Source organism: Babylonia areolata, chromosome 22, assembly GCF_041734735.1.
Source record: "Babylonia areolata isolate BAREFJ2019XMU chromosome 22, ASM4173473v1, whole genome shotgun sequence".
In the NCBI taxonomy this organism is placed as follows: Eukaryota; Metazoa; Mollusca; class Gastropoda; order Neogastropoda; family Buccinidae; genus Babylonia; species Babylonia areolata.
The window spans coordinates 14,689,533-14,802,032 of NC_134897.1; the positions used below are offsets into that span (position 1 = coordinate 14,689,533).

Genomic DNA, 112,500 nt, shown 5'->3' on the forward strand with positions numbered 1-112,500 from the left:
TAAAGATCCCCTAATCCATGACAGTGTTCGGTGGGTTATGGAAACAAGAACATACCCAGCATGCACACCCCCGAAAATGGAGTATGGCTGCCTACATGGCGGGGTAAAAACGGTCATACACGTAAAAGCCCACTCGTGTGCATATGAGTGAACGTGGGAGTTGCAGCCTACGAACAAAGAAGAAGAAGAAGAAGAAGAACGTGGGAGTCGCAGGCCACGAAAGAAGAAGAAGAAGAAGAAGAAGATGGGAGTTGCAGCCTACGAACGAAGAAGAAGAAGAACATGGGAGTCGCAGGCCACGAACGAAGGAGAAGAAGAAGAAGAAGAAGAAGAAGAAGAAGATGGGAGTTGCAGCCTACGAACGAAGAAGAAGAAGAACGTGGGAGTCGCAGGCCACGAACGAAGAAGAAGAAGAAGAAGAAGAAGAAGATGGGAGTTGCAGCCTACGAACGAGGAAGAAGAAGAACGTGGGAGTCGCAGGCCACGAACGAAGAAGAAGAAGAAGAAGAATATGGGAGTTGCAGCCTACGAACGAAGAAGAAGAAGAACGTGGGAGTCGCAGGCCACGAACGAAGAAGAAGAAGAAGAAGATGGGAGTTGCAGCCTACGAACGAAGAAGAAGAAGAACATGGGAGTCGCAGGCCACGAACGAAGGAGAAGAAGACAGGATTATGGAAAGGACAGTTGGCAGGGAGAGCTCACCATAACTTCTCTTTTTTCTCTCTCTTCTTTTTGTGCAGGTATCAACAAGTTCACGAAGAAGCTACGCAAGCCCAATGCGATCAACAATAACGAACTGCTGGACTTCCTGTCTCGTGTGCCCTCAGACAGTGAACTGGTCAGTTCACATATCTCCTGCTTGATCTGTTGCTTCATTTTCTAAAATTTATAAAGGGAAGTTGTGAAAATCATGTTCATTGTCTGGTACTGATACCTGGAATTTACTATTGCGTGTAATCACATGTCCATTTTCCTGTTGACAATGAGTGCCATGTGTGTGTAAGGTACTGTAAACCTGTCAAACGATCACACTGAAGCAATGGTTTCAGTACAGAGCTTTTTATGTAGCTTCAGAGTTTCACTATATGTGGTAGAGGAAGCCTCATTGTGACTCGAAGCAGCTGTGTGTGATGTTTAATCCATGATCAGATGACCTGATTGCCCATCTAGCTACCACAGGCTTTAATTCTTACCGAAAATCAGATTGATCAATACTGTGCTATGATAGGTTTCCTTTTTGTTATCTGCTGCTGTGATTTGAACATAAGCATATATCTTCAATTCACTGATTTGTATTATGTGATGTGAAATAGTTTGATTGATATGTAACCTTGTACATATTCTAGTCACTGACTTGTGCATGGCTGTGTGGACAGGCACAGTATCGGGAGTTGAGGCCAGAGTTGTCGCCGGCCCCCAAAAAGAAGAGGTCGTAGCCTCGGGTTCCAGCCCCAGGTCTCACATGGCAGCAGCACACAGAGAACCACTCACGTCAGCGGCGGCAGCAGGAAAGGGGGGTGGGGGGGAGGGGAGGTAACCCCCACGTTTCACTTCAGGAGAGACAACTGTGTCTGTCCCAAAGCAGTCTTTCTCTACATTGTGCCTTTTGCTCATCGTTCATTCCAACTGTTGGTTCATCTCCTGCCTCTGATGCTGCGTCTCCATGACGATCACCTGGTGGGGAGGGGTGGGGTGACACTGTGGGGTGTGGTCCAGTGGTCGCTGCACACCTGTAAAAAGCTAAAACTTTTACTGTCCTCCACCAGTGATGATGTGAAGGATGAGGCAAGCAGGTGTTGCTTCAGGCTTTATGCACAGCAGTGCAATATTACTCCAAGGTTCCTATGGATCACTGTAAAAGGGGTCTTTACACTGTGTCATGACTAGTTTATGCTGTAAACAGTTGTGTTTCATGACACATGTGTAGATCCTCTGTTGTAGAGTAGTGGCAATGCCAGGACATTGCAAGTGATGATCACATAAAAATATGCAACTCATTTTTTCAGATAATTGAAGTAGTAAAGATTGTGCGCAGAGAATTATGCATTGTGAATTATGCAAACGTTTTGGTTTCTGTTGATGAAACTGTGCTCTGATTTACACATGCTGACGAATGGTTGGACTGTTACAGCGCTGTGTCCATGGCTGTGTGTTAAAGGAAAGGTTGACTTTGAATCAGTGTGATACAGTGAATGTGAGACTGTGTGAAAGCACAGAGATACTACAGATTCTGAGTGTGGCACCACATATGTGAGTGGAGCTAATGTGCATTTTCAAAATGATACAGTAAAGTGAACACTTTATCACCTTCAGTGGTGCTTGCCATATCATCTATAGTTGAACTCTGTGCGCCTTACAGCAAGAAAGAGAAAGAAAAAACAAGTCTGATGTGCATGCCTGTATTCAAACTCAAACAGTGCTGCACAGAACGTGATTCAGAATAATGACTTGCAAGAAAGCTCAAAAAGTATGTTCTTAGATTTTTTCTTTCTTTCTTTTAGAATTTTTATTTTATTTTAAGGAAAGTGAAAACTGCATGACAAATTTCATGAAGTATTGAGTTCTAGATAGAGGGTGTTGAATTGGACCTAGTCTGGTGATTTAACATCTCGTGTGTTTTTAAGAAACATTGGAAGATAGGAACGAGCAGAATTTGGATGGAACCATATCAATGTGCAATAGTGAGGCTAAATATGGTGTGGTGTGATGGGTTGTTGGGTTTGTTTGTCTTTTTTCATGATTTTCACCAGTTTTTGATGACATTAGTGTTTGGGGTAAAAGCATGCTGATGAAATATGTAAACTGTCACCAACTAGCTGTAGGGGCCTAGTACTTGTGCGTTTCTGTTTACTTTTGAAATATATGCATCCTCACCCTCTGTAATTGTTTTTTTTTCTTTGTTTTTTTCCCTTTAACTTCCCATCTATTTATTGTTGACTGTCTCTGCCCTATAGCTTCTACCATCAAAGGGTAAAACTTACCTCCGCTCTGAAGTTTCACATTCCTCAGTATTTGTCACTCTTGTGTCACCTCTAGCTGTTTGACTTGTGATGCGTCAGGTTCAGTGTGTGTGCCTTACACAGCAGGAGCTGACATTGATTGCCGAAGAAATGTCGTGAATTTTGTGTAGAGATTGATGCTTTTTTCTTCAACGGTAGGTAGGGTCAGTGTTGAGAAATTTTATGTGGAGATTAATGCTTTTTCTTCAGCACTAGGTAGGAATTAGGATCTTAAGGCCTGACCAGTGTGTTGAGTGCATGATGGGTCAGGCTGCTGCTGCCCTCCATTTGGGCAGATATTGTTCAGCATGGCTGGTTCAGTCGGCACACTTTATCGTGCTTGTTGAATGTCTTGATGTGATGCATCCAGTGACAATTAAGCAATACTGGCTAGTTGCTTATTGATTTAATGTATATTTACCATAGTGATTTTAGATAGAAAAACAAACAAACAAACAAAAAACAGAGAAGGATAATTGGTGTGGCAAAAGGTGCACATGAATATATTGTTGTGTTTCTGGCTGAAGAAGTCACCCTGGTCTTTGAAATATTATCACATGTGTGTGAACTTCTTGCTCATACATAGGGTAGTTTATGTTCACTGTTTAGATAGAACACATTGGACATTGTGACTACAATACCAAATCGGCAGTGGTTGATTGGTGAAACAGTATGGACCCATGTGGTTGGTTTGGCTATAAGAAAGGATGATAAATTTGATGGAAAAAGGGAGTGTTGGTGAAACAATATGGACCCATGTGGTTGGTTTGGCTATAAGAAAGGATGATAAATTTGATGGAAAAAGGGAGTGTTGGTGAAACAATATGGACCCATGTGGTTGGTTTGGCTATAAGAAAGGATGATAAATTTGATGGAAAAAGGGAGTGTTGGTGAAACAATATGGACCCATGTGGTTGGTTTGGCTATAAGAAAGGATGATAAATTTGATGGAAAAAGGGAGTGTTGGTGAAACAATATGGACCCATGTGGTTGGTTTGGCTATAAGAAAGGATGATAAATTTGATGGAAAAAGGGAGTGTTGGTGAAACAATATGGACCCATGTGGTTGGTTTGGCTATAAGAAAGGATGATAAATTTGATGGAAAAAGGGAGTGTTGGTGAAACAATATGGACCCATGTGGTTGGTTTGGCTATAAGAAAGGATGATAAATTTGATGGAAAAAGGGAGTGCAGATTTGTGTGATAAGCTCTGGAGTTTACATCAATCCTAAGATTTGTTATAAAGAAAGTTTAGTTTGTCATCACATTTTTCGGTGTAGCAGGGAGAATAGCAAATATATTGGCCAAGTTCCTCTTGGACACATTACTGCAGTTTTATCACAGTCACTCTGCGAATGATGCACAACTTGGGAAGCCCAAGTTAACATTGGTTGATCTGTTATACAGATATGGGATTTTTTTCTTCTTCCTGTACCTTCTTCCTCCCCATTTGGTGCCATGACCTTAGCTCTCTTCACTCACCGCCCCCCCACCCCCACCCCACCCCACCCGACACTCCCATCCCCTCAAACTCAGCTCAATCTAGGACTAGAAGACTATATAGTCCACAAATAACATGATGACATACATTTTAATCATTTGTAAGTTTCAGCATGAAAGGTAGACTGTACAGCAGGTTTTTTTTTTAATTACAAGGTTGATATGGAGACAGTAGTAAATATGTATAGAATTTGCTTGGGAAGTTACTGATTTTTGACTCACTTGTGTAAACAAAGTGTGTCTATGTTTTAACCCAGTGTTCGGTTGTCTGTGTGTGTGTGTATGTGTGTGTATTTGGGTGTGTGTGCCCGTGGTAAACTTCAACATTGCCATTTTCTCTGGAAATACTTTGTCTGCCAATACCACATTTGGCTTGAACTTTGCATGAAAAAAAATCTTCACAGTACAAGTCATACTGATAGCATGCTGTAAGTCTTCCATTAAGCTGTATTTTCGAATCATGAACGGTTTATTTTGTTGCGATTTATTCCAAAATCAGAAAATTCTAAAAACTGCTTCCCACTGAGTTACCGGAAGGTAGGTTGTGTTTGAAGATGACATTACCTTGTTTTTCTTGTTCACAATTAAAAGGAAAGAAATACAAATTCTGGACAGAAAACATACAGTGATACTAACTACACCATTGACGTGTTTTCTGCATATTCTAATGTGGGCACTGAATTAACTGGAATGAACATAAAAGAAAAATTGAATCAGTCGTTTCTTTCAGCCCTTTGTAGACTGGTTCTTGCAGATCTAGACATCTGCCATGTTTCAAAGTGCTTGAAGTGATGGAAACATCTCTTAGAGATATAATAAAACACGCAACAAACATGATTTAAACGGCGTTATTATGTCCACTACAATCACATCTATTTATCGCATGAAGAAGGAAACATCAACATTGCTTTAAGTATTAAATTTCGTCGACTGACGTCAGATGCACTGCAACAGTACGTGGGGATTGGTCCACTTGCTACAGAACTGAACATGTATGATTTGATCCCACTTGCATGCCTTTTTTTTCTCCCAAGCTTATTCTATATATTATATTCAATACAGAGCACTTTTCAACAATTTTTTAGATCTCTTTATTTTCTCTCCTCATGATTCCATTACTGGATAAAGCGTGAAGCACAAGTGAGTCTTGAAGGCTTTGCCTCTTTTTTTTTTTTCTTTTTTTTTTTTCTTTTTTATAACACTGCATAGTTTGCAGCTAGAGAAGAAAAAAAAGTTTTCAGCCATGGTTCAGGATATCCTTATTTATCACTGAATGTCTTAATACCAAAACAAAGGTGTTGTTATTTAACTTTAAAAAAATCGATTTTACACAGAAACCTGTATAATACAAGAATCACCCCCACCCACATGCTATTAGTCCACATCATTGACCATTTGGTTGCAGATACAGCTAGCATGCAGTCAGCTGTACTTTGTCAACATTGTTGTCGTCATTGTTTGACACTCTCTCCACACTACCCCCTGCCTCTCTCCCCCCTTCCACACCCCTCCACCCTCACACCCCTCTACCCCCTCCCAGCAAATCCTCACATCCTTCCTCATAATTGTTCAATTCACACCATAGCCATCTTCATTTTTGTTGAAAGGTCCATCTATTGACATACTGCTGATTTCCTCGTCCCTGTATAGCTCCATCTTCCAGCATGAAGTTCACAAGCAAAACTAAATAGCAAAGAGTTTTTTTTGGATCATAACCAGATAGGAGAGTTTTTACCTGCTGACATGTCAAACCTTGATACTGCTGTTGTTGGAATATGTTTGACCTGTGCATCACTGTGGGCTTGATGCTGCTTGAATTAAAGAGGTTGATGAGCTTACCTGTAGCAACCAGGTTAGCTTAGAACAAATTAACTCGATGTATGTTTATATCTATTGGCTTTTTTTTTTAATCTGACAAATGAAAGAAAATTTGATGGGTGTCAGAGGCATGTCCTTGGTTTTTGTGCATGACTGAAACTGTACTTGTTCCACCTTTCCATGTTTTGTTTTTCTTTCTTTTTTTTCAGGTTCTATAGGATGATATTTTTACTTGGCCCAGATGTGAACCTGTGCATATGGCTGAGTTTTAAGCACCAAAGAAAGGAAGGAAGGACTCCTGAGTGTTAATTAGTTTACCTTTGACAAGAAGCTCACTTCAAAACAGGTTAACCTGAACGTTGTGGGTGACGTTTGCAGACCAGACTGAAATGAGGATGGAAGGAGAAGTGTTAATGTTCGGGTTTGTTCAGTGTTTTCCTGTGCATGACACACCTGTCATCATGTAATGGTGACTGCCCTCGCTGTATAGAGGGGCTGTGTGGTGCAGGGACTGGGAATTAACACCATTGCTTCCTTCATTGTCAGATGCTTCAGTTTTCCCTCAGAGATTTCTGGGTTTCGTTTCGATGTTTTGAGGGAAGCAGTGTTGGTCAGTGTCAGGGAAATGAGTAAAATACTAAATGGGTCTGGTGCTTTTTGTTATTTGGAAACTGTGAACTCCTGAAATTTGTGACAGAGTGATACACACACACACACACAAAGTGGTGGGTTTTTATGACAAACACTGATTGAGGCTTTCCTCTCCCTAAATGTCCCATTCTCTGTTGGTAATGTGCATAAATTGTTAGTTATGATTCTGCATTGGCTTCTGATTGTGTTTTGCAAACCCTTGAGCATCCTTACATCCGACCAGTTAGTAAGTTAGTACCCCTGTCCTTAGAACTTAAATATAGTTACTAAGTTAGTGTAAATTTGTGACCATGAACTTGTTCAAGAAGTCCACATTTTTCATGGTGTGTGTGTGTGTGTGTGTGCTGCAGAGAGAAGAATCAAGAGAGCATTCTGAAAGAAATGTTTGCTTCAAAAGAAAACACAGGAAGATGGAGCAAGCAAACTGAAAGTGAAACACAATGAAGATGATCAAGACACTGAGAAACATGTAGCTGTGGAAGAGGAGTCACAAATTCATGGGAAAAGAAATGAAGATTGATGACAGTAACAAAGAGAAGATGGTAGTGAGAGTCCCAACAATGTTGAGAAGATAGTTATTTCACACTTAATGGCCTGTCAACTACCTGGACATCTATAAGAAAGCCACGGAAGATGACATGATTCAGGTAATATTTGATTATTATTGCTAATGCAGTTTTGCTAACAAGTTTAATTTATTTGTTCCTTGTTTACTAACTTCATTCTATACTGAAATGTTACCTCACACCCTTTTCTTTAATTATAAAAAAATATATTATCTGTCATTCTCTCTCTCTCTAGAAATATATCAGTTTTTGGCCCCTGTTTCTGAAATCCAAGAAGCAACACTGTGTTACATCTTCACAAATCCACTGTCAGAGATAAAACAACTATGTTCAGGGCAAGACATGCGTCGGAGGCAAATCTCCAGGAGGGTGGGCAGTCACACAGGCTTTGATCTGTGTATTTCTGCTGACAGCCAGCTTTAAACAGGTACATGCAAACTCCGTAATGAATTTTCACATTATAGCCCTGTGCGGTCAGCTGGATTTACAGCAACAATGTCAAACATCATGACAACGAATGTCAGCAGTAGAAAATGAGGTAACTTTCAAACCAGTACATAGCTGCAAGCATTGTTTATACCAGTTCAAGTCTTTCTCTCACCTCCAAAATGATTAAACACCTTGGCGTCAGCTTTTTTTTTTTTATATTAATTTTTGCTGGAAAGAAACTGTTGAGTGAAATGTTACCTGGGACCATGTGAACAGTTCTATTTAATGCAATCAGTCCTCTTTTTTATTCCAGTCAGCAGTCTTCATTTTGTTCATCTCTTAAATCAGGTGCAGCATTATATTTGATTTTATACCTCTGTTCATTCTTTTTAAGTATTTCCCTTGGTGATGATTTTCTCTACACTAGTTAATACTTAACATTTTTTGTCATAAGCTGGGCAAGTTTAAGTGTGCATGTTTGATATGGCATATTGACTGTTTGGTATGTACAGAATCAGTGCTTAGTAATTCCAGAGGTCTGAACCACAATAACAAGATACAGACCTATCAACGAGAATCCTCATTTCCCCATCTCTGTAGGAACTTCAGTCATTTCTGTGAACAATTTATGGTACTTCCAAGTGGGTCAGGTTTGGAGATTAATCTCATTCTCTTATTTCCCCCCAAAGAATCCCTCTCTGTTGTGCACTTTTCCAGAAGTGTTTATCCAGGTACTGGAGACTTCATGAAGGTGGGTTTTTGGGGTTTTTTTATACATAATTTCCATGTATTATTTTGTTTGTGGTTCCTCGTTGGGTTTTATTATTCTCCATTACATTCCAGTTTGTAAATAATGAAGTTGACTTCTTGCACCAAATTTTGATTTTTCTGATCTCAGAATGTTTTGCACAAATCTTGTTTTTCCTGGATATGTTATGAAAAAATATGGAAGCCCCTGTGTTCCTGTTTACTAAACTAGTATTGTCTGAAAGCTGTGATGTGCATGTGAAATACAGAACGGACAATGGAGACAAAGCTGTGCCTTTCATATAGCAAGGCAATTTCTTCCTTTTTTTCTCTTCATATCATAGCAATGTTTTGTACAGTCTGGGAGCAGGACTTCCATACTAAAGTCACTTTTTTTCTGTGTTGGTTTTGTGGTAGAGTGAATGCATAGCCACAACGAGTAGGTTATTTTGTTTCCATTTTTGTTTTTCATGTTTAGTAGTGTGATGTGCCACAAATACCAGTGTGGTGTTTCTTAATTCACCATAAAAACAAACTATATTCCATCTAGCAAACTTGTGGACTTGTGTTGCAAAAAGGGGGGTGGGAGTTGGTGTTATAAGGACTCTGATGAATGAATACCTGTGGATGTAGTTTGAATAATGAGGTTTAAGGTGTACAATGTTCACATCCTTGATCCATCCAGTCTTATAGTTGTAAAATCAAATATAAGCTATCTACAGACCAATAGTAAATTAAAATGGTTTAGTATAGTAGCAAAAATAATAGCTGGTTTTTGTCAAGTGTAAACATGAAAAGAATAGCATTGTGGGTCTTGCAGTGAGGAAACAGCTAATTAACTACTTTCCACGAGAGTGTGTGGCAGTTTTGTTGAAAATTGCCACATGACATGCTCATTATGGCAGGCTGTGATAGATATGGGTTGAACAGTTCTCTGTGATACATTGTGAGCAGACTGTTACTGAGTGTCCAGATTCATTGACCTTGAAACTCAATCCGAAAGTTGTGGCTTCTAACCTACTAAGCCGATTTTTATTTTTCTGCTGTAAGGGATAAATGCTAATCAGTTATTAGCTCGTATAGTTAATTATATACAATTTTAAGTTAATTTCTGGACTGTCACACTCATGGACACTTAACAGTTTAGCTGTTACACATACTTGACAAATATTGCATCTTGAAAAATGAGATGGTTTTTATTTCTATTATTTTCTTGAGGAGATAATTCAGTCAGTCAACTTGTGGAGTGGCAAAGCTATAAATGACTTTCGTAACTGGGTAAGGCTACTATGATCCCTATTTTCAAGATCCAACTGTTCACAAACATTCAGTTTTTCTGGATATTTTTTGTGCCGTAAACAAAAACAAAAAAAAAAATGAAAAAAGAAGAGAATACAGATAGGTTTAACTGTAGGAAAGGGGGAAATGCAACTGCTTTCAAAATTATTTGTTGATAACCTTTCAGCAATTGCAAAGTTTCGAACATTCAATCATGTAGACAAGAGAGAAAAAAAAGAATGAAGCCAAGATAAAGTTTTGTGTGAATGGAGCAGACAATCCAGTGTGTACAATATCAGTAAATATTTCATCTACTTCAATCTACTGCTGTTCCATATTCATACCAATCATAGAAAGCAGTAAGCAATGTTTTATGTGAGCAGGTAACAGGAGAGGAGTAAAGAGAGAGCAAGGAATATATCATCATTTTTCACCATTTACTCTCTTCAGGTGAAGGACTTTTTCTAACCTACCCATTCACATTTTCTGAAACAACTTTGACTTTCCATTGTTTGGGTTACCCTTTCCTCCTTGTCACCAGCAGACTGAGAATGTGTGAAGCAATATTAAGTAAAAGGTTTGTAAATAGACATGTGGTGAACAAAATACCAAACCAGTCATTCCTTTCTGCTACTTCACCACACAAAACGTTCTGCTTTAACTTCTTTCAAATATCTGTGATTTCAACATAATAAACTTTTTGAAACATGGCGTCGGTGACTTGGTACTGTGATGAATGAGTGACAGAGGATAGGAACCAGGCTGCTGCTGGAGTAGGTACAAGTGGGTCACGGTACAGTATATGGAAACTTAGTGCCATTGATGATTCTCCAAGAACGCTGGGGCTTAACCTTCAACAAAACAATGAGTTTGCCAGAAACAAAACCATTCAGAACCTAAAAATTTAAAAAATCTAACAAAAAAAATAACTGGAAATGCCAGAACAACACATACAACTGACCTGAACATGAAACACATGCGCTTGACCGGGAAGACAAACACACACACACACACATGCAGACCACAGGCACAATCAGCACAACAGACAAACATCAAAATTTAGCTGTGGAGTGCAGTGTTTATTGACATCTACTTGGCTGCAGCCTGGGCCTTTCTCTGTTTCTGCAACACCTGCACCATCTCCTCACGCTTCCTCTTGGCTCGGATGTGACAGCCCAGCTGCAACACACCAGTTAACATCATGCAACAACCAGACAGTAATGCTAAAACTTTACCAACTGGTGACTGACACACTCCAAAAAGTTCATCACCATAAACCAGTCAGTAATATCACACCCTAACACATTCATTGCCACAAACCGTTCAGTCATATTACAGTCAACAATGCCACACCCCAACACATTCATCACCACAAACTGTTCAGTAATACTGTAGTCAGCAATGCCACACCCCAACATGTTCATCACCACAAACTGTTCAGTAATATTACAGTCAACAATGCCACACCTGAACACGTTCATCACCACAAACTGTTCAATAATATTACAGTTAATGTCACCCCCCAATACATTCATCACCACAAACCATTCAGTAATATTACAGTCAACAATGCCACACCCCAACATGTTCATCACAAACCGTTCAGTAATATTACAGTTAACTCACTCGGGACGACAAGTTTTCTCCCTTGCTTTTACCCACAGACCGCCCATTTGTAAGGGTTTGGAAAAAAATTACAAAAAATACAAAATACTGTGAAAGAAAATGAAACTTTCAGAACTGGTTTATTAAACTGGTTTATTACGTGTTGAGCTATTACATAAAAAAAAAAAAAAAAAATAATAATCAAATTTCTCATCTTATTTTTACAGTTTTGCCATATGTAGAAAATATTGCCAATTTTTCACCCCGAATCACCATACCCATGCTGGCTTCCTGCATTAAATTCGCTTTCTTCTTCGTCATCATCCACCTCTTCAATGTCCAACCCTTCAGTTTGTAGCATTTCAAGTACTTCGGCAACCCTAAAACGTTGCATTCACTGCCTTGTTCTCTTCACAACATTCTGAGAAGAGCCCGCTTTGCTAACAGGCTGGCATGCGAGCAGACGACCGGTCAGTGACTTTGTCAGCGTGTGTGCGAGACAGGCCACACATCCCAGGCTGACCAATCATACTGTTCGATTGTTCAGAATAGCGCATTCTGCTTGGCGAATCACAAAATCACGTGTACAGCGCATGATGGAATTTTACTTTCGGAGAATGCTATTCCATTCCTTCGTCCGAATCCGAATACGTTTTGTGTAGGAATGCGTGAGCATTCCTTCGTCCGGAGAGAGTTAATATCACCCCCCAATACGTTCATCACCACAAACCGTTCAGTAATATTACAGTTAATGTCACACCCCAGCAAGTTCATCACCATAATCCAGCAATATTATACGAACAATGACACACTCCAACCAACCATTGCCACAAACCAGTCAGAAATATTACAGTCAACAAAAAACATCACATCTCAACCAGTCAGTTAAGTCACAACTGAATGTCAAATGAATAAATGAATACTACCTTGTCAATGTCATGCACCAACCAGAAAATACTGTCATAAGAATACTCGAATTTCTGTCACTGACCAACCAATGAATGTCACGCACCAACCAGTCAGTAACGTCATAAGAATACTCAACCCATGAATTTCACATCAACAACCAGGCAGTGAATGTCACACAGCATCCAGTCGTCACATTTAACCCGTCAGTCACGTCACACCACCAGCCAATAAGTAACACCACACCATCAACTAGCAAATAATTTCACAGCAACCAATAAATAATGCCATAGTCAATATTATTTCAATGATCAGTGTCACCACAAACTGGCATCACATCACAATGCTGTACCGTAAATTAACACAAAAGAAACAGGTGTACAAAGCAGCAAAATTTTGAAATAATACACACAGAATTTGAATAAATTAACACTATTTCTCCTGTACTGAGCACACAGAACACAATTAACATCTTAATACTGGAACAAACTCATTCGCAAACCCAACCAATTCAATGGGATTGTAAAATTTGAATGAAACACTGTACAATTGTATCACAACAAACTTCTGAAAGAGAGCACCACTCACCCTTTTCTTACAGAACTTGAGGGCACGCTTGTCTTTGGAGATACGCAGCAATTCCTGACACCGCCTTTCGTAAGGAGCAAAGCCAGCAATCTCACGCACCAAATCGCGCACAAAGCGGGCATGCTTGGTGGCCGTCTGAAACAACCAGGTAAATGTTAGCTGAATTACATGATTATCCACGCACACACACACACAAGATGCACCTGAAGCAGATTAGTAAATCTGTCCACATTATCACATTTCCTACAGTAGGGCTATCAAATCCTTCTGCATTTTCCTACAGTAGGCTACCTGATTCCCCCCCCCCCCAACACCTAAATATTTAAAAACTTTTTTCTATAATTTCTGCTTCATGTTTCTTGAAAATTTCCTTTCAACACAAAAACTCAGCGAGACAAAATTAAGTAATAACTAAAATAAACCACTTTTTAACAAAATAAAAAATATGGAAAACACTGCACACTTTTTTCAAAAGTGAAAAAAAAAAAAATGCTCAAACACATCGCTTTCAAAAAAGGAAACACTTTTGAAACACAATCCCCACACTTCTTTTCTCCTCACTCTCTCACAAGTATAAACGCCTGGGATAAACAAAAGTCCAACCTTACCCCCTTTCTGCGAGACGGACGATCTTTGCGACTCGTCTCCATTTTGGTCACTTTTCGGCCTTTCTGAAGGCCTACTGCTAGCTGGTACCGCACCATCTGGTTTTCACACACACAAACACCTTTAGTTTAACACAAATGAAATGTTAATCATTAAGTCAACAACCAAAACATTATCTCATGGTAAAATTTTTTTTTAAAAACCCAAACATTTTCCTAACCTTACAAAAGCAAAATAAAAACCTAGAGAGCAATCTTGTAAGACTTCCAATACCTGCATCATGCTCAGTTAAAAGATAGGGAGTTTTACTCAAGGCAAGCACAGCATTCCCAGACTTTGGACTAACTTTCACTGTCGTTTTATCAAATAAATGAACTGTGCAGACATGCTAGTTTCTGAAGCCCCTAAATCTTCACCTTACACACGCAATACTGTGTCTGTCATCTCAAACTGATATCAGTCGTGTGATATGAAACCAAAAAAAAGACGGGAGACACCATAGCCTTTGACCACACATTAGGCTGTTTGTTGTGAACCTAAGTTGTGGACTTGCTATCATCAGTTGTTTTGTTCTTTATAAAAAAAAGAAAAGAAAAAAAAGCTATGAGAGGTGGTCTTGCGATCGACTTGAACGTAACATTGCTAGTAATACGCTGAAAATTACAAACACCCTGAAATTTCACACGTAATGTTTATAACAAAATCACAATCCGAACCACCGAACACGACCAAAGCAATGGTGCACTTTGAAGAATCGGATAGCAATAAATCCTTAATGATGGCACATTTTTACAACTATTTCATTCAGATTAATACTAAAAGTATAAGAATAATAATCAGATGAATAGTTAGAATGAAATATCAAGAAAATATTAAGATGAAATACGATGAAAATCGGCCACACATCCACTCACGATGTATATCTTGAAGTAAGAGGAAGTAACTAGTACTTCCGGTTACATATAAAACTCTTGGGTAAACCACAACTTATAAAGATCTTTTAATTGCTTCAAAACAAATTAATAAGTAGGCATACGCAATAACAAAATGATCCTGTATTTACTGTTGAAATATTTTCTTTTTCTGTATTGGTTAATTTTCGCTTCTTACCCCCTGTATCTTTGCTTTTTTACTTCTCCAAGGGAGAAAACTCCGCAAGGAAGACCAGACGATGTCAACAAAATGCCAGGAAACATTGTTCCGTTGTATCTTTGCAAAACGTGCAAAGGACTGTTTGTGTTTGAGTCGCAAGCCGAAAACCACCAAGTTAAATGCAATGGAGATGCATTCAGATCTCCAGCGAACTTGTTTGTTTGCGAAAGAGAGCATTACTTGGAGCTGATTACTCCTAGCCCCAGTGACAGTGTTCCTGGCCCGAAAGCAAGTAAAAAATCACAACAAAACCGTCAGCTTTGTGAGAGAAAAAGAAGAAAGACCTCTCCACAGATAATTACTACCCCAGAAAATAGAGTGACTCGAAGATCGTTTCTAAGCAAAGATGATTTAAGTACTCTCACTCCAGGATCTCATGGAATGAACGGCTCACAACTGCGTGAAGCAAACCGCAAAACAGTTCCACGGTCACGATCCCTCCCCCAAGCGAATGTCAGCATCGCTTCCACCCAGGGCAACTCTGTCAGCAACGTGCTGCACATCAACACATGCTGTACTACAGACCAGTGCACTAGTCAACAAAATATTCTGAACTCTGTCGTAAGTTTGGCGACACCAGTGTCCCAGTCTTTTGTGTTCAGTGGCAATGCTGACTGCATGCCTTGCTGTTTCTCACCAGCAAAAAGTGATGTCAGTTTCTCTTCTAGTTCAAATTTTCAGAGACTGGACCATGAAAAGCTGGATTCGTCAGAGTCTTCTTTGATTCAAAAAAACAGTACACCAGCCACAAATCTGCTAGCGTACTTGAACCAGCTGCAGCAGGACGGTGGGTCTTCACTGTTACAGCCAGCAATTCAGACTGGGAAAGAAGACACATTTCAAAGTTTGGTGCATCATTCTGTCCCCATAGATAATCAGTCCAAATTATATCTTATGCTAGATGGTAATCCTGCAGAAGAAACTGGTGTCATCAAATCTTCCAGTGTGCAAGAGTCTCCAGTACCAGTTGTACAAAGCTCTTCAGTAACTGTCAACAGTGCAAGTGAACAAAATGAACATGTTGATATACTTACCGGAGAAATTCTCAAACTGGAAGAATTTCAATTCAAGACTGTTGCAGCTGCCACCAGTGCCAGTGACATTCATGGCACTAGTCAGATCTTGGATCAAAGTGTGTACGCACACAACATTGATGACTTTTTGCCATTTGGACCCAGTGTCAATGGGGAGGGAGGAAAGCCAGCCCAGATAGCCGGCTCTCTGCAGACGCCGGTGTATCAAGTGGAAGGTGAGAGTTGTGCTTTCTCTGAACTGACAACAAATCGAGCAGACAGAAGTATGCACCTGAAGAACAATGGCATCGGAAAAGACCTCATGGTGTACAAGAATGTTGACGCTGTGCAGCCATTTCAGACAGAATCCACCAGCTCAACTACTGCGCATGTCTTTGACAGCTTGTCCAAGCCTGAGTCAGATGTCACAGAAACACCTTCCAGTGAGGAAAGCGGTATGCCGGGCTCGGTCGTCCTGTTTCTGGAATCAGATGGACAGATCATCCAGACAATGGCGATCGACAATGCATTGAACAGCGGCACCGACATCAACCCTTCGGTCCCTGTCTCCACCGGAATGAGCACAGCCCAGGATATGCAGCTATGTGCAGGAAATACTCTGCAGGTCCAGGTGTGTGAACCCAGGGTGCAGGAGGGAATCGGGGATGCAACTTCCCAGCAGATGACAGTGACGGAGCCAGCCCTGCAGCCTGACAACGTGGGGGTGTGTGGAAGCAGCGGCAGGGAGAGTTACATGCCCCCAGGGAAGGGAACGAGCAAGGGGAAGACGAAGACCCAGCTGCGGCTGGAGGAATTGAGCGCCCTGAGGGAGGAGGTGCTGCAGCAGGCCAGGGAGATCCCTGTGGAGGGGGAGGCCAAGAAGGTCCACTACTCCTGCAATGTCTGTGGCCACGTCGCTAAGTCCGTCAAGTTCATGCACAACCATCTGCAGGTAACATGGGACTTTTAGTTTGTGACACTGGTTTCAATTGTTACTTTAAAAAAAAGAAAAAAAAAAGAGATTAAAGTCTTGTCACTTATAGTTCTAAACATTGTTAGTCATCTCAAATACTGGTTACACTTTTTTAGTTGTATGCCTTTTTATATAAAAATTACAGGATCTTTAACAAGTGTATTTGATCTTCTGCTTGCGTATACATGGGAAGGGGTTCAGGCACAAGCAGGTCTGCACATGTCAGCGTTCAGTGGGTTATGGAAATAAGAACATTCCCAGCATGCACAATAGAGTATAGCTGCCTACATGGTGGGGTAAAAGCGATCATACACATAAAAGCCCACTTGTGTATAGTATACACATATAGGTGTATGTGGGAGTTGCAGCCAACGAACAAAGAAGAAGAGGAGGAGGAAGAGTATCAAATTACATGTTTTGATGTGTGCACAGTTGTCTTTATTACTTTTTTTTATGGGTTTATTACTTTTTTTATGGGTGTGCATGTCAGTATTGTCATGTGCAAATGTGTACATGTGAGTATTTTCTGTTAACCTTTACTAATTCGTATGGAGATTTTTATTTTTTATTTTTATCACATTGAAATTTCAATAGAAAATAAATGAAATGACATGTTGATATTTGTATGATTTAATATTTCTACCCCCTAATGAACTGTCAGTAAATTGCAATTCAAAGCAAGAGGTCAAATGTCAAAGTCAAAACGTGGCAAGATTTGAGACATTTGTACCTGTAGCTTGTAAGCATGATGGACCTTCTATTTGGCATACTATTTTCAGTCATGACAGTTGGTACAATTTTTAAATACTTTTTACATTTGTAATACATCTTGTGTGTACATTGTTTTAAGAATCAAATCATTGCTTGTTTGTCTTGTTGACTTCTGATGGAGTTCTGTTGTAACAAAACAACTTACAATACAGTAATATACAGTACTTCAGTTTGATCCAGTCCAATCCAATACAATACAATTACAAATGATGCAACACAATTTTCCTTTTACTGTGTATTAGAGTTTGTGTGGTTTTTGTTCCACACTGTTGCCTGTTTCCATTGATGATTTCTGTTGTGTCAGTACAACTACAATACAAAATTTACAATTTTTACAATACAATACACAAATTACAATACAACACAGTACAATACAGTACAGTACAATACAATTCAGTTCTGTTCTAATTGTGAAATAGAGTTGTGTACACATCTGTTCCATGCCATTGCCTGTTTGCTTTGATGATTTCCGTTGTGACAACACACATCACAACATTGCTATCAGTAGTGCAGTGTACTAGACTTTGTTTTTCTTTTCCACTTGGAGGCCTGTTTTCCTTTGCTGACAGATGCATGCAGATGGCAAGGTGTACTTCCAGTGTGACCAGTGCGACTTCAAGAACCGTCTGCGCAGCAAACTGGTGGAACATCAGCAGCGGCACACGCGCAGCCGACTGCTGTGTCACCTGTGTCCAGCAACCTTCATGGATCTGGCGTCACTCAATCGTCATGTCGCCGCCAAGCACTCTGGTCTGTGTGTGTGTGTGTTTGTGTGTGCGTATGTGTGTGTGTGTGTGTATGTGTGTGTGTTTACTCTGTGTGTGTGTGTGTGTGTGTGTGGCGTCCCTTAACTGTCATGTACTGATGTAGCTGCCAAGCACTCTGGTCTGTGTCTGTGGGATTCTTGTTCAGTTGTTGCTTTGCAATGTGTGTATGTGTGTGTCTGTGTCTGTGTGTGTGTGTCTGGATGTTTTTGTTTGTGTGTGTGTGTGTATGTGTGTGTGTGTGTAGGAGGGGTGGGGGGGTTGGGGGGGAGTGTTTGTGTGTGTGTGTGTGTGTGTGTGTGTGTGTACATAGTGAGATATGTGGGGGAGTGGATTGGGTGGATGTGTACTGTAATACATGTTTATCTAGATGTGTGAAATTTTATGTGAAATGAATCTCTCTCTCTCTCTCTCTCTCTCTCTCTCTCTCTGGCTCGCTCGCTCTTTCTTTCTTTCTTATTTGTAGACTTAGTGCCCTTTGACATTACAGACCTTTACATTATAAACTAATAAAATTTGTTGGTAGATTCGATGAGAATTTTTGAATGTAACCTGTGCATATTTTACATTGCAGAAAACGAGGACTTGAAATGTGACCAGTGTGACTTCAAAGCCTCTTACGCCAGTCTTTTGAAAGAACACATGCTGAAACACACAGGTATTTTACACTCTGTGATCATTTAGGGATGAGGTATTCTTGAATTTTGTTCCTGATTTGTAAATAGAATTAAAGGGGAAAATTCTTACTTTAGATATTATGCAGTTGATGAATCTTTTGACAGTATGGATGAGGATTTGTTTTTCTCCATTATAATTTTTTCACATTCTTGATGAGATGTCATGTGCCTGTTGGTGTGTGTGTGTGTGTGTGTGTGTGTGTGCTGTTTGGGAGCAGATTTTTTCACATTCTTGATGTGCTGTCATATGGACAGTGATAGACTTTGTGCAGAGATTCGTGAATGAGAAATACCATGGTAATAGAATCGGGGTTATTGTTGGTGTGTGTGTGTGAGTGTGTATGTGTGTGTGTGTGTGTCTGTCTGTCTGTCTGTGTGTGTGTGCTGCTTGGGAGCAGATTAGCAATGTAGATAATGGGTATAGTTCAGTGAATTTTTCATGTTCAGGAATAGACGAGACTGGCTCACTGTAGGCTTATTTTTACAGTGTGAGGTTGTTGGCTGTTTTGGTTATAACTTTTTGTGTGTGATTGTATAGCTACCTTTTCAGTTGTATTACTTCATCTTGTTATTGTTTATAAAAACCAGGCAGCTGTCAATTTTTTTTTTTTTTTTTTCATTCAAGATATCTTTCTTTTTTCTTTTGTTTGATTTTCATTTGATTCCGTTTGCTGAGCAGACAGAAAAAAAAAGTCAGCACCTTTAACTCCATCAATGTCTGGGGGTGGATTGCATGCGTGAACTTACCAGCACTAAGTTTGCTTAAATGACAAAGAGCATTCCTAACTCCACAGTAAACTCCATATGTTTAGGAACATTCTTTACCCTTAGCAAACTTAGTGCTGCAAAAGATCACCTCATGCAACCCAGCCCAGGTATTGTTTCACACGTCCTTTGTGGCTTTAATTTTTACACAAACTTTACCTCCCCCCTCCCCTACCCTCGCCCCCCACACCAGGAGACCTGCTGTGCTGTGATGTGGAGGGTTGCGGTTACAAGACACCCTACATGAGGGCACTGCGCGTGCACCAAAAACGCCACAGCTGTGAGAAGAAGTACCGGTGCCAGCTGTGCAGCTACGAGGCCGTGGAGAAGTCGACCCTGGACCGACACCTCAAGTCACACACCCAGGAAAAACCTTACCTCTGTTCTCACTGTGAATACAGGGCCAACACCAAGTGAGTGATTTGTATTGTGGTGTGTTGCGTTGTGTTGTGTTGTTGTGACCGTCACTTCAAGTCGCATATACAGGAAAAACCCTGTCTCTGCTGTCACTGTGACCACAGAGCCAACACCAAGTCAGTGATTAGTATTCACTATTGTGGTGTTGTGTTGTGCTGTATTGTGTTTTATATTGCTGTGACTGTCACCTCAAGTCAGACACCCAGGGAAAACCCTACCTCTGCTCTCACTGTGAATACAGGGCCAAAAACCAGAGCAGTGCATGCGTGGTGGGAGCATGTTATTGCAGACTGACAGACTGGAAGCTTGTGGCGCATGCAAGTTTGACATTCATGTGTACATGACTTCAAGTATGACATACCAACTGCCATACAGCAATGTGTGCGCACACACATACACAAACACACACACACACACACACACACACACACACACTCACTCACTCACTCACTCACTCACTCACACACACACACACAGACACATACACAGTCACACACACACACACACACACACACACACACACACACACACACACACACACACAGGGTGTGACTATCAGGGGGTGACTATCAAGGTGTGACTGTCAGGGGGTGACGTTTGGTGTGTGCTGTTGCAGGTACGGCGTGGTGGTGCACATGCAGCACAAGCACCAGACCCAGAAGAGTTTCTACGCCTGCAACCAGTGCTCCTTTGTCACGCCCTATGCGCCCAGCATGGCGAGGCACATCAAGGGCCACATGCCCACCTTCACCTGCCCCCTGTGCAACCTGACCACGCCCACCCTGGCCACCATCAAGTCGCACTTGCACCAGGTGCACCAGGTGGTCAACATGGAGCTGGTGCAGTCCAGCACCACCATCAACACCAAGGACTACCTCTGCACCGCACAGCCCGGCACCGACACCGACAAAGCCCACAAGCAGGCCATGGACGCAGACAAAGCCCTGATGGATCCGGGCCGGCCCCTGATGGAGGGGGTGGTGGACAAGGGGGTGGTGGACCCCGGCAAGGCCCTGATGGACTCCCTGATGGCAGACACAATGAGTGTGGACTCCCAGGACCTGCCCCCCTTCCCGCTCACCGACATTGACCGCACCCACCCGGACCCCATGAAGCTCAGTTTCCACTTCCAGGACCCGAACCCGGGCCCCGGCCCCAGCGGCAGCGGCACCAACCTGACACGGGCCAGCTCCATCCCGGACCTGTGCACCTTCGCCGGCATGAACCGCACCAGCTCCCAGTCGGACATGCTGACCTTCCCTGGCATCAGCACGGTGACCCGGTCCAACTCCATGTCGGACCTGCTGTCCTTTGCCAACGCCATGTGTGTGGATGGAGGGGAGGCAGTCAGCATGGACGTCAGTTTGTCTGATGCATCGGGGGGGTCCATGGATGTGAGGGGGCTGTCCCTGGAAGAGGGGGGGCCAGAGGGGGGGCTGGAGGGGGAGGACGTGAAGGTGGACTCTCCGGGAGGGGTGCTGCTGACCCTGCAGTGCTCACGCTGTCTGCTGCTGCTGATGAACGAGGAGGACGTGGACAACCACAAGAAAACCTGTAAGGGAACTATCCTGGTCGTCTGAAGGTTCTTTTGTTGGGGGAGGAGACCTACAAGTGAACCATCCTGGTCGTCTGAAGGTTCTCTGTGGGGTGAGAGTGAAACTGCAGAGGCACCATTAGTGTGTGGGCATCGTGAAAAAAGCAGCGTTCTGGTGAAGTGGAGGTCCTGGTGTGGTTCAGGAATGACACTGCAATGGCGCCAGTCCTGTCGTGTGAAGACTCTGTGTTGTAAGTTTACTTTCAGTTTCAAGGCAGGCGTCAGAGTGTGTGGTCAGATCCATATATGCTGCTCCAGAGGTGCTGGTTTTTCTGTATATTATTGGTTGAACATCTGTCAGTCTGAGGAGAAATGTGGAAAGACCAGTTTTCAAAACCTTTAGTGCTGCCACTGCTTTATTAAAGGTGCACAATGCTGACAGTGTGAACATCCAGTGAGGAGAGCTAAACCTCTCGTCTTTCGTTTTTCGAGGCTGATGTTTGCACAGGTTGACTCTCAGTCTCAGGCATGCAGAAAGACCTGCTGTTCTTTGCGACTGAAAGGAAATATCCTGACATGGACGTCAAGTTTCCTGGGAGGGTTTGCAGTGTGTGTGTTGACACAGAGTGTGCTGATGGTGAATGGTGAAGTATCTAGTCTGAAGACAGGTCACACAAACCACATCTTTCTTCCATCTTGTGGCCACTGTTTGTGATGCGACAATCAGTGTGGCTGTCTGACACGCATTTCCTTCCTTGCCAGTTTTTGCGCTTTGGTACAGCTGCTCTCAGTGTTTGTGGGGAGTGCATCGTTTTTCTAATTTTTGGATTGTTTCCCCTGGTTTGTAAATTCATGACTCATGGACTGGGATGTGTTCTCATCTTGTGAACATAAACTCCGAATTTTACAGACGCTTTGGACTGGAATGGTGGGCAATATCCACATTTCTTCCCCTCCACTCCTCTGTTGGATTGACTGGGTGAACAGTCACGCCTTGTTGTAAACACTACTCATTCTGTCTTGGGGGGGGAAAAATTGTGGATATTGCCAAATGATGCAGCTTCATTTTGTGGACTGTTTCTGCTGGTGTGTTAAATGTTGACTGATGTGTCTCGTCTTGTGAAGATAAACTCCTAACTTTTCCTGAAGCTTTGGACTGGAATGGTGCAGCTTTCAGTTTGTCACACACATTCATGATAATTGATACCCCTTTTAATGTTGATCTCACTTCTCGGTGTTCAGAAATGAAGTATTGTTGTGTCATGAAACAGGGTGACAAGGATGCTGAGTCAAAGAGAGGAAGGATGGAGAGAAAAGGTTGAAAAATGTGACACTTTTATAACTTGTCAGTATTGGGATTCATAAGCATGCTCACTACAATGTATTAGTCTGTTACTTAAATCTGTTGGTGACTTAAACTTCTGAGAAAGTGACTGTTGAGAAAATTGAGTCATTAATTTGTGACAAATTTTAGTATGCTCCCTAAATTTCTCATTTCACAAATGTAGTCCTCTAGTTTGTAATCCCAAACTAAAACTTGAAAGGGACACAAAGACCAGTCAAGTGTGCATTGACTTGGGAAGTCAAAGATGATATATATGAATTATATGATGATATTTTGTGTGCAGAATTGTCCCCAGGGATTATATGTTTTTAGAGAATTGTTTTCTTCACTTTTCTTTTCTTGTCTCCAGTTTATCGAATTCCATTTGGTCTGGTACACACTGCACTTACAGATTTTTTTTGGTGAGACTTAGTTTATGTGTGTTCCTACCCCTACATGTATTTATGTGTGTTCCTACCCTTACATGTGTACACTGTACATATGCATGCAGACACACACAAACACACACACACACACACACTCACTTGCACTCACACACACTACTTCATACTATAGTATAACAAACCTACCAATATGTATTCATGTGTGCGTGTATTGTGCATTTGCAGTGACGCATGCATACATAATTATGATTGTAGGTTGTGACTGTGCAACTGCAAGTTGTTTGCACTGACCCGGTATACCTAGATCAGTGGGTGTGTTTTATTGTGTCGTTGAAATGAGTGGCCAATGGCATTTATCATATATTTGTATTTATGGACGTTTGTACCAACAGCTTTTAACAACAGAGTTTACAAAGTTTTACATTTGTCTTCAACATTGCAATGGCAGACATAGCTCGTGCACCACCCACTGACATTTACTGATTCAGTGGTTGTTGGTACTTGGGTTTAACTTTATATATAGAATAACGTATATATTGTGTTGTCAGTTTATCACTTTATGTTTTGATGAAGTGAAAAATCATACTTGTTCTCTAGGGTGACTATAGATCAGTCAGTGATGTTATCAGTCATTATATTGTCAGAACTTTATATTATTATCACTCATTGTTCGGATTCTTCCTAAACTACTTGGTTGAATTGGGACAGCAAGTTTTCACCCCTTGTTTTCACCACAAATGGCTTGTTTATAAGTGTAAATGATTATTTATAAAGATGATGATAATACCCCGCAAGATTTCAACTATTCCAGTCCCATTTCATCATTGCCTTGGAATGAAAGATGCATCTCATTGAAAATGGAAAGGATGCATTGCATTTTATAGACCAGGCTCCCCAGGCATTCTAACAATGTCTGCAAGAAATTTTTTTTTTTTTAAAGAAGAAAAGAAAAAAGTGAAAATTGTTATCACAATATCAGAGGTTTGGTCTAACACTAGGATCATTGCCTTAAGAAGAGTTGTTTCCCTTTTTCTTGGCCAAGAAACCAAGACTATTATATCAAGATATGCCTACCTTTGGGTGTAACAGTGCAGATTTGATTATATTAATCTGCAGCATTAGAATGATCCTCTGAAGTTAGTCAGGGATCCCCAGGAATTATGGTAGGAGTCCTTGGGACCCTTGAGATTTTTAACTGGTCACAAGTCCTGATTCCTCCCTCCAGGATTCAGCATGCTGTGGTGTGAACTGACAGCTATAAACACATGTTCCCAGGTGTTTCAAGCCTCAGAATGTTTGGTGACTGAATTACAGTGACACAGATCCATATGACCTCAGGTTCAAATTTTCATCACTCGCAAGGTTGAAATGATTTTTGTGCCAGACTGTTGTACATATATATAGATTTCACTTTTCAGATTGAAATATTGTAACATGATTTATCACTTTTCAAATATGGCCACATCTTATGAAATCTTAAACAGTGAATAATTGCATTTTCACAATGTGGACTAAAAATTTAATGTTGAATTGTCCTACCTCATTTTGTGTAATCTTTGTTTGTTAGTTGCAAAAAAAAAGAAAGAAAAAAGGTTTAGCTTATCAAGTACTTGAAGTACTTAATCCCTTGACTGCTTGTCCATTAATCCATGAAGATTGTATTCAGTGTATAGTCAAACTGAGCAAAAAGCAGGGCAAAGAGGGCGCCATCAGGGGTGCACAGGGGAGGTAACCTACTTCGGGAGGTTATCGGCCGTAGCTACTTTCATTTTCTCCGCATAGGCAGGTAGTAGTTTGCACAGAACAAGAATCAGACCCTACCGGAGTCTGCACTAGTGACGGTAAGTATGTTATTCAAACATAATTTTAGGAAGAAAATTTCCTTTTTGAGTTGACATCTTTCAGGACTTGGTTCTCAGCCATTTTTGATTGGCTGGTGCTTCAGATTCAGGTAGATGTTTGAAACAAGAACAGGTTTGTTTAGTCCTGGATCCCTCGACGCTGCTCCAGTCTTTCCGTTGTGGAGCAGTGTTTCTCTTGTGGAAGATGACTAGATATATATGGAAATAGTTGCCATATAATGTCTGTAGTGTCTCTGTCGAGATCCAGGCTTTGAGTTTAACACATGACTGGCAGACCTGGAGAAGTCTGGTGAACAGTTCTAAGGCATGGCGCCCTAATCGACTCTCCGAAGAGTTGAGAGAGAAGAAGACTGGTGTGTTGTACTGTGGTGTGTTGCATTGCATTTCATTGCACAGTGTACCACATTATTCTGCACTGTGTTCACTGAAGTGGAGTTGTTTTGTGTTTTTTTTTTCGACATAAAGTATCACGCAGTATTTTTATCAGCTGCAGAAAACATTGACCACATGTCTCATAATATAGTCAGTCTGCTGACCCACAGAGTGGTTCAAACAACACAGTCCTGGGTTAAAGCTTCTGTCTGCTATGTATATGATCCCTCTCTCACTCTACTCTCTTAATATGTATAATATATATATATGTGTGTATATATATATATATATTTTTTTTTCTCATGTGGATGTGTTGTACAGTTTGTAGTGTTTGGATCAGTCTACACGCCCGGACACCTCCTTCAAACTTAACACTGTTGTTGTCGTAATTGTTGTAACTTGTATGACGTTATTCATGACCCTGACACTATACATGATTATTGTTATGTTGATGTATTCATCGTTGTTGTTGTTGTATTGTTTTTATCATCCTGGTGGTTGTTGTTACCGTTGTTGTCAGCACTGTCTGTCATTCTCATCATCATTGTTGTTGATGTTTTTTTTAAATATCTATCATCCTTTGGTGTTACGTTATTGCTGCTCTTAGTCTTATATTTGTTTTGGTTTTTTTATCAGTTTTTATAGTTTCCATTTGCTGTAAAGCTATTTGAAGCAGTCATGTCATTCATTCATTGCTATTTGCTGAATGAGTGTTTACACTTTTGTTTTGTTGCAGGATTTCAGATTGTTTTGATTATTTTAGTATCTGTGGTTACAGATTTCTCATGTAAGATGCTATGTTCACATCTGCATGAGTTATTTTTTGTCTGTCTGTGATAGGTGTGTGTGTGTGAGTGTGTATGTGTGTGTGTGTGTGTGTGTGATTTTGTGTGAGTGTGCTTGTTTGCTTGCTTTTTTAAAACTTTCTTTTTTTTCCTTTAAGATAACCTTGCTCACTTGACAGGTAAAGAAAAAAGTAAGCTAAATTGAATAAACTTACAGCTGTTTCTTTTTTGTGTTCAGTGCATAGTTATATGTGGGAAAGGAATGTGTGTGTATGTGTGTGGTGGTGGTGGGTGTGTGTGTGCGTAGGTGGGGGTGTTTGTGTGTGCATGTCATGTGCATGTGTGTGCGGGCATGCATGTGTGTGTGCACGCATGTGCACGCACACGTTTGCATGTGTGTGTATGTGTGTGGGGGTGGTCTTTTTGTTGTGTAACTGTATAGTTAGCAGTGGTTTGATTTGACTGTATGATTTGGGGACCATGAAGTTGATTGTCTTGTCCTTGGTTCAGAGGGGAACAAGTGTTTTGATTCTCTTTTAGTCTGTGTTTAACGAGTGTGGTTTTTATGTTGTTGTTTCTTCTCATTCTGTCTCCAGTGGTATGTTTGGAACTTAGCATACAATATTTTTAATCCTCTGGTGAAAAAATTTCAGAATGGTCAACAAAGGAGTATGTCCTGGGTATAAATGCATGAATTACGACTGTACGATTGCTTAATTTTCATTTCTCAGTATATTTTTTAACCCATGAGATCAGTATTACTATTACTTTATTCAGATTGTTGTCAGCATTGATATGGCCACGAAAGGTCATCTGGGCTGTTTTCAGCAACTTCAACTCCATCTCTTTCACTCTCATTCTTCCACACCCACATTAATTAACAGCACAGTGTTTGAAATAATCCTTCCAATTCCATTGCATGTCATTTGATTCATTCTTGGTAATAGATTCAAATACATCTGCTTTGTTTTGTGCACTGTTTTGTTACAATGTTATACGTTCAAAATGAGAACCATTCTCTCCCAATAAATGAAAACACACTTCTTTTTTTTTCTTTTTTTTAAATATAGTTTACTGTTTATATTAAAGTATCACAATAGGCAAACATCAACAGATTATCGTCACAATATTTTGATCATCATTTAGTACTTAATGAATAAAAAAAAAAACATAGGTGGTTTTTTGTTTTGTTTTTTGTTTGTTATTTTCTTCGTCATGCTTTCTCAGTTTTACAACACATTTGAAAACTCTGAAATGGCCCTTTTGCAGTCGGTGGGGCTATAAGCAGCATGTATGATTTGGTTTAGGTATTTGCAAAGGTAGAAAAAGCACATTATTTGTAGTACTAACTTGTCTGTGTTTGTTGCATAATAGTGAACTTCTGTGTCTGTCTGTCAGCATTACTTATTCAAGTTACTGCTTTCTGCTATGCACACGTGCATTTGGCACAGGCTTCATTCCAATTTTCCACACTCTACTTTTTATGGAGAAACTAATCAACAACTACCACCACTCCCCCACGCCCCCTCCACCTGAACCTTAGCCACGTAGTATAAACTTGTTTGACATTTATAAGCTGGGGTGGGGATTTTGCTAAACAACATAATATATAACCTTGCTTGATGTTCATTAGGATAGAGTGGGGATTGCTTCTGCACATGAGTGCCTTACAAAAGAACTTAACTTGTCGATCATACTTTTCATTTGTTTTTCTTCTTTGTGGGGGGGAGGTGGGGATGGGGGAAGTGTTCTTCTTCTTCTTCTCCTGCTTATGGGGAGAGAAGGGGAAGGTTTTTTTAATGTTGCTTTTTGTGACAATACTTTTGATAACTGTTCATCAGTAAGATTGATGATGCTATTCTTGTGTTGTATGCTATCTCTTTTTTTTTCTCTCTCTCTTATTCTGTGGAGAATTTTACTTGAAAAGTGACAATTTTTCACAACTGTTTATTACTGGCTCACATTTAGTTTACAAATAGAGCTTCAGGACAGTAAGAAAATGGGCACTACGCTGAAAGCATAAGTAACAAATCCTGTGTCAAGAAATCATTAAGTCTTGTCACATCGACACTGACAAAGTGCATGTGTATATATATATATATATATATACATACATATATATATCAAACAAAAGCAAAACTAAGACAAAACTTGCTTGGCAATGCCAGTGAGTGAAAGGGGTGCTTTGAATATGTATCGGTGATCACACATTTTCATGGATATTATTTACATAGTTCTGCATGCACATAGTATATAAAGATACACACAACACACACACACACACTCACATTCAAGAAATTTCATGTTAAAGTACACATTGTTCAGAAATGGTATTTGTCAAGCACACTTACTACATTTATACAGCATCAGATAAGAACATGTCAATTTTTGTTTGTTTATGATAAAGAGAGGCAAATTACAATACTTTCAAAGGTGTTGAACAACTAGTAAAAATATAAAGAAACAGAAACACAGTTTTATAGATCTATATGATAAAATTATACATCCAGACATCATTGGATAATATTACTATCACTTCAAGTGGAAAGACATGGAACTGAAGACAAGACATTTGGCAGAAAGACCAGAAACAACACAGTCAGACCAGGTTGATGTTAGTTTCTTCTTTGGTTGCTATGTGACTAAGAACGATCAACTCTTGTCTTGGACAACATAAGCATTGTGTGATTTATACTGTCAGTGTTTGTTTGCTGTGTGCTTATGACAAACATTTTTGGAGAGGTCAAGTGGTGATAATCTCCCCTGTCAGGTTGAAGTGGTTAGCTCCGTACAAGACAGGATTCTGTCAACGACAAAATTTATAGAGAACACCGAAAGCTTGTGGATTAGACGCGTGCACACACACATGCACTCACATACACGCTCACACACTCACCTACAAACACACACACACACACACACACACACACACACACATACATGCTCCCACACCGTGACACGCACACATCCCCATGTGTATGCGCACGTGCACGCACACTCACACACACATCTTGTAGGAGATACTGGAGACAATGCTGTTAGCAGTGCAGTTCACATCAATACACAACCACCAAAACACAACAACAACATTCAGCTCAGATCTCCAGGCCGTAACTCATTGCAGTCTATAGTTCAGTTTTCTTATCCCCAGGTATCTTTGCCATCAGGATGACTCTGGACAGTTTCTTGTGGAACTTTCCGTCCACAGAAGACACTGAAACACACAACCACAAAGTTTTCCGCAGTGCTATATATGTTTTGACCCAGTGGGTAAAACATAGAAGTTTCTGTCTTCATTAAGTATTTAGAATGAACGTACAGTTTTAATAACTTTGAAAAGAATCACGAACAGAATGATTCTTTTTGTGATACAATGACAAAAATTGTAACCCAAAGATGAAATAAATTTGTTGTAAGGTAAATAATTTTGATAAAAACATTAATGAAAAAAGAAAAAAAACAATGATTATGTCACCTGAGAAACAAAAGAAAAATAATCATCGCCAGCAACTAATAAAGTAGGTGACTGGCTAGCTCAACGGATAGAATGTTGAGCTTGCAATGAAAATCTTGTAAATGCAGATCATTGACAACACCCAACATAAACATTGCCATAGTTTTGCTGTCCACCTGAATGTGATGTCAATCTGGTGGTGTCAGCGCAGTGTTAGATAGCTTCCCTCCCCACCCAGCACCCCAACACCACTACCAATTTTCTTGAGATGTTACCCCCATGTGCTTTTCTCGCACACTCTTTGAATAGGTCTTGATTTCTCCTCTTGATTATTTCCCTTCAAACTGTTGTTGAGTTTGAATAACATCATTGGAAATGTGATGAAAATATAGAATAAAAACTTCTTTATCACTGAGTTATATACTTGGGTCACTAGGAATATTGGGGGTGGGGGTGGGGGTATAGTACATGAAAAGTACATACATGAATTAGAAATCACATACAAGACATATCATATGTATATATATATCAATTGATCTAAATAAGTAAATTTATATTATTAATTGTAAAGATGCACTCTCAAATTCATTCATTAAGAATATGAATATTATAATATTTTAATTTTTTTTCTAAAATGACAGTGGTACATGTGTAATTGCTGATTCTCCTTTCTTCTTATAAACATTCCCATCTTTGATTTGTTCTTAATTTCATTTGAAGTTGACACAGAGTACAGTCAATCCCCTGTGAACTGTGTCCTAACTTTTCTGCTGAAGAGAACAATTCAGTGCTTGTTTCCATGTGAACACACTGTTCCTTTACATGGGTGATGATGCTACTTTGGAAGTGCTGAGGACAGCAGAAGACATATCAGTTCATACTTACCTTTCCTTTTCGGCCTGTCTAGTTCCGTTTCATAATGCTTCAGAGCGGTTTCACCAATGCTCTGTAAACACATGTTTCCATTATCATTTAGTTATGCATAAACACACACACAGCACACCATGCTTTCACACACACACACACACACACACACTTACGAATGAAACAGAGTTTAGCACTTGCATGCTCCCCCCCCCTCTCTCTCTCTCTCTCTCTCTCTGACACACACACACACTCTCTTCCTCTCTCTCTCACACACACACACTCGCTCTTCTCTCTCGCCACCCCCCTTCCTCCCTCTCCCTTCTCTCCACTTCTCTTCTCTGTCTCAGTCACTCCCTCTCCCCCCTCTCTCTCTAATTCTCTGTTTCTGTCTCTCTCTGTCTCTCTTTCTCACTATTGTTTCAGAGCATACTACCCACTGTCACTGTCTACGATGAAGGACAGGTGCAGAAAGACTGTACAAAGGCTTCCGCTATCGTTGAGACTGGCTTACAGAAACAATCTTCTGCTATCGTTGAGACTGGCTTACAGAAACAATCTTCTGCTATCGTTGAGACTGGCTTACAGAAACAATCTTCTGCTATCATTGAGACTGGCTTACAGAAACAATCTTCTGCTATCGTTGAGACTGGCTTACAGAAACAATCTGCTATCGTTGAGACTGGCTTACAGAAACAATCTTCTGCTATCGTTGAGACTGGCTTACAGAAACAATCTTAGGACATGACATCCACCCCTGACCCCCTTCCACAACCCCCATCTCCCCTTTGCTCTGTCTTTCAGAGCATGCTACCCATTGTGTACAACAAAGGACAGGTGCTGAAAGAGTGTAGAAATCTACCTGGTCAGGTGTGTGTGACTTACAGTGGCATCATGGCTGACCATGTCCACACCCCACATCCCCTCCTCTTTGCTCTCTGTCTTTCAGAGCATGCTACCCATTGTGTACAACAAAGGACAGGTGCTGAAAGAGTGTAGAAATCTACCTGGTCAGGTGTGTGTGACTTACAGTGGCATCATGGCTGACCACGTCCACCCCCCACATCCCCTCCCCTTTGCTCTCTCTCTCACAGAGCATGCTACCTATTGTGTACAACAAAGGACAGTTGCAGAAGGACTCTAGAAATCTACCTGTGCAGGTGTGTGTGACTTACAGATCTACCTGATCAGGTGTGTGTGACTTACAGTGACATCATGGCTGACCACGTCCACCCCCGGCCCGGTCAGAGTGACGGTAAAGTTCTCAAACGTCAGGTAGGACTCTGTTCGAAAAATGGCACACTTCAGGTAGGTGCCGTCGTTCAGTCTCTCCATGATGATCCGCCATTCCTGTGGGCAGTGCACACACATGTAAATGCACACAAGTGAACGCACATAAACACACATGTGTACACACATACATGCACACAACACACACACACACACGCACACACACATGTACACACACACGCACATCAACAGAAGTGTCGTTAGGTTGTTCATAATAAACTGCAAGTTCCTGTATCACAAACACAACACACACACACACACACACACACACGCATGCATGCATGCATACATCTGCATGTGCACTGTACACATACATATCAGTTGTGCTGTTAAGTTTCTTAGGATAACCTGCTAGTATCTGTTACAGTAACAGAAATTCACACACACCCACACCCACACTCCACTCCCCTAACACAACACACACACACACACACACACACACACACAGAGCATATCATGTTCTCATAATATTCTGTTGATAGCATATACGTCGATGCATGGTTGCACAGACACACAATCTCTGTCTCCCTGACTTTCTCTAATTCACATTGACACTCACCTCCTTTGTTTGCCCTTGTGCAAAGTAGATGAATGTGCACTTGTACTTTAACTGGAGAGATAAAAGAAACCAAAAAGACATTATTGTGGGTGCCATGAAATTATCAATTATCATACACCATTTAGGAAGAGAGGAAAACATTACATAACTGTGGGTGCCATGCAGTTAGTAATCATTTATCATCAGACTGGGAGGCAAGATTGCACTGGCTCTTAGTGCTGCTGACGTAACTTGGGTAAGACACTCTCCACTTATATATAATCAAATTCTTGCCCAGATAGTCGGGAAAGCAGTTGCCTCCTCTGCTGTTCTGATGGTCATAGTCGGACACAGTGACTGACTCATATATATCATCTGTGAAATACAATAAAACTGTATCTGTCACATACAGTATTGACTCCACATTATTTCCCTGGCCAAAGAGAATGACTCAGTGTGCAGGTGTATACTATAATTAGATCTGTTCAGGTTCAACACAGAAAGAACTGTCTGGTGGGGGTGTGGAGTAGGAGACGTGTGTTGTCTATTGACACACTGACTCAACTACGACTCCCTGAGTCTATGGAGAATGGTTCACCAGCACTGAGAAACGAAATAGCTTGCCGGTGCACACGCACCACAGGCTACATGCGTATGCACGCGCGCAGTCTCCTAATAGAAGGGAATCAACTTCGCCAATATTCATCAGTTACCAATACGGTAAATACCTTTTCTCTCTCTCTCTCTCTCTCTCTCTCTCTCAAGGCCTGACTAAGCGCGTTGGGTTACGCTGCTGGTCAGGCATCTGCCTCAGTGGCAGATGTGGTGTGGCGTATATGGATTTGACCGAACGCAGTGACGCCTCCTTGAGCTACTGATACTGATACTGATACTTACCAATACGGATTGATCTCCCTTCATAGTACACTGACCGTGTTTGTCCGAACTCATAAAATTATGTGACGGACGTTCTATGTGCCATTATTTGTTGTTGTTTTTTTTTTGTTGTTGCTGTTTTTTTCTTTTTCTTTTTTTTAAAGATACGTTTTTGTTGGGGTTTTTTCCTGTTTGTTTGCTTGTTGTTGTTGTTTTTTAACTTCTGAAGCTGCTGGTTTTGTTTTCACAGTTTCCGGCAGTTTCTCAGTTCGCCATACACCACATCTGCTAGGCAGATGCCTGACGGCAGCATAACCCAACGCGCTTGTCAGGTCTTGAATGCATGCATACATAACGATCTGTAGTCGTGTACCTATCATAGTGGATTTTTTTTTACAGAATTCCGCCCGGCAGGGGGCCGCAACACTCTTGTTGCCATGGGTTCTTTTTCACGACTGAGCTGGTCAGTGCACCAAGTGCGTGCTGCACACAAGACCTCGGTTTATCGTCTCATCCAAATGACCAGATATGCTTAGTTTGATTTTCCAGTCAAACGTGGGAGAAAGAGCGAGAGCTGGATTCGAACCCAGTCCCTCTCTGACACTGTTGGCGGATAAGCGTCCCATTCCCTTGCTCCTCAAGTTTCCCAATAGAAGGGAATTAACATCGACAGTATTCTTCAATCATTTACCGATACGGGTTGATCTCCCTTCCGCCGAAAACTAATGATTTGTGTGCCGCGATTGACAGTGTTCGTCCGAATGCAACGTACGGACGTTCAATGTGCTGTAATTGTTTTTGTAGATAAGGTTTAATATCTGATGTTGTTGTTTTTAACAATAGAGGACTATCACATGTCTGAATTGTTATGGTCAGACCTGCCAGTGCCTGAACTCCCTTCGTGTGTATCATGTAGTACTGACGCACGCAGAAGATCAAATACGCACTAACAAGATCCTGTAATCCATGTCAGCTTTCGGTGGGTTAAGGAAACAAGAACATACCCAGCATGCACACCACCGAAAACGGAGTATGGCTGCCTACATGGCGGGGTAAATAAGCAAAACGGTCATACACGTAAAATGTTAAATGTTACATGTTTGTAAAGTGTGTATGAAATGCGTGCCTGAAATCTGATTGAATGACACAGGAAACGAATGATGAGCGCCCAATGGCAGCCATCAGTCAGCTCTACCCAGGTAGGCAGCCTGTTGTGGAAATGACTCCGGCCGTGTTTGTAAAGCGCTTAGAGCTTGGTCTCCGACCGAGGCCGGATAGGCGCTATAGAAGAATCCATATCAATCAATCAATATCAATCTTCAGCCAGTAAAATTATAGTTGCATGGAACCGGTTCGTCAGCTGATGCCGCGGTGAAGACTGACCACAGCCGGCCACGGAGCGCCTGTCTCCCGTCCGGCAACTAGTGGACCATGCAGATGTTCTTGCGTGCACGCGCGTGTTCCTTTTTGTGTATGTGTGTGTAGTCGAGATCAGTTGAAAGCACTGCTCTGCGGCATACAGTATACGTGTTGACTCGGAAGAATTCTTTGTCACTTCGGGTGGAAGTTTTGTTGTTTGAACTGGAACTGAGTCCGGCACTGAGTCCAGTCTGTGGGAGCCAGGCCGAGGACTGACGGAGGACTGAGGACTGAGATTGGCACAAAGCATCTGAGCCGTAATTAGTTGCGTTTTTCTCAGTTTCTTTTTTCTTTCTTTCTTTGAGTGTGTGTGTTATTTGTGTTGTTTTTTTTTAATTACCTTCACTGATCACTTTTACCGACACTTTTTTTTCTTTTTCTTTCTTTTTTTTTTCAGTTTCTTTGTACGCGCTGCTGTGCAAAATTTAACTTTTTTTTTGACTGTTCACGACCGCGCCGGCGCTCACTGACTCAGTTGCCGGCGCGGACTGACGGATGCCGTGTTCGTGCACGCGCACTAGTATGCGCGCGTCCCGGCGGCGTCGTACACGCGGCCGTGTGCGGTGTCTCAGTGATGTGCGGTGTGCACTGTGTGCCACTGAGTGTGCGCGCGTGTGTGTGTGTGTGTGTGTGTGTGTGTGTGTGTGTGTGTGTGTGTGTGTGTGTTCGTTCTTTAGTTTAACGTCTTTTCACTGTAAGTGATATTAGACGAGGATAGGAAAAACTGAATCGAGTGGGAGGAGGGGGAGGGGGGGATTACTGTGTACGCATGCGAGTAAGTGAAAGTGTGTGTGTGTGTGTGTGTGTGTGTGTGTGTGTGTGTGTGTGTGTGTGTGTGTGTGTGTGTTACATATAGAAAATGATTGATTTATGTTTTGTTAAAAAACAACAACAAAAAACAACATAACAATATAACATATTTCTAATGAAAAACTAACAACTATAACAGCGAACCAACTGGACTATTGAACAAGGAGTTGAAAAAGTCATACATTAACAATGGACTGCTGAAAATCGTCAACACTGAAGATGATTTCAGTTCAGGGATTTGAGACTTTAATATATCGCAAGTTGGTATATGATCGGCTGTTATGTGAGCACCACAGATGCAAGAAACATTACTGACATATTTTGTCCTAAAACAATTCATTTTCCACCTGCAGATTAGAGAAATGATTTGCCTCTTATGAAAATCATTATGGTAATGTTTTCCCATGAAACCATACATTTTCTGTATGTTCATATGTAACTCCGAGTTATCAGTGTGTTTTTCCTCAAACTGAAATTTTGACCATTGGACTTTTTCTACCATGGTGTAACATTCCTGTAGTGAAAGCGAAATATTTAAATCTAGCTCCTTCGTGGAGCTTCTAGCTCCTTTTTTAGCCAAAATGTCAACTTTTTCATTATAGTAAAAACCGCAATGAGAAGGAATCCAGCAAAAGGTTATGTGAGAGCCTCTTAGTAAGAGTTCGTGAATCAAATGGTTAAGTTTCAATAATGAGTTCATACCTAACCGTTTCTTTTATAAGTTCAATAGCGTGAAGAACTGATTTAGAATCAACACAAAATAGAATCTGAAATATAGTTTTCTGAAAGATGTAATGAAATTTAAAGCCATTAGAATTGCTATGAGTTCAGCTGTGAAGATGGACTTATTCTCCGGCTCCCAGCTGAAATGAGTTTTGAAAGTTAACGTCTGGAATAACGAAAGCAGCACCAGCTCTATCATTTACAACAGAGCCGTCTGTAAATATCTTTAGATGATTAAGGTATTTCTCTTCCAAATGGATTCGTACATGCGATGTAACTGAGTAAATTTATGTTGTCATCTTTGGTCAGATCAGTGTGATGATATCAAATTGCGCTCTTTGAAGTTCCCATACAGGTGTAGGTGATACTACAGACCTTTTAGCAAAATGTGGGGTTTTATTCACGCCGGAATTTGTTAAAATACTTGACGTGTATGTTCCCAGTGTGGTATGAGAGGATATAGATCTAGCTCTCTTTGGAAAATAGCGGTCGGATTTGAGAGTTATTTCTGATTCCAAATCATTTTCGTCCGTTAAACTTCTCAAGACAAATTTACTACACGCGAGTTCCCTTTGATCCTCTAATGGTAATACTCACGCTGCACTGTACGTTTTCTTACTGGAAGCATGGACTGGCAAGCCAAGTGCCAGTTTATATGCTCTGCAGTCTATGCTTTGAATCAATTTTTTTCAATAAATATTTCGGTGCACTGAAGTATACTTCTTGTGCATATATCAGTTTTGACCGAACAAGTGATGTGCAAAGGTGTAGTAGATTGAATATGTCCTGGCTCCATGGTTGTTTGCATACTATTTTCAAGAAGTTTAATGTTTTCCTGGCCTTTGTTAAAATGTAATCGATATGATTACATTGTGTGTGTGTGTGTGTGTGTGTGTGTGTGTGTGTGTGTGTGTGTGTGTGTGTGTGTGTGTGTGTGTGTGTGTGTGTGTGTGTGTGTGTGTGTGTGTGATCGACATTGCACTGACGTCCATGCGTGAGTTCTTAGGCTCAGTCGGGTTCAAGTTGTATGTGAATGTCCGGCATAGTCAGTGTGTGCCGTCAGTGATTGAGTGATCGATGTATTCATTTGTGTGCTATTTATATCATGTCTCTCCAGTTATAGAAAATATTTCCAATCATACATTAAATTATATTTTCTACAACACTTGATTTGACTTCATTAATTGTAATTCAATATTTTCAGTATTAAAAAAAAATCTCACCGTATAGATCATTTTGAATGTTCCTTTAAAATCTTTACTCACGTTTTTCTGTTCACCCATCTTTCCTCCTGTTTCCAGTGTTTTAAGTTCATTATAAAAATTCTCCTTTTATAACAATGTGAGGATTTTTTCCTCCGGTATAGGTACCTGATGAGAGATAAAAACATATAACACGTTTGACTGAGAAATTGAGCACTACGAAAACAAAAAAGACAAAATAAAACAAGGAAAGCCAGACTCACCCATTTCTTCTGATAATACAAAGGTTTGTCGCTGGGTTTCACTTCAAAAACGTCGATAGTGTGTTCACTGTGTGCAGTATAGCACATAAACACCATGAGCGCTACAACAAACAACATTTTGGTGTGTGAAGAATTTTTTTCAAAGCAGACGGTCTTTGGAGAAAACGGAAGTGTGATTTGGCCCAATCAACGACGACGGAGTGTAAGAAACTAACCAATCGGCAGTCACACCACTCATAGACCTCATTGGATCAATAGGTTAGAGTTCAATGAAATGGCTGCTGTCTGACCGAAGAACTTGTTCACAAAACACACTGTTAAATAGCGAGAGAAGTACGTATGTGCAATGTTATGATAACTATTTCATACATCAATCATTTCCCCATGCTCATTGGTTGATTCATTGCTCAATTCGTTCCCAACTAGGTTAACAAGGACATGGAAAAATGATATAATCGATCGACAGATGCAGAAACCAAAAGTAGAATGGCAACCTCAAGCGATTTCTGGTAATTGAGTGATTCCCATTTTAAGTTAAGTAGTCATTCCCTTACCTCGCAGCATGTTGTTTTCGTCTCCATTTTACCCCTGTACCAACCCCTGTCACTAAGAATGACACTTGAAGGGACGGGGAAGAAAGAAGAAAAAAAGATTTCGGGGAGTATGCAAGCCCGTGATCTATATTATTTGGGTTGGGAGGATGGAATAAGAAGCCGGCGAGGGCACAGTGTAGTGTGTGTGTGTGTGTGTGTGTGTGTGTGGAAGGGTGGTGGTGGTGGTGGTGAGAAAAATGTTTTAACAGTTGTTCATTTTTCATGATTTTTAAACGAAAAATCAAATAAACAAAGGAACTATGGCAAACAAGTAAATGAAAAAAAAAATTGTAAGTGGTTTTTGATTGTTCATGCCTATAATTTGATACGGGAACAACACCAAAAGCAAAAATTACAAGTGTGTGTGTGTGTGTGTGCATTTATGTATGTGTGTGTGTGCGATGTGCATTCATACAACACATGCCTGTGTGTGTGTTCCCCCTTTCAGCAGAAGGCAGGCAGCAATGGGTGAAGGTCTCTCCAGTCATGTTAATGGAGCGCTGAGTTGTCGCTTCCTCAGTGGCTGATTGATTTATCAATAACTCCTCGCCTCTCTTGTTACACGGTAACTGGCCTTTCTTCCGTTGGCTTAGCATTGGCTTCTTCTTCTTCTTTTTCTTCTTTTCTTTGTTTTTATGATCATGATTATGTGTTAGTGTGTCTGTGTGTGTGCACATATGCAGTGCTCATAAGTATTTGCATGTGCAAGTTTATGTCATAATTCTGTAATAAAATGTTCATGTGTGCATGTGTGCACATGTGTGTGTGTGTGCTTGTGTGTGTGTGCAGGCATGTGCTTGTATTGGTCATGTGTTTGGTGCATGTGATAATTCACCAGCTCACTTCTCACTGCCTACAACATGATGTAGCCATTCTTTCCAGTAAAAACAACAAAACAACAACTGCAGATAACACTATCTTTCTCCATTTTTATTATATATACACATATAAGAATCTCACAATATGCACACATCAGTTAGTATTCAACATGATTTTGTATCATTACTTGATGTACATGTGCCAGGAATTTGTTGAATAGTCAGAATGTGTAACAATCCAAATAAAGTATCCAGGATCATGCACAACTATCATAGAGTTCAACATTTACTGTGAAAGATAGGCAATAACAATTTGCTAGCATTCTTTAAAAGCAGAGAATGATATTCATTCTGTGGCATTTGCACACATACAGACAATATTGTTGCACTGACTAAGAATGTAGGTGCAGGTGAAGGAAAGATATATCTGCTGATGTGTTTGTGTCTGAACCAGATGAGTATGTCTTGCCAATTGTCTAAATCACCTATGAATTTCCTTGACAGTAATGCTTATAAAGGGTCTCCATTAGTAAGTACACACAGAAGCAGAAATTTGCACATATACTACTACTACTACTAATCATTATGATTATTATTAATAATAATAATATGATGATGATGATGATGATGATGATGCAGATTAATGGGTGTGATAGCCAAGTGGTTAGGGCGCTGGTCTTTCAGCAACAGTGTCTTGTGTTCAGTCCTGGTGTTGACAACTAGTGGAATAGCGTGGAAATTAGTGGGGGGGTTTCCCCATTCTCCTGTGCCTGCACCCATTGTGTGTAATTACATGCAGAAAATCTAACACACACATCAAAGATTCCGTGATCTATATATGTCATGCGGCATTTGGTGGGTTTTCATAACATGAACATACCCATCCTGCACATTTCTGATGTAGTATGGCTTTTTTTTTCTTTTTTTTTTGTTTAATGTCCTGTCACACATATCCGTGATTGAAGACATTTTGTTAAAGTATTTATGAATACATCTGAGTATTATCGGTTAGAAGGGGTGGGAGATGTGGATGAGTGGAGGGTTGGGGGAAACTGGGCAAATGAGGGTAAAAATGTGGGTGAAATTTGGAAGAAAAACAAAACAAACAAAAAAAAACCCTCTAAATACAGTTACAGGAAATTACTTAAAGGACTTTGTAAAAGAGAAGTCGTTAAACTGACAAGTGAAACAACTGATAATGAATGCAAAAAGTCAAAAACATCAACGTTCTCAGTCACTTGTGAAGACACACTTTCGTGTACAAAAGGCTTCATCAAGCTACAGTGAAAAATTATATGCTCAATTGTCAGGTTACTAAAGCATATCACTTGACATTAGAACAATACTTGGTCCATAATGAATTTGATAATAGTCTGAGAGCTAAACTCAGAATTGGTCTGTGAATCGGACCAAAGTCTGAGAGAGTCAACTGACGAGGTTTTAGACTTGAATTCAAGCACTTATAAAAGTCTCTTTCTAGTATATTGCTTATTTCCTTGTATGACAATGTCGTTATAACGGAATCCAGTGTGGGATAGTATCCAACAAAAATCAACATTTGTACCCTTCACAAATAGGGAGTGCAACAAATACCTAATTTCAAACAACAAATCTTCTCTTTGATTATTCTCAAAAAGTAGCAAACCTTTTAAGACAGATTGAGAATCAACACAAAATAGGATATTACTTACTATGATTGGTATATCAACAAGATGATTTAAAGCCATAAAGATGGCCACCAATTCAGCTGTAAAAATTGAATGTCCCTTACCTAAATAATATGATTTTTCTTTTTTTAGGTCAGGAATGACAAAAGCAGATCCTGCACTGCTATCATCCAGGACCGAGACATCAGTGTAAACTTTTAAATGAAAATCAAAATTTTCTTCTAATTCAATTCTGACAGATGCTGCTATTATATGTGGAGATTCTCCTTTTGTTGTGTCAGAAGCACATATGTTGACGTTTGCTTTTGTTAACTCCCAGGGAGGGACAGGTGGCACCAGAACACGAGGTGTAGTATGGCTGCCTATACATGGTGGGATAAAGATGGTAACATATGTAAAAGCTCACTGATTTATGTGAGGGTATGTGGGAGGCGTCGTCAATGATCACGGAGGAAGAAGAAGACATATGTGGAGTCCATAGACACAGAAGAAAGAGATATGTCTGCCATGACGCACATATGCCAACACATGAGTGGATGCATGAATGCACACACACACAGACACACACATGCAGGCACACACTTTTATAGATAGATATCAGCATGCAACTTGCACATGCACTTGTCTCTCACAAACAGGTATATATATATATATATATATATATATATATACAGAGAGAGAGAGAGAGAGAGAGAGAGAGATACTTTTGTTTTCTGTTGTCAAAACACGAAGGAAGACAGCATGTACAAAAGGCGGTGGAATAAACTGAAGATTTTGGCAATGTTATGGAATAAGGAGCACTGTGAACACATCCACTGTAACAAGTTATGTGTCAGAATGGTTAAGATGCTTGTCCGTCAATACAGAGTCTGTGAGGGTCTAGTCTGTGTATGATTTCCACTCTCACCCTTTTTCCCAAGTTTGACTGGAAAATCAAACTGAGCGTTTAGTCATTCGGATGAAATGATAAATCAAGTTCCCATGTGCAGCACACACTTGGTGCACTGGAAAAGAACCCATGGCAGTCGAAGTGTTGTCCTCTGGCTAAATTCTGTAAAAGGAAATCCGGTCTGTAGGTACACAAATGTATATACATACACTCAAGGCCTGACAAGCATGTTGGGTTATGCTGCTGTCAGGCATCTGCCTAGCAGATGAGATGTAGCGTATATCAATTTGTCTGAACACAGTGACACCTCTTTGAGAAACTGAACTGTAACATATGATCCCCACCCCACCATAGTCCCTAAATTCAGCTGCACATCAAAAGCAAATATAACTGTATGTAAAACAAACTAACAGTTCCAAATCCACTTGAAAATAATACGAGTACCATCTCAGAGCTTTAAAGAAGTGATTAAGCACAGCTGAGTAACCAAATAAGGCATTGCAGGTACGATGATTACATAAATGAACATATAAAATGGATCATGAAAACACGTACACTCATCTCACTCAAACCCCAGAAGAGATAATTTGTCACATTCCTAGCATTACATCCCTCATCCCCTTTACAATATTCTCTTTTCCCCCCATAAGTCTGTGTACACTGTACCCTTGTAAACATCTCTTCAGCTGATTTTTAGAGGAGACAGAGACAGAGACAGAGACAGAGAGGAATGCATGACTAAAAGCCTTCCATATAGAAAGTACAAACAGATTTTTTACTGATAAGTAGAATGGGCAAGAATTCAACATTTCTGTAGTATACATCATAAATCTGACATCTACAGATTTTTTTATGTAATTTAAAAAATCTATATGTAACAGGCCAGCAGAATGGGCAGTGTTGCAGCATTTCTTTAATTATACTGAATACTATAATTCTGACATCTACAAATTTTATGTGTACTTTTTTTTTTCCAGTAGGTAAAATGGCAGAAAGGGCTATATTTGAACATTTCTCTTTTGTATGTTTTAATTCTTTCATCTACAGATTTTTTATGTGGTTTTTTTCCACAATATATAAAAGGCAGAATGAGTGATATTTCAACATTTCTATAACATATGTGATGTGTAGCTGTTGGCATGTGGTTTGGCATGTGTGTGTGTGTGTGTGTGTGTGTGTGTGTGTGTGTGTGTGCGTGTATGTTTGTATGTCTTTGTGTGCATGTGTGTGTGTGTGTTTGTGTTCATGTGTGGTTTGTCATTGACATATCTGATGTGTTTTGCTTGTAAGTGTTGATTACAGCGCCACCCAATGGTGTTAAGTATTGTGACCATTTTCCCCCATATAAATGTTAACAGTGAGCACTCTGGGCCTCAGTGCTAAGGACGTAGAGGACATTATAAATATCCATAATTATCATGATGATTATTATTATAACTCTGTTTTCTTCCCAACCCTGGCGGTGAGTGTCACTCTCTCCAGTTTCTTCTGGAACTCGCCCTCCACAGCGTACACTGAAACATACAGCAACACTCCTTCATACACTGTGGTTCTTGTGATACACTCTCTGGACATTCCTCTCCACAGCGTACACTGAAACATACAGCAACACTCCTTCATACACTATGGTTCTTGTGATACACTCTCTGGACGTTCCTCTCCACAGCATACACTGAAACAAACAGCAACACTCCTTCATACACTGTGGTTCTTGTGATACACTCTCTGGACGTTCCTCTCCACAGCATACACTGAAACAAACAGCAACACTCCTTCATACACTGTGGTTCTTGTGATACACTCTCTGGACGTTCCTCTCCACAGCATACACTGAAACAAACAGCAACACTCCTTCATACATTGGTTCTTGTGATACTCTCTGGACATTCCTCTCCACAGCGTAGTACACTGAAACATACAGCAACACTCCTTCATACACTGTGGTTCTTGTGATACACTCTCTGGACGTTCCCCAACACAGCGTAGTACACTGAAACATACAGCAACACTCCTTCATACACTGTGGTTCTTGTGATACACTCTCTGGACGTTCCCCTCCACAGCGTACACTGAAACATACAGCAACACTCCTTCATACACTGTGGTTCTTGTGATACACTCTCTGGACGTTCCCGTCCACAGCGTACACTGAAACATACAGCAACACTCCTTCATACACTTGTTCATGTGGTACACTCTCTTCCATTCCATTAGTGTACATATACTTGAGAGAGAAGGAGAGAGAGGGGGAGGGAGAGATAGAGAGGGAGAGAGAGGGGGAGGGACAGTGGGAGAGAGACGGGGGAGGGAGAGAGGGGGTGAGGGAGAAGGGGAGAGAGCGGGGGATGGAGAAAGAGAGATGGAGAGAGAGAAGGGGAGAGAGGGAGAGAAGAGTGAGAAACATGTAAAATTACATTGTAGTATGTGATGGATACTCTCTTTCCGTTATTATATATACTGCTGAGAAAAAGGCACACAGAAATGAAGAGAGAGGAAGAAGAAGAGTGATAAATTAATTGTGTGTAAAATTACAGGAAAAAACAATGAGAAAATATTAACAAAATTAGAATACTGTGGATTACTTTCTTTTCTTTATATTTAGTCACATTTTAGTTCAACTTGGACTCCCATCTTAGGTGATGAAACCATCACAGACAAACTGAGGGTGAGGTGGGGGGTGGGGGTGGGGAGGGGCTGTTTAACACTACACTGACACCACCACAATGAGAGCTTGTTCACACAAGCAATGATGATGCCAGTTTTTCAAATTCCTGCTGTGGCACCTTGTGGGTTAAGGACATTATTTCCCCCCAATCTCTCAGGTCAACAGATTAGCAGACCTGCTAGTGTCCAAACCATCTTCATGTGTATTTGCATGCAGAAGGGGAATTATGCGTGTTAAAGACTATGTGATCTATATCAGGGATCAGTGGCTTATGGACACAGGAACACATCCAGCATACACACCCCTGCAAAAAATGGAGTCAAGTATGGTTGTCTACATGTTTTGGTAAAAACAGTAACACATACAATGCCCACTCTTCATACCTACGAACGAATGTTAGTTAAGGAAAAAATAATTCACATGCACACTCCCAAAAGTGGAGAATGGTTGCCTATTTCAGTACAGGGTGGAGTAAAAAACAAACAAACAAACGCATATTGTGGGGTATAAAAATAAGAACAGACATGCATACTCCTGAACATGGAGAATAGTTGCCTATGTACGTGGGGGTAAAAAATACACGTAACATGGGTTATGGAAATAACAGATGACATGCACACTCCCCAAAATTGGAGAACGGTTGCCTATGTTGGTACAGGGTGGGGTACAAAATACAGGTGGAAGCCTCCTCATACAGTAACTGTGGGAGCCGCAGCCTGCAGAAAAAGAATGTGACAGGGGAAGACAAAGCTGAGGTCTCACTCACCAATTCTTTTTTTCTGGTCCATTTTGACTTCTGAGTCCTTCAATCTCTGCTCCAAATAACTCTGAAAAACAACAACAACAAAACACACACAAACACACACAGAGGGACACACACACACACACACAGAGGGACACACACACACATACACTCACACACATACACTCACACATTTACACACACACACACACACAAACACACACACACACACACACACACACACACATATGCAAAGACCAACATATACACAAGGCATGAACACACATGAATGTGAATGCATGGGCATGCACGCACGCACACACACACACACACACACACACACACACACACACACACACATGCAAAGACCAACATATACACAAGGCATGAACACACATGAATGTGAATGCATGGGCACGCACACACACACACATGCACACACACACACACAAAATGCATCTGTTCATTCATGTATACACGCATGCACAGACATCATAATAATAATACTAATGAAATATACTTACTTCTGTTTCTGTACTGGTTCTTTATATTGTTATGAGTTATTATTATTCATATACATTTATTCAAGTTCATAAGAGTTATTCTGAACTAGTTCATGTATAATTATTCAAGTTGATAAAGAGTTATTCTGTACTGGTTCATACACATTCAAGTTGATGAGTGATTCTGTACTGGTTCATATATGTTTATTCAAGTTCACAAGAATTATTCTGTACTGGTTCATATATATATTCAAGTTCAAGAGTTACACAAATGTAATATATATCCCAGCTGTAGTTCATCAAGGTTTTCTCCATAAACTACAAGACTACACCAGTAAAAGGTCAATGTCTCATCTGCTCACTACCAAGCATTTGTCAAGCAAATTGCATTAAGACTCCTTTTCTTTCTGTCACAAACACACACACACACACACACACACACACACACACACACACACACACACACAACACCACACCGCAACAATTCTAACTTACAACTGCGTCATAGCTTTCAAGGTGAACTTTAGGCCCGGTCAGACTTAGTGTGAAGTTTTGGAAAGTGACACGTGAGGTTGCTCCCCTTGACACGGAGCATCGCAGCATTTTGCCGTCACTCAGTTTCTCCATGATGAACTGCCATTGCTGTCAGGGTGAAGTTGTTCGCATGTATACATATGACACATGTGGTGACCACATGTATATGCGCATACACACACATGTATGCAAACACATAATGCAACATACACACACACACACATGCACACACCCACACACGCATGCACACACATGATTAAACACACACACACACACACATACACGCACACACACACACATACTCACACACACACACACTCACACACACACACACACACACGCACACACACACACACACACACACTAATACACATGCACACACATACGCACACACACACACAAACATGAAAACATAGATTTGCTTGTCAACAAAGAGCCTGAACATTTTTTGAATTAACGTGTTCAAATTTGTTTTAGATACAATTATTATATAAACAGTCTACCTGAAATTTAATTACTTGAAAGAAAAACTTCAAAAACACCCACAGTGCAGTAGTATCTAATTTCCCCTATTCTCTTTCAGGTTCTCTTTGGTTTTTCCCAGTGCAAATACACACACCCTCCACGTGCACATCTGTCACACACACATTCACACTCACACTCAAACACACACACGCACACACACACTCTCTCTCTCTGTGTTACACACACACACACACTCAATCTCTCTATCTCTCTCTTTCTCTGTCACACACACACACACACACACACACACACACACAACTGTAACAAAAATCAGCATCTTTCCCAAGTCAGCAACTGAGATTTTATACAACTACCATTATAACTATTATCATGATTATTATTATCAGTATTATCATTATTATTATGATATAATATAATACAATATCGTATGATATAATATATCATATTTAATTATTATTATTACTATGACTACTACTATTACTACTACTACTACTACTATTATTATTATTCTTATTATTAGTATCATTATTATCATCATTACGCTTACCTCTTTTTCTTCTCCCTGTGCAAGGTAGGTAAATGTACACTTGTATTTTTGCTGTAGAGAGAAAAAAGATACCTGTTTACATGAATTCCAATTGTTACTCATCTTCGAAAAACCCCCACCTTTTAATTATTATAATTGAACCTCTTTCTGTGTGTGTGTGTGTGTGTGTGTGTGTGTAAGGTAAACTGATCAGTGTGAATAAGGATCAAATTATAAAGGAACAGAATTTAATACTGTATTTTTTTTTTGGTTTGTTTTTGTAACAGTGTTGATGCAATGAGATCTCTTTGTATCTCAATCAAATGAACTGCACCTGTCATTTTCTTTTCTTTTTCTGTTCTCATTATTATTTATGGTTTCTTCTTCTTCTTCTTAATTTTTGTTCTTAAAATTGTATATATATATATAGTTGTGACAAACTGATTTGCAAGGCATTTTATGTTGTTCAATCAAAAAACAACAACAAACAAACAAAAAAAAGCAAAACAAAAAACAAACGAACAACCCCCCCCAAAAAAAACCAAAACAAACAATTTATGTGAGAGTTTTTATTCTATTTTTGATTTGTTTGTTTTATTCATTTATATAACTGACAACTTGTGCGAATATAGTGAATACATTTTATTTTCTGTAAGAGAGAGAGAGAGAGAGAGAGAGAGGAGAGAGATTATAGGCTAGTCTTACCCATTTCTTTTGATAGTACAAAGCCTTAGCACTGGGTTTCACGTCGAAAGCTCCGAAAAGGTGCTCACTGTGTACAACATTGCACAAAAGCAACATCAAAACAACGAGAAACAACATTGTGCCCCGATGACAAAATCTTTGAAGCAGACGAGTTTTTGTTCATCCGGAAGTTTGATTTGGACCAATCAACAACGCCCGTGTGTACGAAGTGATCCAATGAGCGGTCACCGCACCAGTGCGGGAAGCTTGACGTTGTGAAGTGAAAGGTTAAGGTTCCAAGCAAGGCTTGATTTGCGAGATGAGGTTGGTTGAGTCAAGGAAACTCCGAGGTCGATATTTCTCCGGAATGTTTTTTTTGTTTCTTCTTCCTTTTGTTTCCGTTGATATCCTGCACGTGATACAGTGTGTTTCGATTTTTTTTTTTTATAGGATAGTTATACCTACATACATACATACATATATATATATATATATATATATATATATATATATATATATATATATATATGGTAATCCTGCAGTTTAGAATATATATATATATATATCTGTTTTGTTTGTTTGTTTTGTTTTGAAGCTGTCATGATTTCGAAAGTAGAAAAGGCAATCCCATAAAAGATGGAGAGAGAGGGTGAGGGAGACAGAGATAGATAGAGAGATTCCAATCATTGTTCTTCCAGGTAATGCCTGTAGATTGCACTTCACCAATTTCTAACTTATTCCAATAGTTAGTATTCTGGAAATTTGTGCCGGAACAAATTTCTTCTTTTCTACAGCTCTGTTATGTTTCTGTCTTTTATTTCATTTTCTGTTGCTTCTTTCCTTCTTGATTCACTCACATGTTGGCTTCTGGTAAAATCTTCCCCATTTTTTCTGTTTACTCATTGCAGTCCATGCATATTGTCAATGCTTGCATGGCTGCTGCATACTGATGATCTAAACTGGTAAGTAGCAGGATTATGAATACTGAGGTGGACACTGTATAAATAGAGCTACCCACACCCCCATCTTATATGGGATTTAATTTGTTTTTGATGAAAAGTCTTGAAGTATAAACTTGTAAGTAGCAGGACTATGAATACAGAGATGGATGCTGTATAAATAGAGCTAACCCCCACCACTATCCCCAACCCCCCAATCCCCCTTTGTTATTTAATAATATGGGATTTTTGTTGTTTTAGATTGAAAAGTCTTGAAGTATTTCTGACAGATCTGTAGCCTGGTAGTTAGGTTAAATGTTTCCGTTTTTAACTCGGTTAGCCCTCTGCATGAGCAATGCCCAGGTGTCAGATCTCATTTCATTAAAATGGTGTACATGCCACTAAATATGCATAAACCACAAGCAGAGGAAACTAACTTAAATTTTACAGTATTTCTGGCTATATCCCCACTTGCCAATTTGGAGGAAAACATGGTCAGTATATTTTCTTTGTTTTTCCACATCAGAATAGCCAGGGAACCTGCTGTAAACTCCCTGGGGCGGAATTGGTTAAGTTTTTAATATACAGGGCAGGATAGGAATAATTAAGCTTCTGTATTTTTTTCACTCTGTCTTTGGAAATTTTCTTCCAGTTGAAAGGACATCTGTCATCATCGCCATTGCACTGATGCATGCATGTGGTTTTCATTCTTCCTGTGATCTTCTTCTTGTAAGTTTGTGGGCTGCAACTCCCACATCTACTTTTCTGCATGAGTGTGCTTTCATGGGCATGAAAGTTTTTACCCTGCCAGTAAATAAGGGAACCATGCTCTATATTCAGGGATAACCAAATTATTCTATTTGAAGCCAATACAGAGGTCTTGAAGTCTACCTCCTTTGATGAGTCTCAGACTGGTGTTTCTGGACTTTCGTCAGGTGGTCTGTGTTGTTTCTTTTTCTTTTTCTCAGCTGGGGACCAGATCATGAGAAAACCTGGACTGGGATCTTTGTCCTGGTGTCTGTTTTTTTTTCAACCACAAGCATTTTCTTGACCCTTCTCAGCGTGATATCATTGGAGGGATGTGGTGATCCACAGAAGATGCTTATTCAGTCCAGCTGTGTGACAAAGCCATTATTGTCATTGGTTGGGGGTCAGTAGTTTCCTACGTTGAGCCAGAAAAGGCACCACTGGACATTACTGAATGGATTCAGCAGCAGTGCAGAGTCCCTTTATGACAGTGTGCATTGAAAATTTTGGAGTGGATATGTGGTAACAATGTGTTTTGGTGTCAGTGAGTGAATAAATGATTTCAATTTAATTAGATGTTTAATTCACAATATGTGACATTGGTATATGTGTGTGCATGAGTTTGTGTGTGTGTGTGTGAGAGAGAGAGAGTGAGTGTGTGTGCACACACTGTTCATGTGCATGTGTGTGTAATGATTAAGAAGCTCACACTATGAATGATGTAACGATTCTTTCCAATAAATGCAAAAATACATCTTTTTCAAGAGAATCCCTTTTTTAATAAGAACATCACATGTACACATCAATTGATCAAAACCCAACATAACATTGGTCATTATTTGGTGTTCTTCATGTTTTTGGTTCATAAGAACAAGATAGTCATTTGTTTCAGAGCATTCCAAACATCACCTTGTTACAAACATACACAGTGGCAGCTCATTGTCTTTCACTGTTTTTATTGTTTGGTCGCTGGTATAGTGTCCTTTCCCTCAGAGCATTATATTCTGTATTCACTTTTAACGCATAAATAGTCCCTGAAGGAAATTATTTCTTGCATAAAAAAAAGTTTTTATCTGAATTCTCTGGTGGAAAAATTACATCCAGACGTTTTTCTAGAAGAGAAGATAACACTGGATATAACGTCCACAGCAGGTTGAAATTGTTTTATTCCAGTAAACTTTCATGTTCCTTTATTTTCTAGATAGATACAGATAAGGGATAATGAAAAGCCAAAACCAAAATTTAGCTGCCAATGTATCTAACATTTCTAATACAGCTGAAAATATGTTAAGTTTGCTGTCACCTTTTAAAAAGCAGATAATGTTTTTTATATATTTTTATTTATTTACAGAATTTGCATAGATAAGTAACATCCATATACGCTGTGACTCACAATGATTTAGCGCAAAGGAAACGTACTAATCTACAAGAACCAGATTCTGAACGAGATTTAAGTTATTTGTACTGATACCAAGAATCCATGTCAAGTTAATTATTTACCTTGCCTATGAAATTCTGTGACAACAATATTTATGAACTGGAGGATTTCACATCTGCTCTTACCCACAAGCATGTTTACATATGCATGCGTATTACATGTATATGCAGACACATGCATGAACACACATATAGATCTACATGTATACACAGATGCACAGGTTCCCTCGGAATGGCACACACAATCAGAAATATAAACATTCACTCTCACTCACATAATCAGACACTAAACAAAAATATAAACTTAGGCTGACACTCTCACCCAGTGAAGCACATAACAGATATACACACATAACAGATATACAGACTCAGGCTTAGATTTACACCCAATCGAACATACAACAAAAATATATACACGCTCAGCAGACACACACACACTCCGGTCTCAACACAACCATGCCGAAATGGAAGATGGCAGATCTTTTACCAGATGGCAGACAGAATGACAGAAGACACAGCGCAGTGTGAACACAAGGACCTCACCACTTTGGACAGTGCAGTATTAAGAGCCTGGGCTGGGCTGCATGAGCGATTTGAGCAGCGCTAGGTTTGTTTAGCGTTGAAAATTTTCCTAACTTTGTGCTAATTCCATCGGCTTAGGAACACTGTTAACCCAAGAACTTTCCCAACTCTGCGCTAATTCCATTGGCCTAGGAACACTGTTAACCCAAGAATTTTCCTAACTTTGCACTAATTCCATCGGCTTAGGAACACTGTTAACCCAAGAATTTTCCTAACTTTGCGCTACTTCCATCGGCTTAGGAACACGGTTAACCCAAGAATTTTCCTAACTTTGCGCTACTTCCATCAGCTTAGGAACACGGTTAACCCAAGAATTTTCCTAACTTTGCGCTAACTCCATAGGCTTGGGAACACTGACCCATTCAAACCTGGGGTGTTTACAGCCTTGGCAGACTTCCCTGCCATTTTGATGTAGAAAAACTCAAAACATATACTGAAATCAACTGTTTTTTCCTTCAAATAGACGCATGTTGACACAACCAGAAATACTGTCAAAGTCAGCTCCCTTTGATTTTGGTTTATGCTTGTGTAGCAACATGGAAACTGTTTTAATGAAACAAATTTCAAAGCCCTAGCAATCCTCGGTTGCAGGATTGAATGAATTAGTGCTAAACAAACCTAGCACTGCTAAGATCACTCATGCAAACCACTCCTGGCTCCACCTTTTCCTGTATCCCTCAAACCTCTACAGTTCCCAAGTTCAGCTGATCAGCAAAAACATACATACAGTAGCAGGAAGATTTAAACAAACAATAAACATTGCCCGGAGTCTAATTTAGTAAATCCATCACCAAGAATAACAAAACAAGTGATGTGTAAAACACAACCAAATAAAGCATTGTGTGGCACCGACACCTGACTGCACTAATCTACCAAAGGAAACCGAAAATGGGAGACAGGGGTACCACTGTTGAACAGTTTCCGAAAACAGCAGTGGTTTCTTAATGAGATGTGCATCACAAAAAGGCTGGCTATGGCATATCAAGATTTATCCCCTCCTGCTGCGTTGGCCAGGAAATTTGAGCAACACCCAAAAGATGAATGCATGAAGTGTTGATCTCTGCCTTCTCATTTGAGGAGAGAGCAGCCTAAATTCTGCACTGATAAGGTTCAAGGCCATCATAGCTCCATTGTCAGTCACTGCATCATGCCATCTGATAGGCATAAATCTTTGTTTCATATAATATCATGAAAGACAGAGGGGAAGGGGTATTTAGTTTCACTGCCCCATTAATTTGGAACTCGCTGACATCCAGACTGCAAAACACTCTTGTCTGATTGTCTGAGTGAATTTAAAATCAATCTTAAGGCGTTTAATTCGCTAAGCATTTGTTATAGGCTGTGTGTGTGTGTATGTGTCAGGGGTGTGGGCTGTTTATGAGTGTGTGTGTTGTTACTGCATGAACTGTGTGAGTGGAGTGTCTATTAAGTGTGTACAGCACAGTGAGTTGCATTATGCAAGATCATGCACTATATAAAGCAATTCTTTATTATTATTATTTGTCTGTCACTGAGAAAGTCTGAATGTCCCGAGAGGGATACTGAATAGCTCTTAAGGAAGCTCCAACAGATGTTTACATATTGCCAAAGATCCTGTAATGTGTGAAAGGCAGAATGGCGTGACAGTTGTCCCGCTTCCTGACTGTTATAATTCTGTGGTTGGCTTTTTGCCCACTATGGCTTGCAGTGTCACTCTCTCCAGCTTCTTCTGGAACTCTCCGTCCACAGCCGACACTGAAACATGCAGCAACACTCTTTCACTGTTCGCCTGACACACTGTCTTTTTCTGTGATTGTGTCAGAGAGAAAGAGACAGACAGAGAGAGAGAAAGAGAGAGACAGAGAAAGTGAGAGAAAAAGAGTGAGCAATATAGATAGGGGTAATTTATCCATTAGGACATAGCCCCTATGCGTCATATTTGTTTGAATACACACACACACACACACACACAGAATCACATGAGACAGCATTTACAATAGCTAAACATTATGAAGTTGCAAAATCTCTAAATTTGAATGTTTTATTCAAGAGAGAGAGAGAGAGGATGTGGTAGTAGTCTTCAAGTTAACATCTTTCCACTTAGGGGATGTTAGATGGTGGGAGGGAGGGGGGAAAGTTGAGAAGGGAAGGGAAGGAGAATGGAGTGGGACAGGAAATGGAGAGGGAAAGGTAACAGAGGAATATACAAGCCTACATGTGTGTGTATGTGTGTGAGTGTGTGTACATTCTTGTGAGCACACGCATGACATAAGTATACTTGTGCATGAACCACAGTGTACATGCACTCTCTTGGCAGCATATATTTCTGCATACATTACTGTATATTACAAAAGACTGGAAGCCGGGTACCAAAAAAGCTCTCTACAACTAGTACAAGTAGAGTTGACTGCAGAAAAAAAACCCCAAAAAACATTCATGGTTAAACACTTTTTACTTGACTGTCTATGGTATCATCTCCTCTCCCTACTCCCCTCTCATTCCTTATAGATGACACAACATCATCAGCACATACGTAGTTGGTGTTTTATAGCTAACATTAATTTCAAATCAAGTAAAATGATTTTAAAATAAAATAAAATAAAAATAAAGTGAAGCCTGTGTGAAACTGAAAGCGATATATTCTTTAAAGAGAGAGATTTATGACAGATTTAGTATGTTGAGAGATTCATGACAAATTTATTCATCCAAGAAAAAGAATTCTGATGAACTTTTTCATTTTAGAGAATGATTTATGACAGATTAATCTATTTCAGAGAGGTTTATCATTTATGACAGATTTATTCATTTCAGAGAGCTTTAAGACAGAGCATGGATCTGAAAATGGGTGAGGGAAGACACACAGGGATGACTGACCTGTTCGCTTTTTCTTGTTCACTTTGACTTCTGAGTCCTTCAGTCGTTCATCCCTAGTGCTCTGCACAACACGAACATTACACATTACAATATTAACGGGTATATATTAAGTGCTTACCACATAAGCCCAGAAGCCCAGAGCACTAACAATAAATATCAATATGGGAAAAAATGTTAAAAAACCCCAAAAAACACTGGACACAATAACTGACTCGGAAGCAAGTCAAATGGAATTTGTAAATGTAAGCACATACACACATGCACATATGACAATACACCATATATATATATATACACATGTATAGACACATAAGCACACACACAAATGAGCAATTGAGATGGCACACATAGGTCCAGTGATAATTCTTACATAATTCTTATGGTAGTATACATAATCACACTGTATCAGAGACTGAAAGAGGATTGTGGAACACACTGACTCAGGAACGAAAGCATGGACAAGTGCCCATAAGTGAAATCCACCCCCTGGTAGCAAGCATCCTGTCCTCTCACACTCTCATAGACATGCACCTGCCAATTACATGAGACCCAGATTATGTTTTAAAGATAAATAAGTTCAGTGGGTGAGAGAGAAGATGAAAATTGCTCACACTTACCACTGCTTCATAGTTTTCCAGATGAACCTTGGGCCCAGTGAGGCTCATTGAAAAAGTTTCAAAAAAGAGATAGGACGTCCCGCCTCTGGCAACTGTGCATTGCAATGCTTGGCCGTCGTTCAGCTTCTCCAAGATAAACTGCCATTTCTGTTAGAAACATATGTGCAGTTTAAAAACTGACCATGTGTGCATGTCTACATATACATGCACAGCCACATTTTTGTAGATACATGTACAGGTTACATATACACACAATATTATTAATATTTCTACACACACACACAAGCACACATGCAGCAAAACTGTAAACACACTAACACCAGACAGACTTACATGCAAACAATATTCATTGTCATCTCTTATTCTGCTAAGTAAACAATCTACCTCAGAACTGTCAGGAGACAGAATTAGGAAGTGAACAATTCACTTGGAAATCATTTGTTCTTCAAAGACAATTCATGAAGGAATATGACATGATGAATGATAATGGGGATGATGGCAATGCTGCAATGGAGAGCTATTTAGTTTGGCTGGGGACCAAGTTGCAATCTAAGGCTGTAAACTTTGCTTCCCTTCAATTCATATACCACCCCCCACACCCCCTATCTTCGTTCCCCTTCCTGTTAATCGGGCCTGAAAGATACAGGCACCTGCAGTGTCAATCAGGAAATTTTTAGCAACCCTCCACCTTGAACTGAAGTGAATGACTTAAACTTGAGGTTCCAGTCTTTTCATCTGAGCCTACAGCACACTCAACTCTTGGTAAAAGCCAGCCATAGGCTAAAAAAACATCTCTGATGGGGCTTAAACCCACAACCTCAGAGTTTTCAGTCCATGACACTAACCACTTTGCCATGATGGCTGGTAGTGGTACAACTGCTCTTGATGGACATTGCTATCTAATTAATCATCATTAGTACTACTACCATACATTTGTTTATTTTCATTTTTGAATCAGCTCACCTCATTTGTCCCTCCTTGTGCCTGGTACGTAAATGTGCACTTGTATTTGTCCTGATAAAGAAAAATTGTTGCTTTATAAACAAAAGTAACATATACACAGAAGTAAAAGAAAGAGCTAGAATGTGCATGTTATATCTAACACAATGAAGTTGCAGGAAACACACACACACACACACACACACTCAAGTTCAAAACAGTCAGGCAAAGTGAACTCAGGAATTTGCGGTAACTTATTCAAAATGATTAATGAAAGAAAAATCACTGACTTTTGCAATGAATTAATAAACCTGTAATGAGCAACATACATGGCACATATAATAATTTGAGACTGTATTACACTATATTACAAATACATGAAAAGTAAAAATATCCTGCAAAGCGGGCCTATCTTGTCTTAGACAAATTGATAACAAGTTTTAGTGCCTGTGATGATTTCCTGCTGGAATCTTCATAGTTTTAGTGCCTGTGATGAATTTATGCTGGGATATCACAGCAAGATTTTCGTGGATCACTGTTAACTTAGTAACTTCACAAGTAAATAACTTTAGGAACTTGTAACAGCAGCGAAAATTGACGAACGTTACTGAGAAAAGGCCAACAAATGGGCTAGGCCAAGAATATCAGCAACCTTACCAATTCTTTTTCATAGACCATAACTTGTCCACCGGGCTTTACATCAAATTCATCTTGAATCGCATTTGTATTTTCACTTCGGACAGCACTGCAAACAAATAAAGACAAAATAACTAACAACTTCATTTTGCTCTCGAACCCCTCAAGCAGACGGCTCCGAATCAAACCGGATGTTCAACGAGGCCAATCAACGGTGCCCGTGTGTCGGAAACGAACCAACCAGCAGTCACTGCACAAAGTCCTTGATCTCTGCGAGGGTCAAAGGTTCCAGTCCAACAACATGGCTTCCCCTATGAGGTTTGACGGACAAGTCGCATTAGTTACTGGAGCTGGAAATGGTAAGAACGCCCATATTCAGTGTAACTATGATGATTTTTTCTGCGGTTTGTTCTGTTCTGTATTTTGAGCATGGTAATTTTACGGTTACTACCCTCATAAACATACTCTTATCGTTTTATGAATCAGAAAGTAGGCGAATTAAAAAAAATGCGAAACTAGCCTGGAGTCCAAAGATCACACCGTGTCTGAGATGGAAAAGAATGAAACCCATGATGAACGTAATAAATGTGCATCAAAGACGCTGCCTTTTTCTTGGCTGGAAGGATTCATACACCCAGCTTCATGTTGGCATGAAATGATTGTAGGTGTTGTTCTTCTTTCCCTTGACTACCGCCTTCATCATTGTGAAGATTATGTAGACTATAAGCTAGTTTCAAATCAAACATGAAACAACCAAGTAAAAAATACCGCATCAGCGATGTGGTCAGATTGACCGGCTTAGTTTGATACACAATATCAATGATTATCATCAAATTACCACAGACCCAAACGTTGTCCTTCACTCGTTTCAACAGTAAAATCTTGTGAACATCAAAACAACTTATTTATGGGTTTCTTTGATCGGTCAGCTGGCTCAAACTTGACTTACTTGACTTATGCCTATAGCTCCGCTCGGGAACAAAGGGCCGCAACAGCACTCCTCCAACGGACATGGTTTGGGGCGATCCTCTTTATCTGGGCCCACTTCATTCCGGCTGCCTTCACTTCAGTGTCCATACTTCTTCTCCAAGTCTGCCTGGGTCTGCCAACTTTGCGTTTGCCTTGGGGGTTCCAGTCAAGTGCCTGGCGAGTGATGTTGAGTGGTGACTTGCGCAACGTGTGGCCTATCCACCCCCACTTTCTCTTTTTGATTTCTTCTTCTGTGGGTGCTTGTTTGGTTCTGTCCCAGAGGTCTTCATTTGAGATGATTTCAGGCCACCTGATGTTCAGAATGTTGCGCAGGCATCTGTTGACAAATGTCTGGAGTTTGTTCCTGTTGGTCTTGGTAGTGCGCCATGTCTCTGAGCCGTACAGCATGACTGACTTGACGTTGGTGTTAAATATTCTGATCTTGTTGTGAAGTGAGAGGGCTGAAGATTGCCAGATGGGTCGGAGAGTTCTGAAGGCGTGTCTCGCTTTATTGATGCGGCTCTTGATGTCATCGTCTGCTCCACCATCCTTGCTCACTACGCTGCCCAGATATGTGAACTTTTCCACTTCTTTGATCTCTTCCTGCTGTAATCGGACTGGGTCTTGCTGCTTGTTGTTGATGCGTAGGATCTCTGTCTTGCCGATGTTGATCCTGAGGCCGGTCTTCTCTGCCTCTATTGCGACGCGGTCTAACTTTTCCTGTGCGTGTTGTTTCGTGTGGGAGAGGAGACTGATGTCGTCCGCGAAGTCGAGGTCTTCCAACTGTTTGGTGAAGGTCCACTGGATGCCGGTCTTCTGGCCTGCTGTGGATTGCTGCATGATCCAGTCCACCACCATCAGAAAAATTGTCGGAGACAATAGGCAGCCCTGACGTACACCGGTTCGTACCTGGAAGGGGTCAGTCAGCTTTCCCTCGTGTATGACTTGGCAGGTGGCGTCCTTATACAGTTGCTAGATGATGGCAATATATTTTAGAGGAAAGCCGTAGTGCTGCATTAGTTTCCATATCACCTCCCTGTCCATGCTGTCGAACGCCTTCTGGAAGTCCACAAAGACGCTGTACAGGGAGGTCTGCCACTCCAAGGACTGTTCAATAATAATTCTCATGGTGGCAATGTGGTCCGTGCAGGATCTGTCTTGACGGAAGCCTGCCTGTTCATCTCGCAGGGTCTTGTCTAAGGCGGTCTTCAGCCTGTCCAAGATGATTCTTGTCAGCACTTTTCCAGGTATTGACAGAAGCGTAATCCCTCTCCAATTGCTGCATGATGACAGGTCGCCCTTCTTTGGAAGTTTAACGATGTAGCCTTTCTTCCAGTCTTGTGGTACTGCTTCTGTCTCCCAAATCTTCACTAGCAATGGGTGCAACATGTCAGTCGATGTCTCAATATCTGCTTTCAGGGCTTCTGGTGGTATGCCATCTGGTCCTGCTGCTTTTCCAGACTTAAGGGACTTGATGGCTTTCATGGTCTCCAGCTTCGTTGGTGGGTTGATGTTAACATCCAATAGCTCTACAGCCGGTGTCACGTCAGGGGGGACTGGTGGTGATGGTCTGTTCAGGGTACCTTTGAAATATTCTGTCCATCTTGCTCTTTCTTCTTCTTTTCCGGTGATGATTTCTCCGTTCTTGTCTCTAACAGGTCGAGTGGCGTTACTTGTTCTTCCCGACAGAACTCTGGTGATCTCGTAGAGTCTTTTCATGTCTCTCTTTCCAGCTGCAGTCTCAGCTTCCTCCGTGAGCTGGTGAATGAAAGCTCGCTTGTCTTTCCTGGCACTCTTTTTCACTTGTCTGTTGGTCTCCCAGTAGAGTGCCTGCAGCTCCTGCCTCTCTTCTTGGTTCTGAGCCAGGTTGATCTTCTCCTTCAGCTCTTTCCTATCGGTGATGAGCTTCCATGTGTCAGGTGATAACCATTCCTTGTGTTCCCGTGTCTTCTTGCCCATTACCTTGTTGCACGTTGATGTCCAGATGTTGCGCAGTTCATGCCATTGGTCTTCCACAGTTTCTTCTGTCAGTCCTTCCAGTACGCTGAACTTGTTCTTCAGTTCAACTTTGTATTCATTCACCTTCGCTTTGTCCTTCAAGCTGTAAACGTTGTATTTGAAGGCTGGTCTGTCTGCCTGGTCTTTGTAGGCCTTGAGCTTGGTCCGTATCTCTGCTACAACAAGATGGTGATCTGAGGCTGCATCTGCGCCCCTGTCTAGCTCGCACATCGTGAAGACTTCTTCGCCATTTTCTGCCGATGGTGATGTGGTCAATCTGGTTCTCTGTTTTTCCGTCTGGTGAAACCCATGTAGTCTTGTGGATGGTCTTGTGTGGAAAGACTGTGCCTCCGATGACGAGGTCATTGAAGGTGCAGAAGTCGGTGAAAAGCTGTCCATTCTCTTTCTGTTCTCCCACGCCATGCTTGCCCATGATGAGCTCTTTTGCGGTGTTGTCTGCTCCTACTTTGGCGTTCATGTTTCCCATGATGATCTTCATGTCTCTCTTTGGCACTCTATCGATGGTTGCCTGGAGCTGATTATAAAACTCCTCCTTGTCATCTGCGCTGGCTGCATTTGTCGGAGCGTAGCACTGGATGATGGTGACCTTTCTGCCCTTAGAGTTGTATCTGGCCAGCAGCATCCTCGGTGACACGGGTTCCCAGGACAGCAGTGCTCGCGCTGCTTCAGATGTCATCAGCAGTGCTACTCCGTGTGTGTGTGGCTGGCCTTCCTCCTGTCCAGAGTAGATGATGGTGACTCCATTTAACAGCCTTGTCTGTCCGGTTCTATTCCATCTCGTCCCGCACAGTCCAAGGATCTTGAGGTTGTATCTATGCATTTCTCTACTCACTTGTGCTGTTCTTCCGGTCTCATATAGGGTTCGGATGTTCCAGGTCCCTATCCTGGTCTTGCGCTTGGTTGTCAGAAGAGTTTTCGGCGCACTGGCTTCCTGAAGGCTTTCACCAGCTCGCGTCATGAGCTCTACTTGAGAGGACTCTTCCTCAACCATGCTGTTTTTGGTATCTGCTGTTGCGGTTTCTGTAACAGACTTTTTTTTAAAGAATTGGATTGTTAGCCCTATTCTAACCCCCAACCTGGAGGACCAGTGAGCGCCCTTCGTCTGGTCTCTATCCCTTGACCTGTCTGGCTTGGGTGGCCCTACCAGGAGACGAATCTCCCGCCAGCATAGCTCTCAGGGTCACAGAGACACGCAAGCCCCCCAGCCACGGCAAGGCCGCACTCATTGTGGGGAGAGCTGGCTCAAAGTTGGGTCATAATTCGCTTTGTCATTTGAAGATTTCCCTCACTGATTCAACAAAAGAACCAGACAGAGAAAGGCAAAAAGCAAAATCTGAAACAAAACAACTTATTTTGTACCTTACTTTTCACTCATAATTTTTTTTACCCCTTTTAAATAGATACTGTACAGGTACATATTTTGTAATATGGCATTAGAATTGGCCTGACCACAGGTAAGGTCCAGTAAGTGATTTCCTATCTAACAGATCTTGACGAATACAGACGGTAGTGGGTAGGTCCAGGTCCAACAGCAGACCAGCAGTATTTAAGCTAATAACTCAATCACACCTTCGCAGGATGTTTAGACAGCTTTCAGGGGGTGGATATGAAAATCCTCTTCATTATCTATAATGAAAACCATGATGATAATGAACACTGATTCATTACTTTTTCTCAAGCATAGCTCAAAGTGCTTTACATATATACAACTTACAATGCTCATAAACTGCATACAACATGTAAAAGATGAATTGATAGAATAAATCAGTGTGCACACTCCTTGCAAACAGACATTATGACACCACTCATCCAGCTCACTTGAAGGCATGAAGACTACAGCACTATGGGTCAGGCTAAGGTGTCTGTGCCCGTCACAGACACCTTTCTTAAGAAACATGAAAAGGAACCAGTTTTAACCAGAAAGGATAGATTGATGAACAGGAAGATGACCACTGGCCACCCGTCCCTGATCATTCAGACAAGCAACTGATGGGCCTGCAGAGGATTTAGAACTTCATCACCACCACTGCCATGGAGAACAGCACTCCCGTGCCCAAGAAATCAGAGAAGTTTGTTGACACATGTAGCAAGAGTTTACAGTGAAGGGCTGTCACCACACTGAGACAAGACAGAGTTTACAGGTCAGGATGTCAGTGAAGGGCTGTCACTCACTGAGACAAGACAGAGCTTACAGGTCAGGATGTCAGTGAAGGGCTGTCACCTCACTGAGACAAGACAGAGCTTACAAGTCAGGATGTCAGTAAAGGGCTGTCACCTCACTGAGACAAGACAGAGCTTACAGGTCAGGATGTCAGTGAAGGGCTGTCACCTCACTGAGATCAGACAGCTGATGTCAGTGAAGGGCTGTTAACTCACTGAGACATGACAGAGCTTACAGGTCAGGATGTCAGTGAAGGGCTGTCACCTCACTCAGACATGACAGAGCTTACAGGTCAGGATGTCAGTGAAGGGCTGTCACCCCACTGAGATAAGACACAGTTTACAGGTCAGGATGTCAGTGAAGGGCTGTCACCTCACTGAGACAAGACAGAGCTTACAGGTCAGGATGTCAGTGAAGGGCTGTCACCTCACTGAGACAAGACAGAGCTTACAGGTCAGGATGTCAGTGAAGGGCTGTCACCTCACTGAGACAAGACAGAGCTTACAGGTCAGGATGTCAGTAAAGGGCTGTCACCTCACTGAGACAAGACAGAGCTTACAAGTCAGGATGTCAGTAAAGGGCTGTCACCTCACTGAGACAAGACAGAGCTTACAGGTCAGGATGTCAGTGAAGGGCTGTCACCTCACTAAGACAAGACACAGCTTACAGGGTCATTATATCAGTGAAGCGCTATCACCTCACTGGGACAAGACAGCTTACAGGTCAGGATGTCAGTGAAGGGCTGTCACCTCATCAAGATAAGACAGAACTTACAGTTCAGGATATCAGTGAAGGGCTGTCACCTCATCGAGGTAAGACAGAGCTTACAGTTCAGGATATCAGTGAAGGGCTGCCACCTCATCCAGATAAGAGAGTTTACAGTTCAGGATATCAGTGAAGGGCTGTCACCTCATCCAGATAAGACAGAGCTTACAGTTCAGGATATCAGTGAAGGGCTGTCATCTCACTAAGAGAAGACACAGTTTACAGGGAAAGTTGTCAGTCAACTTGGTCTATTTTGACTTCTCCCTCTTCAGACTTATATTCAGCAGAATCAGTTACACGACAGCCAAATCCATTACAAGTAGCAACTGCACAGTGAAGTCATTTCAGCAAAGTTCAGCACCTAAGGGATCAAAGATGAGCTTGATTGTCACCATCTGTGACCAGTGGTGGTGAAATGTGGGCAGCATTGCGAGTGACTGGACTGATTGGGGGACTAATGGCCTGACAGCAAGGGAGACCAGAGTGTGAGATGACAGGTCTGTCTCATTGAAAGGCATTGATTTTCTCCCGTGCTGACAACACCATTGGAAGCACAGGCGTGTATGCTGACTGCACAGATGTGACAAGAAGCTAAAAAAAAAAGCGTGTGGAATTGAACTTTTTCCCTTGATGTCACCCTGGCCATTGAGAGGATTGTGGTCCCTGCACATTTAACCCTATATTGCTGACAAATAATCCCACACAACCACAGAGTGAATTTGAAATATATAGTTTGCCTACTTTTTGTTTGTTTTTGTTGTTGGTTTTTTTGTTTTTGTTTTTTTGTATTTTATTGTACATACATTTTGATTTTTTCAAATAGAAAAAAAAAATCATTTTCTATTATTTTTAGAAAATATTATTGATTTATTTTTTTCCGTAAAGTTGGACATGTATGCTGAACTATTCATTTATTGTAACATAGGACAGGCATACTGAAAGTTTAATTTTCTGATTAATTTATTCATTTTTTTCCCCATTAATCTGTCTTATCCATTGAATCATTGATTGATTTATTCAGTTTATTTGTTGTAAAGCAGGACATGCATGCTGACAAAGTCAAAACACACAACACACACACACATACATGTGCAGATCACACACACACACACACACACACACACACACACACACACACACACACACTATTTGCACATCTGAACAGGTGCACCAGCAATGATGGGAATTGGAAATAAATGTAAACTTTGAACAGACTTTGATTGTCTGATGTGGAATGAATGTTTGGTAAAAAAAACAACAACAAAAAACTAAACTAAACTTTGAACAGGCTTTGATTGTCTGATGGGGAATGAATGTTTTGTAAAAAAAAAAAAAAAAAGGAAAGATATTAAACTCTTTGTGGAGGGCGGTCACATTTATATGATGGTGGTATTGGCATTGAAGCTGGCAGTCGATGGGTTAATGATATGTTGGAAATAAGCTTGAACAAGTTAGCAGTTTATGGGTTAATGGTATGTTGGAACAGAAGCATGCAGAAGTTAGCAGCTGACTGGTTAATGTTGGAACAGTAGCGTGTAGAAGTTTGTAGCCGATGGGATAATACTGTTGGAGCAGAGGCATGATGCACCACATTCAGCATTGGACTCGGTGCCTGTCAGTTCTTTCTCTGGTGATACGGATGCAGATCAGTTTCACATACTGCAGTTAGACGTATGTCTGTCAGGACTGATGCAGAACATATGGAGACAGATAGGTGAGCTTAAGTTGCAGTTTTTTTTCCCTGTTTTATATTGGTTGGGAGTTTGACAGACTTGATATGTCATCCCATAACTTGTCTGTTTTAAGGGATGGTTGAGGATAAGTATTGAGGAAGGTGGCAGAATGGTTAAGACGCTCAGCTGCCAATACAGAGAGTCCGTGAGGGTGTGGGTTCGAATCCCGCTCTCGCCCTTTCTCCTAAGTTTGACTGGAAAATCAAACTGAGCGTCTAGTCTTTCGGATGAGACGATAAACCGAGGTCCCGTGTGCAGCACGCACTTGGTGCACTGAAAAAGAACCCATGGCAACGAGAGTGTTGTCCTCTGGCGAAATTACGTAAAATGAAATCCACTTTCATAGGTACACAAATATGTAAGCATGCACTCAAGGCCTGACTAAGCGCGTTGGGTTATGCTGCTGGTCAGGCATCTGCTTGGCAGATGTGGTGTAGCGTATATGGTTTGTCCGAACGCAGTGACGCCTCCTTGAGCAACTGAAACTGAAACTGAAACTGAGGATAAGTTACTATTTTTTTCTGCTTTATATTGGTGGGATATTTGTTTGACAGACTTGATAGGTTGTCCTATAGCTTGTCTGTTTTAAAGGATTAGAAAAGGTTGAGTTACTATTTTTTCCTGTGTATATTGGTGGGATATTTGTTTGACAGACTTGATATGTTGTCTTACAACTTGTCTGTTTTAAAGGATTAGAGAGGTTGAGTTACTATTTTATTTTCCGCCTAGGAAGTGAGAGAATCTGAGCGCACTGGTTCAAATCACACCTGCAGCCGCCAGTATTTTCTCCTTCTCCACTAGACCTTCCGTGGTTGTCTGGATACTAGTCATTCAGATGAGATGATAAACCCAGGTCCCGTTTGCAGCAGGCATTTAGTGCACGTAAAAGAACCCACTGCAACAAAAGGGTTGTCCCTAGCAAAATTCTGTAGAAATAATCCACTTCAATAGGAAAGCAAGTAACATAGCAGGCAGAAAAAAAGGGTGGGGCTCTGGGGAGAGCAGCCTGAATTTCACTCAGAGAAATCAGTTGTGACAAAAAGAGTAATACAAAAACAAATTATAATGTTATTAGTCACAACTCTTGGCTCATATCAGACTCTGAGATTGACATAAGCGTACGGTTTGGCCTTGAGAGCTGTATGACCAGTGGTTTACCCACTGCAAGGGGAATTCATTTACGGCTTATTCTTTTGTGAAGGACTGGTTCTTAAACTGGGAGGCAAGATTGCACTGGTTCTGAGTGCTGCAGCCTTGGGGGGCTAGTTAGACTTTTGGGAACCATCCCAACACCGACTGTCCTTGAGCCCTCTTGGCTAAGAGAGTGGGGATGTAACTTGGGTAAGACACTCTCCACTATAATCAAATTATAGCCCAGATAGTTGCCTCCTCTGTTGTCCTGATGGTCACTTCAGGCAGGCAGCCTGTTGTGCAAATGGCCTCGTGTTTGTAAAGCGCTTAGAGCTTGGTTTCTGACTGGGGATAGGCGCTGTATAAGTATCCATATCATCATGTCATCATCATAGTCGGACACGACTGACTATCGTACATTACAGTTACAAGTTATTTTTGTGTCACAGGTCTGGGGAGGGCCTATGCCCTGGCTCTGGCTGAAAGAGGCGCTTCAGTTGTGGGTAAGTATACTTTTACTTCTATCTTGTGGAAAGGATTCTGCTTTACAGCTGTGTCAGTGTATATCCAGCATAATGACACGCACACGCACACGCACACATGCATGCGCGCACGCGTGTGCACACACACACACACATGTACACACACACACACACACACACACACACACACACACACACACTGTCACACACACCTACACATACACATACACAATGTCACACACACACACACAGTGTCACACACACACACGCACAGACATACACACATACACATGTGTGCACGCGCTCGCGCGCACACGCACGCACACACACACACACACACATGTGCACACACACACACACACACACACATACACCCACACACACACACACACACACACACACACACACACACACACACACACACACACACACACACGCAGTGTCACACACACACACATAGACATACACACACTCGCACACACACACACACACACACACACACACACACACACATAGACATACGCACGCACACATGCACCCCCCACCCCCAACCCCACTCTCCCTCCTACACACACATACAAATACACACACATTTCCACACCTCCACAGTCAGCCTTTTATCTCCCCATACATGTTTTCTATGCTTACAGGGAAGCTTGCCTTTGTGATATCTGTACATATATGTGTACAATTAAGTTGTACAAAAAGTGTGGTCAAAGTTGCTTGGCTTTTCAGGCCATGAAACAGATTACAAGCAACACAACAGCATGCACATTATCAGCGGCTGTTTACATGAGTGCCACATGTTTCACCTATAATAATAAATGTTTTGCTTGTGCTTTGTTCTCTGTGAAAAAAAAAAAAATTCTCCTTTTTCATCGTCATGTCACCAGCAGAGATGCCATCTGTTAACGATTTCGCTGTATTTTGTTAGGCTCAGTCACAGTTTGTTCCGATGTTACGCCAACGTCAAAATTGTTCCGACGAGTTCATTTTCGACATTTTACATAGCATGTCCACATGCTCTCCTGTCGTAACATTACCCAGACGCTTTAGACCTATCGATCACGAGGCCAGGGCAGTCACTACTAACCTTGGTCTCATGTGATGATGCTCAGCTAATTGCTTACGTGTTTACATTAAAACAGCATTGAGTGGACCAATCAGCTTCATCGTTTGCCCGAACAAGAGATGTTTGTTTATTTATTTCTAGTCTGTTCATCTAAGATGATGATATCGGACTGAAAATAAATTATATTGTTTTATCATTTGGATTATTATGATTTCTATCATAATGATGATTGTTATTATTAATTAGAAATCGACATTTCTGCATATTCGAATATTCGAATGAAAAGGGGGCGGTTGAGGTGGAGGGGAAGGGTGGGTGGGCGGGGGGGTTGGGGGTGGGGGCAAGGGGGAGGGGACTAAGAAAGGAAGAGACAGACAGACAGACAGACAGACAGACAGAGAGAACAGAATATGGAAAAGATATACAAAATCTAAAATGGAGAGGAAATCTAAAATGGAGAACAAGAGAGAATGTGCCTAAATCAAGTTACGTAGAGGTATATACTATGTGTACATGAGTAAGCACCAGTAAGTGACTGGACAGTGGAAAACAGACCTAATGTAACAATTAAAAACACCCCCCGGTAACAGTTACACCGTGTTGCAGGTAGGCGTAACATGGGTGAAACACGCATCATAAGTTTTGTTCCTTTCCAGTGAACGACCTTGGAGGGGACATCAAGGGTCTTGGTAAAAGTTCACGGGCCGCCGACCTGGTGGTGTCGGAGATCCAGGCGAAAGGAGGAAAGGCGGTCGCCAATTATGGTGAGTATGATATGGAGAATGGATGTAGTGGAACAGTGTGGCCTTGTGGTAAAATGCCTGACCAGGAAACTACTGTCCACAGGTTCAAGTCGGACAGAGATCAGAGTGTTTACTCCCCTTCTGCCCTCCAGTAGACCTTGAGCTAGTCTTTCGGATGAGATGGTAAAAATTGAGGTCCCATGTGCAGCATGCTTTTAGTGCATGTAAATTAACCCACAGCAGAAAAAGGGTTGTCCCTGAAAACTTCCGCAGAAAAACAACACTTTGATAGTAAAAGAGGTCCACTTCCAGACAGGAAAAAAAAAAGAAGAAAAAAAAGGAGTTGCTGGACTATGATAGTGCAGTACGCAGTCTCCAACGGGGCATAGCAGCCTGAATTTCATGCAGAGAAGTCGTGTGCGTACACACCCATATTCCCTCCCCTCTTCACTTTGCGTGCAAGCACACTTGCACAGAATGCATGCACACGCTCGTGCACATGTGCACACGCACACACACATACACACACACACACACACACACACACACACACATATATGAGAGGGATGAGCTTGTGCTTACACACAGATGCATGGACACATCCCTGTTTACATGGATACAGATTACTGTATGGATACACTGACAACCAGTTAATGATTATGTTAATGATTTATCAAGACATCCTTGTTCCTTACTTCTGGTGTCTTCAGATTCTGTGGAGGAAGGAGAGAAACTGGTGCAGACTGCACTGGAGAACTTTGGCAGGATTGGTGAGTGTGTGTGTGTGTGTGTGTGTGTGAGGGTGTGGGTGTGTTTGATAAGGGGTGCGGCTGTTGCGATCATTGGGTGCATGGTGAAAAGACATTTTTGCGTGTTTTTATGGACAATTCAATTTGTTTCTTTGTGTGTGTGTGTGTGTGTGTGGATGTGTGTGTGGTTGTGGGAAAGTTAGGGTGTGGGTAGATGTTTGAGAGAGAGAGAGAGAGAGAGAGAGAGTGTATGTGAGTGTGAGAGCTTGTGTGTGCACATGCACTTAAATATAAAAACGTGTAAACTAAATTTCTATGGTACTTGTGTCTGTGTGTGTGTGTGCGAGTGTGTGCCTGTCTATGGATGTGTGTGTGGTTGTGGGAAAGTGAGGGTGTGGATTGATGTTTGTGAGAGAGAGAGAGAGAGTGTGTGTATGTGAGTGTGAGAGCGTGTGTGTGCACATGCACTTAAATGTAAAAACGTGTAAACAAAAATTCTATGGTACTTGTGTTTGTATGTGATTTTCTGTTTATGGTCATTGTTTTTTTTATGCACTATCCCCCTAAATATTCCTTGTGATCCAGGTAAGCTTGTTCATTAACTCATTTTACTTCCGGTACAAGTGAACTCGTACTATGATTATTTCTCATGTGGACCAGGTACAAATATTCTCGTAGCAACACACTATTATAATTTCATTTCTTCTTGCCTGATACAGTTGGTGTTCTAAGCTGAACCGTTTACAGAATCTGGAAGCATGAAAATGAAGCTTTGTGTGACCGATTAAATCAATAATTCTCCATCGATTTTTTTCACTGTTTTAGTGAACAACCCTACTTTTTGACTCACTTGTGTAAACAAAGTGAGTCTATGTTTTAACCCGGTGTTCGGTTGTCTGTGTGTATGTGTGTCTGTGTGTCCGTGGTAAACTTTAACATTGACATTTTCTCTGCACATACTTTGTCAGTTGACACCAAATTAGGCATAAAAATAGGAAAAATTCAGTTCTTTCCAGTCATCTTGTTTAGAACAATATTGCACCTCTGGGATGGGCACAAAAAAATAAAAAATGAAGCCTAATTATATGCAAATTGCATTTACTGTTATATTTATATTTTTTGTATTCTCTAAACTTGGCACTTTGATCTGATATTCTGACCCAACAACAAGAGCAGCCATTATTATCATTTTTTGTTCAAACAGGAACTTCTTTTGCTAAGCATGGAATTTTTATTTATTTTGCAAACGTTTTGGTGCAGATAGTAAAAAAAGGGAAATTACTCTAATTAATGCTAGGGGACTTAATTTATCACAAGTGAGTCTTGAAGGCCTTGCCTCTCTTGTTTTTTCTGCAGTGGTCTTGTGTAGTGCTGGTCCAGGGGAGTTGTAGTGGGGTTGTAACTGTGGGGAAGAATGAGTTAAAAATATTTCTGTTCTGATCTGTCTTGTCATATCCTGTTTTATTCTTCTCTGCTGTGCTCAGCTTACTTCTATCATCATTAATTTTGTCTCATAATAGTTATTTATCCCGCATTTATTTGCCTGTATATTTGCTCTACTTAACTGTATTCTGATTATTTACTTGGTGAAGTCACACAGTTGTTATTCATCCCCCGTCTGTTTATGTATATGCATACAGATATTCAGTTTGTTGCGGTGTGTTTTATGTCAGACATTGTCATCAACAATGCCGGCATTCTGCGAGACAGATCCTTCGCCAGAATCAGCAATGATGATTGGGGTAAGAGAGAGAATGTGTGTGTGTGTGTGTGTGTGTTCGTTCTTTAGTTTAACGTCTTTTCACTGTAGGTGATATTAGACGAGGGAAGGAAAAAAATCGAGTGGGAGGAGGGGGAGGGGGAATTACTGTGTATGCATACGAGTAAGTGAAAGTGTGTGTGTGTGTGTGTGTGTGTGTGTGTGTGTGTGTGAAAATTATTGATTTAAGTTTTGTTTAAAAATTAAACAAAAAAAACCATAACAACATAACATATTTCTAATGAAAAACTAACAACTATAACAGTGAACCAGCTGGACTATTTAACAAGGAGTTGAAAAAGTCATACATTAGCAATGGACTGCTGAAGATCGTCAACACTGAAGATGATTTCAGTTCAGGGATTTGAGACTTTAACATATCGCAAGTTGGTATATAATCGGCTGTTATGTGTGTGTGTGTGTGTGTGTGTGTGCTTGTGCATGAGAGTGTGTGTTTATGTATTTGGGAGTGTGTAAGTCTACTGTGTATGTTTTGGCATGCAAGTACGAGCATTTTTGCACATATGTGTAGGCATTTATCGTTGAATGTCTTGGATATGTAAGAAGAGCAGAGATGATGTTGTTGCCAGTGTTAACTAGTGGTTGCCCAAGGGGCTATTTTTATGTGTGTGTAAATGCCTGTGCACATATACATGTGATGGGTGTGTAACATGGGAAAAGCCTAGCAGTTGGGTTTTTTTTGGTATTTGTTTTGTATACACATAATGTGTGGCATAAATTCAAGTAAGCACAGGCATTGATACACTCTGTGTGTGTGTGTGTTTGAGAGAGAGTAGGGGAGTGAGGGGTTGGGCGAAGGTGGGGGGTGTGTGTGTGAGCGAGCGAGCGTGCGCATACACAAACTTTTATGTACATGCTCATGTGTCTAAGATCCTTCCAAATTTATTTTTGCAAATGATTTCTGGTTGATGTTTGTACCTGTCATATACTACTCCCCAGTATTCCTTGTGACCCTGGTGCACATGTTAACCAAGGATGTTCATTGAAGGTGTCCCCTGACCCACTTCCCATGGACTGAGAGGAATGAAACTTGCCGCAGTTATTGGTCTTTCTCTACATAGGTGCCACCAAGGGTGGTTCTATTTTGTTCCACGCTATTCTAGTGGGTGACAACATGATAAAAGAAGATTGTTACAGCATTCTCTGAAATACAAATACACACACATTTGTTGAGGCAGGAGATAGGCTGTAGACACAATGTGTGGTGTGCAGGAGATAGGCTGTAGACACAATGTGTGGTGTGCAGGAGATAGGTTGTAGACACAGTGTGTGGTGTGCAGGAGATAGGCTGTAGACACAATGTGTGGTGTGCAGGAGATAGGGTGTAGACACAGTGTGGTGTGCAGGAGATAGGCTGTAGACACAATGTGTGGTGTGCAGGAGATAGGCTGTAGACACAGTGTGTGGATAGGCTGTAGACACAGTGTGTGGTGTGCAGGAGATAGGCTGTAGACACAGTGTGTGGTGTGCAGGAGATAGGCTGTAGACACAGTGTGTGGTGTGCAGGAGATAGGCTGTAGACACAGTACGTGGTGTGCAGGAGATAGGCTGTAGACACAGTGTGTGGTGTGCAGGAGATAGGCTGTAGACACAGTATGTGGTGTGCAGGAGATAGGCTGTAGACACAGTGTGTGGATAGGCTGTAGACACAGTGTGTGGTGTGCAGGAGATAGGCTGTAGACACAGTGTGTGGTGTGAAGGAGATAGGCTGTAGACACAGTGTGTGGTGTGCAGGAGATAGGCTGTAGACACAGTGTGGTGTGCAGGAGATAGGCTGTAGACACAGTGTGTGGTGTGCAGGAGATAGGCTGTAGACACAGTGTGTGGTGTGCAGGAGATAGGCTGTAGACACAGTGTGTGGTGTGCAGGAGATAGGCTGTAGACACAGTGTGTGGTGTGCAGGAGATAGGCTGTAGACACAGTGTGTGGATAGGCTGTAGACACAGTGTGTGGTGTGCAGGAGATAGGCTGTAGACACAGTGTGTGGATAGGCTGTAGACACAGTGTGTGGTGTGCAGGAGATAGGCAGTGTGTGGTGTGCAGGAGATAGGCTGGAGACACAGTGTGTGGTGTGTTGTGTTGCAGACATCATCCAGCGTGTCCACCTGAGGGGGTCCTTCCTTGTCACCCGTGCTGCCTGGCCTCACATGAAGAAACAGAACTATGGCAGGTGGGGAGGTGTGGTGTGGTGTGGTGTTGGTGTGGTGTGGTGTGGTATTGGTGTGGTGTGGTGTGGTGTTGGTGTCATTGGTGTCTTCATGGAATGCAGGGCCATGTGCATTCATGTTTTCACACGCGCGCGCATTGTCATGTACACACACAGACACACACACACACACACACACACACACAATCATGCACGAACATGCCCGCACGCACGCAAATATTTGAATCAAAGTCCAGTTGCTATCTACCTTTGATTGATTATATTTGGTATAATAAGCATGCTTTATCCTGTTATAAGAATGTTTGAGATAGTGATACTTTACTCTCAGTCAGTCCAATCTTTCTCAGCTCTTCCTTTTTAACCCCTGACACTTTTCATGTCTCCTTCCCTGTCTCAGTCACCCCACTACCTCTTTTCATCACCCCCCCCGACGGGCGCAATAGCCGAGTGGTTAAAGCGTTGGACTGTCAATCTGAGGGTCCTGGGTTCGAATTACGGTGACGGCGCCTGGTGGGTAAAGGGTGGAGATTTTTACAATCTCCGAGGTCAACATATGTACAGACCTGTTAGTGCCTGAACCGCCTTCGTGTGTATATCCTGTAATCCATGTCAGCGTTCGGTGGGTTATGGAAACAAGAACATACCCAGCATGCACACCCCCGAAAATGGAGTATGGCTGCCTACATGGCGGGGTAAAAACGGTCATACACGTAAAAGCCCACTTGTGTGCATACGAGTGAACGCAGAAGAAGAAGAAGAATCACCCCCCCAGCTCCAACGCGCATGCATAGACATACTTCATTCTCCCACCCACCCCCCTTTCCTACTTGTCTAATATCATTTGAAAGTGAAAAGACATTAAACGAAAGAAAGAAAGAACACACACACACACACACACACACACACACACTCTCTTACACGCAGTCATGTTCACTTACACACACATGCACAAACACAGACACACATATAGATATACATGCACATGCTCGAACAAGTACACAAGCACACATGCACATATCTGAACACAGTCATGTGCAGACACTCACAGACACGCATGCGTGACCACGCATAAACGTACACACACACGTGCACGCACACATACACACTTGCACATACACACACACATGCTCATACACACACGCACACAGAAACATGCACAGACACACACACACTCACACACGCACACAAACACAAACACACATACACACCAGAGGTAAGTAAAAGAAAACAATCAGCGTATGTAGTTATTTACACCTGGGGCAAGAAAAACAAACAGTTGATTGTTTACAACAGTGGGAAGAAAAACAAACAGTTGATTGTTTACAACAGAGGGCAGAAAAACAAACAGTTGATTGTTTACAACAGAGGGCAGAAAAACAAACAGTTGATTGTTTACAACAGAGGGCAGAAAAACATACAGTTTTTTACAACAGAGGGAAGAAAAACATATTTGTATTTCTTTTTATCACAGCAGATTTCTCTGTGTGAAATTCGGGCTGCTCTCCCCAGGGAGAGCGCGTCGCTGTACTACAGTGCCACCCATTTTTTTTTGTATTTTTTCCAGCGTGCAGTTTTATTTGTTTTTCCTATCAAAGTGGATTTTTCTACAGAATTTTGCCAGGAACAACCCTTTTGTTGCCGTGGGTTCTTTTACGTGCGCTAAGTGCATGCTGCACACAGGACCTCGGTTTATCGTCTCATCTGAATGACTAGCGTCCAGACCACCACTCAAGGTCTAGTGGAGGGGGAGAAAATATCGGCGGCTGAGCCGTGATTCGAACCAGCGTGCTCAGATTCTCTCGCTTCCTAGGCGGACGCGTTACCTCTAGGCCATCACTCCACATACAGTTGTTTACAACAGAGGGAAGAAAAACATAGAGTTATTTATGACAGAAATGACAAAAACAATAAGTTATTTACACCAGAGGCAGGAAAAAAAAGTGTACAATGGTTACCTCCATGTTACACAGGATCATCATGACGACGTCCACGTCAGGAATCTACGGCAACTTTGGCCAGGCGAACTACGCAGCAGCGAAGAGCGGACTGATCGGTCTGAGCAACACGCTGGCCGTGGAGGGAGAGAAGAACAACATCCTGTGCAACGCTGTGGCCCCCGTTGCTGGGTCACGACTGGCCTCACACGTCATGCCGCCAGGTTTGTACGTGTGGTGTGTAGGGTGTGGGTGTGTGTGTGTGTGTGTGTGTGAAGGGGTCAGGGTGTGTGTGTGTGTGTGTGAAGGGGTCAGTGTGTGTGTGTGTGTGTGTGTGTGTGTGTGTGTGTGTGTGTGTGTGAAGGGGTCAGGGTGTGTGTGTGTGTGTGTGTGTGTGTGTGTGTGAAGGGGTCAGGGTGTGTGTTTGTGTGTGTGAAGGGGTCAGGGTGTGTGTGTGTGTGTGTGAGTGTGAGTGTGTGAAGGGGTCAGGGTGTGTGTGTGTGTGTGAAGGGGTCAGGGTGTGTGTGTGTGTGTGTGTGTGTGAAGGGGTCAGGGTGTGTGTGTGTGTGTGTGTGTGAGTGTGTGAAGGGGTCAGGGTGTGTGTGTGTGTGTGTGTGTGTGTGTGTGAAGGGGTCAGGGTGTGTGTGTATGTGTGTGTGTGTGAAGGGGTCAGGGTGTGTGTGTGTGTGTGTGTGTGAGTGTGTGAAGGGGTCAGGGTGTGTGTGTGTGTGTGTGTGTGTGTGAAGGGGTCAGGGTGTGTGTGTGTGTGAGTGTGTGAAGGGGTCAGGGTGTGTGTGTGTGAAGGGGTCAGGGTGTGTGTGTGTGTGTGTGAAGGGGTCAGGGTGTGTGTGTGTGTGAAGGGGTCAGGGTGTGTGTGTGTGTGTGAAGGGGTCAGGGTGTGTGTGTGTGTGTATATGTGTGTGAAGGGGTCAGGGTGTGTGTGTGTGTGAAGGGGTCAGGGTGTGTGTGTGTGTGTGAAGGGGTCAGGGTGTGTGTGTGTGTGAAGGGGTCAGGGTGTGTGTGTGTGTGTGAAGGGGTCAGGGTGTGTGTGTGTGTGAAGGGGTCAGGGTGTGTGTGTGTGTATGTGTGTGAAGGGGTCAGGGTGTGTGTGTGTGTGAAGGGGTCAGGGTGTGTGTGTGTATGTGTGTGTGAAGGGGTCAGGGTGTGTGTGTATGTGTTTAGTCTGTTGACAGTTATTGTTGATTTCTTTTTTTCATTCGAATAGTTTCATTCTATTTTATGGTTGCCTTATGATATTAAGTATGTGACTGTAATAGCAATAATGCGAATGGACCGGTTTCCAGTACGAGTGCTGTCACACACACAAATACATGTACACACACACACACACACACACACACACACACACACACACACACCGATTAGCATGAGACTCCAGCTGTGAATGTCTAACTTTTCCATGCACCCTTCCGTGTGTCACAAGACAGGACAGAAGTCACATGGAATGTATGGCCTTTCTGGTGTCCAGTGGTCACATCCGATCAGTATTTAAGCCTTTCTGGTGTCCACTGGTCACATCCGATCTGTATTTAAGCCTTTCTGGTGTCCACTGGTCACATCCGATCTGTATTTAAGCCTTTCTGGTGTCCAGTGGTCACATCCAATCAGTATTTAAGCCTTTCTGGTGTCCACTGGCCACATTCAATCCATATTTAAGCCTTTCTGGTGTCCACTGGTCTCATCCAATCAGTATTTAAGCCTTTCTGGTGTCCACTGGTCACATCCGATCTGTATTTAAGCCTTTCTGGTGTCCACTGGCCACATTCGATCCATATTTAAGCCTTTCTGGTGTCCACTGGTCTCATCCAATCAGTATTTAAGCCTTTCTGGTGTCCACTGGTCACATTCGATCCATATTTAAACCTTTCTGGTGCCCAGTGGTCACATCCGATCTGTATTTGAGCCTTTCTGGTGTCCAGTGGTCACATCCGATCTGTGTTTGAACCTTTCTGGTGTCCACTGGTCACATCCGATCTGTATTTGAGCCTTTCTGGTGTCCACTGGTCACATCCGATCTGTATTTGAGCCTTTCTGGTGTCCACTGGTCACATCCGATCTGTATTTGAGCCTTTCTGGTGTCCACTGGTCACATCCGATCTGTATTTGAGCCTTTCTGGTGTCCACTGGTCACATCCGATCTGTATTTGAACCTTTCTGGTGTCCACTGGTCACATCCGATCTGTATTTGAGCCTTTCTGGTGTCCACTGGTCACATCCGATCGGTTGATTATCAAGGTCTAACTCCATGTGTCTCACGATTTTTTGTCGTCTTTGTAGCTGGGTTGTGCATAGTAAGTGACTTAGCTCATGTTGTGACTGATTGTCTTTCCTTCAGTGACCACATACCGTTAACTCTCTCCATACGAACGGCGAAAGAGACGACGTTAACAGCGTTTCATCCCAATTACCATCATCAAAATATTGCAAGCGGAAGGCTCTTTTACTGAAGACATGAATGTTGACAAAGAATACCACAATTCTGACGACGGAAGCTAAAGGTTGGGTCATTCAGACACCCGCTGGACATCCGAGGGGTCTGTGTAGAGGAGAAGAGAGGACTGGTCGTACTGAGTGAGTTAATGATCTACCCTTCACTGTCCTTTGCAGCACAGGGTGTTCAGTTTGTTGTCTCTTGTTACACTCGGTGGGGAAATGCATTCATCAGCACCGGTGTAACATTTCAGTACGTCTCCCAACTTCGTAGCTCACCCTGGGAAACCTTTCCACTGGGAACGTTCGGATCCTTAGACATCTCCCACGGGATGTTCTGGGACGTTTCCATGTGCTGTTTCAGCCCCCTTTAACATCACCAGAGCACACATCCCACCGCCACCCCACAGACCACCAGCAGATATTATTCTGCATTTGTTAGCATAAGTGTATGCGCACGTGTGTTTGTGTGTATGCGCATGGGTGTGTGTGTAACTGTATGCATGCATGCGCATGTTGTGTTTGGGTGTGTGTGTGTGTGTGTGATGGAAACTGTGAGAAGAGGATGAAAATGGGTCATGAGGATCATATCTTTATGTTTGTCTCTCTCTGTCTATGTATCTTAGTATCTCTCTCTCTCTTTCTCTCTCTATCTCTCATTTTTTTCTCTCTCTATATATATATACATAAATTCATACATGGATATTTGAAGCATTCGTAATGATCCTAAATGTTAGTGCATTGCTGTATTGACAGACACACACAATGAAGACGGTGCATGTGTACCCCAGACACTGTAATGACAGACACACACAATGAGGACGGTGCATGTGTACCCCAGACACTGTAAAGACAGACACACACAATGAAGATGGTGCATGTGTACCACAGACACTGTAAAGACAGACACACACAATGAAGACGGTGCATGTGTACCCCAGACACTGTAATGACAGACACACACAATGAAGACGGTGCGTGTGTACCCCAGACACTGTAAAGACAGACACACACAATGAAGACAATGTGTACCCCAGACACTGTAATGACAGACACACACAATGAAGACGGTGCATGTGTACCCCAGACACTGTAATGACAGACACACACAATGAAGACGGTGCATGTGTACCCCAGATGTGGCAGAAGGCCTGAAGATGGAGTACAATGTGCCCCTGGTGCTGTATCTGGTGCACGAGTCCTGTCCGGCCAGCGGTGACGTCTTTGAGATGGGCGGGGGATGGGTCGCTCAAAGTAATCTTCTTCCTCCCCTTCTTCATCAGTGTTGTTACAATCATTATCGTCATTGTCGTCAACGTTTTCGTCATCGTCTTCATCATTGTCGCCATTGTCGTCATCATCATCATCATCATCATCATCATCAACATTGTTCTCATCATCATCATCAGTGCAATGTTGTCACAGTTATGGTCATTATCATCATTATTGTCATCAACGTTTTCATTGTCATCATCAGCATTGTTGGCAGAATCATCATCATCAGTGTCGGTAAAGTTTTCATGATCATCATCATCAGCAGCATTGTCATCATCATCGTTTCCATCGTCATTGTTGTCATATTCATTGTGTCATCATCATCAATTGTTGTTGAATGCCAAACAGGGGAGGGGGAGTGGGGGGAATTACGTTTTCTTGTATTTTGTTATTTTGGAAACTTTATGACAGTGTTTTACTTATGGCTGATTTTCTTTTTAGGTGTTTTTTTTTTTTTTTTTTTTTTTAATTTTCATCTAGTACCAGGGTATTGTTATATACAGTTTTTCAGCCCTTTTGGTGGGCTGGGTTGTCGTCAACAGTAATAATAATAACTGATGCACGGAAAGGGAGATAATAATAATTATACTAAGGGAAGTAAACGGCCACAATCACTTTCAGCTTCTCTGCGTACGTGGAGCGGCATTTTGCACAGGACAGGAATCAGACTACTGTTGGAGACTGCACCAGTAGGTTATAGGAAGCCTGTTTGATGAAACGTAATTTTAGGGGGAAAACTTTCCTGTGACAGTGATGTGACGTGAAGGTGATGTTAGTGGAGGTTACACCAGAGGGTCACTGGAAGCCTGTTTGATGAAACGTAATTTTAGGGAGAAAACTTTCCTGTGACAGTGATGTGACGTGAAGGTGATGTTAGTGGAGGTTACACCAGAGGGTCACTGGAAGCCTGTTTGATGAAACGTAATTTTAGGGGAAAAACTTTCCTGTGACAGTGATGTGACGTGAAGGTGATGTTAGTGGAGGTTGCACCAATGGGTCACTGGAAGCCTGTTTGATGAAACGTAATTTTAGGGGAAAAACTTTCCTGTGACAGTGATGTGACGTGAAGGTGATGTTGGTGGAGGTTGCACCAATGGGTCACTGGAAGCATGTTTGATGAAACGTAATTTTAGGGGAAAAACATTCCTGTGACAGTGATGTGACGTGAAGGTGATGTTGGTGGAGGTTGCACCAATGGGTCACTGGAAGCATGTTTGATGAAATGTAATTTTAGGGAGAAAACTTTCCTGTGACAGTGATGTGACGTGAAGGTGATGTTAGTGGAGGTTACACCAGTGGGTCACTGGAAGCCTGTTTGATGAAACGTAATTTTAGGGGAAAAACTTTCCTGTGACAGTGATGTGACGTGAAGGTGATGTTAGTGGAGGTTGCACCAATGGGTCACTGGAAGCCTGTTTGATGAAACGTAATTTTAGGGGAAAAACATTCCTGTGACAGTGATGTGACGTGAAGGTGATGTTGGTGGAGGTTGCACCAGTGGGTCACTGGAAGCCTGTTTGATGAAACGTAATTTTAGGGGAAAAACATTCCTTGACAGTGATGTGACGTGAAGGTGATGTTGGTGGAGGTTGCACCAATGGGTCACTGGAAGCATGTTTGATGAAAGGTAATTTTAGTGGAAAACTTTCCTGTGACAGTGATGTGACGTGAAGGTGATGTTGGTGGAGGTTACACCAGTGGGTCACTGGAAGCCTGTTTGATGAAACGTAATTTTAGGGGAAAAACTTTCCTGTGACAGTGATGTGACGTGAAGGTGATGTTAGTGGAGGTTGCACCAATGGGTCACTGGAAGCCTGTTTGATGAAACGTAATTTTAGGGGAAAAACATTCCTGTGACAGTGATGTGATGTGAAGGTGATGTTGGTGGAGGTTGCACCAATGGGTCACTGGAAGCATGTTTGATGAAACATAATTTTAGTGGAAAACTTTCCTGTGACAATGATGTGACGTGAAGGTGATGTTGGTGGAGGTTGCATCAATGGGTCACTGAGAGCCTGTTTGATGAAATGTAATTTTAGTGGAAAACTTTCCTGTGACAATGATGTGACGTGAAGGTGATGTTGGTGGAGGTTGCACCAGTGGGTCACTGGAAGCCTGCTTGATGAAAGGTAATTTCAGGACAAAACTTTGCCAACTGCTGGCAGTGATGTGACACGAAGGTGGTGTTGGTTTCAGCGCGGCACGAGAGGTCCAAGGGGGCGGTGATTCGAACCCGGGACAGTTTTGGCACGCCTGAGGCAGGTGGGTGTCGTCCCGGGTGTCCCTCCTTTCCTCTCTCTGTCTCTTTGTCTTTGCCTGCTTTGTCTCTCATTTCTCTTTCTTTGTGTCTGCCTTTGTTTCTCATTTCTGTCTCTGTCTATCTTTGCCCGCTTTGTTTCTCATTTCTTCTACCTCTGTCTCTCTCTGTCTTTGCCGTTGTTTCTCATTTCTGTCTCAGTCCCGCTTTGTTTCTCGTTTCTCTCTCTTTGTCTGCCTTTGTTTCTCATTTCTGTCTCAGTCTCTCTATCTTTGCCCGCTTTGTTTCTCGTTTCTCTCTCTTTGTCTGCCTTTGTTTCTCATTTCTGTCTCTGTTTCTTTGTCTTTGTTTATCATCTCTATCTCTTGTCTTTGTCTTTGTTTCTCTTTTATATCTCAGTCACATTGTCTTGCTGGCATTGTTTCTCATTTCTGTCTCAGTCGCTTTGTATTTGCTTCATTGTTCAGTTCTCTCTCTGTCTCTTTGTCTCCTTTGTTTCTCATTTGTGTGTGTGTTTGTGTGTGTGTGTGTTGTTTGTGTGTGTGTGTGTGTGTTGTTTTTATTTTTGTGTGTGTGTATATATGTGTGTGTGTTGTTTGTTTGTGTGTGTGTGTGTGTGTGTGTGTGTGTGTTGTTTTTATTTTTGTGTGTGTGTATATGTGTGTGTGTGTGTGTGTTGTTTGTGTGGGTGTGTGGGTGTGTGTGTGTGCAAGAATTGTGGACTAACTAGAGAGTTTTGTTTTCCTTGCAGTGCGAGACAACTGGGACAAAATAACAGATTTTACAGACAGCGAGAAACCCAGATCTGGTGAGCAGGTTAAAAGGAAAATCTTCCTGTTGCACAGCACGTCTGAAGAGTTTTTTCTGCTTCTGCCTGTGTCCGCTTGTCTGGGTTTTTTTTATTTTGGGGGTGTGTGGTTGGGGGTGGGGGAGATACGAATTCTTGTTTCAAATAATCCTGGTTATGAATAAACGATATGTCATTGCACAAGGGAAGCCACGGCTTGTTTTATTTTGTTGTACTTTTTATTCAGAAGTTCTATACTGATGTTGTCACTGTGTTATTTTCATCTCAAGCTGTGTGGAATCACTGTGGAGCATGGTACATTACAAAAAAAAAAAGCATTACAAATTCATCTCAGTGCAGTGCACCACAACTCGGTACAATGCAACACTGTCTAAATCATTCCGTCTGATATGATGCAGTCCAGTGCACTGCATTGCAGTCCAATGAAGTCCAATACAGTGCAGTCCAACACAGTCGGATACTTCTTCTTCTTTGTTCATGGGCTGCAACTCCCATGATCACTTGTATATACATGAGTGGGCTTTTACGTGTATGACCGTTTTTACCCTGCCATGTAGACAGTTCAATGCAATACAGCACATTACAATACAACACAGTACAATACAACACAGTACAATACCATACAATGCAATGCAGTGCAGTACAATATAATGCAACACAATACATCTCAATGCAATAGAATAAAGTATAACACAGTACAATGCAGTACAGTAAGCAATCTTGTTTAATGCAGTAGAACACAGCTCAACCCAACCCAACTCCAACCAACACAGCCCGACACAACACAGCATAGCACAGCACAGCACAACATAGCACAGCACAACAAAACACAACACAACACAACGCAGCCTGACAACACAGCACAGCACAGCACAACACAACCTGACACAACACTATATAACACGCCACATCACAGCACACCACACTACACCGCACCACACCACAGCACACTTGCAGTGAGCGATGTGTGTGTGTGTGTGTGCGTGTGTGTGCGCTGCTGACAGACAGTCAGTGAGTGAGGGTTTTGTGTTGCAGGCAACATGGTGGGACTGATGGAGATGCTCAACAAGTTCCAAGAGGAAGAGGCGACACCGTCATCTGCACAAGACTCCGCTGGAGGGTCTCTAAAAGTAAGGAGTTGCTGGTCTGTGGTCAGTTCCATTTCATGATGATGATGATGGTAATGATGATAAAGTATTCATATCTGGCTGAATCTTGTGCAAAGACAAATCAAAGTGCTTACGCACCAGTCGTTCATGCGCATGCATGACAGGCGCAACAGCTGAGTGGTTAAAGCGTTGGACTTTCAATCTGAGGGTCTCGGGTTCGAATCTCGGTAACGGCGCCTGGTGGGTAACGGGTGGAGATTTTTACGATCTCCCAGGTCAGCATGTATATGTGCAGACCTGCTAGTGCCTGAACCCCCTTCGTGTGTATACGCAAGCAGAAGATCAAATACGCACGTTAAAGATCCTGTAATCCATGTCAGCGTTCGGTGGGTTATGGAAACACCCCTGAAAACTGAGTATGGCTGCCTACATGGTGGGGTAAAAACGGTCATACTCGTAAAAGCCCACTCGTGTACATACGAGTGAACGTGGGAGTTGCAGCCCACGAACGAAGAAGAAGACAAGCGCATGCATAACTTCTTCAGAGGGTTGATGGTAAGAATTTATAAACACATGTAAGATAGAAAGCTGGACAAACTGTGGACTGGGGAGAGGGTGGGGGTGGGAGGGGAGGGCAGGGCAGGGCAGGGCAGGGGGGGTAGCTGATTGACAGAGAGGTAGGTTTTGAGGCCAGAGATCTGGTGAAGTGAAGGAGGGAGCTCATTCCAAGGGCAGGGTCCGGAGACAGGGAAAGAGCGAAGGGGTACTGAGGAGTGTTGGAATTCACCCTGCGCTCTCCTTCAGCCAGGCAAACTGTCTACATTGCTGGCATGGTGAGAGGAAAAAAAAAAGACTACCAGCACAACTCACAACGAAATCAGGAGAACGATCGCAATGTCGTGCACACAAATTTACAAGAAAAGTTCTGCAAGACTGTGTCTGTGTTGTGCGTTGTGTGTGCAGGAGAGAATTGAAGCTGAGAGTTATATTGTGTGTGTTGTGTGTGCAGGAGAGAATTGAAGCTGAGAGTTATATTGTGTGCGTTGTGTGTGCAGGAGAGAATTGAAGCTGAGAGTTATATTGTGTGTGCTGTGTGTGGTGTGTGCAGGAGAGAATTGAAGCTGAGAGTTATATTGTGTGTGGTGTGTGTGGTGTGTGCAGGAGAGAATTGAAACTGAGAGTTATATTGTGTGTGCTGTGTGTAGTGTGTGCAGGAGAGAATTGAAGCTGAGAGTTATATTGTGTGTGCTGTGTGTGGTGTGTGCAGGAGAGAATTGAAGCTGAGAGTTATATTGTGTGTGCTGTGTGTGCAGGAGAGAATTGAAGCTGAGAGTTATATTGTGTGCGTTGTGTGTGCAGGAGAGAATTGAAGCTGAGAGTTATATTGTGTCTTCTGTGTGTTGTGTGTGTAGTGGAGAATTGAAGCTGAGAGGTGTGTTGTGTGTGCAGGAGAGAATTGAAGCTGAGAGGTGTGTTGTGTGTGCAGGAGAGAATTGAAGCTGAGAGGTGTGTTGTGTGTGCAGGAGAGAATTGAAGCTGAGAGGTGTGTTGTGTGTGCAGGAGAGAATTGAAGCTGAGAGGTGTGTTGTGTGTGCAGGAGAGAATTGAAGCTGAGAGGTGTGTTGTGTGTGCAGGAGAGAATTGAAGCGTTCCAGCCTGACCCCACGTCCCACACCTTCACTGACAGGGACGTTATTCTGTATGCTCTGGGAGGTGAGGATATGTGTGTGTGTGTGTGTGTGTGTGTGGTGTGTGTGTGTGTGTGTGTGTGTGTGTGGTGTGTTTGTGTGTGTGTGTGTGTGTGTGTGTGTGTATTCTTGTGTGTTTTGTGTTTGACATGTTAGCGTAAGGCGCTTTGAGAGGATAGAATGCTCTGTGTAAATATATCATTATTAATGTTATTAGTACTATTAACAACAACTACACTGCAAATGTTTTGCAAAGGTTGTGAAGCGCTGTATGGATGTTTTATCGTTTATGACTGTTCAATCTTTCAGGTCAAACCTTTAAACATAATTGTCCTAACAATACTGATTCTTCTCTCACCAAATCATCTTTGTACGTATTAAGTGTTGAAGTGTGTGTGTGTGTGTGTGTGTGTGGTGTGTGTGTGGTGTGTGTGTGTGTGTAGTGCTGGGAGGGGTGTGGTGGGGCAGACAAGAGAGGTGTGTGTCTTAAGTAATGTTACACTGTTTTTATGATAGTATTTTTTTAGTGAGTTTATATCTTGAAATTAAAAAAAAACAACACCGAAATCTTATTCCTGTGTCTTAGTCATTCTTGGTTATTGTAAATTGTGTTTTGAGCTGCATAGTAAGCACTATATAGATGCAAATTATTGTTATTATTATATCATTATTCTGTTCCTTGTGTGTGTGTGTGTGTGTGTGTGTGTGTGTGTGTGTGTGTGATTGTTCATATCTGTAATTTGTTGTATAGTCTTTGTTGTATATTGATACACATGTATTATTATTTTTTTACATGTGTATAGGTATGTCAATATGCACATGTGCACCATCAAAGGAATCTGATGGTGCACTAGTGTATATGAACAGTTCCATGTGAGGCACCCATTACATGGGGAGTTGGCTCCATATAAGTAGTATCCATTATGATGATGATGATTATCATGATTACTATTATATATTTTACAATTTTTAGATGATGATAATTCTTATTGTTGTTATTATTAGGTATTTTTTACTATTATTATTATTATTACTATTAATGATGATAAGAATGATAATATTATTGGGTTTCTTTTATTATGATTATTATTATAATGACAATGATGAACAGTGACACACTATAATAAAAATAATAATAATAATGATATTTATATAGCGCTGAATCTTGTGCAGAGACAAATCAAAGCGCTGTCACACCAGTCATTCACACACATGCATAATTCTAAAAACTGGAGTAACTGAAGACAAGGAAGAGGCAGGGAAGGGAGGCTATTTTGGGAAAAGGTGGGTTTTAAGGCCCAGACTTGAAAGAGGTGAGTGTGGAGACCTGACGAAGCGAAAGAGGAAGTTCATTCCAATTGCAAGGTCCAGAGACAGAGAAAGAATGCTATGTGTGGTGTGTGTGAGCAGTGGGTGTGTCCACCCAGCAGGACGACCACCTGAGGTTCCTGTTTGAGCACAGCGAGGACTTCACCACTCTCCCTACCTTCGCCGTCATCCCTGCCTTCAAGGCTCTCTCCAGCAGTCTGGCCATCGGCATTCCTGGGTTTCCTATCGACCTCACCAAGGTCTGTGGTGGTGGTGGTGGTGGTGTGTTTTTTTTTTGTGTTGGGTTGTGATGGTTTGGGTTTTTTTGTTGTTTTTTTTGTGTGTGTGCTTCTTCTTGTGGGGTTCAACAGCCTGGCTTCCGGCATTCCTGCATTTCCTATCAACTTCACAGAGTGCTGTGATGCTGTTCTTTTGGTCTGGTTTGGGTTTTATAATAATAATAATAAACATAGTATTTATATAGCACTGAATCTTGTGTAGAGACAAATCAAAGCACTTTCACACCAGTCATTCGCACGCATGCATTACTCTAAAACTGAGAAGAAACTGAAGACAAGGAAGAGGCAGGGGAGGGAGGCTGTTTTGTGAAGAGGTGGGTTTTAAGGCCAGACTTGAAAGAGCTGAGTGCGGAGACCTGACGAAGTGAAAGAGGAAGTTAATTCCAAATGCAAGGTCCAGAGAGACAGAGAAAGAACAGCGTCCAACAGTGGAGTGAGTCTGGGTATGCGTAAACATAGTGGATCCGAAGGCGATCGTAGAGAGCAAGATGGAGTGTAAAGGTGAAGGCAGCCACAAAGATAGGAAGGGGCAGATTTGTGAATACATTTATAATGTAGAGTGCTGATCTTGTACTTTATTCTGTGGATGTGAGTTTTGATGGTGTGGGGTTTTTGTTGTTGTTGTGTTTTTTGTGTGTGTGCTCTGTTCGCTTCTTCTTGTGGGGTACAGCTTTTTTTGTGTGTGTGTGTGTGTGTTAGCACAAGATCCCACGAAGTAACCCTTTTATATGCTCAAGTTTTGTGTGGTTTCATTGTTTGCACAAGTTTTCCGTTGTTGTTGTACATGAGCATTGTGTGTGTGTGTGTGTGCGCAGTGTGTGTGTGTGTGTGTGTGTGACTGTGTGTGTGTTTGCACAAGGTCCGTGATGTAAGTTTTGTGGTTTTATTATTTTGTGTGAGCATTGTGTGTGCACAGGTGTGTGATATGTGTGGGCAGGTACTCCATGGAGAGCAATACCTGGAGCTGTACAAACCTTTCCCGACCTCTGGCACTCTGACCTCCACTGTCAGGGTCAAGGACATTCTGGACAAAGGGTCAGGAGCTTTCATTGTCGCTGATGGTTGGTACCTTGGTTTCGTTGTCATCATTTTTTTTCCTCAATGGTTTTGTGGTTTGTCATTTTTGAAAATTGAAAATTGTTTTTTCTTTCTTTATGTCTAGTTCAAATTTTTTGTTTTCATCAGTCATTACTTAACAAAAAAACAAATAAAAACTTTATTCTATATTCATTCAGTTCCAGTATTGAAGAAAAGTTGACCCTGACATTAGGGTCAAAGACAGAGCAATAACAAAAAAAACACACACAGACACAGACAGACAGACACAAACACACACATACACACACACACACACACACACACACACACACACACCAATTATTCCAACACAGAATGACCACCACAGTTACACTGATAACGCAATTCCTACACTGTGTCTGTATCCCCATGTTGACAGTGGAGACACAACACACACACACATACACACATGCACACACACACACCACAATTTCTCCCCTACACACACACACACACACACACACACACACATGCACACATACACACCACAGTCTCTCCCCTATTTCTCTCCTACACACACACACACACACACATGCACATACACACACACACACACCATAATGTCTCCCCTACACAGACACACACATACACACACACACGCATGCACACACATGCACATATGCACACACACACCACAATTTCTCCCCTACACACACACATATGCACACATGCACATACACACACACACCACAATTTCTCCCCTATACACACACACACACACACACACACACACACACACACACATACACACACACACACACACACACACATGCACATATGCACACACACACACCACAATCTCTCCCCTACACACACACATGCATACACCCCCCACCCCTCCAGCACACACACACACACACACACACACAACCCATAGAGAGATAAAGGGAGAGAGAAATGCTCACACACACACACACCCCGCCCCCCCCCCCACACACACACACCCACAAAAGGTGCACACCAGTGACAGACAGCACACCCCACACACTGTCGTTTCCAGTGGAGACAGTGGACGAGCAGGGCGACCCCGTGGCCTTCAACCAGCTGGGGACCTTTGTGGTGGGGTCCGGCAAGTTTGGGGGGCCCCGCACCTCCCCTCACGCCAAACTGCCCCAAGACCCCCCCTCCAGGACCCCTGATGCCTCCGTGTCGGAGAAGACCTCCGTCGATCAGGTGGGGCACAAACTGAGCTTCTTTATTACTGCTGCTATTTCTGCTATGACTGCTACGACTGCTGCTACTGGTGCTGCTGTTGTTGCTGCTATGACTGCTGCTACTGCTGCTGTTACTGCTACTGCTGCTACTGCTGCTGCTGCTGTTACTACTACTGTTGCTGTTACTGCTGCTGCTGCTGCTGTTGCTACTGCTATTGCTACTACTGCTGCAACTGCAGACTGCAGCTATGACTGCTGTTACTGCTACTGCTGTTGCTACTGCTGCTGCTGTTGTTGCTACTACCACTGCTGCTGTTGCTGCTGCTGCTACTGCTGTTGTTGCTTCTACTACTGCTGCTGCTGTTGTTGCTGCTACTACTATTGTTTAAGTGATGAACTTGTGACTGTTTCAGGCAGCGCTGTACTGTCCATGTGCATGTTATGACGTAAATGGTGGTAGCAGTATAATGGTTAACTGGTGACTATGTGTTTACGCCGGTCCTAAAACCCTCTTGGCCGAGAGAGTGGGGATGTAACTTTGGCAAGGCACTCTCCACTACAATCAAATTCTAGCCCAAATAGTCAGGACAGCAGTTGCCTCCTCTGCTGTTCTGATGGTGATAGTCGGACACGACTGACTATCATATATATATGTATCTGTGTGTGTTTCAGGCGGCGCTGTATCGTCTGTCAGGAGATAGGAATCCCCTGCACATTGACCCCAGCTTTGCTGCCATGGGGGGTGGGTGTTCTCTTTGATGAGGGGGGGGGGGGGGTGTTTGATATGTGGCTTTGATTGGGAGAGAGAGAGAGAGACTGCGTCAGACAGAGACTGAGAGACAATGAGAAAGACACACAGGTAGAGGGAAAGTTAAAGAGAGAGAGAGAACTCCTTTTTCCTTTACTGCAGCCCCTGTCATGTAGGCACTGTTTTGGGGGGATGTGCATACTGGATGTGTTCTTTTCTTGCTTCCGGAAGCCGTAAATGGCTCAGTTTAGAACGCCAGCCTGTATCAGGCAAGAATAAATGAAATTGGAGTAGTGTATTGGTATGAGAATACTGATGCCAAGTCCACAGGGGAAGTGGAAAGAGTTAATGAGCAAGATTACCAGGATCACAGGTAATATTTGTATTTGTATTTTTGTATTGTATTTTCTCTTTTTGTCACAACAGATTTCTCTGTGTAAAATTTGGGTTGCTCTCCCCAGGGAGAGTGTGTCACTACACTACAGCGCCACCTATTTTTTGGTATTTTTTCCTGCGTGCAGTTTTATTTGTTTTTCCTATCAAAGTGGATTTTTCTTCAGAATTTTGCCAGGAACAACCCTTTTGTTGCTGTGGATTTTTTTTATGTGCGCTAAGTGCATGCTGCACACGGGACCTCGGTTTATCGTCTCATCCGAATGACTAGCGTCCAGACCACCACTCAAGGTCCAGTGGAGGGGGAGAAAATATCGGCGGCTGAGCCATGATTCTCTCACTTCCTAGGCAGACACGTTACCTCTAGGCCATCACTGCACTGTGTGTTTTAGTCTGATTTAGGGGGATAGTGCATAGAAAAACAACTGTAAATAGAGAATCATTTATACAAACACAAGTACGGTAGGAATTTGGTTTGCGTCCTTACTTGTCAGTGCATGGTGTGGTGTTTTTTTCAGGGTTTGCTCAGCCCATTCTGCACGGTCTGTCCTCCTTTGGCTTTGCCGTCCGTCACGTGATGAAGACGTACGCCAACAATGACATGACCAAGTTCAAGGCTGTCAAGGTGAAGTGGGGTTTCCGTTTGTCACCCCCCTCTTGTCACTTTGTCTTTCCTCTTTTTTGTCTGACTTGTGTAAACAAAGTGGAAAAATTCAGTTCTTTCCAGTCATCTTGTTTAAAACAATATTGCACCTCTGAGATGGGCACAAACATTTTTTTTTAAAAAGCCTAATTATATGCAAACTGCATTTACTGTTATATTTATATTTTTTGTATTCTCTAAACTTGGCACTTTGACCTCTTCTTCTGACACAACAACAAGAGGAGTCATTATTATCATTTTTTGTTCAAACAGGAACTTCTTTTGCTAAGCATGGAATTTTTATTTATTTTGCAAACGTTTTGGTGCAGATAGTAAAAAAAGGGAAATTACTCTGTAATTAATGCTAGGGGACTTAATTTATCACAAGTGAGTCTTGAAGGCCTTGCCTCTCTTGTTCAGTTTTGTTTTGAATTCATATTTATTCAAGTTCAAGGCTGTGAAGATGAAGAGGGTTTTTTTTCTGTTGTCACCACCATCACTCTTGTTTGTCTTTCTCTCTTTGGTGGCATTTTGTATTTCTTTCTTTTGGTATTGAATTATTATCTTATTTTATGATGAGGGTTTTTGTCCATAGTTTTCTGAGGATTCCTGCCCTTGCCCCTTATATTGGGGTTTTCCTTGACTCCATTTTTTTTGTCTTGTGTGTGTGTGTGTGTGTGTGTGTGTGTGTGTGTGATTGTTCATATCTGCAGTTTGTAGTATTGGCCGTGTGTGTGTGTGTGTGTGTGTGTATGTATATATGTATATATATATATATATATATATATATATATATATATATGTGTGTGTGTGTGTGTGTGTATGTGTATGTATATATGTATATATATATATGTGTGTGTTGTTGATTTTTCATGTGCAGAGGTATGTTATTATGCACTAGTGTATATGTGTTGTTTCATGTGAGGTGCTTAGAGCCCATTTCATGGGGAGTTTGCTCCATATAAGTATTATCTATTATTATTATCATTATTGTTACTGCAAAACCTGTGACTATGAACATGGTCCATACATTTCAGTGCTGTGGTAGAGACATCAGAGTGATTTTCTCGTGCACAGGTTCGATTCTCCAAGCCAGTACTGCAGAAACTTGTGATTATGTACATAGGTCATACATTTTAGTGTCGTGGTAAAGACATTGACATGGTTTTTTGTTTTGTTTTTTGACTCACTTGTGTAAACAAAAGTGAGTCTATGTTTTAACCCGGTGTTCGGTTGTCTGTGTGTGTGTGTGTGTGTGTGTGTGTGTCCGTGGTAAACTTTAACATTGACATTTTCTCTGCAAATACTTTGTCAGTTGACACCAAATTTGGCATAAAAATAGGAAAAATTCAGTTCTTTCCAGTCATCTTGTTTAAAACAATATTGCACCTCTGGGATGGGCACAAAAAAATAAAAAAGAAGCCTAATTATATGCAAACTGCATTTACTGTTATATTTATATTTTTTGTATTCTCTAAACTTGGCACTTTGACCTCTTATTCTGACACAACAACAAGAGGAGTCATTATTATCATTTTTTGTTCAAACAGGAACTTCTTTTGCTAAGCATGGAATTTTTATTTATTTTGCAAACGTTTTGGTGTAGATAGTAAAAAAGGGAAATTACTCTGTAATTAATACTAGGGGACTTAATTTATCACAAGTGAGTCTTGAAGGCCTTGCCTCTCTTGTTTTTTTTTGGTGTACAGGTTCGATTCTCCAAGCCAGTACTGCAGAAACTTGTGATTATGTACATAGGTCATACATTTTAGTGTCGTGGTAAAGACATTGACATGTTGTTTTTTTTTTGGTGTACAGGTTCGATTCTCCAAGCCGGTGCTGCCAGGACAGACCCTGCAGACAGACATGTGGAAAGACGGAAGCCGTGTTTTCTTCAGGACCAAGGTTCAGAGTGACCAGCTTCTCTCGTGTTTTTTTCTTTCTGAATCCTACTGCTTCCGCTTCTGTTTGTTACTGTAGTGAGGATGACGACGACAATGCTGCTAAAAACAATGTGAATAATGATGACGATAGTCATGATAAAAGTGAATAAGAGCTTTTGAATGCACATAATTTACTGTGACCCACTAGTAGCAGACTCTGGCAGGGAGTCCCATTCCTTTCCAGTATCCAGTAGCTATGGCCGATGACCTCCCGGAAGTAGGTTACCTCCCCTCTGTATCCCTGACTAGCTTCCTGTTTTTCTGGCAGCCATCATGACTCCTGAGCATGTTGGATTTAGCACGCTCGTGATTGACTTGACTGGTTTCTATAACTGTGTGCAAACATGGTTGGTTGGTTTCTATAACTATGTGCCAACGATATCAGTTGGTGTCTATAACTACATGTAAACATGGTTGGTTGGTTTCTAGAACTATGTGCCAATGATATTGGTTGGTTTCTATAACTACATGTAAACATGGTTGGTTGGTTTCTAGAACTATGTGCAAACATGGTTGGTTGGTTTCTATAACATGGTTGGTTGGTTTCTATAACTGTGTGCAAACAGTCGGTTGGTTTCTATTACTATGTGCCAACGTTGCTGGTTGGTTTTGATAACTATATGCAAACATTGTTGGTTTATGTGCCAATGTCACTTTCAGGTGGTGGAGAACGGAAATGTGTGCATCACAGGGGCCTACGTGGATCTGCGAGAAGACACCTCCCCTGCTGAAAGCCAGGTGATTACACACCCACACACCTGCTCACTGATCACTGTCCTTGCTCTGTGAATGGATGGATGGATGGATGGATACCGATAGTTACATAGCACCTATCCTCAGTCAGAGGCCAAGCTCTAAGCGCTTTTCAAACACAGAGTCGTTTGCACAACAGGCCGCCTATCTGGGTAGAGCCGACACATGGCTGCCATTTGGCGCTTATCATTTGTTTCCTGTGTCATTCAGTCAGGTTTCAGTCATGCATGCACACACACACCCTCACACAGACATGTAACATTTTAGGTGTATGACAGTTTTATTTATTTACCCTGCCATGTAGGCAGCTATATTCCATGTTTTGTGGGTGTGCATGCCGAGTATGTTCTTGTTTCCATGACCACCTGAATGCTGACATGGATTACTGGATCTTTTACATGAATGGCGGAAGCAGCATTTTTTTTCTCTTTCTTTTTGCATTTCTGGGTTTCAGCTACTGTGCTGACTGGTACAGACACAAGCGGGCCTTTATATGTGCATGACTGATATCCTTTCCATAAACAGCTTTACTCCATTTTTAGGGCTGTGCATGCTGGGTATGTTCGTGTTTCCACACTCCACCGGAAACTAACATGTATTTTGTGATTTTGTAACGTGTACATTTCATCTTCTGCATGACTATACTCATGGGGTTCAGGCACTAGCAGGGTCTGCAGTCTGTTGACCGTGGATATCAGGGGAGGGGGAAAATCTAAAACCCTAGCATCCCCCGCCTAGGAAATTCTGTGCTAGAAATTTCCTCTTTTCTATCGCTGTCTTTATTTCTGCCTTTTTTTTTTTCTTCCTTCCTTGTTGTCTCCTTTTTCTGCCTTCCTAGTCCTTTCTTTTTTTCCAGCAAACTTTGACACTTTTTTTTTTTCTCTTTTCCACAGTCTGTGATGTACTGTCTGTGCTGTTTTGCTCTGGCAACTCGGTAGTGAGATGTAAACACTGGAATGGGCACTAGCTGTCCATTTTGCAGTGGTTTTTTTTTTGTTTTTTTGTGTGTGTGCCTAAATGGCCTTTTGTATGTATTTTTTTGTTTGGCCTTGAAGTATTTTTTATCCTCTTTTATGATTTTTTTTTTTTATAATCTGGGGATGATAAATTATTTGGAAGGGCTGATGTCCTCAGCATGGCCTAGTCTTTTTTGCCCTAAGGAGGTAAATGGTTAGGATAAAGTGTCATGAACTGTGTTTTGTGGGTTTGTCTAGGTTTTGTGTGTGTGTGTGTTTGTGTGTGCGTGTGCGTGTGCGTGTGTGTGTGTGTGTATGTATTTGTGTGTGTGTGTGTGTGTGTGTGTGTGTGTGTGTGTGTGTCTAGATGTGACAGTTTTGTGTTGACACGGTTGAGCGTTTGTATGGTTTGACAGTCCTGATATGGCCCTGTGCGGTCGGCTGGACTCTAAGCAACAATAAACAACAAACGGCTGCTGATTTGATGCTGATGATCTGTGGCTGTGTCCGTCAGTCGTCAGGGGGAGGTCAGCTGCAGAGCACGGCCGTCTTCCAGCAGATGGCTGCAGAGGTCAAGAAACGACCCGACCTTCCCGCCAAGGTCAACGCCGTCTTCCTCTGGAACATCACCAAGGACGGCAACTCTGCCAGCAAGTGGAGTGAGTGCTCTCCCCTCTTTGTGTGTGGGTTGTGTGTGTGTGGCACCGTGGTATTGAGGGGATGGTTATCTGTGGTTCCTTTAGGTCATAGCACAGGGAGAAGTCTGTTCAGCATGCATCCTTCGTTTGTAGTGGGCACAGTTATTTACACAACTTCTGAAACAAGTCTAGGAGACTATGGTGGTGTGTTCTGTGTGGTGCTTCTCATGAAGCCAAATCCAGGCGAGATAAGTCCATTATTTTAATCTGTCACAACACTTTGCCAGACAGAGCAGTAACAAGAGTTCTGAGATCTGTACAAAGAAATCTTTTCCTTTTAGCTTGTTTTTTTTTTTTTTTTTTTTCAATTACTTTAGCTTCTTCAGTGCTGGACATTATTTTGTCCTGTACTTTTTTATTTGCGGGTCGGTTTTTGGTTGCGGAGGATAATAACCAACAAAAATTTCTAGCATGCTCACCCATTTCATGCTCTTCAGACAATATCAAAGAGGTTACCATGACCCATTTGTCACACAGTGCAGAGGCAGAAGGGGGGGGGGGGGGATGTACCAAGGGGAACCACTCTGACCGTGTGATGTGTGGTGTGTTACAGCCGTGGACCTGAAGGGGAAGGGTGCAGGGGACGGGAGGTGGGCTGGGGGGTCGGGGGATGCGTACCAAGGGAAAGCACTCTGACTGTGTGATGTGTGGTGTGTTACAGCTGTGGACCTGAAGGGGAAGGGGGCAGGGGGGGGTGTACCAAGGGGAAGCACTCTGACTGTGTGATGTGTGGTGTGTTACAGCTGTGGACCTGAAGGGGAAGGGGGCAGGTGGGGGGGGGGGGGTGTACCAAGGGGAAGCACTCTGTGTGGTGTGTTACAGCTGTGGACCTGAAGGGGAAGGGGGGGGGGTGTACCAAGGGGAAGCACTCTGTGTGACTGTGTGGTGTGTTACAGCCGTGGACCTGAAGGGGAAGGGGGCAGGGGGGGGGGGGGGGGGGGAGGATGTACCAAGGGGAAGCACTCTGTGTGATGTGTGGTGTGTTACAGCCGTGGACCTGAAGGGTAAGGGGGCAGGGGGCGTGTACCAAGGGGAACCACTCAGTGGGAAAGCGGACTGCACACTGACTGTGTCGGATGATGTCTTCATGGCTCTGCACTCTGGAAAACTGGCCGCTCAGCAGGTAGGGAGGGGGCTGGAACTGGGGTGTGTGTGTGTGAGTGTGTGTGTGTGTGTAAGTGTGAGTGTGTGTGAGTGTGTGTGTGTGTGTGTAAGTGTGTGTGTGTGTGAGTGAGTGTGTGTGTGTGTAAGTGTGTGTGTGTGTGAGTGAGTGTGTGTGTTTGTGTGTGTGTGTGTGTGTGTGTGTGTTTATGTGTCATGATGACTGATTTCACTGTGACTGTTGTTTTTTCCATCATGATGATTGATTTGACAGTGACTGTTGTTTTCTCTGTGATGCCTGACTGATTTCACAGTGACTGTTGTTTTCTCTGTGATGCTGACTGATTTGACAGTGACTGTTGTTTTCTCCGTCATGATGACTGATTTCACAGTGACTTGTTTTCTCCGTCACGATGACTGATTTGACAGTGATTGTTGTTTTCTCTGTGATGACTGACTGATTGCACAGTGACTGTTGTTTTCTCTGTGATGCCTGACTGATTTCACAGTGACTGTTGTTTTCTCTGTGATGCCTGACTGATTTGACAGTGACTGTTGTTTTCTCTGTGATGCCTGACTGATTTCACAGTGACTGTTGTTCTCTCCGTCATGATGACTGATTTCACAGTGACTGTTGTTTTCTCTGTGGTGACTGACTGATTTCACAGTGACTGTTGTTTTCTCTGTGATGCCTGACTGATTTCACAGTGACTGTTGTTTTCTCCGTCATGATGACTGATTTCACAGTGACTGTTGTTCTCTCCATCATGATGACTGATTTCACAGTGACTGTTGTTTTCTCTGTGGTGACTGACTGATTTCACAGTGACTGTTGTTTTCTCTGTGATGACTGACTGATTTCACAGTGACTGTTGTTTTCTCTGTGATGCCTGACTGATTTCACTGTGACTGTTGTTTTCTCTGTGATGCCTGACTGATTTCACTGTGACTGTTGTTCTCTCTGTGATGACTGACTGATTTCACAGTGACTGTTGTTTTCTCTGTGGTGACTGACTGATTTCACAGTGACTGTTGTTTTCTCTGTGATGCCTGACTGATTTCACAGTGACTGTTGTTTTCTCTGTGAAGCCTGACTGATTTCACAGTGACTGTTGTTTTCTCTGTGATGACTGACTGATTTCACAGTGACTGTTGTTTTCTCTGTGATGCCTGACTGATTTCACTGTGACTGTTGTTTTCTCTGTGATGCCTGACTGATTTCACAGTGACTGTTTTCTCTGTGATGACTGACTGATTTCACAGTGATTGTTGTTTTCTCTGTGATGCCTGACTGATTTCACAGTGACTGTTTTCTCTGTGATGACTGACTGATTTCACAGTGATTGTTGTTTTCTCTGTGATGACTGACTGATTTCACAGTGACTGTTGTTTTCTCTGTGATGCCTGACTGATTTCACAGTGACTGTTTTCTCTGTGATGACTGACTAGAATTTTTCTTACTGTTTTTGTTTTGTTTTCTTGTAATGACTGAGCTTTTCAGTGACTTTTTCTCCTGTACTTTGTATTTGCAGGATTGTTGTTTTTTGTGTGCCGAGGATAATACCAACAAAAATTTTCTGCTGTCATCCCATGTCATCTTCACAATATCAAGAGTTACCATGTCCGTTTGTCAAACATTGCAGAGGCAGAATGAGGGGGTATGTTCCAAGGGAACGACTCTGATCACGTGATGTGTGGTTTTACAGCCGTGGACCTGAAGGGAAGGGCAGGGGTGGGTTGCTTGTACAAGTGAAACGACTTGACTGTGTGATGTGTGGTGTCGTTACAGCTGTGACCTGAGGAAGGGTTGCCAGGGGGTTGTTACCAAGGAAGCACTCTGACTGTGTTACACGTGTGTTGTTACAGCATGACCTGAAGGAAGGGCATGGAGGGGTGTTCCAGGACACTCTGTGTGGTTACACTGTGACCGAAGAAGGTGGTGGTGTACATAGATCACTCTGTGACTGTTGTGTATACCAGCTGGACCTGAGGGAAGGGGGGGTGTACCAAGGGAACCACTCTACCGTGATGTGTGTGATGTGTTACAGCCGTGCACGAGTGGAAGCTGCAGGGTTTCCAAGCAAGCACTCGGACTGTGTGTGTTACAGCGGACCTGAAGGAAGGGTGAGGGGGGTGACCATGGAATCACTCGTGACGTTGGTTGTTTCACCCAGCCGTGACCTGAAGGTAAGGGCAGGGGCGTGTACCATGGGAACCATCATGAAGCGACTGCACCTGACTGTTGGATGATGTCATCATGTCTGCACTCTGGAACACGCCGCTCAGCAGTAGGGGGGTGAACTGGGGTGTTCTGTGAGGTTGTGTGTCGGTAGTGTGTTGTGGTGTAAGTGTGAGTGTGTGTTGATTTAGTGTGTAACGTGTGGTGTGTGTGTGTGTGTGTGTGAGTATGTGTGTGTGTGTGTGTGTGTGTGTGTGTTTATGTGTCATGATGACTGATTTCACAGTGACTGTTGTTTTCTCTGTGATGCCTGACTGATTTCACAGTGACTGTTGTTATCACCATCACGATGACTGATTTCACAGTGACTGTTGTTATCACCATCACGATGACTGACTGATTTCATAGTGACTGTTGTTATCACCATCACGATGACTGATTTCACAGTGACTGTTGTTATCACCATCACGATGACTGACTGATTTCACAGTGACTGTTGTTATCACCATCACGATGACTGACTGATTTCACAGTGACTGTTGTTATCACCATCACGATGACTGACTGATTTCACAGTGACTGTTGTTATCACCATCACGATGACTGATTTCACAGTGACTGTTGTTATCACCATCACGATGACTGACTGATTTCACAGTGACTGTTGTTATCACCATCACGATGACTGACTGATTTCATAGTGACTGTTGTTATCACCATCACGATGACTGAGTGGTTGCACAGTGACTGATGTTATCACCATCACGATGACTGACTGATTTCACAGTGACTGATGTTATCACCATCACGATGACTGACTGATTTCACAGTGACTGTTGTTATCACCATCACGATGACTGAGTGGTTGCACAGTGACTGATGTTATCACCATCACGATGACTGACTTGTTGCACTGTTCCCTGTGGCAGGCGTTCATGCAGGGTAAGCTGAAGCTGGCTGGCAACATCATGTTGGCGCAGAAACTGGGGGAGCTGCTGAACGCTGCCAAACAGTCTGGACAGTCCAAACTGTGAGACACTCCCCCCCCCTCCCCCGCCCCCGCATGTCACCCCCTCCCCAGCACCTGCACACACACACACACACACACACACACACACACACAGAGTTAACTAACTGCTGTGTATGTTGGGTGCGATCGTGCCCCACACACGCACACACACACGCACACGCACACACATACACACACACGCACACACACACACACACACAGAGTTAACTAACTGCTGTGTATGTTGGGTGCGATTGTGCCCCGCAAACGCACACTGACTGAAACCATGTATTGTCAGATTAACTGTTTGTTGTACTGACAAACGCACACACACACGCACACGCACACACACATACATAGAGTTAACTAACTGCTGTGTATGTTGGGTGCGATCGTGCCCCGCACACACACACACGCGCGCACACACACACACATACACAGAGTTAATGAACTGCTGTGCATAATCATGTTCATCTTCTGGTGTTGGGATGAAGTGGGAATCACTGGAGTGGACAGAAGTGAACTTGTGGAATGTTTCGAGAGAGCGGAGTTTTTATTTTGTTTGTTAACCTGCACTGTTGTTGTTTTTTTTGTTTTTTCACACTGTTTTTCTTTCTTGAATTTATCTTTGTTATTATTTGTGTATGTTTTTTCTCATTTTTATTTATTTACTGAATGAACATTATTTGTTTCATAAGAAGTCTTTTTCACTTGACAATTGCCCGGACTGATAACGCTTAAAGTGTTATCTTCTTCATTATTATTGTTTTTATCATTTAGAGCTTGTGCTCCATTGATTGTTATGGATTATATTTACTTCGTAATTGTTTTATTTTTGTTACATTCTGGCTGATTGATTGATTGATTTCTTGATTCATTCATTCCTTTTATATGTTGGGAGTATGAAAACATTATATATAACATCTGTGGAGGAAAACGTTTATATTTTTAAGTCTTCGGAGGGAAAGTAAATTGTCTTGCAAATGGTGAACGATTGGATCTTTTAAAAAAAAAAAAAGTGTTGAAAATGCTCTGTTACATTTGTGTTACTTTTTATTGCAACAAATAGCATGAAACATTATTGTCGACGTTGATGTCCATGCACAGAATGAAGTGGGGGGCATTATTTTATTCTCCTGAGTTTGTGTTCCACTGATTGATAAGCATTGTACTGACTTCATGATTGGTTGGTTTGAGCTGCATTCTTGATTGCAAGGCAAGACATGAAATGGAGTAAGTTTATGTGAGTGGGTTCTAGATTGATTGTGAACTCATAACTTATTTTGGTGTACGCAGACCTGCGTGTGAATCTTAAGAATGTGTATAACATCGTTGGCAGTATTTATAATCAAGAATAAAAAGTGTATTTACGTGTTGAGTGAGTGTGTTGTTGATGTTTATTGACCACTGCAGCATTTTAATTTCCAACTTTTGTATATGCAGAACTGATTTTGTTTGTTTGTTTGTTTTTTTTGTTTTGTTTTTTTTAGTTCAACACACAAAGACAAACGTATCAAGCCTTTTAACGTAATAGATTTACTGTGAGGTAAATTATTTAAACACATTAAAGTTGTCGTATTGTTAGTGCCTCTTCAACGGAATTACTGGTTCCATGCAGAAAAGGACACTTTTCATATATGGAGTGATAATGATGATCATAATGCGACTGTATATAGTTTCTTAACACTAGAAATAAAAACACACATGCACACACACACACACATGGCTTGAGGCGGTGAACAAAAGTGGGTAAATAAAAACACACATACGCACAGTGTCACACACACACACAGTGACACGCATATGCACACACACACACACACACGCACACACACGCACGCACACGCAACACACATAGACACTCACACACACACAATCACACACGCCACACACACACACACACACACACACATGCACGGACGCACGCACACGCAACACACACACACACACACACACACACACACTACATTGGGCTTAAAGCGCTGAAAAAGAAAAGGGGTAAATAAAGAATACATATACACACAGTGTCACACACATACAACTGGCTGTTGACCAGCTTCATCTCCAGGAGGTTTGCATTAGCACACAGCAAACAGCTCACAGCTTGAAGCCTGACACTGGTTTTGGGAATAACAGTGTTTGGGGGACAGAGCAGTCTGTGTCTGAATCACAGAAACTGCACATATGTATATGATTGGAAAAATTAAAACTCTCTCTCTCTCTCTCTCTCTCTCTACCATGCACATATGCACACACACACACACACACCCATACACACTCACACAAACACACACACACTACCATACACATATGCATGCACTCACACACACTCACACACTCTCTCTCTACCATACACATATGCATGCACAGACAGACAGACACACACACTCACACACTCTACCATACACATATGCATGCACACACACAGACTGACAGACAAAGAGACAGACACACACACACGCACACTCACACACTCTACCATACACATATGCATGCACACACGCAGACTGACACACAGACAGACAAAGAGACAGCCACACACACACACACACACACACACACACACACACACACACACATCCACTCACAGACACAAACTGATCATGTGAACATGAACATGTTGTTAAGGATCTCTCAGACTGACTCAGTGTGAAGTCAATGTTTGTGACAGTTTGTGTATATGTGTGTTTGTGTGTAAGTGTGTGTGTGTGTTTGTAATTGTAAGTGCGTGTGTGTGTGTGTGTTTGGGGTGGGGGTGGGGGCATGTGGGCAGTGTGTGCATGCATGAGTGTACATGCTCGTATGAATGTGTGTGTGTGTGTGTGTGTCCACGTGTGCTTATGTGTATCTGTTTTTTCATACTGTCTCATTTTCGTATCATTATCCTTTCTCTCCCCCCCCCCACCCTCCCCTCCTACCTTCTCAACCCATTTCTCTCTCTCTCCCCGTGTCCCTCCCTCCCTTTCCTCACCCTTCCACTCACTCCTCGCTGGAGGGGAGACAATCAGGGTGGGTGGCAATTAGGATAATGAAGCAAATTATCTTCCTTCTTGTCTTGGACAGCGACAGTGAAAATGGTATACTGTTGATGTCGAGGCTGATCGGCACAGGTTGAAATGGTGCTCTCTCTCTCTCTCTGTGATCTCTCTCTCTCTCACTTTCCTTTCTCTCTCTCACTCCTCTCTCTCCTTCTCTCTCTGTCACTTCTCTCTGCCTCTCTGTCACTCCTCTCTCTCTCTCTCTATCTGTCTCTCTCCTCTCTCCCTCTCCTCTCTCTCCTTCTCTCTCTGTCACTTCTCTCTGTCTCTCTGTCACTCCTCTCTCTCTGTCTGTCTCTCTCCTCTCTCCCTCTCCTCTCTCTCCTTCTCTCTCTGTCACTTCTCTCTCTCTCTCTGTCTGTCTCTCTCCTCTCTCCCTCTCCTCTCTCTCCCCCCCTCTCTCTCCCTCACTCACTCCTCTCTCTGTCTCTCTCCTTCTCTCTCTCTCCCTCCCTCTCTCTCTCCTCTCTCTTTCTCTCTCACTTCTCTCTCTCTGTCACTCTCTGTGTCTCTCCTCTCTCTCTCCCTCTCTCTCTCCTCTCTCTCTCCTTCTCTGTCACTTCTCACTACCTCTCTGTCACTCCTCTCTCTCTCCCTCTCTCTCTCCTCTCTCTCTCCCTCTCTCTCTCTCTCCCCCCCCTTTCCCTCGATCATTCCTCTCTCTGTCTATCTCCTTCTCTCTCTCTCCCTCCCTCCCTCTCTCTCTCTCCTCTCTCTTTCTCTCTCTCTCTCTGTCACTCCTCTCCGTGTCTCTCCTCTCTCCATCCCTCTCTCTCTCTCTCCTCTCTCTCTCCTTCTCTGTCACTTCTCACTGTCTCTCTGTCACTCCCCTCTCTCCTTCTCTCTCTCCTCTCTCTCCTCTCTCTCTCCCCCCCTCTCTCTCCCTCTCTCACTCCTCTCTCTGTCTCTCTCCTTCTCTCTCTCCCTCCCTCCCTCCCTCTCTCTCTCTCTCAATTAATACTGTAAGTATTCAATCTCCTCTCATTATTTCACTTCAAAGGGGGACTTTTGGAAGTTTCAGTTTCAGTAGCTCAAGGAGGCATCACTGCGTTCGGACAAATCCATATACGCTACACCGCAGATGCCTGACCAGCAGCGTAACCCAACGCGCTTAGTCAGGCCTTGGAAGTGTGAGACTGAAAAAAAAAGGTCTGTTTTTCAAGGGAAACTTCTCAGGGCTAAGCCGTTCAAAAGTTTCTCACCTAACATATACAGTGTTAGTGCCTGTTGGTTCAGCTCTCTTCCTGAAACAGGTGGGTTTGCTAGTTTATCGCTGAATTAACTGATAGTTGTGGACTTGATTGTCTATTCATTGTTTTAATGTTAGATCAGGCACAGCTATTGAATTATTTGTCAACTTGAACATTATTAACATTCAGTGGGGGTTTTTTTTTTCTTTTTCTGCCAGGCTTGTAATGCAATCCACACCCTCCCACACCAGAATTATAGTTTATGTAATCATCAGTAGGGAGCAGTTTAATGCAAAGTGCATCGTTTTACACAAATCTACCACTGGCATTTCAGGCCAGCTAGGCTGGTAGCAACAAAGATAGATAGTGACATTTCCACTTGCTTCTTTGATAGGTGCCACAGTTGAATGGACCAAGCACTGGAGCTTCTTTCTGCAGACACTTTCTGTCTGTGCTGTGGTGCTCAGAGCTGAGCGTACAGATAGGTCTGTGCTATGGTGCTGAGAGTTGATGATGGATTGAGCGTACAGATAGGTCTGTGCTATGGTGCTGAGGGTACAGATAGGTCTGTGCTATGGTGCTGAGAGCTGAGGGTACAGATAGGTCTGTGCTATGGTGCTGAGAGCTGATGGTGGATTAAGGGTACAGATAGGTCTGTGCTATGGTGCTGAGAGCTGAGGGTACAGATAGGTCTGTGCTATGGTGCTGAGAACTAAGGGTACAGATAGGTCTGTGCTATGGTGCTGAGAGCTAAGGGTACAGATAGGTCTGTGCTATGGTGCTGAGAGCTGAGGGTACAGATAGGTCTGTGCTATGGTGCTGAGAGCTGAGGGTACAGATAGGTCTGTGCTATGGTGCTGAGAGCTGAAGGTACAGATAGGTCTGTGCTATGGTGCTGAGAGCTGAGGGTACAGATAGGTCTGTGCTATGGTGCTGATGGTACAGATAGGTCTGTGCTATGGTGCTGAGAGCTGATGATTGGTTGAGAGTACAGATGTACATTTGTACAGGTCAGTCTGAGTGCAGACCTCATGGCAGCGTATTATGTTTGCTGCGTTCACCAGTATGAGTTAAACCGTTCATGCACTGAATAATATACACATGAAAAGTCTCATACTGGAGTTGGCTTTTATTTTGCCACATATCGTACATCTATGTTGTTTTGAAGTAGATAAGTAGAAAACATCTGAAGTGAACGATTATATAACATCTGCAGAGGATGTTTTATGAGCGTTTTTGAAACGTATTTATAGAATGTTTTGAAACGTTTGAAAAAAACCCAAAAAACAAAACAAAACAAAACAAAACAAAAAACCACCATTTCAAGAAATGAGCAAAATCAAGTTTCTAAATCGTTTTCCGTAGATGTTTTTAAAATATTTTCAAAACGTCTGCACGCTATCTGGGACTGAGGACTATATGTTGTCTACTTTCGTCCTCAAAATACTCTTGTGCTGGGGTTTTGGTGTTGTGGAGGTTTAGCTGGTCGAGGCGAAGACAACGCGCGCAGTCCGAGAGGAGACGGCGAGACGTGTATGTGTGTGTGTGGACTGACACACAACACAGAAGTAAAAACTGAGCAGGAGGGAAATAGAGCAGGGACACCTGGGGAAGCAAAACCGAAACGAACACCGCGTGTGATCATTGCCTATCTCTTAGTGTGTTCGCCAAACTGAAAACAACACACACACACACACACTCTCTCTGTCTCTCTCTCTCTCTCTCACACACACACACACGCTAACATCACTGAAAGTGTAAAGATGCTAAAATGAACACACAGACACACACACGCGTGCGCGCGCGTGCGCAAACACACACACACACACAGAGATTTGCACACACAAACACATACACAGAGGTTTAAACACGCACGCACGCACACACACACACACACACAAGCACGCGCGTACACACACGCATGCGAACACGCAAGCACACACATAGACTTGCACATACAAACACACACACTCACACACACACACACACACACACAGAGGCTGTAACAGACACACACACACACACACACACACACACAAGCCGAAAACAACACCATGTTTTGAAACGCTGAAAACCGATGAGGCACAAAAGAGGAAGGTTGTAATCAAAACTCGCGTGGCCTTCATAACTTTTGCGTTAACATTCGACGTCATCGATTAGCGTCAAAAGATGGTTTATGTCATTTTTGTGCGTGATAATTCTGATGTCATCAGCCCCCCTCCCCCCCCCCCCCCCGCCCACCCCTGTTTTTTTTTCCGGACACTGGGTAAGAAGTGGGGGAGGGGGGGGGGGGCATGCGGGAGAGTGGAGGGGGACGGGGTGGGGGGTGGGGGGGGGGGGGGGGGGGTAACTAGAGAAGGGGTTTGAAAGGATGTCAGAACTTGAGTGACGATGATGTGTGTTTTTAGAGCCCTTGGCCTGTTAAGAATTAGGTTCCTCCATTGGTTTTTAGTTTATCTCCACCGTTGGAAAATAAAGATTCTCTCTCTCTGCCTCTGTCTGTCCGTCTATCTGTCTCTCTCCCCCTCTCTCTGCCTCTGTCTCTGTCTGTCTGTCTGTCTCTCCCCTCTCTGTCTGTCTCTCTCTGTGCGCCCCCCCCCCCTTCTCCCTCTATCTCACGTTTATGACAGTGTTGCTCATCAATGCCAGGCCTGTGCCTGAATGTTGATTGTAGGAAGTCTGAAATGCCCTACAGTTCGTTCACTGCCCCTCCTGGCCCCGCGAGAATTGTGTTGCAGTTATTCGCACACTGCGCAAACACGTTTATTGTTTTGCGAGAACAATGGTACTTATGAAGACGTCGTGACGACGACGATGATGATGATGATTGCTAGTTTACCACCACCACCATCATAATCATCGTTGTAGTATTTGTCGTTTATGTTGTTGTGATGAGCGATGATCGTGATGACTCAAATTTGGTCATGTATCGTTTTATACTCCGTTGACCAAAAAGGTGTTTTTGGAAGAGAGAGAGAGAGAGAGAGAGAGAGAGAGAGATGTTGATAGCATCAGGATTAGGATCATCGTCGTTGTCGTCGTCGTTATTATTATAATTACTGACGGTCAACGTCATCACCAAGATCCTACCACACAGACACACACACGCGCGCGCGTTGAAACTCACTTACATAACGCGCGCGCACACACACACACACAGACACGCACGCATGCATGCGTGCGCGGACTCGGATATACAGACAGACTCAGAGACACAGATAAGGTACTCGTATAACATTCATTTCTATGTCACCCCTTAGCGCTTTACCCACGTATTGATATGGGTCTTCATTTGGGTCATTCACCGTAAATATAAACTCCAAGCGAAACAACCATTCACACACACCTACACATACACAAAAATGCACAAAGAGAGAGACAGAGAGAGGGCAGGGCAATTTTTTATATTTTCGAAGATGATAGTATTAATACACCTTTTCATCAAGTCCCCGCCTTAAGAGTTTGTTCTACAAAGTAATGAACACAAACGATGAGTCTGCATGCAATTTGACCCCCCCCCCCACCCCCCCCTCCCCCCGCCACCCCACCCCCATCCTTCTGCCCCCCGTTCCCCCCCCCATGCACACACACCCTCTACACACACTTCTGGTACAGAAAGCATAACATACAAAAACGGTCCATGGAAGAGCAAATAATTATCAAGTATCAACCACCCTATATAGGGGTCTACTGTACACAGTATTGTACAATATGACAATCCCCACGCACACACACACACACACACACACACACACACACACACTGCACACACACACACACACACACACACACACTACTGTTGCAGAAAGCATGACACACAAAAACAATCTATTGGAAAGCAAAAACTATCAATATGAGATGAGCTTCGTAGGAGTGACAGACAGACAGACAGACAGATAGACTGACTAACACACACACACACACACACACACACACACACACACACACACACAGTGAGAGAGAGAAAGAGAGAGAGAGAGAGAGAGAGATGACGTTACGTTTCGTTGATCGGTTCTAGCATCTGCGTTTGTTTTATTTTCTCACCTTCAGACATAACATGTGTATTGGACACGTCTCATTGACACTGCTAATATCAACACACAAACAATCACACACACACACACACACACACACATCCAGCCCAAACTCCAACAAATCCCTCACTCACAAACCCCTCCCCACCCCCCCCCCCCTTCTCTCTGTTTTTTTGTGGTGGAAACCAGTCAGCTTTAGCTCCAACACACACACCTCTCCTCTTTAACACCCCAAACTCCGCATCGCTTGCACGCTTCCTCGCGCAGCGCACGTGCCAGTTTCACACGCATGCGCGTCACGTGAAACTGGCGCCGGTATTATTGTCATGGGGATGGCAAGTGAGTGTGTGAGACTGACTCCGAAACAGTTTAAAAAGAAGCTGACAGGAATCGTTGGTTGCTTTTCTTGAGAGATCTTCCTTGTGTTTCGGTCTTTCTTTCTCGGCGTGTTTTCTGCCACGAAACAATGTAAGACATGTTTTGAAGGAGACTTGAGCTTTTAGGGAAGTTGGTTTCTGCTGACGCAGAGAATGGAGCTGTCAACTTGACGAGTTTTTGAAGTGGAGGTTTGCGCTGAATTCATGTCAGTTCATCGATGTGAACTTGATGTTTTGGAAACATCAGAGCAGTGCGAAGTCTTCAATAGTTCTGTGTGGTATTTTTGACGTTTTGATGTAAGCCATTGGACAAGCGTCTCGTGTTGACAAACTGGCAACTTGACGACAGGCGAGGAGTGTCTTCGTTGTCAGGTGAGTCAGTTTCATCTTGTGGCAATATCCCCATTTCTTCCCTTGTACTTTTATTATAATAATAATAATAATAATAATAATAATAATGATAATATTTATATAGCGCTGAATCTTATGCAGAGACAAATCAAAGCGCTTTGCGCACCACGGTCATTCACACGCATACATAACTCTAAAACTGGAGAAACTGAACTGGACAAGAAAGAGGCAGGGAAGGGAGGCTATTTTGGGAAGAGGTGGGTTTTAAGGCCCAGACTTGAAAGAGTTGAGTGTGGAGACTTGACGAAGCGAAAGAGGAATTTCATTCCAATCGCAAGGTCCAGAGACAGAGAAAGAACGGGCGCGGCCAACAGTCGAGTGTTTGGATCTGGGTATGCGTAAACAGAGTGCCGGATCCGGAAGCCCATCGTAGTGAGCGAGATGGAGTTTATGAGACGGAAAAAGTTGTGAGCTTGTTAACAACATTGTAATATTTTCTCTACTTTTCTTCCCCTCCACTCTGACTGGACTTCTTAAAGTCAGTCAATCGAGAGGAGGAGAAATGTATAGTATATAATATTATACTGTTATTTAAACAAATTTACAACTTTTCCCGTCTTCGGAAAGAGACTGGATGCAAAGAACACGAGGGAAGAAATGCGGACATTTTCCATCTTGTTTTTCCTTAGTATTAGTAGATAATGGACACAAAGTTGTTGGCCACGGTGATTCAGTAAAGGTTTCTGCCCTGCTGTCGGCGTTTTGTTGAGTCCCAAAGCCAAAGTATGAAATTTGTAATATTAAGCGTGATATTGGTAGCGTAAGCAGCATTGTGTTGAAGGTGGGCATGTTGTACATGGAGAGAGTTGCCACACTCTGTTTAAACCGCCGTGAGCGTTTGATCACGCCCCGGCGTCCGTCGCACCGCGCACTACACACGTAGTCATGCTGGATTTCCTCTTCAACCCCCCACCCCCCCACCCCATTCCGCCCCGGCTCCCATTCCGCCCCACCCCCACCCCCTCCCTGGTGCCAGTTGCATTGCTTGGTTCCAACTTTTCGACAGTTACACAGTGACTAAATGCCTACGTTGACCGAACTACGCCATTGGTCAGTTCCATACATACACACAGTCAGTAGCGGGTTACGACTGGCTGTTGGCTGGACAGGTTCCTTACGTTGGAATCGAAGACTGAAGTCAGATTAGTAAACAGTAAACATGGAGAATATCAATAAATGAATCGGAGGAGGAGAAGAAGAAATGGCAGGATAACACTGTAAACCCCCCACCCCCCACTCTCCCACCCATTCTTTTTGAAAATAAAAGTAAGAAAAGTTGAGAGTAGCGTTCCCTTTCCCGAGAAAATAGTAGGAGGGGGCGTGAGAGAGAGAGAGAGAGAGAGAGGGGTGGGGGTGGGGAGAGGGAGTGAAAGTGAAGGAGAGTGAAAGATGAAGGGAGAGAGAGAGAATGGGGTGGGCAGGAGAGGGGTGGGTGGGACACACACACACACACACACACACACACACACACACACACACACAGAGGTTCTCTTCGTCTCTTCGTTAACCCTCTTCCTCTCTTTGCGTTTTTCGCCCTCTGTCTCACTTTGACTTACCCGCACGAACGCACACGATTTGGTAAAGAATTGTTGAGAGAGACTCGCGAGAGAGAGAGAGAGAGAGAGAGAGGAGCCTGAATTTGCCAGGGTAAATATTGTTTCGTCTGCTGGTCCTTTTTTTCTTTTTTTTTTCTTTTGTCACTTAAAAATGTGTTTGCTGCAGAGGGTATGCGAGAAACTGCTTTTGAGTGTGTTGTGAAGATGAAATTGGATGCCCTTGAAGACGTGATATTTTCTTTAGCACCGTTTTGTTCAGGAAGAAGACATTTTCTTTCCGTTAAAATAGCAGTGCTACTACTACTGCTGCTGCTATAGTTTCTTATTAGCATAGTCTTGTTCAACAGAATTTATTCATTCTGCTAAACGATGTTTGCAACTGCTGATGATATAACCGGCACTGTAATGATATTAACGTATTCCCCCCCCCCTGCCCCCCCCACCCCCCCAAACCGTTTCTCGCTGTGTGCTCGGATGAGAGAATTAAATTCACACTTACATCATGTTGGATAACGACAGTTAAAAAGCAACCAGACCTTCGTCCCCACCCCCATATAAAATAAGTAAAAATAAACAAAAACAAAAAACAACACCCCCCCCCCCCAACAAAAACAAACAAACAACAACAAAAAAAAAGCAGATATAAACAAAAGAAACAAATACCCCCCCCCCCCTCTTAAGCCCCTCCCAAGAACAAAGCAAAGCAAAACAGAAACACACACACACACACACACACACACACACACACACACACACTAACATACCCAATGAACGAGAGTATAGGTGTGAATGCCGTTGGTCGAATTCACCGCCACAGATAAGTGATGTTACCTTTTTTTGTTTGTTTGTTTGTTTGAATCATTGACGAATTGTCCAATCATTGCTCCGACATTCACCCCCAGTGGGGGGCGAGGGAGGGGGGTTGGGGGGTGGGGGGTGGGGGGGGGGGTCGTTCATGTATCAAATAGTGTCCCCATCTTCTGCAGAATCCATTTGTTTGTCATTTTATTTTCCGTTTTTTTGTTGTTTGTTTTTTCGGTCTTCCCTTCTGGTTTTTTCTTCTTCGGTCTTTCTGGTCCATTCAAGGCCATCACACCATCGATCGCCTCAAAGAAATAAAAGCAGAGAGCGGGAGCGGCCGTAAGTCTAACATGAAAGGTAGAGCACGATGCTTTGCAAATCAAACAAATATCGGCATCATTTCCAAACCAACATTGCGCAAATTTCTTCAAAACGGAACAGAGTCTCTGTGGGCTTTTCCAAATACAATAGACTGAGCAACACACTAGACGCCACGTTCTTGGCATCAGAGATCTTTTCCCATCCCTCTTGCGGCCAGTCAGTGGCAGCCTCTGTGCGTGTGTGTATGTGTGTGTTTGTGTGTATGTGTGAGTCGATGTTTTTGAGTGCGTTTGTGCATGCGTGAGAGTGTAAGTGTACACAAGTGTCAGGAGAGTTCTGTGCATGTGTGTGTGTGTGTGTGTGTGTGTGTGTGTGTGTGTGTGTGTGTTGTGTGTGTGTGTGTGTGAGGGGGAGGTGGGGGTGCAGGGAGGAGGTGAGATAGAGGATGAGGTATGTGAGTGTATGCATGCCTACACTGTGGGAGCATCAGGATATTTGAACGTATATACTATATATATATCTTTGTATATATGTGTGTGGGGTTGGGGGTGGGAGATATGGACGTGTGTGTGTGTGTGCTTGTACAAGTAAGTGTTCATCTGTGTGTGTGAGTGTGTGTGTGTGTGCGTGTGCGTGTTTGTGTGTGTGTGTGTGTGTGTGTGGGTGCGTGTGCCGTGGAAGCTGCGATACATAGACTAGAAACTTCGAGTGTGTGGAGGAGGGGGTAGAGGAGGTGCAGGGAAATTTGTGGTGTGTGTGTGTGTGTGTGTGTGTGTGTTGGAGCTCATGTACGTTTATATGTATTTGACTGTGCTTTCATATCTATGAAACTGCGTTTTTGGGGCATATCTGTTATGCATGTGTGGGTGTATGTGTGAATGTGTGTCTTCATGTTTTATATTTATTTGCTTATTTATCATCATTGTTGTCTTATTTATTTAATTATTTATTTATTTATTATTATTATTATTATTATTATTATTATTATTTTATCATTATTTTCATTACTACTATCTTTTTTTTTTTTTTTCCCATTCATAATTATTATTTATTTATTTATGTATGTACGCTTCTCTCTCTCTCTCTCTATATATATATATATATATATATATGTATTATATATATATATATATATATATATGTATATATATATATATATATATATATATATATATATACATACATACCTTTTTTTTTTTTTTTTTTCTTCTCAAGGCCTGACTAAGCGCGTTGGGTTACGCTGCTGGTCAGGCATCTGCTTGGCAGATGTGGTGTAGCGTATATGGATTTGTCCGAACGCAGTGACGCCTCCTTGAGCTACTGATACTGATACTGATACTCACTTATGAATATAATGTGTGTGTATATATATATATATGTACAGTGTGTGTGTGTGTGTGTGTGTGTGTGTGTGTGTGTGTGTGTGTGTGTGTGTGTGTGTGTGTGTGTGTGAAGTCTTGAATACGTATTTTGTTTGTATTCTTCATCTGTGTTTGATAGAGTATTCTTACTATTTTTTACTGTTATTTTTAGTTTTGAAATTTATTTATTTATGCACTTATTTATGTATTGATTAATTAATTTATTATTTAATTTGCGGCTGGGACACTGGAGTTATCCGATGGCTTTTTTTCTTTTTTTTTTCAAAATTTGGTGTTTTGCATGCCTATTTGATTTCTAATTATTATTGTGTTCGGGTTGATTATTTAAATCCATTTATACATTCATGAATATCTGCATATAATGCATAGCTGTGTTTGTGTTGAGGGTTAACCGATTCCAACTAGTGCTGAGAACTGGAAGGGAATGGTCAGTGTCAGTCATGTCCGAGGTTTCCGTGCGTGAACGTGGCAGCGTGTGTGCCCGAGGGGTCTTCTTCAAGTGTCTCGTTTTTCAAGGTCCGTGGGACCGATACTGACCCCATACATGGGCCTTGCACGATCATCTGGGCTATAGGCTTCAGTGATGATGATGATGATGATTATGATGATAATAATAGTAACACTGAGTAATAGTAATAATGATGATGATAATAGTAACAGAAAGTAATAGTAATGATGATGATGATAATGTAAAAGTAATAGTAATAATGATGATGATGATAATAATAGTAGTAGTAGTAGTAGTATGATAATATTAACTGTGATGATGATGACGATGGTGGTAATTAAAAAAAAAAGATTATGACGACAGTAATGATAATACTGAGTAATAGTATTAATGATGATGATAATGTAAATGTAATAGTAATAATGATGGTGATGATGATAATAATAATAATAATAATGATAATGATAATAATAGTAGTATGATATTAACTATGATGATGATGATGGTCGTAATTAAAGAATGATTTCGTCTAATATCACTTACAGTGAAAAGACATTAAACTAAAGAACGAACGGAAAAATGATTAT

At 42.2% G+C, this 112,500-nt stretch overlaps 8 protein-coding genes across 12 annotated transcripts in view; 4 read left to right on the forward strand and 4 right to left on the reverse strand.

Annotated features, from left to right (window-relative positions):
- The window catches only part of LOC143296883 (multiple C2 and transmembrane domain-containing protein 1-like), a 143,127-nt gene extending 132,214 nt beyond the window's left edge, over positions 1-10,913 (forward strand). For all 3 annotated transcript variants that reach the window (XM_076608866.1, XM_076608864.1, XM_076608865.1), the window contains 2 exons: positions 741-838; positions 1,377-10,913. In XM_076608866.1, the coding sequence (XP_076464981.1) occupies positions 741-838; positions 1,377-1,436 (158 nt within the window). In that variant the 3' untranslated portion in view covers positions 1,437-10,913. The remainder of the gene's footprint in view (positions 1-740; positions 839-1,376) is intronic.
- Positions 10,914-11,046: 133 nt separating this feature from the next.
- LOC143296884 (large ribosomal subunit protein eL36-like) lies at positions 11,047-14,643 on the reverse strand. The gene is made up of 4 exons (XM_076608867.1): positions 14,608-14,643; positions 13,696-13,791; positions 13,088-13,222; positions 11,047-11,167 (listed from the first exon to the last, which is right to left on the reverse strand). The coding sequence occupies exons 2-4, from the start codon at positions 13,789-13,791 to the stop codon at positions 11,078-11,080; spliced, it is 321 nt and encodes a 106-aa protein (XP_076464982.1). The 5' UTR covers positions 14,608-14,643; the 3' UTR covers positions 11,047-11,077.
- Positions 14,644-14,864: 221 nt separating this feature from the next.
- LOC143297217 (uncharacterized) lies at positions 14,865-27,537 on the forward strand. Its single transcript, XM_076609432.1, has 5 exons — positions 14,865-16,810; positions 18,172-18,352; positions 18,941-19,024; positions 20,002-20,221; positions 20,842-27,537. The coding sequence occupies exons 1-5, from the start codon at positions 14,876-14,878 to the stop codon at positions 21,803-21,805; spliced, it is 3,384 nt and encodes a 1,127-aa protein (XP_076465547.1). The 5' UTR covers positions 14,865-14,875; the 3' UTR covers positions 21,806-27,537.
- A 1,103-nt stretch (positions 27,538-28,640) lies between these two features.
- LOC143297443 (uncharacterized) lies at positions 28,641-38,080 on the reverse strand. Its single transcript, XM_076609813.1, has 5 exons — positions 37,946-38,080; positions 32,674-32,724; positions 32,031-32,174; positions 30,846-30,906; positions 28,641-29,720 (listed from the first exon to the last, which is right to left on the reverse strand). The coding sequence occupies exons 1-5, from the start codon at positions 38,060-38,062 to the stop codon at positions 29,632-29,634; spliced, it is 462 nt and encodes a 153-aa protein (XP_076465928.1). The 5' UTR covers positions 38,063-38,080; the 3' UTR covers positions 28,641-29,631.
- A 174-nt stretch (positions 38,081-38,254) lies between these two features.
- On the forward strand, positions 38,255-99,890 carry LOC143297441 (peroxisomal multifunctional enzyme type 2-like). Of its 2 annotated transcripts, XM_076609810.1 has the most exons (24): positions 38,255-38,278; positions 38,987-39,103; positions 56,973-57,160; positions 66,029-66,082; positions 67,790-67,897; positions 68,587-68,646; positions 70,299-70,367; positions 72,491-72,575; positions 74,543-74,730; positions 78,095-78,211; positions 80,429-80,494; positions 81,241-81,297; positions 82,333-82,427; positions 84,041-84,119; positions 85,505-85,662; positions 86,639-86,762; positions 87,779-87,951; positions 88,605-88,674; positions 89,592-89,698; positions 91,535-91,621; positions 92,320-92,397; positions 93,883-94,027; positions 95,056-95,189; positions 98,276-99,888. In XM_076609810.1, exons 3-24 carry the CDS (start codon positions 57,103-57,105, stop codon positions 98,378-98,380), a joined length of 2,217 nt encoding a protein of 738 aa, XP_076465925.1. In that variant the 5' UTR covers positions 38,255-38,278; positions 38,987-39,103; positions 56,973-57,102; the 3' UTR covers positions 98,381-99,888. The 2 variants fall into 2 exon arrangements, with proteins under 2 accessions (XP_076465925.1, XP_076465926.1); XM_076609811.1 differs by lacking the exons at positions 38,255-38,278; positions 38,987-39,103 and adding an exon at positions 94,810-94,836 and having other exon boundaries at positions 57,009-57,160; positions 95,083-95,189; positions 98,276-99,890.
- Positions 43,085-48,185, reverse strand: LOC143297391 (uncharacterized). The gene is made up of 5 exons (XM_076609721.1): positions 48,074-48,185; positions 47,390-47,440; positions 46,318-46,464; positions 45,344-45,404; positions 43,085-43,426 (listed from the first exon to the last, which is right to left on the reverse strand). Exons 1-5 carry the CDS (start codon positions 48,167-48,169, stop codon positions 43,344-43,346), a joined length of 438 nt encoding a protein of 145 aa, XP_076465836.1. The 5' UTR covers positions 48,170-48,185; the 3' UTR covers positions 43,085-43,343.
- Positions 50,500-57,002, reverse strand: LOC143297442 (myeloid-derived growth factor-like). Its single transcript, XM_076609812.1, has 5 exons — positions 56,823-57,002; positions 56,190-56,240; positions 55,227-55,373; positions 54,610-54,670; positions 50,500-53,490 (listed from the first exon to the last, which is right to left on the reverse strand). The coding sequence occupies exons 1-5, from the start codon at positions 56,946-56,948 to the stop codon at positions 53,402-53,404; spliced, it is 474 nt and encodes a 157-aa protein (XP_076465927.1). The 5' UTR covers positions 56,949-57,002; the 3' UTR covers positions 50,500-53,401.
- Positions 99,891-106,951: 7,061 nt separating the features above from the next.
- LOC143297189 (limbic system-associated membrane protein-like) overlaps positions 106,952-112,500 on the forward strand; it is a 150,176-nt gene continuing 144,627 nt past the window's right edge. The window contains exon 1 of one of the 2 annotated variants that reach the window (XM_076609392.1): positions 106,952-107,366. The gene's annotated coding sequence lies outside the window, so the exon portion shown is untranslated. The remainder of the gene's footprint in view (positions 107,367-112,500) is intronic. The other variant, XM_076609391.1, reaches the window with a different exon arrangement.

Excerpts from the sequence above, each read along its gene's own strand:
- LOC143297443 (XM_076609813.1), bottom strand. The coding sequence starts at position 38,062 with ATGTTGTTTGTTGTAGCGCTCATGGTGTTTATGTGCTATACTGCACAC. Across the intron at positions 32,725-37,945 it reads TGTATTATCAGAAGAAATGG|TTAAAGTACAAGTGCACATT; the intron begins GTGAGTCTGGCT and ends TTATCTCTCCAG. Across the intron at positions 30,907-32,030 it reads TGGTCAGCCATGATGTCACT|AGCATTGGTGAAACCGCTCT; the intron begins GTAAGTCACACA and ends ATGTGTTTACAG.
- LOC143297217 (XM_076609432.1), top strand. The coding sequence starts at position 14,876 with ATGCCAGGAAACATTGTTCCGTTGTATCTTTGCAAAACGTGCAAAGGA. Across the intron at positions 16,811-18,171 it reads TCATGCACAACCATCTGCAG|ATGCATGCAGATGGCAAGGT; the intron begins GTAACATGGGAC and ends CTTTGCTGACAG. Across the intron at positions 20,222-20,841 it reads GAATACAGGGCCAACACCAA|GTACGGCGTGGTGGTGCACA; the intron begins GTGAGTGATTTG and ends GTGCTGTTGCAG.
- LOC143297391 (XM_076609721.1), bottom strand. The coding sequence starts at position 48,169 with ATGTTGCTTTTGTGCAATGTTGTACACAGTGAGCACCTTTTCGGAGCT. Across the intron at positions 45,405-46,317 it reads TTGAAAGCTATGACGCAGTT|AGTTATTTGGAGCAGAGATT; the intron begins GTAAGTTAGAAT and ends GTTGTTTTTCAG. Across the intron at positions 43,427-45,343 it reads GGACCAGAAAAAAAGAATTG|TGTACGCTGTGGAGGGCGAG; the intron begins GTGAGTGAGACC and ends TGTATGTTTCAG.
- LOC143297441 (XM_076609810.1), top strand. The coding sequence starts at position 57,103 with ATGGCTTCCCCTATGAGGTTTGACGGACAAGTCGCATTAGTTACTGGA. Across the intron at positions 82,428-84,040 it reads CCGCTGGAGGGTCTCTAAAA|GAGAGAATTGAAGCGTTCCA; the intron begins GTAAGGAGTTGC and ends TTGTGTGTGCAG. Across the intron at positions 85,663-86,638 it reads TTCCTATCGACCTCACCAAG|GTACTCCATGGAGAGCAATA; the intron begins GTCTGTGGTGGT and ends ATGTGTGGGCAG.
- LOC143297442 (XM_076609812.1), bottom strand. The coding sequence starts at position 56,948 with ATGAAGTTGTTAGTTATTTTGTCTTTATTTGTTTGCAGTGCTGTCCGA. Across the intron at positions 55,374-56,189 it reads CACAAGGAGGGACAAATGAG|AAATGGCAGTTTATCTTGGA; the intron begins GTGAGCTGATTC and ends TGTTTCTAACAG. Across the intron at positions 54,671-55,226 it reads TGGAAAACTATGAAGCAGTG|AGCACTAGGGATGAACGACT; the intron begins GTAAGTGTGAGC and ends CGTGTTGTGCAG.
- LOC143296884 (XM_076608867.1), bottom strand. The coding sequence starts at position 13,791 with ATGGTGCGGTACCAGCTAGCAGTAGGCCTTCAGAAAGGCCGAAAAGTG. Across the intron at positions 13,223-13,695 it reads GTCCGTCTCGCAGAAAGGGG|ACGGCCACCAAGCATGCCCG; the intron begins GTAAGGTTGGAC and ends TGGTTGTTTCAG. Across the intron at positions 11,168-13,087 it reads TCAAGTTCTGTAAGAAAAGG|CTGGGCTGTCACATCCGAGC; the intron begins GTGAGTGGTGCT and ends GGTGTGTTGCAG.